The sequence below is a fragment of the Melanotaenia boesemani genome, chromosome 8 (assembly GCF_017639745.1).
Source record: "Melanotaenia boesemani isolate fMelBoe1 chromosome 8, fMelBoe1.pri, whole genome shotgun sequence".
Taxonomy (NCBI): domain Eukaryota; kingdom Metazoa; phylum Chordata; class Actinopteri; order Atheriniformes; family Melanotaeniidae; genus Melanotaenia; species Melanotaenia boesemani.
The window spans coordinates 24,953,334-25,089,806 of NC_055689.1; the positions used below are offsets into that span (position 1 = coordinate 24,953,334).

The 136,473-nt window shown below is 37.5% G+C and overlaps 2 protein-coding genes across 4 annotated transcripts; both read left to right on the forward strand.

The window, feature by feature from the left end:
* The first annotated feature begins 5,431 nt into the window (after window positions 1-5,431).
* On the forward strand, window positions 5,432-89,369 carry LOC121645045 (collagen alpha-1(XI) chain-like). Of its 3 annotated transcripts, none has more exons than XM_041993338.1 (68): window positions 5,432-5,826; window positions 12,427-12,591; window positions 15,233-15,446; window positions 17,575-17,737; window positions 27,791-27,919; window positions 33,758-33,847; window positions 35,003-35,101; window positions 35,882-36,181; window positions 37,208-37,273; window positions 38,997-39,038; window positions 39,396-39,458; window positions 41,882-41,956; window positions 42,366-42,449; window positions 43,805-43,861; window positions 44,199-44,252; window positions 44,368-44,421; window positions 44,706-44,759; window positions 44,874-44,927; window positions 45,652-45,705; window positions 45,813-45,857; window positions 46,609-46,662; window positions 46,749-46,793; window positions 47,753-47,806; window positions 48,737-48,781; window positions 49,076-49,129; window positions 49,211-49,255; window positions 49,733-49,786; window positions 49,867-49,911; window positions 50,718-50,771; window positions 50,847-50,954; window positions 51,612-51,665; window positions 54,122-54,175; window positions 54,841-54,885; window positions 55,134-55,187; window positions 55,461-55,505; window positions 55,906-55,959; window positions 56,094-56,147; window positions 57,008-57,061; window positions 57,748-57,855; window positions 58,251-58,340; window positions 60,986-61,039; window positions 64,233-64,340; window positions 64,436-64,543; window positions 65,416-65,469; window positions 65,977-66,030; window positions 70,075-70,182; window positions 72,900-72,953; window positions 74,206-74,259; window positions 74,388-74,441; window positions 74,650-74,703; window positions 76,423-76,530; window positions 76,690-76,743; window positions 76,998-77,051; window positions 77,978-78,031; window positions 82,254-82,307; window positions 83,588-83,695; window positions 83,845-83,898; window positions 84,146-84,199; window positions 84,725-84,832; window positions 85,028-85,081; window positions 85,164-85,199; window positions 85,315-85,368; window positions 85,661-85,922; window positions 86,091-86,203; window positions 86,303-86,371; window positions 86,735-86,968; window positions 87,771-87,956; window positions 88,044-89,369. In XM_041993338.1, the coding sequence occupies exons 1-67, from the start codon at window positions 5,712-5,714 to the stop codon at window positions 87,915-87,917; spliced, it is 5,466 nt and encodes a 1,821-aa protein (XP_041849272.1). In that variant the 5' UTR covers window positions 5,432-5,711; the 3' UTR covers window positions 87,918-87,956; window positions 88,044-89,369. The 3 variants fall into 3 exon arrangements, with proteins under 3 accessions (XP_041849272.1, XP_041849273.1, XP_041849271.1); XM_041993339.1 differs by having other exon boundaries at window positions 88,047-89,369; XM_041993337.1 differs by having other exon boundaries at window positions 87,771-89,369.
* Window positions 89,370-101,427: 12,058 nt separating this feature from the next.
* Window positions 101,428-112,823, forward strand: LOC121645277 (noelin-3-like). The gene is made up of 6 exons (XM_041993703.1): window positions 101,428-101,794; window positions 104,348-104,491; window positions 105,764-105,919; window positions 107,036-107,255; window positions 108,277-108,383; window positions 111,114-112,823. Exons 1-6 carry the CDS (start codon window positions 101,726-101,728, stop codon window positions 111,789-111,791), a joined length of 1,374 nt encoding a protein of 457 aa, XP_041849637.1. The 5' UTR covers window positions 101,428-101,725; the 3' UTR covers window positions 111,792-112,823.
* Window positions 112,824-136,473: the final 23,650 nt, after the last annotated feature.

The window sequence follows — 136,473 nt, forward strand, 5'->3', positions numbered from 1 at the left end:
AAAACTGCATTTTATCCCAAATTATGTTCTTTTCCTTAAATTAAGTAAGTAGCTTCCCCATCTAAACTTAATCAAACAGTAGGTGAGAATAAAAGTACAGAAAAAAGAGCCAATTAATTACCAAAAAAAAAAAAAAAACTCACTGAGCTCAACATGAAACTAAGAGAAAAAAACACTGCACTTAAAGTTGTTTATTCCACCAACACCCCTTTAAATTTTGTTTGGCTGCTAAGCTCCACTGAGACAAAATATGTTGCTGGAGCGTTTGCTTCATGGTTTCTGTCAATACATTCCATCAACTGTATTGCTTATGCAAAAAGATCCTCAAAAATTACCTAATTGGCAGACAGTTGTGACTCAGAGAAAGATTTCTTCACAGTTTATTATTCACCCAATATGTTGGTTTATGAAGACATAGCAATGACACTTCCATCATTATAAAAGCTACACTAACCTTTGTCCCAAGTAGCAAATATTAACATTCTGATATTTTAACATCATACAGAACCTTCTAAATATTAAAATGTTAGCATGTTGGTATTTGCATGAAAATAGCAGGAACAGTCTCACTCATGCTTTAGGATATATTTAAATCCTCTTTGCTTCTCTATAATCTTTCTGTCTCAACACCCACTTTTACAAAGTGAATATTGCATTGATGACTTGTTTACTGAATGACATATAATGTGAACACGTCAGGTTTTCTATGAATTTGTTTAGTCTTCAGTTTTATTGACAAATTGTTAGTATTATTGACCCCCTCCATGTTGTTTGCTTTCACTTGTTTCCTCTCTGCAAGTGTGTGACGACTTTACAGTTTAAAAACAGTTTACATCACAAAATTATTAGAAAGTGAAACCTTCCCATGTCCCTAACAAAATCATTACTAGGTGAAGCTATCTGGATACCACATGCTCCTATAATAAGCATGCCCAGACTAACATACATTCCACTCAGTAGTTATGTGGTCTACAGTGTCTAGTATGCATCCCTCCTCACCCCCATCCAGCTGCACACTGCTTTTTAGCTGGATAATTAATAGTAATGGGAGGTCTTGTGCTTATGTGTACTTGTGATGTGGTAGAAGATGTCTGAGTGCAGAAGAGCTGCTCTTCTTTCTGCACATATTATTTTTTATATTCATGAAGGAAACCATCATTCAAGCAAAAAGGCCTGGGTTTGAAGGCTTTCTTTCACCCAGGTGAAATAACTTTGAAAACCCACCAATTGTCTGCATGCTACATGGTTAAAGTTGGAAAGATAATTTTCCACAAGAGGTATGATCCTGGGTCTCATGAGGAAATGTTGCATAGCTGTGGAAAGTTTCCAGATGATTGTGTATTGTTTCACAGGGCCGCAGACTGAAATGCCTCATTAGTGCTATAAGATTTAGGAATTGCTCTGCAATCAGATATTAGCATGTTAATACAATTAATAGCAAGTTTATGTTGAATTTGAATACTTAGAATTGGTGCTTCTGCAATTCTGAATGGTATGTCAACAAACTGAACTACAACCAAAGCCCTGCTGTATAGTTTGAAAACTTTGGGACATACATTACTCACAAAAATTTGGGGATATTCAACTTTCCCATTAAATTTACATAAAATATAGAAAGTTCATGCTGCACTTATATTATATCATGACTGTAGGACATCTAAATCGAATCATGCAATGGCAATTCCATCATCTCAAACAAAAGATAACCACAGTGGTGGACATACATATAGAAGTCATCTTACAGTATGATGAAAAGGTTCAGACACTTCTTTTATAACAAGGTGACTAATCTCTAACAAGGTGATTAACTGCTAAAAAAAAAAAAAAGAATAACAACCTTACCTTGAACAGTTGTACATGTGCATTCAAAAGTCTAGAGAATTGGACCTTCTCTAAACTGTAAAGCTTATAGTGCATTTTAGGTACATTCTGACATATTAAAACATAAATTTCCATACATTTTTGTGATCGTCACATATGGGGCATACACTGGGTTGTTTAAAATACACTGGAGTGATAGTTGTCATTTTGTTTTACGTGTATGTCAGAAAGATATGGTTTTGGAAGAATTTTGTAAATACAATATGAGATGCACCCTTTTACAGTGCTTACAGTTTAAATTCCAATGTGGTTTTATTTGTTTTCATGCTATTATGTTTTTCTTATTGTTAACCAGCGTAATCAGATATGCTGCACCTGCATACATGCAAAAGTCATTGTTCTTTAACAGCAAAACTGAAACTCCCTTGGATAATTTATTTGAAATACAACAAAAATGCTTCTTTAGAGGAAACAATGTGGGTACTAAGATTTGCCATTTTTTGTTTGTTTTATGGTGATGGACTGTACTAAATTAAGCAAGGTAAAGCAAGTTTATTTGCATAGCAAATTTCATGTACAATCAATTCAATTTAGCACACAGCTAGCTTTTTTCTGCATAAAGTACATTAAGTGTTTTCTGCATTATTGCAGCCAAGGAAATGCTATTAACCCGGTATAGTACAGTATCTTGAAATACATAATGTTCTAGTTTTTTAGATGCACTCTTTTTTCATTTCTATCCTGTGTGTGGATTTTCGGCCAAAGCTTCACACATCCTAGAACATAAAGTTCATCAGCATCAACCTGGACTGGAAATGTGTTCAAATGCTCTCTACTTCTATTAATGTCCACCATCAGTGTGTGAATGTGTGTGTGAATGAATAATGGATATGCAATGTAAAGCACTTTGGGTGCCTTGAAAAGTGCTATATAAATCTAATCTATTATTATTATTATTATTATGTGCAAATGTTGCAACAGAAACTCTTGAGTAACTCAATAACTCAGAAGTAACTTAGAAACGTATAGTTTGCTTATATCCGTTTGACTGAATCTCTAACTTACATTTCTACTGTCATGTTTCTACTTTTTTGGCTGCACCAGTACAACTTTGTTAAAAAAAAAAAAAACAAAGAAACCATTCCCACATAAAATGATATCAGCTCCAAATCTTAACATCGCACAGTAATTACAGATCACAGCTCATGCTTTGCATTTGAGAGAATTCCCATCCTGAACTCAAGCGACTTTAAATCCTTATAGCTTGCCAGTTTGCTGTTTCTGGACAGAAGCAAGAAGAATTTTAGTCTGAGACTTGAAAGCACTCTGATTAAAAGCTATTTCCAATAGAAAAACAAAGTCAATGGGCAATGTTCTGAAGACATTTTTGTTTTTGTAGCTGCTGTGGTCTGAACTGTACATAGGAAAGGGACTTGTTATAGAATAATTATACAATGTCATCTTGGCACAAATTTTCAGTAAATGGATCAGTTGTAATCATATACTTCCAACTACAAAGAGGGCAACTCCAAAGCCAAGCCTTCCCGAAAATTGTAGACTGTCTCAGAAACTAGAAGCTGGATGTCTGTCAGTACATGTTGCCTTCTGACTGAGTCGGGCTGCTTGAGAAAAAAATAACTAACTTCAGTTTTGGTTATTTACATGTCCTCTCTGCCAGTGCACAGAGACTGAAATTAAACCAAACATTTTGGGCTGCATTCCCAGGAAGCAACGTGAACAAGAAGTTCTGACATACTCCGTCAAACAACTCGAGACAAAGCAAAACAATCAGTCGTCTGCCAGAAACCAACAGCCAGGCTGCTCCCAAGGCAGTTTTCTACTGCTGAACAAGCAGAATGACATTCAAAGTAATCATAGAGAAGTACTGCAAACAATGCATCATTACAAACTGAGCTAAACAGTAAATTTAATCACATTTTAAACATTTAAAAAAAATTATGAATCAGAACAGGTTTATTGATACTCTGACTTTTCTTTTCACCAGCCATTTTACTTAGGTGAACAGAAATCAACTTTTGCCTCAGACATCCTAAAACAGTGTATTTTACTATCTCTAATGAAGAACTTTTGGTGCCAACCAAACAAATGGTAAACATAATTTAAAAAAAGGAAAGGAAGAACCTTAAAGACCTAAAAAAAATAATAATAAATCCACTATGACAAAGCAACAATATGGAAAGCCACAATTTCCTATTTGAAAGCAAGTAGCTTTAATAACTAACCTTTACCAAGGAGCATGTAAAAGACAAAAAACATAAATTAAAATTCAAGTTTAAAATAAAAAGTGGAGACAAACTTGGGTTTCTGGTAGACAGTTACAAATCTCCACCTCAACACCATTAATTCTGCTCATGGGGACCTTTTCCACATTTAATATCAAATAGCTGCTCCTTTCATAACAATTTGATAAAAAAAAATATTATGTTGAATTACCATGATAGACACGGTTAGTATTTCAATTGCTAAAAATAAGTATCCCAGCACAATTACTATGTTAGTGAGTCTGCTGATTAGCTCCATTGTGCCTAATTACAGCAAAAGTCCTGGCATGGCTGTGGACAACAGCTGTCATCTTTACCACCATTAGTCTTAATTAGCTATAAAACTGAAAGTTGCTAAGTTGTTTTCCCAATTATGAGGGAAGGCTGCAAGGAAATAGAGGACATCTCTGCTTGAGCTCAGCAACTGTCCCCAAAGTGTTCCTGAGTAGCAGCGCAATGGCCAACAGAACAAAACTGTAAATGCACAAATGTTCAGAAAATTGTCCTGGACAGGGAAATAATTAAAGTGTCTGTAGCTTTAATAAATCAGACCAAATTATTCTGCACATCTCTTCAGCTTACTGTTCTGACTCCGATCTTATTATAAACAGGTTTAACTTTGTGTTTGGGGGCTGCCATTTGACTGTTAAATCCATCTATCTTTGTAAGCAATGAATATCAACACAATGGGAGAGCTTTACAGCTACCACCTGCGTTTACATCCGTTGCTCCATTTGCTCTACATTAATTATCAGGCCCGACAAGTGTGCTGACAAAAGGAAACTCCCAGAGCCTGGAAAACATTTCATCTTGGTCAGTGGTGCTTTTTATTAGAAGTTGGCACACATAGGGATTATTTAACTCTCCACTTTCTTTCAGGAAATGACTAAAGCAACAGCTCCACCCCACTTTTTAATTTGCACATATTGTGTTGCATTTAGCAGAATGTGTCTTGTGAGGGAATAACTTCTTTTTCTTCTACTGCTTTGCATGAAAAACTGGAGAAATTAGACAATACTCTTTACATGTTGGTTTATTTTTTTTAATATAAGCTATACAGTACCAGTCAAAAGTTTAGGCACATTTTTTTTTTAATTCAAAATGGGTACATGTGTTCAGACGTGTGACTGGTACTGTGTTTCTGTTTAACTTTATTGTCAAGTTTGAATACCTGTGAGACAATTTCCTCTGAGTTAAACAGCTTGCATTGGGGTGCAGTGATGCTCCGACTGATGCTCTATCATTGCACAAGGGGGCGGGACAAGAGACAACTTTCCCAAATGGTGATTTGATGAGTGAAGGATTTTCCAATGTCAGTATCCCACAGTCGGTTCAGGTTCAGCTTTGCAGCGTTTGTCCTGCCTCCTCACGGTGCGCGCAACTCTCAGGGAGCGAAGTAACTTGCCCTTTTTTCATGAAAGCCCTATACCATCAGTGTGAGAGCTGGGCTTAAGGGGGAGCGGATCTGAAGGGCCCAGTCAGGCTGAGAAAGGCATCCTCATAATTTTACACATGGCGCTGTAGTATTTGCACATTTTCTGTGGATTTTGCCAGTGACGGAATTTTAAAGAAAGTCGCCCGTTTTTTGTGCTGCTGCGGGCGTTCACAATGGAGACGCAAAGATGGACCACCAGATGGAAAACGAAAAGGTGGCTATGGGATTCAACAATAGCCGCTCTGGTCACGTTCATTTTAATTCTACAAGCTGCCAATGTTAGAGCAGGTAAGAGGATGTTTGCTGCACACTCTGTCACGGAACCAAGTACAGGGCATCCTGGACAGCTCCAAAACGTCCCACAGACTGGCATACAGCCCATAGATGGCAGTATGATTACAGTAGCCAAGTGGTAGACAGCAATTGACTCTCAATTTATACCCTATAAATACCCGCGGCTGCCACTTGAAGTTACTTTAGCTCAGCTAGCACACACTGTATACATGCGTTATACAAAATATATCAGTACTTTATCTTTCGAGGTCATTGAAAGAAAAGCTGAAGATAGTTTGTCGTTTTTCAAAACGGGATAATATGGGACTACAATGGCATCAAAGATCCGCTGAAGTGGGTCTGCTGTTCCAATCGGAGTTATGAATCTATTGGTGATAACTTTGAAACGATCTAACCAATTTGAATTTTGTGAGGCGTAATATGTCCAAATTAATTTAGGGGATGGTGCTTTCGTTTCTAAGTGCATAATGCCTGCCGTCCAGGTGTGGTCAGCAACGAGAGCGCTAAATATTTCATATTAGCAAAATTGCTATTAAATAAAGTGTGCAAATAAAGTGCAACAGTGATGGTGCTCATTAGATGTGACTGCGGTAAATGACTATAAAGTGTTTGTCACATAGAAACTGTTCCTATTGAACTTAATAACTTGGAAGTGGTTTTACGCATAACTTTTACGCACGACTTTTTAAACTCAGCAGCCCAAAGTAGCCTAAAACATAAAGCGTTTACATTTTATCAGTAGACAAGAAGTTCAACAGCTAAATTCGACACACGTATAAGGTACAAAACTGTCACAGTTCTCTGTTTTTATTTGGATTAAGAATCAATGGGTTGCCTTTTTTTGATGTTATAGTTTAACACCTGTCCACATAGGATATTGTAGCTTTAAATATAAACGGTGTTGCGGTGAATTCTGAAAGTTTATAGAATAACTGGGCACAAGACAGTAGAATTCTTTAAGTGAAATTCATATTCTGGCCTGAAGGATCACCATCTTTCCACATTATCTGAGCTCCCACTGAGTTCAAGAAAGGGCGTTGATGGAAAAAAAAAAGAAGAAAGAAAATCTAGAGTATTTTCTTTGCCTTGAATACACAAATGTGGGTCACATGAAATACTTTCCTTTATGAAATCATAGAGAGATCCACACTGAGTAGGTTTTCCCAGAATGAAATGATATGCCAAAGTTAGTCTTTTTGGACACATTTTGCTTTTTGATATTTCTACTTTTGGCACTAGATTAATAATAATGCCGTCACTGAAATATCATCTTGTATCAGAGTTTCAATAATGATGGAATTCAAGGAATTTAAAAAGTTTTAAATTAAATTGGTTTAATGAAAATGTGATTCAGATGCCAAACTATAGTTGTTTATTTGTGTAATGCTAATCATCCCAAGTATACAAAGTCATTATTACCATCATCACCCATTGATTAGCATTTTCTAGAATACACATAGAATTTGTTCAGAACCGGACAAACCACAGGAATCTAAAGTTAAAGGTTTATTTAAAAAAAAAAAAAAAAAAAACCTGAAGTGGCATCCTTGCCCATTGCCCATCTTTCTGCACTCGACAGATATTTGAGCCAACCATAATTGCATGATGTGCTAGCAAGCGTTTACAGGCTTTCCAGTGTGCTGTAATTGTTGCCTGTGCTGCCAACTCTCAGTAGATGGCAGTGACAGTAAAAAGACCGATGAGACATCCCAAGATGCTGCTGCTTGACCACAGAGCCACAGAGACATTAAGTTAGAATGTTACAATCACAAGACTAAACTTAACCATCAAACTATGGCTTGTGATGAGTGATGGGAAGAGCGTTTGTGAAAATTTTGTCTGCACTAGTGAAAGTACTGTTTTAATGTGTTGGTGTCTGCTGAAATTGCTTTAACGATTCCTAGAGATGTCTCGCATTTTACCACATACTTCGTGTGAGCTTGCGGGGATGATAAGGTATATCACAAGTCCTTGACAGCTACTTTAGAGACGTGTCATTAAAAATCAGAGACTGACTAATTACCCCCCCAGACATGACTGCGGAGAGACAGCTTTGGTACCTTTGGCATGACAGAACACATATTCTCCCTCTTGTGGTTAATATCCTTATCATTAGAATATATATGGTTTATTTCTTTTTTGAGTGGAAGGATGAAAGTCTCTTTTTTTTCAGGATGTGTTGAGGGCATAGCATGATGGCTCTACCTCCTTAGAGGCTGAAACGTTTTGTAAAAGCCATGCCTACTCATTTAAGGTCTTTAATGGTTTTGGGATATTGCCTGTTTTTCAGGGCTTCTGTGGAGCAATAGTTGGGAGAGGGGGCTAAAAAGTTGGAGGGGTGCTGGTGGGTGGGTCTGTGGGGGGTTCCTGGCCAATTCAGCACATCTGGAATATATGAGGCCCTGAGGTATGCAGTAATGCAGAGAGGCATTCTGAAACTCACAAAGAGACCTTCAGTCCAAGCCTTCTGTCTTTCTTTCTTTTTCCTTTTTTATTTTTTTTTTAAGAACCAGTAGCTCTGTACTTGGGATGATATTCAGAGGAGCCACAGACTATTTTCCTTTTTATGAGGCATTTTGTGTGAGCTTTCAAACTGGGTGTTTGGTGCCTCAAGTATGTTTTATATTCTGTTAGGCAGTGTCAGTTATAAAGCTTTTTTTATTTCTATTTTTACTCCCATGGTTGCAGACTACTGTGGGGCTGAATTTATTAGAAATCAAAAGAAAATATATTCTGCATTGCTTTGTTTCGCTGCAGTTTTCTAAATCCAAGCTGTGGTACCAAAATCTGCAGTCCAGGTCTTCCCATTGAAGATCAAATCTGGACAGCTTCATATGATCTAAAAGTCAAAACCTGACTTCTGAGCATGTGTTTAATGCAAACAGGTTTGATTCACCGCACAGGCTGTTATTCTTCTGGTCACAGGAGAAGTAGCTACAGGGATGGGGCCTTCTCACTTCAGTCTCATGTATGTTTTAGTTAGGGGGGTAGAGGGAGTGGTGCCAGTACCATAATGGTTTCAGCATGTGGATGTATAGTTCCACCCATCAGAACCCCTCCTGATTACCAAAAGCGAATAGGAGCTGCACAATCAGCACTTCCTGTCTTCCTGTTCTGCATGACTTAGAAAGTGGAAAATGTACAGTAGATTTTTTTTCTTTTGTGGAAAAATCTCCTTTAACTGTTTTTGATGCTGCAGAAAAGTATGTTTGTCTACACTGATATATTGTACGTTGCAATATATATTTTCCTTGAGAAGAGAGAACTGTGGGTGTTCCATTCATCAGGAATACAGCCATCCTTACCAAAACTCTTTATGAGGTTCATAGAGTTCAGAGTTCAAGAAATGCTTTTGTCTGATCCCTTGAAATACCTTTGCCTCAAAGTTTTATTTTCAAAGTGGTTATCAAACAGATGAATCTAGCTCTTTTTCTCTTTTAGGAAGGGAGATTCCACAGTGAGTCTGTTATCTGCCTTTCCGTAAAGGCCACGTTGGCTCTGTGGGATTTTAAGCTGACCAGTCAGACATTGTTTATCATTGCTGGGTCTTTGAAGAAGACACATCCTGCCTCATGACCCAGAGAAAAGACAAATGAGTCATGTGATATCTGGACTGAAACCAGCACAGCTTCAGTTACTGTGGTTTCTGTAACAGTTAAATCAGTTGCTTTCAAGACCTTTAGTGGACTGAGTTTGATTTGGAGTTGAAACTTCACTGAAAGTCATTGTATTTCTATTTTTTTATTTTTTATTTTTTGGATTGGATCTAAGTTTAACTTGATTTTTTCTTCTCATTTAGATTAAATGTATTTTTGAATACTTGATTCATTATGGCTGTATAGTGTTGTATTGAAGAGCATCAATGTTATTTCAGGCTCAATGTATTACAACAACTTAGAACAGTGGTTCCCAACCTATAAGCATGCATGAAGGGACCCCCTTCTTAATGGCTCTAATGTTCTCAGGATCTCAGGAACCCCCTTTGCTCTTTCGGGGACCCCCCCCCCCCCTATATGGGTTTTGTTAGAAGACCAGAAAGAGTTTGATCCCAATTATTATGCTTAATTTAGAGCCAACCAACATGGACAATGAATTATCAATTCTAATATTAGGTCTTGACTATTTATTTAAAGCTTAGCTGAAGTGATGTTAAGGTTGCTTACACATCAGACCAACAACTGGCAGTCTGGCACATCTGGAGCATTAGCTTGTGTCTGCTTCTTAATTATTTTTGGTGCATGTACTCTGTTGCCATTGATAAACTGTTGACATCTTTTTGCAAATGATTCAACAAACTGAGACGGCTACAAAATGACACAGACAAGAAGCTGCATCACTCCCACGCTTGGATTGATGCATTGATGCTGACTGACTACTGGTCTCCATAAGGAGGGAGAAGGGAGACAGCAGTTCTGATAGAAAGAAAATGGCTATTGTAGCACTTATACTCAATCTCTTCTCATTTGTCACCTTAAATTTTCCAACACAAGCAAAACTTTCACAAGAATCAAGTAGAGAGAAGAGAAGACAAACTCATAAATGATGATTCAAGAGAGAAAATCTCTGTTTGACAAGATACACAAATGCTTATCAAATTAAGTGCATGCCACATTTTTCTGCACTGGTAAACTTTGTCTTCTTGTGAAGGTTAATTTTGAACATCTTGGTCTGCAGTTGGAGCTCATATTTGAGGTGTGTTAATGTGATAATTTCTTAAAAAACTTTTTTAGACACTGCCAATTTGCAGAGACTGTGCAAACCCCTCTTGTCAATGTCAGGTTCTTAAATTGGTTTTGATATATGAGAAACCCAGAAGAACTCCTCCAATCAGGGATTTTGCCTGGTGTTACTTGGTGTTGCATGACCAGTTCAGTACAGTCAATGTACGCTAATGTTAGCGTATAATAGATAAATGTTGCATCACCATTTTTACAGTCTGTATAAACACCTTAAAAAAGTGCTAAACCTAAGAGAAAATTAATCATTTATAATAAAAACTTAAAAGATTTAACCTTTAAAATAGGTTTAATTTCAACTTAGTCTGAATGGGTTAAATGAAAAGTTTAAGATGCAGAAACATTGCATAAAAATGCACAAGCTAGACTTGACATATGCCACAGTTTGTGGAGTCAGATGGGGATTAATATGGGATAACTATAATGGTTACAGCACAATCAGTAATTGTTTGTTAATTTCCCATTTGGTTTACAAAAGCATTCATTATGATCTTGAGTTAGTGGTCTCTGCTTACTGTGCAATTTTAAGCAAATGCAGCCTCTGGCAGACATGCTTTTAATCACAAATGACGCCAACACTACTGTTTACATGCCAGTATTAAAGCATACACCTCAGTCCCTCTTTAATCACACTCTAACTGATTATGTGCCTCAAGAAGGGAAGGACAAAGGGGTTTAAAATTAAAAACTGTTGCAGTGGTGACATACATATAAAAAAAGTGGAGTGCAGTTGGATTGTGGGTGCTATGCATAACAAGATAAATCTTCTAATTCAAAATGAAGGGGTGGGTGTTTTCAAACTCATGTCCTGTACTGTAAATGTACAGTATATGTACATATCCAGACTGTAAACTGCAAACAAGACCAAAACTTTGTTTTGGGGTTATTGTTTCGAGATTTGTGCTGAAACAATAACCCCCGACTCCTTCTCCCATCAAATCAAAAAAATCTTAGGCAGCAGCAGGGAAGAGAAGAATTAAGAAACGGTGTTTATGACTGCTGAGTACTTTCCTCGAGGTCCCATGTCCATTGATAGAAAAGAGTTCAGTTGTGTTTAGAAACTTGTAAAGCTGCCCCCCTTCTGTGTTCTCGTCATTCTGAAAACCCGGTGATCAGGAGCAATAAGTTTTATTACCCCAGCAATGCTGTGGATTTTGACTGCAGGGCTAACAGTGGAGGTTTGGAGGGGGGCAATTAGGTCTGCTGAATGGTCGCTAACATTTTTACTGTTGCTCTGCCAAAGCAGCTCATAAATGAGCAACAGGCTGAACTGACAGATCTGGCCAGAAGTCTCTGAATAAGCCAGCGGTGTAATAGGTGCAAATGTTGATTTATCATCAACTTGCCAGAGCCCATTAGATTAGCCATTAACTACTAAACTATGCTTACAGTATACTGTAAAATCACATGAATATTCTCTTTATTTAAATTTGAATGATCAATTTATGCATTGCACTGTTTAATTTATATACATTCAGTTTAAACGCCATATTTTATAATCTATTAACACATGCACCTAGCGTGGCTTTCCCTGTGTTTCCATGGTCTAAAACCCACACTTTTAAAGGTCAACAGTGAAACAATATCTCCTTTACAAGCTTGCTTCTCAACTTCTCAGATTCACACAAATGCAACATCAAAAATGAAATTGCAAACATCGTGTACCACAGTTAGCCCTATACAGTTCCCATTTACTAACTTTTTTCTCTTCAAATTAATTTATCTAAATATTGGTGGTGGGAATAAAGCAATTTTATTTTACCAACTAATGAAATTCATAATACTGAAAACACCAACCAAGACTTGGTTTTTATTTAATGGCCTAAGTATGATTTGAATACTATCACTGTCTCCTCAGCTGAACCAGTGGATGTACTGAAGGTGCTAGACTTCAAGAGCTTTCCTGAAGGAGTTCGGAAAACACCAGGCTTCTGCACAGTCCGGAGAGGATCCAAACCCGACATAGCTTACAGAGTGGAAAAAAAGGTTCAGATCAGTGCTCCAACCAACCAGCTCTTCCCAGGTTGGTGAACTCACTCCTTACATTTCTAAGATGACCAGCATTTACACAAACTGAACCAGCAACCTTTATATATATATGAGTATTTCCACACAGCCTAAAGTATGTTTCTTATAAATGATGAAATGATTTTTAGATGCAGGTAAACTGCACACAGTATTGGGCATTTCAGTGTTGACATGCTGATGTTAAGTGGGTATATTGTTTACTATCCTTGTTTGATTGATTTTTTTTAGCATTTATTGATAATCATAGGCTACAGCTAATAGAAATACCATTAACAGGTTTTTGGTCACAGAAAAAATACGCTAAAAGTAATGGATGAAAAGTCTGATGATAGCCTCACTTCTTATAGTTTGTCTGGTGAGAACATGAATGTCTGAACAAAATATCATTGACAGCGATACTTTAGCCTAGAACAAAGTGACAGACATTCACATCCTGCTATTTCAGGGATACATATAAATTTCAGCTGTGTAAAGCATGTTTCATGAGCCATGTGGGACATCAAAGTCACTCAACAAATGGCATGAATTGTCACATAAACTCTCAAGTCAGAACATCACCTTCAGAGTTTTGCTATTTGGAGAAACCATAATCTGTTAAAGAAGATCAATGAGATTAAGATGTCTGTTGATATGTTTTAGATGTATTTTGGTCATGTCCAGTAAAGTGATTCACAAATCCTCAAGTTGGATTAGTGGCATACTAAAATATGCAGTATGTGGTTTCTATATTTCCATTATACAGTACGTGCATCACATGGCTCAGGAACTGCTGCCTGGCTTGTAATGACAAATAAATCCATATTTATTTCATTAAGAACAACTTCACACAAAGTAACAAAAATCAGATAATCTGGATGTAAAGTAATGAACTGCAGAGGACAAGAACTCTTACTCATGGACTACTGGCAGATGATAAATTTACTTTTTTTCTCAGTTCTAATTATGTTATTTGGCTGATATATCTACAATAAAAGGTCCTCTTAAGCTTATATTTAATGCATTAAATATATGGCAATAAAATTCACATAACTTTGGGGTCTCTCAGTTCTTAATTACTGGGGCAAAGAGTTACCTACTTATTTGGAAGCAAGTGCTGTTAAATAAATTGTCCCAGTCTGTGCAGTGAGTGAAGGCATTTTGAGTTTGGCTGAATTTCAAAGAACAGCCTGAAAGTGAAAAACAAAGTGGATGAAGGTATTAGAAAGTAGGTGTCTGTAATTTTTGGCTTAAACAGCCAACACACCTTTAATGTCCAATAACGGAAATTGAAGAAATATAATAAAACTTGAGGTGAGGCATTGTAGTTACAAACAGTTAAGAGTGTCACAATGTCCTCAGTCAGAATAACTGGACTTTTATATGATCAGAATTAGTTGTTTTTTCATTGAACCAAACTGTTATGGTTTTAAAAAATATGACATTTGTTTGAGTTGTTGTATTTACAGCCCTTATAAAATTATTGTGGCTGCATCAGCACTGTTGACTTCTTTCAGGACATGCCAAGGTCCCTTTCAGCTTCCATAATAAACACTGCTTCGGGTCCAGTTGTCTAGACTTTAAATTTTAATGTGAGAACAGAAAGTTAGAGAGCTATTAAACTTACCATTGCTCTCTTTAGCCATTAGAAATGCCCTTGAATTTGTATGAGTACAGGATGTTTGAAAATCAGAGCAGGAGTCTGCAAAAACACAGTGTTTCACAGTAGAATACACATCACTCATGTTGAGAACAAAGATATTTATGCATATATACATATGTGGCATTTTGGGAAATATGCTTATTTGATTCCCTGTTGTGAGCTATGAGACATATGGGAACTGAAAAATGTCTGTTCAGTAATTATGAAGAACCATTAATTATATAAGCTGTTCCTGACACTCTATAAAGAACATAATGTTTGAAAGATGAATATAACGTCCAGTATAAAAAATATACAGTTCTGAGGAAGTACATGACAAGGCTCAGTCTGCATTTGGTAGGGATTTGTCCTTAGCATGCTGTAACCCAATGGTCAGATCTACAAACCGCTTTTAACTGTCTTAATTCAAAAAACCAAGTCAGCAAGTAACAAAATGTTCATGTCAGGGAAAAACAGTCAGTTAGCAACTGACAGTTAGCACATTCTGTTAACCCCTTATGTTAAACCTTTATTTGTCTTGACTTGAAGAATCACATTTGTTCACTACATTGGACATAAAAAAAAACCTTCCGGATGCTACTACATGAAGTTATATAACAACTCTGAAGTTTTCCCCAACAATTATCAAAGATCAAGTCACAGAAACTTAATTGAGATTGGCATCCAACATAAGAAGGTTTTGTATTTACCACTTACCACTTTAGACATTTAGCTGTTCTGGAGAAAAGTAGCCAAGTTTAAAAGTTTTGTAAAATCCTCTAATATCATGATGACACTCTTCTCTATAGGTGAAATCTAAAAGTATTTAATTGAGCAACCAATAAAGGGTTAACTTTAATAAACTCCCAACTTTGTCATTTCTATTCAATGAAATTAATAATAAAGTGGCTGTAGGGTTGGACTGTGCGTTAACATTTACCCAATTTTTTTAAATGACACACCCACTAGTTTTTACTAACATACCAGCCTACTCGCTTGCTTGTCGTTCCACCTTCAGGGGGTGGTTTCCCAGAGGATTTCTCTATCCTGTTTACCATCAAGCCCAAGGCTGGCCTTCAGGCCTTCCTTCTGTCCGTGTACAACCAGCAAGGCATCCAGCAGCTTGGTGTGGAGGTGGGCCGAGCCCCAGTCTTCCTGTATGAGGACCAGAATGGCAAGCCTGCCTCAGAGGAGTACCCTTTGTTCCGCTCCATCAACCTTGCTGATGGCAAGTAAGTGACTGACTGTCTCTTGGAAAGTCTTAAAAATACTGGAGGTAAAATGTGGGTGGCTCAGCTCAAGTATTTAAAGGTTGAATTTATTGTATAGCTTTTGAGATAATCTCAAAAGCAAAGCAGCATTATTTGACAAACTTTATTGGTCACATTTATGCTGAATTAAACCAGTTTGCTTGAGGTTTTTTTTTTTCTCAAGCACTTTTAAAAATAGTCTGGTCTGGTGAACTGACTCACAACATTTATTATCATGTTTGTTCAGTCATTATTACCACATGGAACAAGTCAGACAGTGATGGCAAATAAATTATTAGCAGTAATTTAATGACAGCCTTTGTTTTTTCTATATTATTTACAGCAGTGGTATAGAGATTTGGAGAAATGGGTAGGATTTATATATATTGCATAACTCTTCAATGAAGCTGAACAAATCACTGTTAAAAGCTGTCATTAATCATTTACATGACTGTGAACAGAAATGCCTTAAAATTATTCCATGCCTGGATGTTTGGCTGTAATAAATCATCAGGAAAAAGAAAGCATTACAGTGTAAATGTGCAGTGCAATTTTATTTTCAACAATATTTTAAAATACACAGCTTTCAGTAATCTGCAAGTTACATATTTAGACACAGCTGAAATGTGCCTTTTTGCAAACCTGTTCTAACAAGCTGGTTCTGTTTTAACACAAACTTCTACATTTAGCCTTCAGCTGATTCACTTCAACATGTTGTATCAGCTAATGCAAATATAAATACCTTTATAGTGAAATGAAGCAAGCCTGTGATTGGTTACAGTAGCTTGCCTTGCTTTTGCTGATCTGAGCATCTTGATGCTAACTTTGCTGTAGAGAAATGCTTCTCTCATTTTGGCCTGCTGCCGGAAATAGTGACACTAGCTTTCTCCAGATGTCTCTTTGTTGCAAAGCATAAAGCTTCCAAATGAACCATATTTCATTGTAACAACTTCCATGCATACTCACATATATAAGGAACCTGATGACATTCAGAAAACTAGTCTAACATGTTGGACAATATGTTTGTTTGCAGTCATGCTGAAAGCTTTAGCATCCATCTGCAGAAGCAGAGACTCACTGTACAGGGAGCTGAAAGATATCAAACACTGCAACAACAACAACCATGGCAGCTTAAAGTTAGAGGAGAACTAGCATAATGAGGTAGCTGAGTTAGAAGGAACAAAACTCAAGTAAATCAATAAATAAGCAATTTGTACTTGAGCAATTTGTTGAACTTTGAACCAAACTGTTTGAGCTTTTGTACAACTAATTACTCTCAATCGCTGAATGAAAACTAATTAGTGACTCTGAAGTTGTAGAACTGTACAAGTATTAAAGTTTTGACTATTGATTACAAACATTTCCGTCAGGAGGGTGAATTACCTATCAAGGACAAAAACAAGCAACTTTGGCATTACTCAGAAGGCTTTAGTTTTGGAACAGAAATTTGTGTCTGGGAAAAGACCATGATGCGTTTACTTATTTCATTTGCATTTGCCTATCCTGATTTAGTTTTGCTTCTGTATGTTTTCACATTCAAGAGATTGATTATATCCCCATTGCCTGTTTTTTGCATAACTCAATAAGTGTGATCCTCCATGTTTTTAGATATCACCCTTTAGACTGCAGGCTACTATACTACATGCCTTTATTGCTGTAGGTATCCCAAAGAGAGCAGAATGAGAAATTGAGAAGAAGAAGGAAATATAACCATAAATGATGAATATGATCAAGTTATCTGGTGGCATTATCGTGTTCAGGTCATTTCAAAGTGGAACATTTTTGTTTGTTAATTTAGTAACTAACATTACTTTTGTAAAAAAAAAAATAAAAAAAATAATAAATAAATAAATAAAATGTTGTATTAGCATAAATCTGCAGCGACAACAAAACAAGTCTTGAGAGTTTATACTTTGTTGAAGTGAACTGGATAATTGTTTACTTGTTGATGCTATTTAGATACATAAATTCTTTCAACTACCTTTAGGAAGGTATTTAAGTACATGTTTTACTAAAACAATTTTTTTAACCATAGAAAAAGAAGTTCTCTTTATTCGGAAATAGAAGACTGTTTCTACTGGATTTCTGACCTATTTTTTTTGCTGCACAGATGGCATCGAGTTGCTATCAGCGTGGAGAAGAAGAGTGTTACCATCATTGTGGACTGTAAGAAGAAGGTGACCAAGCCACTGAAAAGAAGTGACCAGGCGGTGGTTAGCACAGAAGGCATTACTGTCTTTGGTACCCGAATCCTGGATGATGAGGTTTTTGAGGTAAGACTTAATCTCTCTCACCTTGAAAATAGCTGTCTTTAAAGTCATTACAATTAAATTATGAATACATATTTGAATACAATATGCTGCCTGATTTTGGTATTTCCCTGTCTCATTGTGACTTTCAGTACATTTTCTGAGTTGTTAATCAATCATGTTTTATTGGGCATTCATGGCATCTAGAGCCATAGCACTTTTTCTTAAAAACATCTTGAAAGATCAGCTTTTTTTCTCCTCTGATGACAGTTGTTAGCTGCTTAGAAACCACTGAAAATACTGGCTGTAGCTCCCAGAGGCTGACTGGTTACAGTAGCTGACCATTTTTTCTTCTGTATTAGTGTGCATTTGCTACAAAACCGGCTGGCATTACACTGTTTAACTTCTATAATGATGGAGTTGCTGGTCTACCTGGGTCGAATTAGTATTTTATCTTGTCAGTTCAGATCAGCACTATATTGATGAAACAATAAAGTCACACAAAAACAATTAAGTAACTTACAGAGATGAGAGACCTCGTGAAAATTGATGTGAAATTCGTATTTTCCTTATGACTACTTTTTCCTTGTTGCTGATAAAAATGCTATTTATTTCTTTTATTCCAGTATTTACAACTTTGTAACTGGGGGAACTTTAAAAGTATTGTTGGGTGTGCTTTTGAATGTGGAAGACTAAACTAGTATCTTCCTCTGGAAAACTGTAATGCAAGGCTCAGCTAATCACCTCCTAGATCTAGCTTCCACCTCAATCTAAAATCATGAGATCCAGAGTTGTTATTTTTTTATCTTTTTATCCACATATTGCCAAGAAAGTTTGTTTTATAAAGTATTGAGTCCTTGAAAATATTCATAGTAAAACACCTCTGACACTGAAATCCTTAGTAATAGAAAAAGAAGGCTTTAAGAAATTAATATAATGCAACCATGAGAAGTAAATTGCTTGGATGTCATCGGTTTCACGATTCTAGTTGATTTGGGAAATAATTGAAAGCATACTGCAAATCTTATGAATCTCATTTTCCATTATGAAAAAGAGCATTTTTATTTCTACTGATTTTGGTCCAAATACTTTAAGGCCAGAAATTTTATTTGCCTTTCACTCACTTATATATGTGATAAAAGGCATTTTAGGAGTTGCACAGTGTGCTATTCAAAATATTGTTTTATCTCAACCCTGGTTGGAATTGTTGATACTTGACTCTAAAAGGATGGCAAAGGTCTTTCGGGTTTTAGCTGCTTATCTTTGTAATAGTTCTACTCCTTCAATATGTGTGGCAACCAAACTGTAGAATCAGGATTTACTGGTTGCTGATCCAGTGGTTATGAGATAGAGGTTGTATCTCCCAGGTTTAGTACAGGTAGCTTTGTGTGCAGTGGAAAATGTGAACAAAGTGCAAGCATAGAAGACATTAGGCTCTCTTTGATGTCTGCATGTGGAATGCTGGCTAACAAGAGCAGCCTGCGAAATGTTTGCCTCCAGGTCAGAGATGATTTTCCGCTGTGAAGACAGTTGAAAATTCAGTGCAGCTTTTCTTCACAGATAAGTGAAGATAAGAAACATGGATTTAAATCTAGAGACAATGTTAGGTAATGATGAAGATAGACCAAATAAAGTAGAATTATATTTTATTTTTTTGTGCATATTATGTAGATTTGCCGTTATAAAGTGAATTAGCTTTAGAAAGTAAGAGTGAATTCAACAATCGTTTGATCTGGGATCAAAATTAAGGTAATTAAAAGATGAGAGGATAATCACAGGCCTTGCACTTTCATTGAGGTTTTTCTATTTTCAGTGTTGATCCAAGAGTTGAGAGTTGGGTGAGTTCTTAATGCTTGAACACACATTATAGTAAATTATGTTGAATTACAGAGTAATTTGTTTCGCTCTCTTTTGAGAATAGAAAATGATGCCTTTTCTCCAAGATTTTGGGCTTGTTGCACACTGCTAGATTGTTTTAATCTGTGTGCAATAGCAACGCAGTGGTGACCCAAGTAGAATTGCTGCCATACTATAAGCTATAATTATTCCCACTTCAAGTCTAATAACCTTAGTTTTGTTGATTTCAAAATGGGTACTTATGGGAAACCTGCAAGCTAATTGTAAATGTTATTACTTGCCAGATACTTCTTACAGTTTAGTAGTTAATTATTGTATGTCCCTATAGATAAAAATGTGTTTTCAAATAGATCTGAACCAGATGCTTGATTTAAGCTTTGCTTATGGAGTTAAATTAGGATATACATTCTAAATGTACAGGTTTTTTCACCCCCTTATTTTAGATGAAATAGGAAAGAACTATAGGCTTTAGAAATGTTTAGGACTCTTCTGTCAATATGTTAAAAGAAAAAATCCTGAAATAAAAGTCTTATACATATTTATTAATATCCAGCTGCAGGGTTGTTAGCACTTTCAGCTCACAGCGATAAGGTTCCTGATTTGAATCTCAGCAGGACCGTGCTGTGTGGAGTTTGCATGTTCTCCCCGTGCATGCGTCAGTCCTCTCAGTAATGGGAGTTCCACCCACAGTCCAAAAACATCCATTCTAAGTTAATTCTTGATGTTAAAAAAAACTTAGAAATTTGTGTGCGCAGGGTTATTTTTGTCTCATTTAACTCTGGTTCTTAGTGATCCATCCAGGGTGTTCCCTGCCTGTCAAGTGCTTGAGTCACCCTGCAGCCCTGAATAAAGGGAATATGAAAAAATAAATGCGCAAATCTATTAATATTCTACTCCTTTGCTTAAAATGTGTTCAAAGTTGTTAAGATGTTTTATCAATTTTGATTCATAGGAATTAATTGTGTGGATGGTGAAGCAGATGGGTTGACAGCTTCTCCCAGGAATAGTTTGACATTGTGGGGAATACACTTTCTGTCTGTGAGAATATTAATATCATTCTTTTGTTTTCACAACAAAACTAAATCAGGATGCAACAACAATAGCAGCAATAGTTACTATATACATATTCTGTGTTATATTAAGAAATATTTTTCAAGATATTTTTCCACTTTCTGCTTTACCTCTCTTATACATAACACCCCATAAGGCTTAAACAGTCTGTAAAAGTGTTGAAACATGACTTCTCACTAAGCAAAAACTATTTATTGCAGCAAATCAAAGTAAACAGTTTTTTTTCTGACCCTGCCCATCTTAGGGCTTGTGGGATGAATAGATAAGGCAAATACAAAACTACACACTTTTTTTTCCTATTCTTTCAACCAAGTAACATGTTCATGGCTATAAAACCAGACAAAAAAATTTGCCCATCAAGCTAGAAACTCCAGTCTAATTACTGAAGTTTGCAATGAGATTTCTTTCTAAAACTGCTTTGAGCTTTGAGCACATGGTTACCTTACAACACCAGATTGCATGAGCAGGTGTCAAAGCTGGAAGCACACGGAAGAGTGAGGGCTAGGGGAAAGTATGAGCAGTGTGTGCTTAGTTTTGGCTGGAATTGCACAGCTGTTTAATAGATATGCTCACTGAAGGGTCTCCAAATTCCCTTTTTTTTTGCTTAAGTCTTTTGTATTTTGTCCTTCTTTTGGAAAAAACATTTGAAGCTAATATACCTACCTCTATTTTTTTTTTTTATTTCAATCTGTTTTCAGACTGATTACTTGTTTGCATAGAATATAACCACTGTATGTGCCTGTGTTTGTGAGGAGGTCAGGCAGAGAGGGAGGTGAAGATAGTTTGTTTATGGGCCTGTCATCACTGCGTAGCGGATCATTCCAAAATGCTGTCCCTCGAGCTGGACAGTCTTTGGCAGAATAATAGCAAAAAGGCTGATGGGCTCATAGCTTTAAAGTGAATCATTGTTTATGGTTGAGTTGGCAGGAAGAGGAAAGCAATGACTGTTTCTCATCTGTCCCTGCCACTTTTCACCTTCCAGGGCCTGTCACAGAATGTTTCTGGTTAGCGTTGTGTGATTGGAATATTAGTGTTAATGTGGATGACACTGTCATTGGTTACTATGCCATTTTTTGAACAAGCATGAGGTGTGATTACTCTTTATGATGGAGTCAAAATGTAGGACTTTGTCAGCGCTTGCTTTTATCTGACTTCTTTGTCTTTTGTACTTTGACCCTCATTAAATGATCTTTGCAGTGTTAAGAGGTAACAGGCCCAAGGTAAAAGCATTTGCTGATGGAAAAGAGTGGAGCAGGGAAAAAGAGACAGATGGAAAGAAGTTAAAAAAAAGGGAGGGCAGACAAGCAAGCAGATGGTTCAAACAGTTCAACAGTTTTGTTAGCTACTGGCAGGCAAAATGTTTTAATATTTGAAGGGTGCAAGCCATTTGTATGCCCCCAGTGCTTGAAAAGAAACATTATCCCTGCTGAAGCTGCATTTCATACAACATGGGGAGAAATCTGGAGAGCATTATGCATTTCTCCTGCTTGGTGCTTCTTGGTTAATTGCTGTCCTTGTACAGTTTTGAAATTCCATCACTTTATTTGTATTCTCAAGATGGGCTGGTTTGCACAATTGCACAATGTCAACGTTGTTGAGGTGTGTGCACAAAGTAAAGATAAAAGAAAACACTGGAGTGGCTACAAAAATTTCTGTAAGTTTTTACAGTTCCTATTTGAAAACTTCTGCAAGATCAACACTTATGATAATGCTGATTTAAGTGTGTGCAGTCTGGCAGATGAAGCCTCTAAAAGGCTTAGTGTCACTCACAGATCACACATTTAAAGTTGTCTTGGAAAAATCTTCAATCTTTCATGCATGCATTTTAATTCGACTCACCAATAACTCTATGCTTAACCTACGTATTTCTAGTGTGGTTAGAATGGATGCATCTGACCACATTCAGGTGTGTTTGAGACCATTTTTACTTCATTTTGATAAATGCAGATATAAAGAGATTTACATACTGTGGACATCTCTTGAATCTGTACCAAATATAAAACTACTTCTACAAAGTATTATATGGTTACCATGCATCCCTTTCAGCTGTCTTTGTACTCCCTAAAATTATTAATTTAATTTGTTTAGGCAAATAAACACAGTAGATATATTACAAAGCTTTTCTTGGAAACTCTATGTGGCCTTATCAGTGAATCTGTTGAAAAATTGCTAATGTTAGGTCACCACTCCACTCATAAACATTAGCATTAACACCAATCTTAAAAAAGCAGTTGTCTTAAGGATTCTAAATCATTGTGCTTTGCATTTAATAGAGGCAGAAAAGAATAGAGTCTTACTGGGTTAAGTAGGTTGGCTTACTTTAAGGCCTTTGGCACAAGTGTCCCCCTCAGTTCATCCACGTGACATCCAGCTGCTGCTGCTCCCCTTTCTGCTGCATTCAAGCTAACACTGCTCCAGCCCATGCTTTCATTTCTTTTGGTTGGATGACAAAGACAATAACTTAAAACTAACAGCTTTTCAAAGAGAGGGAGAGTATTCCAGTACAAGCTGGATGGTTTTTACAACACAATTCTGGACATGTCTCCTGTTTTTATCTCACAATCAGTAGGCTCTGTTTGATCTCTCTTTGTGTTTGACCAGCCCAGACCTCTCCTCAAAGTTTTACAGCCAGCAGCAGGTGTTAGCCAATGGCATAAAACAGTAAATAAACAAACAAATATCTAGAAACAGACACTCTCAAAAATGTTAGAATTCTTGCCAGTCTCAGCCGTATGAGACGAGTGTGTGCCTGGTTTGATTTATGGTTAAATTTCTTCAGGCTCCTAGAAAAAAGAAAACAAATTTTCTTTCTGCTCACATGTTGATGAAGTTTGTAGATCAAGTATGGTCTTAATTTTGTAGAGTCAAAGAACAAACTGCATCTTTGTTTATGCCTCTAAATTAGTTTAGCAGAGACAGGGTGGGAAAACCTACTATGCCGCCCGACATCTGTGATCTGGCGCCAGCAGGAGATATCTGCATTTAATCAAAGCTGTGTCTTCATTTTTCTGTTTAAGTATGTGCAGATAATTTGTGCTAATATTCAGATGGCAACTGCTTATCTGATCAAAATAGCCACAACTCATATGCAGCAGTCAGAATACAACATAGAGAACAGATTTTATCTTTTTTGTTTTTTGGGGGGTTTTTTGCAGCCTGAAAAACTCACTGTTAGGTGTTTGTTCATGATGAATCAGGGTTTCGGTTCAACAGATAGTTTTCCTTGCAGTTTTATGCTTCCAAGGCTAACATTTACAATAGTTTTTTTTTAGTTTAGGATTTTGTCTTTGAGTGAAATATGAATGAGCAGATGTTTTTATTTCATCAATCTAGTTGCTGTCTGTCTGTTTATAGTTTTCTCTGACAGATGGTTGTTGTCATGGTTAACATGCTGAGGTGTGTTGTATTAACATAGAAATGCACATGGAACACAGATGTATTAGGAAACTGATTGCAGTACAGACTTACATTTTACCCCACATGTCTGTGCCAGTGCTGAGCAGATCCACATTACTGTAGATCATTCCTGGGATTCGGAGGAGGAACCTGGCAGAAGGATGTGCAACAAAATCCAGTCATTACCATCAACAAGGAAGATGCAGGAGTGGATGGGGGGGGTGTGAGATGAGATGCTTATCAGAGATTGTGGGAGTGACTGAATCACTGCTTAGCTTTATAAATAAGATAAGTGTGTGTGGTCCTTTGCAGAACCCTGTGTTATGTTGTTGACCTTGCAAAATGTCTTCTTAAGTTGTGCTTTTTTCAGTTCCCTTCCCACTGAGTATCTGTGAAATAGTTGAAGCTTTAATTCGTAATTTAATGAAAATGATTGCCATGTTGTTCCATTGTATATAATATATACCTCTTTCTCAACAAACATGAAGATCTTCTGAATGAGTTTTAAGAGGTATATTACATTTATGTATTCTTTTCCTTTTTTCAGCCTTGTCCTGTCCAGTATCATGACAGCAGAATGGTGGTCTGCCGAGTTTTATGAAAATAAACTACGGTGGCTGACAGGTGCAAACGCGCTGCAAACACAGAAACGCGCTGGATAAATGAAAACAACTGCAAGAAGAAAAAGCTGCAAATTCACTGACACAATGGAAGTGCTTTGGGTTTCTAGGGCCTGCGGTGCATTTTCACCCGAGAGACAGACAACAGTGAGAAGAACAGAACTGGTGGGAAGTTTAAGCAGAGCACAGGGAGAGAAACTATATTATCAAAAGTTTTTACTATGCTTACGTCAATAACTTAAAACAGCTGATTGTTTTCTAATATTGTACAAGACTGAGGCCAAATATAATAAATAAATAGATAAAAATACATACCTTGATGTAGTTTCTCTCCCTGTACTCTGCTCAAACTTCCCACCAGCTCTGTTTCTGTGTCTGTATTTGCGCACATTTGCACCTGTTGGCCACCTTAATAAACACAATAACTTTTTCAATAAATGACTGTCCTTAATAGTAAAGTATTATTACCTCTGCCATGTTTTTGGCAGCATACGTTTGTCTGTCTATCTGTCTGTCTGTCTGTCTGTTGGCATTAGCAGAATAACTCAGAAAGTGAAGGACTTGATTTTGATTAACTTTTCAGGAAATCTCTGTAATGGAATAAAGGATCAGCTGATTATGACGATCCGGCTCACAGCCTGGATCCAAGAATTGTTTTTTTAACACTCCAAAACCCCCTAGAACCACCAGAGGGGGTCATTTTGACCATGCTGACGCAGCATAAAAATGATAAAGGTGACATTTACGGAGACCAATTCTTTTTTTCCCTTTGAATTTTTTTTTTTTTTTTTTTTTTTGTATTATTTGAAAGTTACGAAGCCCCCCAGGGGACACAGGAATTTATTTTCTTTTGCATTACTAGGCAATTAATTTACGTTCCCTCACAATGCTTTTGCGTTTCCTCACAATACTTTGCAATACTTTTGCATTACCATGCAATACCTTTGCGTTCCCTTGCAATAAGTTTTGCGTTACCTCGCAAAAAAGGAACGATCCGAGAGCGCACACAGCCTGTTAAAGCCCGTTTTTCTTCATTTCTTTAGGTGTCATCTCCCCATCTGAGTCATCCTCATTCACTTGTCGGAGCGCAGCTAAAGCTTATTCTGCATTCATTTTTCTGCTTCTGTTCATTTTTTTTATTATATTTTATATATATGGAGGTTGCCATCCCATTATGTTGTCATATTTTAAAGGTGTGCTAAATCATGAAAAAGACAGTATACAGCAGCAGCACTGCAACACCTTTTGCTTATGCCTGGAGATTTTGTTCCTGTGGAAGGTTACACAGGTGCACAGGGAACATTTGTAACAAGTGTTTCCCTCCAGACATATGTGCAATATTTTACAGTAAATTTTTTACGCTGTGGAGACTTCTCAACACTGATACATTACAAAGACTCCTGAACTGCTCCGCAAAGGTTACAGTATGCATGTGAAATCTATGCATATGCTTGTGAGAATGTTCATCTGCATGTGAGTAATGGGCATTAACGATATTGGATTGAAATTTACTGAAAACTATTCTATCAACCCATATGTCCAATGTACTTATATTTTGTTTGGGTTGTTCAATAGCTTTTTGAGGATTACTGGTCACATATGATAGGTGCATGAGCAATGAGTATGTAATGTGTTCCAGAGATCTAAGCTTGTACAGATGTTGCCTCCTGTAATTTAATGCATTCTGTATGGATGTGCTTCCTCTTAGGGGGCCACCGTGATCGTGGCCTTCCATCACCCTTAAGTTGTTTTCCTCATTTATTTTGACCCTTTTTTATCTAGTACAGGTTGGTTATGAAAAAGGTCAGCTAAGGTGTCCATATGGTAGATGCTATTGATAACACTCTCAAGATCAGTGGCATAGCAGTTTCCTGGTTTAGGAATTTCTTGGGATACTATAATGGAAAAAAAGCCCTTGGCTGATGGAAGGGTTGGAAGAGGGGATCTAATTTCCTTTTCCAAAAGCTCATGAAAAACAGACGGCTTCAGACCTTGGTTATTTATCTGCTGTGTACAGGGACTTGCTGTCCCTAATGGCAGAGTGAGGAAGATTGTAGAGTAGTTCTTTCTAAAAGCTTGCAGACTCCCCTGAAACCTCAATTCTTTCTATAAACTTGTATATAATGAATAGTCTAGAGACTACTGCCTCTGGTATTCAACATCTGTCTTGTTGTTTTATTGACATATTTTTTCACCACCATGCTGTTGCAAACCTTGGGCAATCAACAAAGAGGGAGCAGATGCACACTTCCTGGCCATTAAACCTGTTAGGCTTTATACTTTTGTTTCCTTTTTCCTTCTGTCTTGTGTAACTTTTTGTGCATGCACTCATAAAATGGCTGGGTTATTTTGCTATCCCAAAAGGCTTGGTTCAGGACGTTTGGGTCATAGGCTGGGTGCCCCCCAACATTGGGTCAAACATTCTGACCCAGCGTATAGGGTTGGAGACAGAAAATAGCCTTGCCATTCTTCTTAACAAGACAATGACCTGATCAAGTGCCTGTAGAGGCAGAGAGCCCAGTATGACTCTTACTGTTCCACTGAATTCTTCCAACACCTTGTTTGCACATTAGTACAAGATTATTAGTTATTTTGTTACCTCACAGCACAACACTTTTGCACTAGTTTGGTACATCTCAAATAAAGAATAAACAGCTGCCTCTAAGTGAATTACAGTCTGCACATCTGTACCATATCCAGATACTCACTGAATGTCTGTTTTGTTTGCATTCATGGTAGCTAAAACCTGAACTTACATATTACAGTTTAAAACAATGCACCTGTTTTATATGGTATCATCTGCAGTAATTGTGGGTGGATTAAGCAAATAGCTTGATGTTTTGTTCCCAGCTACAAAGAGGAAGTAGGCTGTTGAGTTCTTTTTTGTCTTCTCAGCTTTGGATGAGGCTCCAATCTCTGTGTGGCAATCCAACTAAAAAAAAAACTAATTCTCAAAAACTTAAACTCATTCTCAATAAGTTGTAATAAATATCACTGCTGACCACTTTTGTAAATTATCCAACACACTCCTTGTTATATGTTGAAGACAAAAGATAACACTGATGTTAGAATTTGCCTTTAGGGGGTTACTTTTGGTTTGTTGTCTGCTTACAATCTTCTCCTTTGTTTCCAGGGTGACATCCAGCAGCTGTTAATAGTGGCAGACCCAAGGGCAGCCTATGATTACTGTGAACACTACAGCCCTGACTGTGAAACCCCCAGCCATCATGACACCCCACAGGCTCAGGAACCTGAGGATGAGGTCAGTATCTAGAGTGGTTGCAGTGGACATCAGAGTAACTATCAGGAAGGAGTGTTTGTTCAAAGGGAGGGAAAAAGAGCAGAGGATGTGGACTGTGGAGGGCGGACTTGGGAGGATTTTACAGATGGTTTTATAAAAGAGAGGATGGAGGAATATTTGCTATTAGGAAAGGAGAAAGGTTACAGCAGAGATGTTGAATGGAGGAGATTAAGGTTTAGGAAATATAAAAACAGATTTGGAAGGAATCCTTTATACTCTGGAGGCAAAAATCACATAACACAATGAAACAGGAGGTTTGGAAAGATGGAAATTAAATTAATGGATTAGAAAAATGGAAGCAGTTAGAGATGGAAAGGATATTATTTTCTTACCTCACATAACATTGGTTTAAGCAGGTGAAAATTATTTTTTTGGCCCCCATATCAATCAAATTCAGGAGGATATGTTCCTATAAAGTTAGTTTTCTACTTTAAAGATTAAGTTTTGTATCATTCCATACAATGCGTGCTGAGTCATCTGCTGCTGTGTGTGATAAGTAAACATGTTGAATAAAAATGTGAGGTTTATAACTAATGTTTCTTGCTGCTAAATGATGATAGCAAATATCTGTAGGAGATAGCTTAGTAACCTCAGCAGCGTGACCAACCCTTTTCAAATCACGACATAAAAAATTAAGGACTCAATCATTATGTTATTAGGTTTTATGTTTCAGGGCAAAACACAAACAAACTGATCCTCACAAGGGCTAAGAATTGGATAAATGCAACTTCAGATGAACAACATCACTGGAATTTTAACACCGTGTCATCTTTTATTAAAGAAAAATTAAGTCAAAGTGCAGAAGCTGCATGGGAAAGATTTAAACGCCCATATACTGCTTTCATGTGAATTAATAAGGAAAATAGCAACCAGGTGCTGTTAATCAAATCCACTTGAGCCATTTCCAAACAATTTCCAGTCTAGCACTCTACAGTGAGAAAGATTGCGAACCTCCCCAGAACTGGCAAGTTCACCCATAGATCAGAAAATATGTGTACAATGATTGTAAAAATGGCAAAATTCCCAAGTGTTGCTTCTCAGATTACTTAAACCTCAGATAGCATGCTAAATCTTAAAGTTCATAAGAGTATAAACAGAAAAAAGACTGAGCAAGTATCACTTGTTTGGATGGACTGGCAGGACAGTCATTTTTATGTGGAAAAACAAATGCCAGCTTGGCTGGGTTGCATCTGAGTAAACCACAAGACTTCTGGAACAATCTGAATCTCTGCTAGCGGAGAGGTTTGGTTATAACTTGCAGCATAATGTTGGGCAAAATCAACACAACTCATACCAACTGTCAAGCATGGGGGTGTAGGGGTGATGATTTTGGGTTTGTTTTGCAAAATAAAGGACCTGAACACCTTGAAGTCATTAAGCTGATTCTGACCTCCTCTGTATACCAAAGTATTCGAGAGCCAAATATGAAGAAATCTGTTTAACCAAAACCTTGCCACGAATTGGGTCATGGAACAGGACAATGATCTCAAACAAACCAGCAAATCTACAACAGAATGGCCAAAAAGAAAATAATCAATCTGTTGCCATGACCCAGTCAAAGTCCAGACCTCAACCCAACTAAATTGTTGTGGTGGAAACTTAGAGAGCTGTGCATAAATGAATGAATGCAAACCTCAATGATCTTAAGCAATTTTATAAGAATGAGCCAAAATTCCTCAGGAATGATGTGAGGGACTGATACCATCACATAGAAGATGATGAGTAGCAGTTACAGCTAAAAGTGGCTCTGAATCATGTACGTAACTTTTAACAAACTGCTTCTGTATCTTGGCTTGCTTTTATTCAAATAAATCATGAAATGTGCAATATGTAATTGGGCGTATCTAATCATAAACAAAATTATATCTAAAGTTTAATGTTAAGTTGAAGGTTAAGGTCGTATTTTGGAAGAAAGAAGTTCAAGTGACACTTTTAGACTCACATTGCAAGGTTAGGTCATAAGAGTTATTTCACATCGGCCAGCTCAGACTTCCCTGATTGCATAATCCTGTTTTGATTATTTGTCCTGGTTTAATCTGAAGCACCTTAAGTCTTCACTGGAATAAAAATAAATAAATAGATAAAATAATATATATATTTAAAAATAGTGGTTTTATAAACAGTCCTGAAGGCATTCACTGAACACCTAGAAGGAGAAAAACTTGCCTTAGCTTCTATGTCAGGTCTGATATGTCTATGTTCTCTGTATTTTACAAGTGGAAACACACTGACATATCCAAATACATAGCTTCAGGTAAAATTAAAGTTTTATTGCCACTGGCATAAAATTTTCACTTGGTGCCTGTTAATCAAGATTTCTATATTGAAACACAGGGCTTTGTGTCAAAACTTCATTTTTCTTTTCATCCTAATATTTTCTTATTTTGCTACTTTGAGCCTTTCATCGGTTGACATTTTCCTTCAGTTTTTCACAAAATAACTGATGAGCTCACTTTGGAAACTTTTCTTTTTTCCCTGCCTCAAAGTCTGAACCCACTTTGGAGTGGCCATATGATTTATATCACTAACGAGTTCTGCAGGCTCTGCCCAGACTCACAGGGAAATTTAAGCTCTCCCTTCCCCAGCTAGACTTCCAATACCTGGAAAAGTAGATTTTAGATCTCTAGTTCAAGAAAAAAAAAAGAAGGAAGGAAAAAATTTAAAAAATACAAAAAATCAGGAGCTGCTTCTCTATTCAAAAATATTGGCTGTACAGTGGGTACCAGTCCTGGAAAATATTGCTTCATTATCAAGTTACTACTCATAAGTAAGGAGCTTGTGGATTCTAAATAGACAGCAGGGAGAAGTTTGGCTTAAAGAATATTGTAAATCTGGTTTATTCATTATCAGTTTATGTGCAGTTAAAAGTTTTAACTTAAAACAGGAATGTTCTTCTTACATTCCAGCTAAGCATTTTACAAACTTGCTTACTAGTGCACAAGATCAGTGCATCTGTTTCTTTTATTCACCAATTATTGTCAAGGCCAACTACTTATGCCCTTTCACCTTAAGCATGCCACCTTTGCAGTCATCATCCAAATGTTTGCAGCTGTTAAAATCAGGGAAGAGAGAGTGATACAGTAGCAGGAAGGGAAAATCCTTTCTTTTTATGAGCCCACTTCATTATTTACGTCTTTCATTCAAGCCTGTGGTGAAGGCCTTCATCTCAAACAACATAAAACTTTATATTCTTGTCTTTATTCTTTAACGTTATCTGACGTTCTCCTGGACCATCTCCTATTCTTTGTACTTCTTTCTGTTTTGTTCGTCTGACCAGGGTTTCTCATGTGTGACCTTTTTTTCCCTCTGGTACGCAAAACACAGGTCAGGCCAGCATTACAGCAGACAGTGGATCCTATATTATTTTTATGAGCTTAGCAGCTGTCAAGGGACTAATATTTATCCCTGTGCTGATAGAGTATTGCATATCAGGGGCTGCTGTGTTAACATAATCTACTTTGCCTGTGTTTTGACAGTGTAAAAAAAATTTTGACAAAGGTCTAAAGCGGACATGTTATGTGGATTCTTGGCAAAGTGCTGATGAATACCCCATGAAGTTTGTGATTTAAAGATGTACTGTGTAAAACTTATTGAAGAATGGAGTTTTTGTTGAAAAAGACCTGAGATAGTGAAGAAATTTTATTATGATTTAATTCTTTGCCAAACACCAACTAGCCCCCACTTTTGTCCACTGTTGTTAGCTTCATTTCCACCTCAGCAGTTGTCACTTACACTGTACACTAAACTGTATACTATACCAGTCAAACGCTTAGGCACACTTTCCCACTGAGTGGGAAAGAAACTTTTAACTGGTACTGTATGTATGCAGGTGAAAGTTTGAGTACTTTTTTATGTTAAAATAAAAAACCCATAAAATCACAAACCTTTATTTCACAATAACCCTTACTGTTTTACTTATAAATAACTTTTTTGACCAGGACTCCCTTGAAAAGGGAGTCTCTGATGTCAATGGGACTTTGCTGGTTAAAGATTGGCTAAATAAAAATAAATAGATAAATTGTCCACTGAAATTATTGGCAAATGGTAATTCTACTTTACAAAATATCTTTCTGGACAATGTAACTTTGTCCTTTCAGCCAAACTGAACTCTGCAGTGACTCATTATCCTGTCTTGAGAAACAAAATTATTATTACGGGGGCTGGGGCTACTTCAAGCATGATCACACAGCTGAACATGGCTGAACCATAGCCGCGGCTTAGCGGTAACGAATTAACAAAATACCTATTTTACCATCAGAGGACTGTGTATCTGCTTAAAGAGACATGATTTGGGGTAATGAATCAATATGTGTAAACTATATTTTACTTAGGTAGGCCTCAGATGTCCCAAGGGTCAGTGAATGCAGCATGTAATGCACTTCTATTTGTTGTTCTACATTAGCACTGAGAAATATCAATGGCTATTTTTATTTTTTACGAATTAAATTATCTGATTGCTACTTATGTTGTGAAAATCAGCTAATTATTTACTGAAATCAAGACATAAATAAATAAAAAAGATTTCTCTTTTCTGCCACCCTTTTCTTAGTCAGGGCCCCTGCCTGGCCCCCTTATCAAGACTTTTCTAGACCCACCCCTGCATATCTGAATTATTTCTATTACCTGTCAACCACGTGGTCATAGAACAGTCCAGCTCTGATTTGTATTTCAGAACCTTTTTATAATTTCTCTCACCATTTCCATGGCTTCTAACAGAGAAACCTGGTTTTTGTAACTAAGAACCTTTTGCTTTTAGATCAGATTTTTGCAAATGTTAATTAATTTTAAGAAAAAAGACAAAAAAAAATCTTGCAATGTGTGGACAAAAGAGTAAATAGAAATTAAAAGACATTCATGTTGCACCATCTTTTTAATGAGTTCAAAGTATTTCATCATGAGCTATATGTTTATTTATTTGTTTGTTTTTGTTTAAAGTTAGAGAAGAATCAAATATCTATAATATATATTTCTTCAATATTTTAAACATTAACTGGAGGCTTCAGTTCTAATTGTTTTAAGAAAGTAAGTGCAGCCCTCTCAGTCTGAAATCACAGAGTTTATTTTATGATGAAGTTCACTTCCTGATGAGTTTGGCTTCACAAAAAACTCATAAGCAGCAGGATGGTGGACAACACAAACAGCATCATGTTTGAATATCTTGAACAAATTGGGGTAAAAGATTTAATAACCTAAAACCTTTTAGAGGGAATGTTAATTTAGTGAGAATGTCAATAGCCCTTAATTTTTAAAAGCATTGTGATATAAAAGTAGGGGAAGATTGCCCCCTGCTCCACCTAATTTACCAGGATACAGTAAGTCAGGACAGCATGAGATTTTTGTTTTAAAGAGCTTTTAATGAGAGCTGCAGGCCATTGTTGGCATACAGGTTAAAGCAGCAGATGCAGATAAGTTTTCACTGGCATTGCATGAACCCTCTAACATCCTGTTTGAAGCAAACTACCCTTAATTCATTGTTGCTTGGATACATAGACTCTCTCATGTGATTCTTAGAGAGTTAGAAAAATCAACATCCATACACAAAACTTTTTAGTTTTCTAGTATGGATGTTAAACAGTGTCCTACAACATGTTTAACCATGCTACTTTTAAAGTAGCATGTTGACACAATCTAATTAAGTTGATCTATTACATGGTTAAAATTCTGGGTTTAAACTGTTGCAGAAAGCCTTTTCTCACATGCCATGTAAATGATGCACAATATTCCTTTCAGACATTGTGCTTCCTTGTTTACATGTTGGCGACTATTAACTGATTGCCCTTTATCGGGTTTTTCTTACAGTATGGTAACTATGATTATGGTGAGTTCTATGACTACAGTGAAGGAGAGAAAACCACTGATGCTCCCCCAACTGATGGAGCAAAGACTGAGGTAACACTTTACTAGCTATTGTGGCTGATGACATGGATTGTCAGTTGTTTTCTTGTTCTTATTTTATCCAGGGCTACTTAATTCGTTCTGACGAGGGCCACAGTCCAACAGGTTTTTCATGTATCCCTGCTCCAACACACCTGACTCAAATTAATAAGTCATTGTGCAGAATTTGATCTGTTAGATAATTTTTATTTGATTCATGTGTGTTGAAGCAAATATAAATTGAAAACCCGCTGACCCTTATAAGACCAAATTGAGTAACCCTGATCTAACTATATTTCTCTGTTGCACCTTTTTCTGCTTATTTCCCTAGACCACATGATTTCTTGTTTTGAAGTCTCATTTCTAGTAGTTATTATTTCCATATGTTGTTCAGATTTGCACCAATATGAGTTCTTGCCTAATTTAAAATCAGTTTAATCAGTAAATAATCATGAATACACTAAATTAGACCCAGTCCCATCTCAGCATTTCATGACAACCTAGCACAAGTTACAAGGAAGTAGCTAGCAGTGTTGCCATAGCAAGCAGTCTCCTTATCACTTTTTTCTGGGGCCAAGTCCCTAAAAATGGCAGCCTGCAGTCAGCTACATTGTTGACCCAGTCTCAGAAGCTATAGCTATGACTTACTTGGCAAATAGAGAAGTTCATTGCCCCATTAGTCCCTATTAGACCCCACTAGCTAACAATTCATTTCTCCTCATAATTAATGCTAGTTTCACTAATGAATTCTTCCCATGGTGTGCCAAAAAGACGCACAGCCTGCAAATAGGCAGGATAGGTTCCTCCAATTTTCTACACATGACTCACTGATCTCTCCTTAGACTGTTGGTGAGGCTCTGCAGATTTAAAGCAGGAATGTAACCATAGCTATAGTTACTGACTTTGCTCATGATATGTCTCATAAGACATTTAAAATATTTTATAAATAAGAGTGGAGTTAAAACCATGATTTTAAGTGGAGGGGGACTTTACAGTCATTATTTACTTCTATGTGTGGAAGCTTTACACAATAAACAATATTACCACAATGAATCTAAAGGTATTGAGAATAATGATGAGGAAGAATGTGGTGCAGATTCATCTGCATTATCACAAGTTCTTGATTATAACAAATTCATTTTCCAGTAATCAAACATGCTCTGATTTCAGACAACTGTGGGTGGAGACTACTACACTGGTGAGTACGACTACACCACATTGGATGGAAGTCAGCCTGAAACTCAAACAGAGACTGCTGAACAAGGCCAGGTAAACTATAAGCATGTGATCTTTTTTTCTCAAAGATGACAGCTACATTTTGTCCCTTTGATTGCAGTGTAAGATATGAGAGAGTTAACAGTTTCTTTGATAAAAGCTGTTGAAAAATGCTCTTTGGGCTGTATAATATTTGTAATGTATGTAAAGGCACTGCTACTTACCCATTTTCTAGATGTAAATATTTTGTATTTTTATGTCAGTGAGTGTATTATCAGGTGGTGAAATGGCTCATCTTGCTGTGTCCTTTAGTACAGAAGGCTTTTAAATGTTTTTAAATATTATGGTAAAATGCTGTGGCTAGGTTATTTAAATATATTTATAGGAAGACTTCTGTAGATAATCAGTCTATATCTGCATATAGATCAGCAATAAACCTGTTTTTTCTGATTTCTGATTTTCATCTGATTTTCTGATGATAATATTTATTTTTCATTTTTATGATTAACTAAACCATATTGATTGGTTTTTAAAAAGTCTCATTGATCCAGTAGTTTTAGATTTATGTTTTTGTTGCAAAAAAGCAAACTAAAAAAGAACAAGTAGATTTTTTTAGTGCTGTTACACAGATGTGAACACAACTAAGCTGAAACTTTGGGAAGTTTCCCTTAGTTGGTGCTAAATGACGATGTTTAACGGCTAATGCTTGACTCTAATTCATAACTATTAAGAAAAAATTTACACGTGAAATATCAAACCTATTCACATGGTAAAATTCCACTAACCACAGCTCCATGTTTTCTCTTTTTTTTACAATGGCTGGACTGATCCCAGACTTATGAAGGGGAAATAGTGGATGATTACATCACCGGTGTGGAACAGGTCGGTGTAGACCCCACTGTTCTTGTTGAAGCCGCTGCCCCAGTGGACACCCAAGAAAAAGTGGATCCTGCTACTGACCTCAATGAATTTAAGGAATACGAGTACACATATGGCAAAGAGTTTGTGGAGAAACCCTACGACTATGGTGATACCGTTGATTATGATCCCACTGATGCCAAGCCTTCACCTGACCAGTACGAGGAGGAGTTTGGTCCTGCAGTTCCGGCGGAAACAGACTTCAGAGAGAGCAGTGTAAGTTCTGGAAAGGCTGGAAGGCAAGTGTCATGGTAGTGATGTTCAGGAATGTGAAAAGATCTAAGAGATGCTGATGGTATTTGTTTGACGGGGTGTTTGTAATGCCCTTTTTATTATTTGTTTTTTATGATTGCAACTTAAAACCTTTTGCACACAAGCATGAAACACAAATACACACCTTGTCTTTCACACATAAGCAGATGATGGCCCAGCTGTTGGCACAAGCAGTCCTTCTGTAACCTCTTGACCTGGGTGGCCTCTGCTGTTTATGCCTATATGTGGATATTCTACCACTAATCTGTTTGGTTTATCTGGTGGCAGACATAGTCTCTGTAAATGTTTTTCCACTGAATCCATCTCTGCAACCAGAGAGAAATTGCTGAGCTGGTGTCTATCAAAGTCTCAGAGATAGGAAGTGACACAGTCACTGTCTGGATGTTGGCTTGAGATCTGTCTGCTTTAGGTTAATCTGAACTGCTCTGTTCTGTTATTGTGCAATTTCAGCCCCTCTGTATGAATTTCTCATTAAACACCGGTTTCCTCTTCAGGCTAAACTGTGCAGTCTAGAGGGTTTTGGACACAGTCCTGTAGTTGGTTTGTGAATTCTTCTCAAGTGAGGTCATTGTATAGATAGTGTCAGGTAACAGCTTCTATATAAATGCAAAGTTGGGGTCTTTTTTCAGCTCTCTGCTTTAAGGATGCTTGAAGTCAGACCAGATCCTAAATTATAGCTTTTTGGTAATAAAATGATTATTTACATTATGCTGGAAAAATCCATTTGGCTAGTACAACCAGTTTTCTATCTAAACTTTTTAGCACACAGTGCTTTATTTTAGTTGCTGTGCTTTTCTTAGCAGTTTGTTTCTGTTTAATATAACCTCTGTTACATAGATGACACAGACATTAGGCAGGACATCTCCTGCACAATTCATATTTTTGAATTCAAGCCACTGATGCTGTATCTGTATAGAAATAAGTCTCACTTATCTTTATATTAATGAACTTACTGCCATATGTCTTTAGGTGCATAGTGGTCAGAGTTACCTGGGAGAAAAAGGAGAGAAGGGTGAACCTGCTGTCATCGAGCCGGTAAGTATCAATCCCATCTGTTCTAATTCTTCTAATATACTGTTGCAAGTGTTGAAAACTCCATAATGGTCCAAATCCTCCACGCTAGAGGAAATAGGCACAGGAAGAATTACAATCCAGCATTGGCTCAAGTACTGTGGCCCATACACCTGGCTTCTTTTACTGACCCTGGTTTGTTTCTTCCCACAATCTGTCCACATATACGGTCCAGTCAAATTACAACCAAATTTGACAATCCTTACCTCAAACTGCTTCAAATGAACAAACCCAAAGCTAGCTCATTCGGAAAATCAGTCTTAAAGCAAAGTAGATTTACTTTTAGTAATGAGCAGACAAAACAGTGCCGAGTGTGCTGACATTTGACCTCAATCAGCCTGATTCAGCTTGCTGGGAATTTATCGGTAACAATAAAAAGGTTCTTAATCACTTCTTTATGATACATCTATTACAAGGCTGAGGCCAGGAGTGTTTTTTAGCAGGGTGGTTAATATTTCATAAAAATAGACAACTTTTACCATTAAAAGGAAAAAGGCCATTTTGGTTAGTCCGTGCAGATCTTAGATCAATTACGTTTTATGGCATATTTTAAAATTGACATCTTTACCTTTCATCTCCTTCTTCCACTCTTTCCATCTTTCCTCCTCTGCCTCCTCTTCATTTTTTCTGCCTTTTATGGTGATTTTATAGGGTCAAGCGAATTCATGTGAATTCACTAGGTCTGTTCACAATATGTATTTACTACACACTTACTAGTCTGTCACCAAATACCCATCACTGCTAGCCAGTAAAAATAATAGTTAAAAGAATGGTTATGCTTAAAAAATCAGCTAGTTAATGGTTAAGTTGTCACCTTTCTAAATAATTCATACATTTATACTGCAGCTTAACGGTAATTATGTAATAGCACATGTCTGCCTCAGTACTCATCACCGGTGTATCCATCAGTCTAGCTATGTAGCTAATGTGCATAGCTGGAGCTTCAGCTGAGACACAAACTGAAAAGGCCTCCTTTTTAAATTTTAGAAAAAAGAGAGCTATTATGATTTTAATCATTTCTGTCTCCTGTTACCAAAGAGAGCGGTGAAGTATTTTGGCTAACAAAATTTTTCAGCAAAGTGTGTTTTTTCTAAATTAGTCCTGCCTGACTTTCATATAAACTTTGCATTTCAGTTTTATTGAATGATTTATAAGACTATAAAAGTGCTGAATCAGATTTGCTTTATATTTTCTGAGGAATACATTTTGTTTTATCTTTAGAACAAAAACCCATGTCAAATTTGACTTATAACCCAACACAATTTCATTTCTTTCTTTTTTCAGTGCAGTTGAGTTCAGGGGATGTATCTTCCCTTATGATGAGATTTAACTTTTATCTGAGGGTCACAGATGCAAACATCTACTGTGATACAATGCCATAGAAGTTCTGTAGAGGTCTATCTTATGCAATTTATGACTAAACATTGATTATATTAGGAGCTACAGTTAAGATACCATCTATACCACCACAGGCACGCCACCAAATCTTACACAAACACATTACAGAATCCAGCCAACATAGCAGCAGTATTGTTAAAGTATTGTTAGCATTTAGTCAGTAAAATCCTCAACCTCAAAACCCAGAGCTCACGCTGTTTTTCCATTTTGTTCTTTCCTCATTCTCCTTTGCCTGTGGATTTACAGGCTGCCCTGTAATGCTACTGTATCCACTTTTTTCCTTTTGCAGGGGATGCTTATAGAAGGACCCCAAGGAGCCCCTGGCCAAGCAGTGAGTATCACATTCTCCCACACTCCTGTCTGCCTTCCACAGATGGAGAACAGTTAAAGAGGGAAAAAATGTCTTTATGGAAAGACCGTCAGCCCCGATCGCCAGTGAAGCCTGAGTTGGGAGAAACTGTCAAAATGTGTATTTGTGCATAAATGTGTGTATGTCTGTGTGTGTAAAGAAGAGAAAAATGGGGGGTTGGGGGGTGGCTCCTTTATTTTGAAGCTTATTTCTTTCAGACTGATGGCTTTGCTTCTGTCTTTGTTGGCCTCTGCATGTGTAGCTCTGGATACAGTGGTTAAAAAAGCTGGTTAGCAATAGTCTGGGAAATTTTCTCAGTGTACGTACCTCTGGTTTCAGGGTCTTCCTGGTACCCCAGGATTGCAAGGACCCCCAGGTGCCCATGGAGATCCTGGTGAGAGGGTGAGTGAAGGCTGGCTTAATTTTATACCTGATTACAGATGTGTTTAAAATACCCCACCACAGATTGTTTAACTCATTGGGAATTCAAATATAAATCTGATGGCTGAAAACATGATAGCCAAATGAAGAATAAAATATATTTGCAACAATGAGTTTGGAATCTAAGTAAGTTGTTAAATGTTTGTTGAGCTCATAATTGATGCATGCAGGCTGATACACAGCTGCAATGCTGCAGAGCATTGTTTCAGTGACAGTTGAGCTCAGCTCGTTACTGCAGAAGGAGGGAAGGGTGAGGAGTTGCTCAGGGAAATAAGATGCCCACAAACTGTCAATACAACGACAAAGAAAAGTTCTGAGAAACATCTGTGTTGGCGGGTTATGGGATTGCTACAAAGTTTAAGGAGTTTACTGTGAAAGATGTAGAAGCTTAAAATCTCAACCCCTGTTTTTCTCCAGCACTGTGGGACTCCAGTCATTTATTTGATTGATTGGATGACACAAAATAAGTGCTTGTCCCCTGCTAGAAAGCTAAAAACTCAGCTTGTTATTTTTTTTCCCCAAATGTGATGGGATGCCCTGCACCCCTCTTTCACCCCCCCATCATTCACATCTATTCTCTGTAAGTTAACCATTTAACTACCAACAAAAGAATACCCAAACCCGCCTCCTCAAATACAATCATAGTCCTTCCAAACACAAAAAGGTTTATTGTTCTGTGGGGTTAAGTGATCAAACATTTTGGTGTTTCAAAAGTCTCCCCTCCCTTCATTTCCTCCCATGAGAAGCTGTCTTGCTGAGAACTGACAGGGGTATTAAGAGTGACTGGTTTCTGTAGTCTTGCGGTTTTCCGTTGTGCAGTATCCGCCTGCGCTCAATGTCTGATCAGCTCATTTGTCTTGTGAGGGCTACGTCCCTCTTTTCCACTCAAATGCCAGTTTCCCAGCCACATATAAGCATCATTAACACTAGATGCTGCTATGCTCACTATCCCATCAGTGGATAGAGACATTTCACCACTGCTGGGAAAAAGCAAGTGGGAACACATGGCATCAATTTGAGCCAGTCTGAGATCGCTGCACATGACAAGACTGCTAAGTAGATCCTAGTTTCCCTTGAAGCAGTATGCACTGATTAAGCTTGATGGGGTTTATAAAATGCTTATGTCTTTATGTTATGAAAATCTTACAATGTTATAATTTCATACTGTTATTATTCAATATGACAAGCATTATATTTATATGTCTGCCTGAAATATCACGCAATCTTTTGGATAGACACCTGCCCAATTTGTTATAGAAATACCGTGAATGCATCAGAAAAAACAGCATAAAAACAGTGTGTCTATTTCACTTAATGACCATAGTCTGTGTAAAAAAGATAAATGTGACCTTTTAAATGTGACAAATTGGATGTTACCAATTTGTTTTGTGAGTACTGTTTTGTAGCCTCATGTTCAGCATTTGGATGACATCTCTGGTCATCATTTTTAGTTTTTTACAGTCAGAAGTGGTGTGTATGAGACAGATCTGAGTGAGTACACATGGACACAGTACTGCTCAAATATACTAAAAAGACCAAAACAATATAGTGTTGCAACAAACTACATTATTAAAGTGTAAAGATGAGCATTTTAACATGGGGATCTATGGGAAATAGTTTCCTTTTGAGGCTTGTTTCAAGGAACTCTAGTTTTTCACCACTTTGGTTACAGGTATCATAATTTCTCCTCTAGCAGCTCACAGTTTTTCCTTTCATCTTTTAAAGTATTTTGAAATGGATTTTAATGAGCAACATTTTCTCCCTGGACTTTCAGTCTTACAAAGTCAGATCTTCCAAACAGGCAACATCATTCAGCCAGCTAAAAGAACATAAACACTTATTCTTAGAATCCCCTGCTGAATACGTCTTAGTGGGGTTAGACAGTTGTCTGTTCAGGGTAAACTGAAACATAAGTTACTATAGCAAAAATATTTTCCTTTGAAACTATTGTTAGAAAGAAAGAAAGACTTCCTTGTGAACAGATTAGTTATTCAGCCTCTTCATTGTTGCTTTTGAAGCAGTTTTCTTGGATTTTAATATACTGAGTCCGTCCCTCTCTAAGGATTATAGAGAAATGGCAAAATAATCCCACAAACTCAAGGAGACATATGTGGCTTGTGTTTTAATGTTATTCAATTAATTGTTCCTAACAGTTCAGTAAAGTTTAACACAAGTTTACATGACAGGAACTTGATGATTTGAAAAAGCATGTTCCTCCACTGCAATAATGAATTAAGTTTGTGTGCGAATGATTAATGTAATAAACATAGATTTTCTTTCATTAAATTTGTTATTTGCACTTGGAAATTGTGGTTTCACATCATGGTTCTCACTGAGATGTGGAATATTTGGAAAAAACAAAAAAACATTTTCTCCCTCTGCAGGGTCCTCCAGGCCGTCCTGGTATTCCTGGTTCAGACGGTGTCCCTGGGCCTCCAGGTACCATTCTGATGCTTCCAGTAAGTCCTGCTGCTTTCCACAGGCCCACTCAGCTGTCTGTCTTATTTTCCTCACATACTATGCACCCTTCATCTCAGGCACCAGCCCATGAACTCACTCCAGTTAGTGCATTTACCTCATTGCATCACCGGTAGGCCAAGGATCGCAACCTTATTTTCTTTGGGTTACAAATCACTTACCTTGTAAATGTCAGCCAGTTCAATGGAGTGGAACCATTGACGGAGGCTTTGAAACACTCAGTGACACATATTTGTATGAGTGGGCACATATGTGTGTGTGGCATGGGAACAGCTGAACACAGGAAAGTTTTGAAAGCACTCACCAGGGTGACCATTACATGTCTCACTGTAAAAGCAAGACGAGTCAATATATTTTTATTGTGTTTCTTTTCTTCTATTTGGCTCTCAGTTCCGTGCAGGGGGTGAAGCACACAAAGGACCTGTGGTGACAGCCCAGGAAGCTCAGGCTCAGGCCATCCTAGCTCAGGCTAGAGTAAGTATCAGTGGTAAATATGACCTCAGCATACTATTAAAGTTCATATTTTCTGTCTCGCTCATAGTGTATTCCAGTAGCTGCATTTTAACGTCTACCAGATGTAAAATAAAGGTGGAAAAACTCAGATTTTATTAACTAGAATTACTGTAGAACTCAAGTGTTTATAAAAGATGCTTTTTTAATAGAAGTAGTGATAATGAAGGAGAAATCACTATTCATGAGTTCCACTCATATAAATTGTCTAGATTCCATAATATGAACCTCTGACTGGTTTGGTAGTATGCAAAGCCACAACAGATGTTCACACCCACTCGGGGGTTCAGGAAAACCGGAGTGCTGTTGAAAAACACATAGATTTTTTAGTGCTTTAAGCAAGGTGTGATCTATTTCTCGAACATATGGAGTTCATTATGTGTTGCAAAAACACTGCATATTTACACATTCAGAACATTCTATGGAGCTGAAGGGCTGCCAGGTCTGGTGATTAGTAATGTCTAGAAAGTAATTGTCACCTTTCAAAACCAAACCAGTCATTCTAAAAGTTTGGCCTGAAGGAGGGAAAAATGCTTTTTCATAGTTTTGTATTAGCTTGTTCTCCCCAAGCATGAATGTATGCATGCAAAAAAAAAGCAGAAACAGAACATGCCCACAGTGTATACACCTACTGTTCTATGTGGTTCACTCTTTGAGTGGAACACTGTAGGGCATGAATTGATGTCCTACTACCTAATTTTCTCATTGAATAATCACACTGCAAATAATTTCCAGACAACATTTCTGGCTGTTCTGCATTGTGGTCAACTATGACAGAAAAAAGACAGAAGTGGTAAACTGTGAACAGGAAGAAAATATGTTTTGCACACAGTCAGACCTTATGCCTCACAGAGGTTAAATAAGAATTTTCATGGGTGGTTTTTTTGTTTTTTTGTTTTTTGTTTTTTTAGATTTAAAGGTCTTTAAACTAGTTATGATGTCCATTTTAATTTCAAGTTCCTGCCTTTCTAAATGCATTCCATCTTTATATGCATACCACATTCATTTTTTAAAAAGAATGGTGACCAAACTTTTCAATGATTTCGTGATTTTTAATAATTTATGGGAAAAAATTTAAAGGACATCAAAATAAGACCATTCTTTTAAAGTAGCTTTGAAAAAGTAGCCCTTTTAGATCAAGAAGAGATATCAGGAACACATCTCTGTATATTGGTGAAGTGTTGACACCCTCAAGCTGCTTCACTGCTTCGACATAAAGCATGCAATATTATTAATAGGAAACAATGTTTTTTTTCCTGCATATATCTAAGTGGTATATGCACAGTGTGGTTTATGGATTATTTTGGTCTGATCCACAGCTGACAATGAGAGGTCCTCCAGGGCCAATGGGTTTGACAGGAAGATCTGGTCCTTTGGTGAGTTGCTTTTTTTTTCCAAACATTAATATATACACACAAACACAAACGTTGCTCACATTACCATCCATCAGTTTCACAACTGATAACAAATGCACTTGATGTTTAGAGCTTCTTGCTGTAAGGAATTAAGGATATACAGTAGCAGTCAGAAGTTTGGACACACTTTCCCATTGGGTCTAATGGCATCTAAAGTGTGAAGTTCTCTTTAGTTAAAGTCCAAACTAGATTGTACTGGCTTTCAAACCAAAGGATGAAATGACGAAATACTGTATGCGGCTTTATTCAAGACATATTTATTCACCAAAGGGACGTGTGTGTTAATTATTTTAATTAGGGAGGCCCTGGAACTCCCGGACTTAAAGGTGACAGCGGTGATCATGGGCCGCAGGTGAGAGGAACACCTATTTTATCAGTATTTCCTTTTTAGCTAACACCAGATACCCTTTTTTCATGTCTGAACATCTCAACATTAACAAATGAAAGTATGCAAACTTTCATCTTAGGGACCCAGAGGTCTTCAAGGTTCAACTGGTCCACCAGGGAAAGCAGGAAAAAGGGTAAGCTCTTTAAACAATTAAGCTTAATTTTCATACTTATTACATTAAGTGATCCTTTTTATCAAGGATAACACTGTAAAAAGTCACAAAAAAGTCTAAAATCTTTATGTTTTCTTAATTTAGTCCCCCCCCAAAAAAAATCTGTTTATGTCCAAGAATGGCCCTATGAGAAGTCATTCAGCTGCACCTAATAAAACCTAGTTAGAAAAAGCTAGTTAGAAAACTGAAGTCACACGGGATAAAAGATTGTCTTCTGATTTTCATGATCTTTTTATGTTTTTCAGGGTCGCAACGGAGCTGATGGTGCACGAGGAATGCCAGGCGAGGCAGGGGGCAAGGTAACATGTACTGGTCTAAGTGTCCTTAGGCTGCATTCAGAAAGTTTCCTGCAGTTTGATAAAGATATATATTGTAAGGTGTTAATCTGTTGCTATGTTTTATCTTTTTCTCAGGGTGATCGAGGTTTTGATGGCCTCCCTGGTCTTCCAGGGGAAAAGGGACATAGAGTAAGTAAAAGAGGAGAAAATCCAGTGTTTTGTTCAAGGTTAAAGGACAAACATAAATAAAGACTTCTGTCTTAAAAAATATCCAGTTGGTCATTTCTAGACCTAAATACTGATTGATCACAGTTATTGATGCCCTGTAGTCTATCCTTACAGCAGCACTGAGGCTGATTGGTAGTTTAAAGACCACCTTCCAGTGTTGACAGATGTGAGTTCTGAACCAGTGGAACTCATTAGGGCATTTGACCCAGTTATGAGAGGTGGGGCGAACACCAGAATTGCTAAAGCAGCCTTTAACCAAGCCTGGAGGCAAATGAAGACTGCTGAGTTTAGTGTTTGTGGAATCTGGGCCTACACACAGTCCAAAAAGAGACTCAGAGATCACAGAGGAGTATTTCTAGACAGGCTTTCAAGCCTTATCCTGTACTAAGTAATTACAGGGCCACCAGAGGTACTGCAGTCCTTATGAAGCACTATGACGAGTGAAAACTATATATTGTAGCTCCATGCCAGTTGTGGTGACCATGCCTACTGTAAATTAAAGGTGGCCTTGTGCCTATTTTTGTTGCTGTAAAAACAGCATCAGTTGTCCAGATTTCTGACTCATATTTTTTTCAAAAACTTCAAATTATGATTTTTTTTCTCCATCTTAGCTGCAGAGATCAAGCATGTTTGACTCTACCACTCCTAATCTCCACTGATGTTCTTCTCCTCTGATCTTTTCCAGGGAGAACAAGGCTCCACAGGTCCTCCAGGACCTCCAGGAGAGGATGGTCCAAGAGTAAGCAGCACCTCAGTCAACCATCTGTCCTGCATTGATCTTAACTATCCTAAAACTTAACTTTACGTTCCCAAATAATTTAATATTTTTTTTCTTTCTATGAAAAGGGTGAAGATGGCCAGGTTGGACAAAGAGGTGTAGCAGGAGAGAGTGTGAGTATATTTACTGCTGTCCAATGACACATAAAGCTGGTTATTTAGCTAAAAGCTTATATATCACATGAGCAAACATTTCAGACTGATGAGAGTGTGAGCATGATGTTATTACTCACTGCTCTCTAAGCATTCACTGTTGTAAAGCACACATTTAAGCACACGACCTTACCATCCTTTCTTCCCTAAAACTGTAATGACGTTCCTCTCTGAAAGGACCATTGCCTTTCTAATCTAAACCTTGCCAACACAGAATGGTTTTGCATAACGAATCAGAAAATAGAACTGAGAAATGTGTTGTTCTATGATTATCTGTGAGAAATGTCCACACACTGCCAAGTGCCATTCAAATGGGCCTTAGAGTTGCATGAGAAATTGTTCGCTCCCTGTCTTACCCAAAATGGCATCGTCCTTTTAAATAAGCAGTTACACAGCCTTTCATCACACTTTGGCAGTAAGAGGAAAGAACAAAGTATTTGTGCTGGCTCTTAAGGAAAAACTTTTTCTCACTTTGTACCTGCAGTTTCCAAGTAAAACCACACTGGGGCAGTGTTTTACATATTCAAGGCAATCATTAAGATTCACTGCATGGGACTTTCAGTGCATCCAATGAGCAGTATATTACCATATGTCATCTTTTATTGCAAGGCAATTTAAAGAGTGTGCACACTTTAAGGGAAATTATCATAAATCTGTGTTTATGTGTGATTTTATGATTTCCTTTAACATTCTTTTCCATATGTTTATGCAGGGTCCTAGAGGTTTGCTTGGCCCCAGAGGGTCTCCTGGTGCTGGGGGACAACGTGTAAGTATGCTACTCAATCCTCATGCTTCCCATTATGTGGCTCTTGCTCAACAGCAACACTCATTGCAAAATTCTGATCTCTTTAGGGTCTTCCTGGACTTGACGGGCAAGCCGGTCCCAAAGGAAACATGGTGGGAAATATTTATGTTTTATTTATTTTAAAAGAAAGTAGAAAATCAGATTTGTCAGGACCACCTAAGCTAAGTTTGTCAATGGCCTTGCCTCATTGCAGTTCAGTGACCTTTAACTTTAACTTAGCATGACAAGAATGTAAGTCATAACTCAGCTGTTGATTAAAGATTGCAGATGGAAGCAGGGAGTGTCTCTTATTGAAATCTTATATCTTAGATTTTTTTTGTTTATTTGTTTTTCCATATACAACAAAGTAAGGCCTACACAGCTTTAGTCTGACAGTTCAAAGTTCCCTCATTCATTTATCTTTCTGGCAGATCTTGGCGAGATTGTTTGGTGAAGTTAGCAGTTAGTAAAGACAGTTTTGATAAGTCCATAGTTTGTATGTGGTCACTGAGTCACTAAAGCAAAGAAACTAGCAGCTGTTGTGGAGGCAGAGAACAATAGAAATTTATTCTCTCTAAATAACTTACACAAAGCTGATACTGATCTCAACATAGTTTAAAATTCAAAGAAAAAACTTAAAAATATCCCCTATTGTAGAGCTCCCCAAGGGTTTAAGTGTTAATAACAAATACAGTCAAAAAACATATGGGTGTTTAAAGGTATTCTTTGTTACACTGGGATTGCATTTACATCCATTGTCAGGGAACCCATTTTTTTCTACAAAATATTTATCATGTGTTTGTTGCAAAAACTGGAGTAAATATATTCATAGAGCTTTTGTTGTCTGATAAATGCATTCCTTCTGACTTTGTGTCAGCAGCAGAACAAGAGAGACTCACCATACTTATTCATCTTATATCTTCTGATGTTGTAGGGTTTGCACGTCCTTAAATTAAATTTGGCTTGAATTGTCAATATTTATGGATTAGCAATGAAAAGTAAAGCTTACAATAGAATATCAGAAATTCAAAAGACTATAAGTATTGGAAATATTATTTAATTCTCATTTCAGGGTCCACAAGGAGAACCAGGACCGCCTGGGCAACAGGGCCTACCTGGTCCACATGTAAGTTTACATCTCTTTATCTGTGCATCAACCTCTCTATTCCAACTCTGCCTTATCAATTTGTCCCTCTTGTTGTGTCTCCTACTGAATATTTTCTCACTTTGTCTCTTGACCCCACTGTTCTCTGCATGTCCTTTTCTAGCTATATTCACTTTGCCCTTCTCACTGTGCAATAGGGAGTACTATAATCCCAAACAATCTTTTCTGCTTCTGCTTTTCACATCAAAACTCCATACAGTTGTCTTTTGCTCTCCTTCCTCTCTTCTCTCCATGTTCATCCTTCATTAAACTTTACAAGTGTACATAAACATTGTTTAACAAAAACTTCTGTCTTGCGAACATTGTCGTTTTGTATACAAATGGTAGCGTTCAACCTGGTTATTACGTTAAATTACCATTGCCAGGTAAAAGTTTCAGTCCTGCTGACGCTCACACTGTGGACAGGGTGGCATAATTTAACTTGGAAAGCTTTAGCAGGAACCTGTCCTGGTGGTATACAGGTTTAATAAATAATTTATTCGTTGCAGTTATACCTGGCTGGAGCTGCATTATTGCTTTCCAGATTGGAAAATATTATTTGAACTCTTATTAGCTTTGTATTATTATTGTTATTATTATTATTATTATTATTATTATTATTATTATTATTGTCCTTTATGTATTGAGCTTTCAGGAAGTCTTTGAAATGTGAGGCATTCAAGTGACAGCAGAGAATAACAAAGGTCCCTTTGCAGATCAGATATAAACTGGTTTAAATGAAGTAATGGTTTGAAATGTAAAGGAAGGCTGTATTAGAAACAACCTTTTTACTAAAATGTGTTTCATAAAATTATGTGTAGGTCTTCCCAAACTGGCTTAAACCTGCTCTATGAACCAAAGTGTGTCACTTCCTTTTGCTGTCATTACATTTCTGTTTCTTTTGTCTTTCAGGGTCTTGTTGGTCCTCAAGGTCCAATTGGTCCTCCCGGTGAAAAAGTAAGTGAAGAGAGAACCCAGCCACTGCTTAAGTCCTCCCCCACAACTGCTTAGCCCTGATAAGTGCATGTTTTAGTCCAGACCTCATAAGTGATTCTGCAGATCTGAGGCTGAGCTGTGAGCCTTAAATCTCTTTTCTGAACACAGAAACACATAAAATATGCAGACTTCATAAACATGAGCACTAATGTTGTTGAACGGAAAGCATTTTAATTGTGATTCTGAGAATATATGACAACCGTTAAAACATATGTATCTGTCTGACTGTCTATATTTATCACTTTCTCTTTGTAGGGACCACAAGGGAAACAAGGTCTGGCTGGACTTGCCGGTGCTGATGGCCCTCCTGTAAGTAGCAACTTCTAATACCTGTTTCATAATTCTGTCCTTTGGAAAAAATCCAAATGTTCTTGAATCTGATTTTCACAGGGTCACCCAGGTAAAGAGGGTCCTCCTGGCGAGAAAGGAACAGTTGTAAGTCAACATAAATTTCAGTGGTATTATAGATTTTATGATTTATTTGTGATTTATTTGAACATGCTGAATATTCCAATATTACTATACAACAGTCAGGTTGAATAAAATGCTCAAAGGTTGAAAGAAGCTCTAGCTTAAAGCTTATTCTACAGCTTACTTTTACAGAGAAGTATCTAATTACACCAGGTTGTATAGATTTATCCAAAGTGGCACCAAAGCATGTAAAAACTGGCACAACACAGGGTAAACATATGTCAGACCAAGGTTTAAAATTTAAATGCTGTGAAGCAAAATGAATGGAAACACACTGAGCTGACCTGGGTGTCTTAGCTTATGCCAAATGAATGTTCTGTATTTCAAACATGGCACTACTGTAGAGCAAAACACAGCTTTTGTTTATAAAACCTTTTTATAATATGAGTAAAGAGATTTCAAATATTTTATTAATACTGTTTTATTTTCTTCAATTTCTAGGGGTTTCCTGGTCCTATGGGATCCATCGGCTATCCTGGGCCTCGTGGTGTGAAAGTAAGAGTGATGATGGCCACAGCGATAATAAAGAGCAAGTTACTCAATTTTCTTCTGACTGTATTTACCACACTCTCCAGGGTGCTGAAGGAATAAGAGGCCTTAAAGGTGACAAAGGAGAAAAGGTAAAAATCACCCTCTTTTTCATCAGCGTGGTTGACAAATGTTAATCCTCAAGAAAATGACCCATCTGAGTTGTAATTCCTTCTCAAATGAGGCTTCATTTCAATCCAACAAGTGGAAAAACTCTTAAAGCCCCTTCGGGTTGGCAGTTAAGTCCTCGTGCCACTGAACTGGATTGGACTGTGAAACGTTAAGCTGGAATGATGTTGTTTTGTAGGGCAGTTTCAGATAGATCCATCGCCTTTGTTTTGTTGTTTGTTTGTTTGTTTGTTTGTTTTTGGGCATAGCTTGTTGCTAGCTCTGTGTAGATATTCCACTCCACTGTCAAGTTTTTCCAAGTTTTACATTAAGCATTAGTCAATGGTATTTAATGTATTCTAATTTATTTTCCAAGTCTGTTTGAAAATGTAAAAAAAAGAAATGTCAGCAATAAATATTATGTGGAAAAATGTTTTTTATTAAACAAAGAGGGGAAAACAGTAAAATGTGTATTCTGAGTTTGAACCACAAGGTGTCTCTAAAGTGACACTGGCAAGGGAAGAAAAAGGCAAATCTTCCTTTGAAGATTCATTAAATTGGCCACAAGATGTCAGTATTAATCTTTTTCTAGTAGTTGTGATGCCTTATTGTGTGAAACTTTTTTTCAAGTTCACTTAGACTGCCATGATAAACTCTCACAATGATTCTGTCACTTAAATAATGACCAAGTGTTGATGCATTGACAAAGTTTAGATGTAAGATATATTAACAAAAATTGATTTTGTATCTTTAATCTATCAGTTCTCAAAAACAATATTTCAACCTGTAGGGAGAAGATGGATTTCCTGGCTTCAAAGGTGACATGGGCATCAAGGGTGACAAGGTAGGTCAACTTTCTTCAAAGAGAAAGTTGAGCTATGTAGCTGCAGAGATATGACTTTTTCTCTCCCTCTGATAGGGTGATAGCGGTGTCCATGGACCCAGAGGGGAGGATGGCCCTGAGGGTCCCAAGGGCAAGTCAGGACCCTCTGGAGAATCTGGTCCTATGGGTTCAGCTGGAGAGAAGGTAAGTAATTAATACCAGGAAAGGCTGCAGCTTTATTTATTCATTCATTTATTTATTTATTTTTCATGCTGATGAATGTGTATTATTTTTCCATTCAAATTAAGTTGTAATTTAAGTTAACCATTTTACACAAATACAACAGGAATTCTGAACAAAGGTTTTATGTAAAAATGTAAATGTGTAATTAAGATCTTTAATGGACTGCATTGCATTGATTATGCAGGTGCTGCATTGATTATCTTCAAAACACACTTAAATGTTTTTGTTAGGAGTTCAGTAGTAGAAATAGTATAGTTAAAGCACCAGAATCAGATATATTTAATTTATGTTTAAAGTTTAAAAGTATTTGACTTGATCAACATTTAAATGCTTGAGGGATAGCTTCATCAAGTCATGTGTTACTCTCAAAGGCCTAAGAGGACAAAAATGGACCTCAGTGACATCACATTTAGGTGAAAAAAGACCTCAGATTGGGTGATGTCATGTTCATAAACGTGGTATTAAAAACTCTCCCACACCAGAAGTAAAACTTTATGGTTATAAGTTTACAGCTTTTTGCAATGCCTCTGTGAACTTTCTGTGCAAGTCACAGACAATGTCTCTGGTGGCACAAGTAGAATTTAATGGTCATTTCTTGTTATTTTTTGTGACTTTTAGGGAAAACTTGGAGTCCCCGGATTGCCTGGATACCCTGGAAGACAAGGCCCCAAGGTCTGTGTGTGTGTGATGAGAATAAGAAATTCTCCTGATCAAAGCAGAGAAATTCTAATATAAAACAAGCCTCTTGTCCAGTTGGATTTCAAAGTTTGGAACCAGCTATATGTGCATAGTGTCTTGGTCAAGGAAAATCCTGATAAGGACAGTGTTTTCTCAAACTGTTTTAGACATGCCCCCTTCAAAAACTAATCAATTATTATTAATTATTTACAGTGCAAGGACAGCATCTGATAACAGTTGCTGTCTGACTAATTCTGTGTTAATGCACTGTGTTGTGTTTAGTGTCTGTTATGTTTATATTTGTGCACTTACATGTCTGGATGTTCTCCTGTAACACGTTTTGAAAATGTTTACACTGTATTTAACACCTCAAAAACTTTATGAAATTGACATCCACCTATTTTCAAACTAACTCTCACACTCTCAAACTCTTCTAAAAATCTGCTGACTAACTCTCAAACCCATAAACACAAACCCAAGCAGACACCTTTTGCACACGCTCCATAATTTTTCCAGGAAGCATAACTGGCATCGTCATCTGCTGTAGTCATCAGCTGTCTTCCCTCCTTACACTCCAGGCATTATCGAAGGAGCCTGGCACTCCTTGCACTGTAGTACTGGCTATTTTGCCACAGCTCTACTATCAGGATGTGCTGCTGCAGCTGGTTCCTCTCTGCTGCTGTCAGCACTGACACCTGGGCACTGATATGACATACTCTCACAACAACCAGATAGGCAAGCCTACATGTTTGTGTCAGCATGAACCAACTCGAATGAGCCCCACAAATGATTGAATGGAGAAGATAAAAAACAAAGTGAGGGTTACATTTCTAATCTAATAGTGCTTTTTCATTGTAAATTTTACTTTTAATTTTAATCTGTGTAATAGATTTTTTGCAACCGTTGTGCAGTATGAACAAAAATGAAAAGAAAACTGTTTTGTTTGTGCAAACAAGATCCCCCTCCTAAGATTCCTGCTGGAGCCCATAATTAAATCTCATTTTTCGACTTTAGATAACAGTGAAGAGACTCTGACTTTGGTGTGGGTGTCTCATTTTGATCCTTTTTTTTTTGCCTGCATTTGAAGTTTTTTTTTTCTATAAAGTAAAAAAAAAGAAAAGAAAAAGCAGAAGTCAATTTCTACAATTTCAAAATTGTGACACCCTCTCTAACTTCAAAGAATGTGTGAAACATTTTGTGGTAACTTGGGTGCTTTTATGGTCCAAGCGAAAACCTTTTGTAGATTGAACAAAGGGAAAGATTTTGCCATGCAAAATAGCAGCAAACACAGCTCATGGTTTCATTTTAAAGTACTGTCAATGTGATGAAATGTCACGTCGTCCTCATATGTAGTTTCAGGGTCAAAGTTTTGGCCAACCAGCAGCCTTTATCCCCCTCAATCAGCCTGTTCGCAAATCCCTCCACTGCTTGTGTTTTTGGCTGCTGCGCCCCATCACTCTCTGTTAACAGCTTTCCCACATCGTTAATTCTGGATGTCATTTGCAAAAGCTTCAGCAGACTGTCTTATCTCTATGGCACAAGTCATGCTTGTCCAGTACCAGCTCTCCTTTCAGTTTACCGTAACTGCACCTCTGTGAAAAACAAATTAAGTGGCATAGATCTCCATTTCCTGCTGTCTGCACAATGTTGAGCTGTTTGCCTCTTGCAATTCTGCCCACGCCACCTTGTTGCGGTGTCCTTGCCTGTGCTGCACATCATTATGCTCAGTATGCATATGTGCATGCACAACAATGAGCACTATAGATGAGCACTGCATCAGAGAATGGTTTAGCTGCAAACACTTCGATAAGCACCTGACCTTGGTTCGTAGCTGAGGCGAAGACATATTTAATTTTGGCTAGTTGAGCCTATTTATGCTAGCCAAATCTGTATAAAGTGAGGCTGGATTCTTAAGATACTCGGCATTCATGTTATTCAGCTAACAGCGATTACTCTCCTAGTATTTGTTTGACTGGCACCATTGCCATTATCCGCAAATGCCCAGTAACTAAACTGCTGATGAGTATCAAAGGGGATCCGTTGTTTTCCCATCCTTTGTCTCTATTTACTCCCTCTGCCTTTTTTATCTTTGTGTTTTAGTTGCTCACTTTGCTAACAACCAAACAACCACTGTGTCAGTCTATGCATCACTATGTGATTGGAGTTTTCCCCCTTGGTCTTCTTTGAAAAAGCTCATTTTTCTTTGTTAAGCCTCAAATTACGAAATGCAGCTCCATCATAACAATCTCCTGGCTAGTCTTTTCTAAGTAAGGGCTTCATAGTGTCACTGTTAATTAGCCTTGTTCCAGAGAGGGCAATTCTTCTTCCTCCTCCAAATCAGTGTCATGTAGACAGTTGTTATCTATTATTTCATACCCTCAACTACCTTTAATGTATTTCTCTTTCTGTCACTCCTGCCCATTTTTTTTTTTTTTTAACGTGCCTTGCAGGGCTCCAATGGTTTTCCTGGATTCCCTGGGGCAAATGGCGAAAAAGGAGCAAGGGTGAGCAAAATTCTCTTAATAACATACATTTTGAGTACCTGAAGGTTTTTCTCACAATTAAATAGAAGTAACTGTAAAAGGTTTAGATATCAAACCAGCATGTTCAATGAATAGTGTTAGCCTTGACAAAGCAAATCCTTTTAAGTAAGAATGCCAAATTTATAAAGTCTAATTACATTTTTCCAAAACCTTTTAATGAAGGACAGACTGCTGTGTTCTGCTGCATGAACATAACCAGTGAGTGGCCTCAGAATAAACGGTTACAGGTGAAGGGATGAGGGTGAGGGCTGTTGAACAATGGGGGTTGTTACTGACAAGACAAGCTCATCTGCACTCTCAGACATTGAGAGGCAGACACATCTGACCTCTGAATGCTTTAACTGGCAGATAGCTGAAGCTGTCAAGTGCCTGTGGGTAACCACTTACTCCGGCAATTTGATTATTTATTTTTGACCATAGACGTTCAGACGGTTCTATTTCATCCCAGACATGGATTTCCTCTGCAATTGCTTCTGTCTGATGCTGAATTATATTTGGAATTATAAAACTGGCTCAGCTTAAACTTAAACTTAAACTTAAACTAAAATACAAAGGGAATTAAAAAGTATATATATACAAGGTATGATTTTATTCTAAATCAAAGCTTTTGTCTTTCTTCTTTTCAGGGAATTGCTGGCAAATCAGGCCCTAGAGGGCAACGTGGGCCAACGGTAGGGAACTCATCTGTCTAATAACTGAGACCAGGCTTGGCACATAAAATATGTATGGTGGTTAAATGAAAATATAGTCCCGTGTGGGCTTGCATAATTTTTTTTTTTTTTTTTTTCATTTATTTGAAGAGGTTATGTACCAGGTCAAGATTTTTAAAGAGGCAGTGAAAGATACTGATTACTGGCCCATTTATACAACTACTTCTTCTGTCTTATTTTATGTACTGCTTCATATACACTTGATATAGGGTCCACGAGGGGGAAGAGGAGCTAGAGGACCAACAGGAAAACCAGGTGCTAAGGTGAGCTTTAAGGCTATTTGATTATTCTAAGTATTGGAAACATTGATATGAATGTGTCTTCATGTATATGATCACAGTAAATATGACTAAAATCGTTGCCTCAGCTGTAGCATTCACCAGCCAATCCCATTCCTTGCGATCACTTAGAAATATAAATATGCACGAGGCTTGTTTTGCAACCAGAGTATTAATGCTTCACATACATTTCACTCACGTTTCCCACGCTGACAGTTATAACAAAGTTCACAGCGTTTCTCTGTGCTTTCTCCACAGGGCACCTCAGGCAATGATGGACCTCCTGGCCCCCCAGGAGAGCGGGTTAGTATTGGATTTTGTTTGATCAGTGCCTTTTTTCTTTTTTTTTTTCTTTTTTTTTTTGTGTGTGACAGCAAAAGCACATCTGGAGTGTTACTTTTGAATCTAAACTCAAAGTGAATTTCAGCTTTTTCATCCATCAAATGCAGAGGTACTCCAGCTGCTGCTCCCAGTGGTTATTCATTTCTCAACAACAATCAAAATTTTTTTGTATAATTTTCTTTCAGATACTTTTTGGTGTTAAGAAAACCCTTCACATTTATACAGTCTAAAAAAAAAAAAGCTGTTTCTTAATCACAATAATAATACAGGTGAATTTGCTTACACATTTTCTATTAGATTATCATTAAATGTGACACATCGTTCCTCCTATCCTCTCTTCTTTTTATTCTTTTCATTTAAGGGCCCTCAAGGACCACAGGGACCAGTTGGTTTCCCCGGACCCAAAGGACCTAATGTAAGTAGCTACTGTCAAACTGTCTATGAGCTGGTATATTTCACAGCCATGTTGACTCTCCTCTTTTAAGCTTTTCAAATATTAATACACATAATGTTTTTATATCTATTACCTGTCTACCTGTTCAACCCCAGGGTCCCCCAGGGAAAGATGGTCTGCCCGGTCATCCAGGACAGAGGGGAGAGACGGTGAGTGGGCAGTTTTGAACATAAATACATTGTTTTGACTTTGGACCTCATGTCCTTTGGCCTCTCAGAAAGGTGCTGCAGCTGCATTTTAACTGTTAAAATTACATTTTACTTAGAGGGACTACATTTATTATTAGCTGCTTTGCGTATTAAATCGTGTTTGAATTCATGTAAGTCGCTTTGGATAAAAGTGCCTGCTAAATGACTATAGGATAGAATAGAATAGAATAGAATAGAATTGAATAGAAAATAAAGCCTTACTTGTAACAAAACTGAAAAAGGCTTGTTTAATAAAAGTTATGTTAGTCTTTGCTTGCTGCAGAACTAAGCAAGCTGTTTATTACAGCCAAAAATACAGGATGCAAGGGGATGACTAAAGTAGGAGGGAAATTGTGTTCATATGGCAAAACTGAAGCAAAGGAAATTGAAAATGACACACAGACAAGGCAATGTTAATATTTTATGTATAAAAGTAGTATTGTGCTGAAAACTCATGTAATGTTGCGAAATAGGACCACTTCCTGAAATAGAGTTAAACAGATGAATCAAGTATCAATTAATGAAAATATACAAGTCAGTTTTAACTACGTTTTTATTAAAACTTTAAAATATACAAATTTACAGTCTCCAGTCATTTTTTGGAGTGGGACTGCTCTTTGAATATCCCGAACTTTGTGACATTGTGCCACTTTACTGATACAGAGACACCATACAAACCAGCTAATAGTAGCACATGTAAGCAGTGTAGAGATACACTGTCATGTAATTTACTGATTATGTGGCTCATTTTTCTTCATGTTGTGTTGTACAGTATATAACACATATCTCCTAACAAACCATTTGGCTGTTTTTCTTTTCAGGGATTCCAAGGAAAGACTGGACCTCCAGGTCCTGGAGGAGTGGTCGGACCTCAGGTACACACACACAGCAAAATTTTGTATGTTTGTGATGCTCCACACTCTCAATTTGTGTCTATTGTTGGAGAACTTTGGAACACAAAACATAAATTATGTACCTTTTATAACAGCTAGTTTAGATTTTCTTTCTTTATCTTGTTTTTTTAAATTTCAACAAGATCATTGTGATAGTAATAATCAATCATAGAGTATTCTATTCAATGACAAGTGCCAGTTAATGTGGGTGATACCTCTCATATACATTAGAAATAATAATAATAATAATGGATTAGATTTATATAGCGCTTTTCAAGGCACCCAAAGCTCTTTACATTGTGTGAATCCATTATTCATCCACTCCTCACTCATACCTGGTGATGGTAAGCTACGTGTGTAGCCACAGCTGCCCTGGGGCAAGCTGACGGAAACGTGGCTGCCAGTCTGCGCCTACGGCCTCTCCGACCATCACCGATTCATCCACACATTCATACACCAGCGATGCCAACACTGGAGGCAAGGAGGGTTAAGTGTCTTGCCCAAGGACACAACGACAGATGACTGCGGGAGCGGGAATCGAACCGCCAACCTTCCGATCATTGGACGACCTGCTCTACCGCCTGAGCCACTGCCGCCCCATAGAATAGAATAGAAGTACATTGATCTTGATGTATCTTCATACCATACCTGATGTACCTTCTTACTAGGGACCAACTGGAGAGACAGGACCAAGTGGAGAGCGAGGACACCCAGGATCCCCCGGTCCACCTGGAGAGCAAGGTCTACCTGGAGCTGCTGGAAAAGAGGGTGGGAAGGTAAAGAACATTAGATTTTTCTTCATATTTATGAAACAAAACATCTTGTGTCTGTGTATCTGTGTCTGCTGTATTTCCTTCTGTGCACAATTTAAACTGTATTCTCTGCACTTAAAAAATCCATTGCGCTTAATGTATATTAACTTAAGTTTTCATTCTAATAAAAGTTCTTTGTAAAATGATTTTCTGTATTAATATTTAATGTTTATTTGTTAGATTGTAGTAATAAAAACATGCATTAATATCATACATGTAAGGGATCAGAAGATTAAAAGTATTTTAGCGTGTTAATGGCAAGAACATTTATATACAACTTAAATTAATTACTTATATAGTTTTTTTCTGGTTTAACAGATTCATGGAGATGATTAGATTTATTCTATCTTCCTCTATAGGGTGATCCAGGTCCTCAGGGTCCTTCTGGAAAAGTGGGACCTGCTGGCCTTAGGGGCTTCAATGGTGCAAGAGGTCTTCCAGGAGCCATGGTAAGCACTCACCACCCTCATGATAAAACACTTGTGCAAACATCTTTACTTTAACCACATCCTAAGTATGTACCCAGCAGAATTTGACTCCAAACCCCAATTACCAGGCTAACAACCCGCTGTTAAGTCAAATGTCAGGCTTGACAGTCTATCAGACTAAAAGGTGCATAACTGGCTCATGTAAAACTAATAGACGGCCAAGCCAAACACAATATTGACACATTTTCTCATTATTAATATTAGCAGTTTTAGAACTAGATTGTTGCAAAGCATCCCATTAAAATGTCATTGCAACTAGCTGCCTGCATTTTAGAAGTGTTCCATTCTTCATTTTAAGAGGCTTCAGTGTTGGATCCCTTTCTTTAAGGAGACTTGTTTTGCCTTCAAACAAAGAATGAGTCAGAGCCTCTTGATTCCAATTCAAACCCACAACGTTATGGCTACATCACATACACCCTATCCTGCTGAGAGGCCTGTGTTATATCACAGAAGGAGTGGGTGTGAGTTTAGAAAAAGTTCAAGGTGAGCATGTATGGCTATTAGAGGCTGACTGAGGATCAACTTGGGGGACTGTAGCTAAAGCTCATTTCAAGGTTGGCTATTAAGAGAGCACACGACAGCACTGCCCAGACTTATTACAACCATTGTGTTTGTCCCATGTGTGCAGAAAGATATCTTTCCTTTCTTAATGGAACTGCACTCACACAATATGTGAGAAAACACACTCACTCTCTTAAAGTGATCCAGCCCAAAAATGTACAAACAGTTAAAAAAATATATATCTTGTGAGTCTGAGCACCTGTTGTATAGATGAAAACTAGCATAAATTTCACTGTGTTTGAATAAAAATTACAAAATTACATAGTATTGTTCTTCTCATAGACCCACTTAGACACACACACACTCCTTATCGCATCTCCCAGTCTTGAGGACAGGCACACTGTCAATATATAAGCCAATAAATAACTTTTTCTGTGTCCAGCAAAGATGCTTCCAGTCTCTTAATGCACTGAAGAAAAACGTGGAAGCCAGAGAGGCGGAGAGCCTGCTTGGCAGCCTCCGCACCCCTTGGCTCCGTTGGAACCTGTAAATTAGTTATCATAATAAAAGTCTTTACCTCCTCTTGTGAGCTGTGTTTTCCATATACAGTCTGTGCTGTGATTCAGCCCAGCCAGTGCATTTCAAGGACCAGGGATCTGAAGAGTTGACAAGGGGTCTGAGATAGATGGACTAAACCCTATACTAGTGACTCACAGCGGCCCTCAGAACCTTGTCATTTTTTCTCTTTTTTCATTTCCTTTGAGGCTTGTTTAATGACTCCCTTTGCATTAATATTATAAAAATGCCTACAGATTAGACTAAATCATCATTTATTAAAGTAACAGACATCTTCTCTCAGATGGAGCGATAAGCAGCAGACTAATTAAATGTGTTGTAAAACATGCATTTTTATTAACAGGTATTTTTACTTTTGCTATTATATCAATATTTTTAAAATAGTCATTTGAGATTAACACTTAACCAATATTTCATGGTTCATTTGGACACACACCAATCTCACTTCAAGTCAAATGATTCAGACAGTCAAATTTAATTTCATCTTAACCATTTTCACTGACACTTTAGCTGTTTTTACACATCTGGTGGAGTCCTGAAAGGCTCCAGAGATGTTCCATGTGAGAATGCAACATTATTATTATTATTATTATTATTATTATTATTATTACTACTACTCAGAAGCATTTACTGCTACTAGCTTAATTGAGTACTTGTGCACACTTGTGAGAGTTGGTGCTTTATTTTCTTTTCCATTGACATGTTTTCCACCCATATGGAATTGATAACAACACAACAATGGCCATCAAGGAGTCTCACTTGCTATTTTTGACATGTTTTGAAGTTATCAGAGGGAATCCTCAGTCTACTTTCTGCATCACATTTAGCCTCCTCTGAATTTTAGACACTTTCCCATATTAGTGCCTCCTCACATTTCCAGCTGTGAGTTTACCTCTCCAGCATGAAATCTCCTGCTGTGATGTGCATCTGTGAACAGCAACACTGGAAACAGACTGGACCAAACTGTCAGCAAGTTCTCCAGAACATCTCTGGCGCACATGTGTGAAAGCAGCTTTATAGTTGGTATTTATTAAAGAAAGCTTTGTTTTTTATGAACCAGTGGTGTAGTGTCTGCCAGGAAAAAAAAAAGTACTTCTGTAGTAATTGTTATTATCCAGAAAGTTTTTAGAATAGTTTTTTATCATGACTGCTTAATAAAAAAGAAATCATAAAAATAAAAAATAATTTAATAAATATATATAAATCAATAAATTAATTAATTTATAAATAAACAACTATATAAACAAATAAATTAATTAATAAATAAACCTAATAAATTGTATTTTGCATCATGGAACCACAAAGAATATTAATGCTTATTACTCTATGCTTTTCTGGATCCAAATCCTCCACACTTATGTCACTGTAAGTAAACAACCACACACATATGTCTACACACAAACACATACAGGCCCACACATGTACACTCACAGGTTTTTATAAGGCCATTTGACAGCTGTTCTTTGACTAGCATTGAGTGGTGGCCCACAGCAGGCAATATCTAACAATCTCCTGTCCTCTGCTTTCAGGGTCCAGCTGGCTTAAAGGGAGGAGAAGGGCCTCAGGGTCCGCCTGGCCCCATCGTAAGTAGCCTGTTACTATGGTAACCTCATCTCTATTGCCACAGAGATTGCAACAAAAGTTACTTATGTGTTCAGAGAGTGGAGCTGCACATGCTGTGCACAGCTCCGCTCTTTGGCCATTCAGCACATGCAACATAAACTGCAGTGTAGGAAATGGCTGAACAAAGTGTGGTGGTATGATTAAAATCACGTCCTCCATTCACTGAAAGTGTGTGATACGAGTGGACATTAATTTTCAGCTATTTTTACAGATTAGTACTAACATTTCATTTTGATATTCAAGCAAATCCTTTTTTTTGTCTCCCTTTAATATTGCACAGAGTGAGATAAAAAATGTTGTTTCAGAAAAACATTTTCAGCTCTTCAAATTGACAGCCTTGCTATGTCTAAGCTACATTTTGCCAAAAGACAATATTCTGCTTGATTTATAGTGTTTTTGTCCAACAACGTTGCCGTGAAGCATGGCCTAATCATTGCCTAATTGTCTAATCGAAAAACAACTAGTTTCAGCCCTCTTGCTTGATTGGCCATGGATGGTTTCCTCTCACACTCAACAGTTTCTATAGCAACTGTCGTGGCACAGATGGAGGTAGTTTGTGTCTCATTTGTCGCCTTTTTTTTTTTTTTTTTTTTTTTTGTCTGACCATTACTTTTAGAGAAACTTATATCTTCATGTTAATTTTATTGAATACACTAGGAATTCATTTTCTCTTCCAGTCAGGGTTCCTGCATCTAAATTGTCAAAGTTGTTTATGAATCAAGGTCAAAGGATATCCTCTTGCATATTAAAGTTGCAATATACTGTATAATGCAAAGTGTCAGATCAGATCTGCTCCTATCATCCTGTAGTTCATGACCCCCTAAAATAGCATGAGTGGCATGGTAATCCACAAATAAGAGGGACACTTTTTTGACTCTAGCCCCTTTCGTTAGAGATTTATGCAATGAAAACCCCAGGAGCCCTGGTTGAGATTCTGTTGACTGGCAGGCAGCTTTGAACTGTCTGACATTTTGTTCAAGCGTTAAACGCAGGCTCCCGATAATTGCCCCTTGCTCACCAGTGACAGAGCAACACCAGATTAGATGACAGCGGATATGCAGAGCAGGGATGAAAAGATGATGAAAGTGGAAAGAGGGATGCTGTCTGAATGAGCAAAGCCATTTCCAATGTGAAATGAGATAGTTTCCTTAAATTGGTTTGAAAGTGAGCCATTGGCTGAATCCAGGTGATAAACTGTTTTGGTTGCATTTGGAAAAAAAAAAAGAAGAAGAAGTGAGTGTGCTGTGCCCACGCACACAAGAGATCTGATATTTTCCTCCATCGATTTCCTGCCAGAGATTGAGCTGCTGTTGTGCTGTTTGAAAGTCTGAGTGCTGTGTGTTGCTTTTTTGTTGTCTTTGCGGAGGGCTGCATGTGTCTGTAAAAGACGAACCAAGACGGAAAAGCACAAAAAAAACAGAAGCTATGAGTTGCATGTCTACACGTTTTTGTCTTGCAGTTTTGTTTCAAGCCAAAGAATCAAACAAATGGGAGAAAACTTGTAGTAAAATGGAAAGAAAGAAGTATCCCACAATAAATGTGAAGTTAGTTGAGTCAAAACAACTTGTGTGTTTGCCGTGGTGGGCAGGCTGGCAGGATGTGAATGACAGTTTGGAGCTCTGTGTGTGTGTCACCAGCAATGTCGGTCATGAAATGGGCCAGGCATACGAGTGCCAGGTGGCAGCTCACATCAACAGCTGAATCTGTGTTTGTGTGTGAATCAGGTCAAAACTTTGGCCTGAAAACATGCACATTTTATTTAGTTTGTAAGCAGCCTAAGACCTTTCTTGGATATGAGGATGCCACAATGACCTTCTGATAAATATGTTTGTGCCTTAGATTTCTTACATAGTGAATGTCATCATCCTGGGAACACTGAGGAGAACACTGGCCAGTCCTTACGTCAAAGTCAATTCATTCATATCACTTAGATCATGGTTAGCTCACAAGGGCAGCTCCAAATCCTAGGGAAGCTCTGACACTGTCAGCTGGAACAGTATACAGGTAGATAATAAAAATGTTGGACATTGCTTGATTTAGTTTGTTTTATCATTTTGCCACCATTTTCACAACAGAAGATTTGAAATGAAAGAAAATGCTGTTTAAGGACAGAATTAAATTAAATTATATGTGTTTAGAAGGAGAGATTAGCTCCACAAAATGTATTAAATGTTCAATACTTTATAGCTCAGATTATTGAATAAGCCATTCCAACATATTCTGTATCTCCACAAAACATCTCAGTTGCTTAAGATCCTAAGTCAATGCAGTACTTTTGTTCTCATGTCACTTTAGTGTTTGATCTTACACACTTCCTGACCAATGAATGCAGTTTCACAGCAGCTCTACGTTTAATGTGTTTTACAAAGTCTAATTTGGCCTTTCTAATTTTGAGATTTATAAACAATTTTGCAGCTTATGAATGACTATCTGCAGTTAAGTCTTCTGTTTATGGTAGACTTAGATAATGATACATATCCCTGCTGCAAAGTGTTCTTTACTTGGCTGGAAGATGTGAAGTAGCTGTATGTCTCCCCCTAGGAATCCTGCCTTCCAACATTATTGTCTTCTTCAGATATCCATCCCTCTTTATGCAGCAGCTTGCAGTTCAATGTTCTTGAAAACAAGAATGATTTCTTGAAAACAGCTAAAATATAAAGAAAACATACATCGAGTGCTGAGAAATGTCTGAATGTATAAACTGCTGTTACATCTTGTGCTTCATCAATATCGTCATCAGTTATCACATAAAAGTTAAACAAACAAAAGCTTTAGTTTCTTTATTATCTTATTTTGGCTTGTTGCAAATCAGTTGCAATCAGTTGTGGGCTATTCTTAACTTCAGTGAATGATGTAATTTTGGCGGAAATCACTCCAGCTATGTAGGTAGAAAACATTCATTTCCCATCCTTAAATGAAACCTTTTTTCTTTTCATTGTTTTTGGAACATTTCAAATTATTGTTGCCATATTCTTTGAAAATTGTATTACTTGAATAATTTCCCAATAATGCAGCCTTTCTAACAGAGTTGGACTTTAATGCTACGAGTTAAACCAAGCACACTTGGATTTCATATAATTTCTGCTCAAAAAGCTGATTTTTCTTGTCAGCTTTCATTTAATGCAGTGATTGCTGATGGTTGTTTGGTTACAGGGTTCTCCTGGTGAGAGAGGTCCTGCCGGTCCTGGAGGTCCCATTGGTCAAACAGGACGCAATGGCCCACAAGGACCACCTGGCCCTGCTGGAGAAAAAGGAGCTCCTGTGAGCTGTTTAATTAACTTTTGCTCCATGAAAATTTTTTTAAAGTTGAAGTTGTTGCTGTTTCTTCAAGTGATTACAATCAATGTTGTCCACAGGGAGAGAAAGGTCCCATGGGTCCTGCTGGCCGAGATGGTATTCAAGGTCCCGTAGGTCTTCCTGGACCAGCTGGTCCTCAGGGCCCCCCTGGAGAGGATGGTGACAAGGTAGATTAAAAGTGTATTTATAATACAAGGAATCTTTAACATAAGTATACTTCTTAGAGAACGTGATACAGTTTTAAACAAAGGCATTTAGAGCACTTGGTCTAAGATCTGCAACTTTTATCCTCTACTTCATAAGATCAGAGCAAGTACTTAGATTTTTCTTTTTAAAGAAAAAAATATAACATCAAAGAATTTCAAAAAGCATCTCCACAGCTGTCAACATTTTTCAGATGTTCTAAGAATTATAAATTATTTCTTATGAAGGGTTTCACTACTAACACCATGGCTGTTTTCAGATTCAGGCTGTTGCTTTGTTTTCACTATAACAGATACGCTTATACAAAACATAAGCAAATGTGTCCATTCACTAAATTTAACTCAGGGTTGTTAAGGCAGAAATTCCCTGATAGAAGGTTGCATTAGGGAAATAAAATGAAAAGCATAATGATATTTTCAAATGCAAGTAACCAAACAAATGCATGTGCGCACATTATTTACGCAAGCCAACAATTTAACAACATCCACTGATCTGCATATTTACATTTTTAATCATCGCACATCTCCAATCCAAATCATGTCTTCTATGACCCCTTTTTGTCAATCGCAGTGCCATTGGGGTGAGACAGGGAGCCAATCAATTAATTGCAAACACTTGCCCAAGGTCTTTCTGGGCCAATCAAATTAGAATCTCTTGAGAAATATTTACAGTCCAATCATGGTAAAGGTGACACTTTAAGATAGCAGGTTTTGACTAAACATGTGAGGCAAGAGCTTTTTAAGATGGAAAGATGTAAGAGCTGGTGTGTGTGTGTGTGTGTGTGTGTGTGTGTGTGTGTGTGTGTGTGTGTGTGTGTGTGTGTGTTGCTACACAGGGAGAAGTTGGCGGACCTGGACAAAAAGGAAGCAAAGGAGACAAGGGTGAACTTGTGAGTTTTTTTTTTTTTTTTCCACTGTCTTTCGTTTGAATTTTGTAATATTGCACACAGTTTGCTTTTAAGTAATTAGTTTTAAATTATGATTCAAATAAATTGAGTCGAGCACTAAATAATCTTAGCTGCTGATTTCTCCCGTAAGCTAAATATATATGAATAAATATGTACAAAAAGCACTTGGCAACATCAAACCTACCTTTGTCTTACCTTAAACACACTGTATCTTAAATAAAATATTACCTTGATTGGTACTATCTGTCTAACAGAAACACCAATGATCACTACTGCTAACCTTTTCATATGAATTTTGGTTTAGTAATTACAGCTTTTGATTTGAATAAATCAAGTTGAATTAGAGTTTCTTGACAGCAGAGTTAGCATTCCTTTTCAGGTAGCCTGAAACTGTTTTTACTAAGTCCTATGATTTAACACTGACAGCTGCTATATGTCATGTATTTACTAACAGTCAAACTGCATGATATTTTTCCCCCTATGTTTAAGGGTCCGCCAGGCCCAAGTGGTCTCCAAGGTGTGATTGGACCTCCTGGCCCAGCTGTAAGTATTATTTTTTTCTGAGCCGATAATATTAGAGTATCCTGATGAAACATTACCCTGTACTCATAGTAGACGTTAGCTTTTCACTAGCAAGGCTGCAAAGATCTTATATTCAGGAAACTGACTTGAAATTAAAAGAGTGCTGCAAATACCCACTTGGCATCCTCACACATCAGTATTCACTCCAAATGTTTTTTTTTTCTTTTCAAAAAGGCTCACATCTTTCATCTGGCAGATCCTAAATTTTTTAAAATTCTTTTTTTTTTTTTTTTCCAAAACAGATTTTGTGCTATAAATATATCAGTGCTGTTGAAGATTCAGCCACTGGTTATCATAGTGCCTGCAGGGTAAGAACAGTTCATTGTGCAGTCAGGTTTGAAATGTTTACTCCAGTCAAAGCTTCATGAAGATAGTGAAGGCGGCTGTTCAACTTGGGAGCAAAAGGCTGTAAGAATTTTAACTAGTTCTCTCATGACTCACAAGTCTATGATGATGGGGCATAATGACGTATTGCCTTGCAGGAGCAGGACTACAGTTAAACCAAGGTATCAAAAAGAAAAGTGTGCACATAAATGAGACAATACCTGAAGATAACTGAAAATCTAACATTACCAAATAAAATGATAACTTTATCAACATAAAGAAACAAAAAAGTATGCTTTTATTGCACTATTACAAAATGATGAAGTAACTTCTTGTGCTATTGAAACTCCATGCTGGCAACTTTAAATCATCCTTCAACTTTTCAGTTTTGAAAAGAGATGATAATGTTAACAAATTTGAAATGATCACATGATAAAAGTAGTGTTCAGAAATATCTGTGGGAGGCAGTGTTTTTTTAATAATGTAATAATGGAGAAATATCTTCTAAATGATTTCAGAACTATATTTATATTATCCTGTATCAAAACTGTATAGAAAATGATCCCTTATTATGCTTTAATTACTAAAAACAATTGCCATTAAATTCAAATTCAAACCAAAACTGAATATTTCCAATAAAAGAAAAAAAAAAACAATATGTTGAGCCTCAGAAAATGAAATTCATTACCAAGGTGTACTATTTCAGTTTATGTCAACAAATTGCTTGGAGTTGAGCTTTAGCTTTCATCATGGGTCAATAACCCTGAAAGGTTTTACATCATGTTTCCATCCATCCATCCATCCATCCATCCATCCATCCATCCATCCATCCATCCATCCATCCATCCATCCATCCATACATCCATACATCCATACATACATACATCCATACATACATCCATCCATACATACATACATACATATATACATTTTCTATACAGCTCAGTGCAATTCAGGGCTTGCAGGTGATGCATATCCCAGCACTTATCAGGTGAGAGGTAGGGTACACCCTGGACAGGTCACCAGTCTATCGAAGGAAGGTAATGATGTTTATTCTTTAGAATCAAAGATAAAACCTGGAAGGGCTATGGGAGCTGGCATGCTATGCCTATCAGTGTTTAGATGGATGGGCAAAACTTGGCTCCTGATTGTTCCTGGTTGGAGACCCCTGTTAAGAAAGACCAGCATCATTTAAATAAAGTGTTTCAGATCCCACATCAGCGGATATTAAGTCAGATCCCTGCCAGGTTGGGGAGGCATTATGCAAACAGTATTACTTTTTACTGTCTTTCTCAACAGTCCAATAATCTTTGGGTGCAGTCCCTGTTAATGTAAAAATCACCATTCTGCCATGATTGTAATGTCCGCACAGATTTTTAAATACTGCTTTTATTTGAAGTATCATAATTGTATTGAATTATCCCAGAACAAACAAAACAAAAACATGTCAACAGCCTTGCTAAACATGTTTCTTATCATCAGTTGCACTGCTAATACAAACTTGGATTTGAACATGTGACTCACAGCTTAAGAAAAAGTCTTATAAACCAAAACATCAAGCCTGCCAACCGCCAATCATTTCCATAAATTAGCTGATCTGGCACAGCACTAGCTAAAAATGCTGCAGAACATCCTCCACTCGTCCATCTCATTAACACAACAGGGAAAGTCCTGTTTCTACAATAGCTGATAGCCTGAGGGTAAGTAACAGCTCATTACTGTAAGTTATTAAGCCTTAACAAACATTCTTGCAAAAATTTCAGCATCCACAGGTCTCTGTGGGGGCTAGAATAGACCCAGTGAGATGTATTGCCATGAGCAGGTAGTGCATCCAAGCTGAATAACAAATTATCTAACAGTTGTTTGTCCTGGTGAGTCAGTCTGCTTATGTGCATTCATGTCTTCAAGACTGACTCAGATTTTCTGCTCAACTTAATTAATTCAGATCCCTATAAACAGACATACCCTTGTTTACTATGATCCACGTCTCCAGGATAAATGTTAGTTTTTGAAGAGACAATATATAATTTAATTTCCTTTTCAGCCAGATTTGCAGCAGCTCAACCAGCAGCGCTGTTATCTTTAAAATGTATACCAGGTCACTTTTAAAGGTACAACCCACAGCAGAGTTGATCCTTAACAAGGTGTGGCAAAACATCCTTGATGCAAGGATGTTTTCCCAGAATTTTCCTCTAATGTGAATGCTCTTAGCAAGTTCTAGTGCAAGAAACTGCAAACATACTTATGAGAAAAGAGCCTTAACGAAACATCTTTTAATTAAAATTTCAGCCTGAGTTGAATATTTAGCAAGTGTCTTGAGATACAGTTTTCAGAAAATTGTTTGTTAATTCTACCGAAAGGGCTTCTCTGTACGTGCATAAAAGTTAGAGTCTTTTTGTGACTTGCACTGCAAATACAGCCCCACACATTTATAGCATCTAATTCTAAAGATGCTAGATGAACAATGATAGACAAAGAGCCCTTTGTAGCAGCTAGAATTGCTTTGCACCATATCCTGCAGACAGGATGTGGACAGTAATAGTAGCTTTTTTTATGCTGTACATTTTTAGATTTACCCTACAGGAAAGGTCATCATCATGATTTATGATGATTGAATGAAATAATTCATTTCATTTCATGATGCCTTAAACATATCATATTCAACTAATCTGAACAATATCAGCAATAATGAGGTAAAATACACGATTACAGCTTATGTAATAACTTTCATACTTTATAAAGTTGCATCAACAAAAATAAGGTTATATTCAGTTAAGGTTGTATTAAATAATGAATTCAGATAACCCTAAGCAGGATTTGGGTTAGTCAAATTTGTTAAAATGTAGCTAAAATTAAGTCCACAGTCTGTGGATTTTTCTTATATCAAAGCTCTGTTCTTGTTACCTGTAATTGCCTATTATTTCCCTCTGAACTGTTCTGCATTCAGTACCAGCGCTTGAGGCTGCCTACATGTCCCAGGGCTCAGCGAGAGCTCCTCAAGCACTTTCAAGTGCTGACGCGTGTTTGAACTGAATACTCCCAGTCTGTCAGCACTTCACTCTTTCCCCACAGTCTCTTTTCTATCCTCCATAGCTCCATGCACCTCTGACTTCACAGAAGTCAGCATCTTTCACATACAGTTTGTCATTACCCTGTGGCTATACACTTCTGTATCTTGCCATCCCTGATGAGAGTTTCTAGTAGGATGCTGTTTCCTCTAGGTAGCCCAGCAGGAGGGCGTGTCGGTGGTTACAGATGTTACTTCTTTTGTCCATTTTTTTGTTAAAAGTTTTAAGTGTCATCACATTTTCTCCAAGAGATAAAATAGACTTTGTCACGAAGGTTGGTTTTGTGCAAATTCCTCCTCATAAGTTACCCCTGAAATGGACCTCTGACCTGCCAAGCATAAGCGCTTGGAAAATCTCAGACCCCTCACAACCCTGAGCATTAATAAATTGATCAAAATTGCCATAAAATGACTTTCAGATAAAGGCCCCTAAGTCCCTGTTTGAAAGAGCCCATCGACCCAACCTCTGCCACGTGAGCTTAAGTAAACTCTATAACCTTGAGAAGGATTAAGAATAAAGAAGAGGAGCAGAGAAAAGTACATACAAGTGTTTGTGGAGGTGCATTTGCTGAAGCTTCCACTAATGAGATTTTGTGATCCCTGACCCCCCACAGGGTACTGATGGTGAGCCAGGGCCAAGAGGACAACAGGGTATGTTTGGCCAGAAAGGAGATGAAGGACCCCGAGGATTCCCTGGGCTTCCAGGACCCATTGGACTACAGGCAAGTCTTGATCAAAACTGCAACTTCAATATACACATGTTGATTCCCTGTCTCACTTTCTGTAAACACATGACAACCAGGTCACGTTGAGCGTTGCCTCATAGGCATGCACATTACTTCCCCCTCTGTCAAAACCAAAACGGAATGATTTCCTCCCCACCCCTTTCAACCAATAGCATTTCATCTCCCCTTGCATCATTTGCATTACATCACAACAGAACGTAATTTATTAATGCAGCCTTGACTCCTAATAGCACTTTGCTGAGCTCCTGGGCAAATAATGTTTTTCCTTCTCAAGGACTTTTCCTCATATAGACAGTGCTAATAATCCATCACCGTTGCTAACATTTTGTATTTGGCGTTTTGCATTTGGCGTTTTGCCGTGACGTTAATGGTGAGGAGGGGTGGCGGTTTTCACCATCAGGCTTTTCACTCAGACTACATCATTTTCATGCAGTAAACCAGTAGCCTGCAGTGCCCTCAGGCTCACATGAGGGACCAGTTTGTATTTGATCACATATTTTAGTCAATATACAGTGCAAATGCATTTATCTTTTTTCAAATATTCTCATTTAACACATTAGAAATGGACCTGAACAATCAGGGTTTTGTTCAAAATCTGAGACACACATTGTTTGAAATTCTACTGGTAATCTTACAAACATCCACTACACAGTAACTCTCTGTTAGCAGAAACACAGGTTTTTCATATTATATAGAGACTGATATCTGAGGGCTTTTATCCATAACTGATAGAACATTTTGTTTTCCATTCCAGCACAAATTGATCTATATTTATCTTATTTTTAATGGCAGCAGCTCATTGATTTTACTTGGAATCATCAATAAAGCAATAACACATTTGTACTTTTGTAAATGAAAGCATAACTCAATGACTAAAATATCTTCCTCAGTTTAGTCCACTCATAGGTTTTGCAGATTTAAACTCACTGAACAAGTTTAAGTTATTAAGCTCTTTATGAATATTTTATCTAATGCTATTAGGTTAGCAGTTTTACATGGTGCTTCATTATATTGTAACATGTTGCAGTTATATGATCACAGATACATGTGTTAGCAAAGGTTACTTGGCTCTCTTTACCAAAACTTTGCTGTTAAAATATTGATGTGCATTTCTTTGATTAACAGTCAGTTTATCTTGTTGCTGCATTACTTTACCTCATATATGCAACTCTTCTTTTTTCTAAATTGCAACATGTAAAAGGAGTGAAAGGGGACAATGCACAGGCTGATGAGCTGAAGTTCAGAAAACCTCCCTCGGTGGCACTGAATAAAGAAACGGCACTCTTCAGAATACCTCAAAGTCAATTATCCAAGGACTCACTGAGGATGAAATTAGAGCAAAGCCCTGCTGGTCAATAGGGCTAGATAACGTTGTTATTAAGTGCAATTGGCTTTTAATTGGGCATAATGCACTCCATCTCCACTCTTTTAATTATGTTTGGCTAAGCTGCCCTTCAATACATGGCAGCAGCTGCTGCAAGCTCAGCTCTTCAATGCAATTATCTGTAGCATTAATGATTTTTGACCAGGGGGGATGAATGGCTTCGGTCTGAAAGCCTTTCATCAGTTTAGGCTGTTTGCTGTGGAATATTGGAGTCCTCGCTGAGAGGAAGAATTCTTCAGATTGAGAGGTTAAGACGGGGACATAGAAGAGAGTAAATATCAGATTTGCTCACATCAGAGTGTGCTCATAATTCAAGACTAGTGTGGAAAATAGAAGGAAAGCCAAGTCATAATGTCGATTGATTTCTTCTAATGCGTGCTTGGCAAAGTTTGCCTATGTGTATATCGTGTTGGCTCATTTAACACGTAATATGACGCCTTTTCTCTAATTTCTTATCCTTCCCTTCATGTATTATGCAAACAAGCCTAACAAGTTAAATATGGATCGAGTACGTCACTTGCAAACATTAGACGAGCATTGAGCTGATGGTTCATTCATTCTCCCACTCTTACTACCCTCATGCATTATTACTGTGACAAAAGCCCAGTTAGAACCTGTTATAAATTAGCTTTCCTTGTCACTGCAGAGGTACAGTAAATCAACAAAATAGACTGAAACTACCCATATGTTATTGCGGTGATTGATATCCATGTCATTTTTATTTTACAATAACTTATCATTGCTGCTGGTTTCCACACACCTATTGATGATGCATGCTCCATCACTGGAGTTAAGCTAACACAACACATAATATCTGTAATTATGCAGATAGACAATACGCTACGATAATAAGTGACAGCTTCTTCATTTTCATTACAGATACACCTTCCCAAAGTGTATTCAACCTGTTTTAGTTAAGCATGACTGAATCCCAAAACTGGATGATACATGCCACCTGCACACTTGCCTTTGTTTCCACTCTGGTGTGGACATAGATGGATGGAGTTTCCACCCTGCAATTTACACAGGCTGATTATACCCAAGCTTCCCATAACCTTTAATTACAATAGGTGTCTCTTTTGACTAATTGTGTGTTTACACTCAGGGGTTTTGCTTGTATTAATGTACTCTCCATCACTTTGCATCCTGAAGCTGCTATTTAAAGCATGTCATCTGAAAATATCTGGTAATGAGCAGCAGAAATGTATGTATGCTCCTGTCTGTGAATTTCCTGATGTAGAGTTTTGTCTCGGGTGCTGCCTCATGAACTTTGTTTCTATGTTTTGAAGAATATTTCCCATCTTCACAGGGTTTGCCCGGCCCTCCTGGTGAGAAGGGAGAGAATGGAGATGTCGGAGCAATGGTGAGTGCAAGTCCTTCTGCAAACTTCCTCTGTTAGGAGGATTTACATCGTCTCCATGCCCATCTCAGTGGAATGGCATGTTGTGCTGATTGTTTTAAAGTTATTGTAGCGTTTGGCAACTCCACCACCGACACTGCAGATGTTTTTATTTGTGCAAGACATATTGATATAATCACTTAAACTTGTTAAAAAGTTGCAAGCTCTGTTTGTCCACAGTATGTTTATCTTTTTATTTATTTATTTATTTTTTTTACCATAGAGTGAGTCAACTAGTGAGGTCAAAAAAATTGTCTTGTCTCTAGCTCTTGTGTGGGGATTTCATTTGATGGAAGTTCACTCTCGCACCCAAGCACAGCAAACAGACTTTTTTTTTTTTTTAACCCACCTACATGCCCAATTCCATAACATTTGGTATTCTGTGTGAGATATAAATATATATGTTCTAATGTGACTAAAATATAGGTTTATAAGATTCAATGCAAATCATTTCATTTTCTTTGTATTTAAACTTTGTAGAGTCTCAACTTCATTTTGGAATTGGAGTGTAATTTTGCCTCTGTACTCATAAACAGGTGGCTATATTTTGCTCTGGACCTTATAACTGCATGGACTTAATAATACCTGAGAGTTCAAACTTGGCTCTAGCTTTAAATTATATCTTTCTTTAAAATGTGTTTTTTTTTTCTGTATTTTCTGAAGTGAGGCTGTGTGAAGCAATTTAGAGAAGTTATATATACAGTCAGTGCTCTAAGTTTAGAGAGGCATAAAGGAATTCACTCATGGGAGCTAAGCTACCACCTACTCAAAACAGTGATAAGAAAATAACTCATTTTTCATCATCTGGAACATATTAAACTGTAGAATGTCATTGTGGTTGCAACAGTCACTTTATATTGCTGATTTTTACATCACGTCACTTTTCCATCGGCCTTATTTGCTTTGTCATGGAATTTTCTGTCATGGAATTTGCAACACATACTGCATTATGCACATTATTTTGTTCTAAGTAGATGTTAGCTAGTTGATTAACCAATCTGAGAGCACTCTAATCAACTCAGGAATAGCCCTTTGATTTTTACCTAAGACAGCTTTTCTCTCACTAAAGGTACCTTAAAGTAGTCAGTGTCATATCCCAATAAAAAACCTGCCCTCCTGTGATTACTTTGCATTTATTTATGACTGTGTTAGGCAGAGAACAAATGTAGTAATAAATCATGTGAGATTAAGCTATTGAGAATGCTTTTTCCGATAGGGTCCACCTGGTCCTCCTGGTCCCAGAGGTCCTCAGGGACCCAGTGGAGCTGATGTAAGTTTATATTTACTTCAACTCTTTGCTGTTAGAATTTAGCAGCACTCACTATTTCAAAATTAATGTTGTTAAAATGCATTTCTGTTATATTCTCTTTAACAAGTGTTGCTGCGATTTATCTGCAGGGTGCACCAGGTCCTCCTGGTGGTATTGGTTCTATGGGAGCTGTTGGTGAGAAGGTAATAACTAATAACCTGGAGGCTGTTGATGTACTAATGACGTAATTTTCAGCTTCTGCAGTAGAAACAAATTTTCTTCATTGATTTTTATTTCTTTAGCCAGAAACTAAGTTGGATATGTAGAAAGTTTCCTTTCTATATTTAGGTGCACTGCAGTACAAAAGGAAAATGCTTTTTACTTTACCTTTTATGTTTTACTTCTTTACAGGGAGAAACCGGTGAGGCTGGCAACCCAGGACCACCTGGAGAGCCTGGAATTGGAGTAAGTTCAATATTTTGATAAAATTGTCTTTTGTGTTCTTCCAGACAGCATTTTTTATTTTACAAACTTAAGAACTTAACACTATATATGTACTTTGAAAAGTACATAGAAATCAATGACAAAGCCGCTCTCTTCAACCTCATGCACGTGCAGTTCCTCTGCTGCGTATACATATTTTTCAGTGCAACCCATAACATATGCATATCATGTATACAACTAAGCTAGGTACACACATAAAGATTATATGGGCTGTTTTTGTCCCAATTTTGTCCCTCTTACATCTTATAAGATTTTCCTATAAAATTAGCATTTGGTCTATGGTGTGTTTTGAGCAAATTCGTCCAGACAGTCGGCTCCGAAAGGGATCATGGCCAACAATTGGAAGTATTGAGCATGTTCGATATTTACGACCAAAAGTCTTCACGTTTGTGAGGAAAGCAGACGATTCCTGAGTTGTGACCATGTGGATTGTGACGTGGAACGGAGTGCAGCCAATCAGAGAGCGAGCTGACTGGGGAGCATGGAAGGATATAAAGTCTGTGTTCACGCTGTCTCTAGTCTGTTATTTTTTTTTTCGGTTCTGTATTTTTCTCGCAATAATAGTTGCAAGACCACCATCATTCCCTTGTCTTATATATCCTCTTCTATGTTGGGTGTTGTGCCTGACTTTTACCTTCACGTGGGAGGTCTCGAACAGATAAAAAATATAATCAGATTAAGAAAATCTTTATGTGTACACCTAGCCTAATACATGTTCCTCCAGTTTATTATAGTTTGATGCACAGAATCTTTGTCAGCCTGAGGGAGTTTTAGTAGATAATTTGTCTGCTGAAAAGGTGTTGGGTTGGTGTAAATCTAATCTCTGGTACCAGGCTGTTATTTAGGGAAAAATAAAAATCTCAAGATTTCCTTCGGCTCTCAAAAGCATAACAACAGCAGCAAACCTTTAAAAAAATACATTTTTGTCAATAATTAGTGTACATTAACACCATTCATATCAATTCTGTGTTTGCCTGCAAAGGTGTCTAAGCTTATAATGTTGCACTGGTCTAAATGGATATTAAGTATTCACAGAAGGCATCCTCATCATACATTTCTCAAATCAGAGCAGTGTCATCGATCCAGCCAGAGCAGTAGCCACTGCTTGTATAAAACCATGGACACCACACCTCAGTTATGGGCGTATGCCTCTTTGAGTCTGAGTCCATCAGGTTATATTGACAGATCCCTCTGCTGCCTCATATCTGTTTACAGTGATAGATAGAGCCAGTGCTGCACATCAAATCAAGGTCAATATTAAAGGTGCCATGCTGGCATTGACTAGAGAAACGCTTGGCTCTAATGGGCCAACTAATGATTTTGGTCTTGTAATGCTTCAGCTGCTGCCACTGAGTCATAGCTACTGCTTTGAGACACAGTCTGCTATTGCTAGAATGAAAAATTAGGCTGGAGTGTTTAGTGTCATCTGTTTAGTGGATGAAAATTATATTTTTATATCAAACTGTGTAGCAGATGATCTGAAACATGCACATAAAGCTCTGTGTTTATGTCACTTTTCTCCTCTGCAGGCCATTTCTGAGCATCTTTTAAAGCCAGATGTGGTGACAGATTAAATAAGACACTTGTCTTGTGCTGTATTTGCCATCCTATTTTCAAAGTGGCATAAATGGTCCTAATGTGGTCTTTATGATGACAGGACTGTGATTAATTTTTCCCCAGGGCCTTCGAGGAGAAACTGGAGAGAAAGGAGAAACCGGTCCCCCTGGAGCTGCTGGACCACCCGGTGGCCGAGGACCACCTGGAGATGATGGTCCCAAGGGTAACCCTGTACGTCGGCTGTAGTGAGACTCACACAGCCCTGCTGTCAGCTACACCATCCTCATGTCATATTTCTCAGTTGAGCTGTCAGCTGCCAGAGCTGTTGTTGACACAGTGTCAAATATGTGAGGGAAGCTCAGTCTTCTCTATGTCTTGGCGTGTCTGCAGGGTCCTGTTGGCTTCCCAGGAGACCCTGGTCCCCCTGGTGAGCCTGGTGCTGGTGTAAGTAAAGCTGGTGATTTTTTCCATCAGTTAATGGGTTTATGTCTACTATATGCTGTTTAATGAATATGCATTATAATAATTATTTATGCTTGAGAGTTCATATTTAAGATAACTTAAAGGTAATGAAAATGCAGCTATGTCACCAATGTTCATTTAAAATTTTCTAGGGTTTTCTTATTGAGTTTATTACTTGACATTTTCTCTGTTGTGCTGAATTAATTATATTTGGCTCATTTGTGTGTTATGTCTAGGGTCTTGATGGTTTGCCTGGTGATAAAGGAGATGATGGAGAGGCTGGACAACCAGTAAGTCAAACATAAGCTGAAATAGTTTCCAAGTAAAAAAAAAAAAAAGAGTCACCTGTTCACATTCTGCCTTTAAGATTGGTTTAATGTACTTGAGGATTAACATTTGCATAGATAATCATTTTATTCAGATATTTATTAAAAATGTAAAACCTAGATAAGGGAAACATTTTAATTGGATTTCTGACAGTGTCATCTGACAACACTTTGCTGTTTATTGCAATAAAGTGAAGGGGCTTAGTCAGACTCATCAAACAGTTTGATCCACCCTAGATGATCTTCCTCATTTTTCATATACACCTAGCCATCATAGATATTTATAGCACTATTTGGACCCATGCTGCTCCCACAGATTTTTCAGTGTTATGCTTTCCAATTTTCCACCCTTGCTGCCTCGACTGTGTTCAGAAATTATTCTAAATAATGGAATTCTTCTTCCACAATATTACATAAAGCCTTAGAGTTGTCACCCCCCGCATGTGTTGCTTCAGCGACATTGTTGTTATGGATGAATGCACCGTGACTTCCAACAGAAGCATCACTTTCACTCTCGCTAGATGACCAATTGTCATCTTCAGGACGCAAATAATTCCCTCTAGAATCAGAGATGGCAAATATCTGAGGAAGTACTTCGTTAAAGATGAAAAAGCAGTTTGATATGTGCTTATAAGTGCTTCCTCATCTGCTCCATAAGGTGTCTTTCAAATCTGATTTCCTCATAAACATAAACTTTAAATAGCGCCACCACTCCCCTCCTGTTGCCTCCTCTTACCTACCAATTGTGTAACATTGAAGATTTACATGTCTGCCATCTACTGGTGGAACGTAGCAACAGCTTTTTTTCTGGAGATTTGCCCTGGTACTTTGGTGCTTAGATGGTTAATTTTCATCAAGCGGAGTCAAGTGTTTTCTCTGCTCTAATGTAGGGTCCTCCAGGTCCATCTGGGGAAGCTGGAGTACCAGGACCTCCTGGCAAAAGGGTGAGTACTACTCCAAAGTGATGCATAAGCTTATACTTATATTCAGTTCTTGAGATGTTCTCTATTTTTAGATTCAAAGTGCTCTTAACAAGCCCCAAGCTACTTTATAACCCACTGTAGAGTGATGCATATTTATGATCATATGCAAGATTCTGGACTTTTCCATGTGTTTGACAGGAAATTATTTCCATTAGTAAAACAGAGTAACTAAAGTAACCAGTGATTACAGATAGAAATCATACTGTATGGGGATATTGATGTATTAAGAGTCTGACTGGCTGTAATGTGAAAGCAGTCGGACTACTGCTGCTGCTAATGTCAGGAAATTAATGTGTCACATTCATTTCTGGCACGCAGTGCCCTTTCTGCAACATCAGACTTGAGTTGAGATTATTTCATTTCACCATCAAAGTGATTTTTATGATGCCTTTAAAATTACAGTAATAATGATTCACAGCTAACAATAAAGCATGCAATCAATGTACCATTTTAAAGCCTGACACAGTGTCACAAAATAGAAAGGAAACTTTTATATTGACACTCAGTTCATTGTGCATGTGTTTACTTTAACAGAGATGCTGCTCTTAAAAGTCCAAGTTTTTTCCCCAAAGCTTCAGTATCAGCCAGCTCTGCTGCAGTGCCTGTTTGTTTAACCAGACAGTGAATGTAGAACACAAAAAAATGTCTTCAGAGTAAAGGAATAAGAGTTTTCTCTTCCAGAAGAGGTGTAATTAAAGACACGTTGATCTGGTCAAAGATTTTGGTCCATATTGACGTGATGCTGCAGATTTATCTGCTTCACATCCATGATGAGAAGCTCCTGTTCTACCACATCCCAATGGTACTCTATTGGATAGATATCAGGCCACAGTGGAGGCCAGTGAAGTATAGTGAACTCATTGTCATGTACAAGGAATCAGCTTTAGATGATTTGAGTTTAGTGACATGGTGCATTATCCTGCTGGAAGTAGTCATCCAAAGATTGGTACACTGTGTTCATAAAGAAAGGGACATGGTCAGCAATAATACTCAGGAAGACTGTGGTATTTCAACTATGCACATTTGGTACTAAGTATGAACTAAGAAAATATGCCCCACACACCTTTACATTTTTCAAACATTTTTATAATATTCTATTTGATGAGTCTGTGTGAATTGTTCAGTTCAATTCAGTCCAGTTTGGCTTTATTTGTTTAGCATCAATTCAAAAAAGTGTATTCTCAGGGCACTTTACGTACAATCAATTCAGTTGTAGCTTCCGTTGCCTGTTCTTAGCTGACAGGAGTGGCACCCAGGGTGGTCTTCTGCTGCTATAATCCACTGCTTCATAGTTTAACGTGTTGTATATTCAGAGATGGTATTCTGCATACCTTGGTTGTAACCACTGGCTATCCCAGGTCCCATATTATACATTTTTTTCAACAATTTCATATGGATGTCAGAGGTCCAACAAATTTGTTTTCAAAGTATATTACTCCAAATTTCAGCCATTTCAAATGGGGCTCTAGTGAGCTCCACTGTGAATGGGCTGTTTCCGTGTCTGAACCTTTAAATGTTCATAAGTGGTGCCTGTCCATGCCCCTCTCTGGGAGAAGATTCGGCTTTTGCCGACGCCCACTCGGTGATTTTAAAGGGAAAGCTCAGTTAGCCTGGGGGGAAGGTCAACAGTATTTACTACCAAGGGCACTGGTTAATTTCCTTTGTGTGGTCACAAAGAGAAAGATCTCACACTCACCTGTTTGAGCAAAATAAAAAGTGAAGTAAGCAAGTGAGAGAGGAGACAGAATTTTCTCATTTTTTTGGCCTCGTACGCAAGCTATGAACGCCATCTTGAACCAGTCTGCCCATTCTTCTCTGACATCAACAGGACATTTTTTCTATATTTTGTTGGCTTTAGTAAGGGGGTCAAAGAACAGGGGTGAAGGACTGTACTGAGGAGCTGTGGCCTGTATATGAAGTGATGGTTTGGCAGTTTCAAAGTATTTTTATATTTTTGTCCAGACAGCTGCAGCTCCTTGGATATTTTCTCTTTTTTGGACCATTATCTGTAAACCCTAAAGAAGGTTGTGTGAAAATTCCAGTAGCTCAGCAGTTTCAGACCAGCCTATCTGGCACTAAAAACCATGCCACATTCAAAGTTTATTCCCCATATTGATGCTCAGTTTGAACTCCAACAAGTTGTCTTTAGCATGTGTACATGCCTAAATGCATTGAGTTGCTGCCATGTGGTTGGCTGATGCCATTTGTGTTAACAAGCAATTTAACAGGTTGACCTAATAAAGGGACCAGTGAATGCTTGGTTTATAATTCTGTTTGGAAGGTCTGCTAGAATGTTTTAATGTATAACACTTTACCATGGCTCCATTTTAATTAGAAATATTTTATTCCTAAAATGAAAAAAGTACTAAATGAAGATGAAGTTAGATGCATTACATAAGCTGGACCTCTCTGTCTGACTCGCTGAGGACAGTCTCTTGTTTGGTAAGTGGTGCATAGCACTGACCATTATGTTAAACAAAATGTAAAAAACTGACGGCATTAACATCGCAAAGCAAACACTCCTTCTCTGAGGCATGCTAACATAGCATCATGTAAATGTGTGCAATGTTGATGTAGATGAGTAAAAAAACAGTAAAAATGAAGTGAACATGAACAGCTTTCATTACATAAGTTATATAACACACTGTGGTAAAAAGAACTAATCCAAAAGGAAATCATAATATATGCATTTTAAGTTTATCTTTTCTTTTTTTTTCTTAGCTTTTTCATTATATATGGTTTTATGTGTAGCCCACCATACATTAAATATAGTGTCAGTCAAAAATTAATTAAAGCATTACAGTGATGTTTTAGACATCTGTTGTTTGTTTGTTCTTATAGCAAAGAAATATTTCCTGCAAATGTCTAAGATAGCCTCATTTAGATTTATATTTCTAAAATGAATATATAATAATATCTGAATATTAATTTAGTCTTGAAGAGGTAGAATTAGATATTGATAGGATCTCACTTTATTTGAATCATTCTTGGGGAAAATAAGCACATTTGCAACATAAAATAGCATGAAACGCAAGACATATTTTACCCATCAATTGACTTATAAGATTCCAGATTGATATTATGATGTCTTGGAGGACTCTCTAAATTGGGACCGGGACTAAATTTATGCATACAATAGATACACTTGAACTAAAAAGATGGTTGTCATATAAAATCAGCATTATAACAACCTTATATTGTCATACACTGTAAATTATCAGCCATAAAGTTAATTAATTCTGCTCAGTAAGTCATCATTTTTTCTGTACTGTCTCTCAACAATAATTTGACTGCTTGATTTAAAATTTCTCACAAGGCTGAAACACATTAATTTATCAAGATTTTCTTCGATTAGGGAAATGAATAGGGCTTAGCCCTTCTGGTTATTGGACATAAAGTGATCGCTGAATATTTAAAAGTAGAATTAATTTAAATGACAGATCACTTATAGATAGATATCCATTTCTGTTGTCCTTTAAATGCTAGAAATGTTTGATTCAGCTGCATTTGTTTACATCTTTTCAGTGCAATTATATGCAGGCCAAGACTGAGTCCAAAATTATTATTTTCCATGGGGAAGTATGCATGTGATTTAGGCTACAGAACAAATTTGACCCCAGTTCTGTCCTGTTATTAATTGAATTTGTGATTTTTCATCCCTCACAAGCATAATTCTGAGTTAGTCTCTTTCCCCAATATCTCCTTGGAAATGAATCAGGTTTGGTGCTCATTGATGCATGTAGCTGCTCGGCTACATTAGCACACAGATATGCGCTAGAGCACACACACACACGCACACACAAACCTGTACACATTTTTCTGGGCCAATAACCTACTCTGAAGACCCATGGCTTTTGTTTGGTGTATTTGATTATGGTTTCTAATGGCTCGTTGGCCCACTTACAAGGTTTTGACCAGAAGCTATTTGCTGAAAATGCTGATGCATTTTTATCAGAGTATATTTAGAATGTAGGACAGTTTGTTCACCCTGATGGCGCCTGGCCATGCATAGCCCTCCCCCTCTCAAGGTCAAAGCATGATTGGACTGAATGATTAGTATGTATTTGAAGCTAGTGCTTGTCAGTAAATGTTGGAGGGTTTCATTGATGAAAAACAATTTTTTTTAAATTTTTACAAAATGTAATTAAACAAAAACTTAATGTTTCATTGTTGTGTTTCTTAGGGACCTGTTGGACCAGCAGGTCAGGAGGGCAAACAAGGAGAAAAGGGGTCAAAAGTAAGTTCTTCTAACTTTTATAAATTACTTTTGTGTGTGTGTGTGTGTGTGTGTGTGTGTGTGTGTGTGTGTGTGTGTGTGTGTGTGTGTGTGTGTGTGTGTGTGTGTGTGTGTGTGTGTGTGTGTGGACATTATTCTTGCTGGGTTTCGAGTTGAGATGCTTGTGCAATATGAAAGAGATCTCTCATCATCACTTCAGTCTGCAGCTCCTCTCAGCTTAGCTTTAGAGCATCTTTAAGCTGAGTCCTTAGCAGTCCCACTTGCTGTATTTCAGTGTTTTAAGTGTTACTTCACCACAGGGATCAGCCCATTTATCAAAAATGCTCCAAAAATCCTTTAAATAATCTTACAATCTCACAAAGAGACGTTTCAACAAAAGATAAATGAAATTTCTGGAAACACTAATCTCCACTGGTGAACACATTCAACTTTCCCCTGATATCCTGATCTGGCTTCCCATATCTTTGTAAAAAATAGGCAAATTAGTCCCACATGTAAAAAAAAAAGTTTTTTTTTTTGAGAATATCAGCAGTTGTTACTGTTTTGTTAAAATCCAACCAAAGTGGCTAATATTTACACAATTAAGGAACATCAAAGAGAAAATAATCTTTTTAAGCCTTTAAAAGTTTTTTAACACTAAATCAGATAGCTCTGAGACTGCAGACAACAAAAGCCCAACAAATTTAAGAAATATCTTAGCTCTTCTTTTTGCTTCTCCCCTTTCTTGCTCTTTTATTTCTCTTCTTCATGTACGCACTCAGTCTGACACAAAGTGCATATTCTATCCTCACTGAGGTGAAGGAATAGAGTTGATTTGACCGAGACAAGGCAAAGCCCGTCTGATGATCCTCGAGTGTCAAATCCAGGCCTAATTGGTTGTCAGAAGAGTTTAATCCGCGTCTTCTATCAACCAGGTCAATATATCATCTCTGGCGCTTCAAGATACAAAAGTAGCTGCTCCTGCTCAGAGACAATAGACGGGACCTGGAAACATTTGAACTGTTTGAATCCTCGAATCTTCCCACTCTTAACTGTAGTGCAAGAATATGGAATGATGCACTTTGGGAATACTGCTAGTAGGATAAAGATGTTTGATGTGTTTTAAGACTGGATCCCCTTTCTGTTTAATTCTGCTGCTTGTGGATGCACATCTGCATAATCTATATAATATTTCTTTTTTTGTGTGTGTCTTTTGTGACACACAGAATCTAGAAGTTCTAACTTAAATAAATCCTACTGTGTATAGAAGTAGTTTGCTAATATCCCTTTGTTTTTTTTAGGGTGAAGCTGGAGCAGAGGGACCTGTTGGGAAAACTGGACCTGTGGGACCTCAGGGTCCTCCTGGAAAACCTGGTGCTGAGGGTCTGCGTGGAATCCCTGGTCCTGTTGTGAGTTTTGAGGATAAATATTTCTCTTTTCATGTGTATATCTTAGGGGTTTTAGGGGTCTGTTTTAGTGGTTGAATTCAGCTTTGTGGTAATTATATGACTGTATCATGTTCTAAGTCAAAAGCTATGATATTTTTTCTTATCCTCAGGGTGAACAAGGACTCCCTGGTGCTTCTGGTCAAGATGGCCCTCCTGGACCAATTGTAAGGCATTTCCTTCCATCTCCCAAGTACTCCACAAATCCTAGAAAATCTGAAGCATAAACTCAAACATCTATTTTACTCTTCCAAAAATTTGTTTGATATTTTACCATGCTTGCCCAAAACCTGTTAAAAATGTGTTATTTTAATGCTTTTTTTGTCATTATTTTTCATGGTATCAATATCACTGCAAACATATGCATGTTGCTGTCAGCTGTGCTTGAAAAGCTGACTTTTTTTCTATCTACAGGGACCCCCTGGACTTCCAGGCATGAAAGGTGACTCTGGATCCAAAGGAGAAAAGGCAAGACATTATTAAGATGCTAATCTCAAATTGCTTTATAGTGTATTTCTCAAGCAAACATCTAGGCCTGTTCACTTCTCGCTCTTTGTTCACTGTCTCCCAGTGAGATGAGGAGAAGCTGTACTCTTTGAGGAGTTTTTTACTCAGTGATTTATTGTACTGAATGAATATGTATAAGTTCAATAATATCATCTTTCCGATAGTCTTCGGTTGAATGCCAGCAGGCAGCAGTCAGAGCCAGATGATCATAACTCTGCCCACCAGCAGCTGCTGAGGCAGACCACCATTGTTAAATATGACGACCACAATAAAACCACTAATTATTTATAGGCTGATATACTAAAGTTCATCTGGCTAGGCATTTTGTCTAAATTTGCAAGTAAATTACCTACTTCATTTAAATGAAGTGCCTTTATTCTCTGCTGCCAAACAAAGGGACAGAAATTAAACTTTTGCTGTGAACATTACTTTTTGTTGAATGGGGATTTCCAAATTTGTAATTATTTGCTTCTCTGCCTGCTCCAGGGTCATCCTGGTCTAATTGGTCTTATCGGACCTCCTGGTGAACCCGGTGAGAAGGGAGACAGAGGTCTGCCTGGACCTCAGGGCACTGGGGGTGGAAAGGGTGAACCTGTAAGTGTGCTATAAAATCATTAAACAATCCAAAAGAAAAAAAAATAGCATTTTCTGTGGAATTGTGCATGTGTTTGCTATATTGTGTTCAATAATGAATATAATTACATATAAATCTATACAAATCTATCAGTAAAAGTTTAGAAAATGGTAAATCGTTTATTGTTTTTAACTCCATTTCTCATGTCTTACAAGGGCATTGGTGGTGGTCATGGTCCTCTCGGTCCTCCTGGCCCTCCTGGAATCCCTGTAAGTTGCAAGTGTTTTTGGAAAAACACCTTATGTCACACAACTGTTGTTCATCCCTAAATGTTCCTTTATTTGTCACCAGGGTTCTCAAGGACAGAAGGGATCTAAGGGATCACTTGTAAGTTACTTTACACCACCCTTTCTGCATTTTGATGGCATTTACACACCACTGTCTGGTCTGAAAGGAGTGTGCTCCATTTATAATATGTCTATGATACATTGTTTTCTGTCAGGGTACACCTGGTCAGAAGGGAGACCCTGGAACGATTGGGCTACCTGGACCACCTGTAAGCTACATGTTTATTGTTTTCATTGTAGATTAGGCAATTTTTGGCATTAGATGATTGGCCAGAAAGTGAAACAATTTGAAATCATGCAATCTGGGAGAGAGTCATGAGTATTTTTCTTAATTTAGAAAAATAATTAGTAGATGAATAGATAATGACAACACCTGTGGTTGCAGACTACCAATCATGTAGATTCTTCTGCTCTCAGATAAAAGAGTCTACATGGATACAACTATTTAAATAATAGTAAAAAAAAAAAAAAAAAGCATCTTCTTTAATTTCTGTCCTGCAGGGCCCTCCTGGTGACATCATCCAGCCACTGCCCATCCAGCAGGCTGCAGGGAAGACCAGGCGGCAGGCTGACATGCAGGGAGACGAAGCGCTGGCAGACTATGGTGTAGATGACCTGGGCATGGAGGGAATGGAAGATGTCTTTGGATCTCTCAACAACCTCAAACAAGATATTGAACGCATGAAGTTCCCCATGGGCACCCAGGACAACCCTGCGAGAACATGCAATGACCTGCACCTCAGCCAGCCTGACTTCCCAGATGGTAAAATCAAGAGAATGTCTATCATAGTATTCACAATAAGATCAGCTGAATGATCAGTCATTTTAAGAGTGTTATGGGCAGGACTGCACGTAGAGGTGAACATGAAAGAAATAGCTGCTTTCTACACTGTTGCTTTGGCCATGTCTCATGGATCTGCTTCTCTCACAGGTGAATACTGGATCGATCCAAACCAAGGCTGCATCGGCGACGCCATCAAAGTGTTATGTAACTTCACAGCAGGTGGAGAAACATGCATTTACCCAGACAAGAAATCCACAGGAGTAAGTAATTAGCACTGACCTCATCATCAGGGTATTTCTGGTTTGACCAATAATCTGCATCATTAACCTTTTTTGTTGGTTTGTTTGTCTTTACTGTAGGTCAGAATATCTAACTGGCCCAAGGAATCTCCAGGTTCATGGTTCAGTGAATTTAAACGTGGTAAAATCGTAAGTCCTCCCACACAGCTTCTTATTTATTTTCTGTTACCTCAAAGAGACATTCACATCTTTTTATAGAGATTTTTTTCATGTTGCTCCTTTGTCACATTTGTCCTTTGTTTAGTAATTCTTTCCCACAATCCATTTCTTCTGCACCCTACCTTTCTTTGTTATACATCTCCCTCCTTTTACCTTTACATCCTTTCTTTTCTCAATTTCTGCTTCTTCTAAACATCTTTCTCCCTCCCTTTCTCATTTTTCTACTTTCTTTCCTGTCTTTGCACCCACACCATCACTTTTCTACTCCTGCAATTTGCTTTCCTTTTTTTGTCTTACTTTCTCCCTTTTGTCTTTCCCTCCATCTGCCCCCAGTTAAACTATGTTGATGCGGCAGAAAACACTATCAACACGGTACAGATGACCTTCCTGAAGCTGTTGAGCTCTTCGGCACGGCAGAACTTCACATACATTTGCCATCAGTCTGTGGCCTGGTACGACGCTAAGGCTGATACCTATGACAAGGCGCTGCGCTTCCTGGGCTCCAACGATGAGGAAATGTCTTACGACAATAATCCCTTCATCAAGCCGCTGATGGACGGCTGCTCGGTAAACACTCACTTTCAAACTTGGAGTTTGCAATTAAACTTTTTCTAAAGCCCATGAAATCCCTCTAATCCTCACAAATATGTAGACAGTCTTAGAGAAGAGTGGGGGAGTGTTTATATACGACACACCAGCAAGGATTCAGTCAAGCACAGGTCAATAGTTAAATGGGAACTTTTAAAAGTAGGCACAGACCTGCTGGATCCATCTGTTTTTTTAAATCCATCCCTTTTTTATTAAGTCTTTGATAAGTTCTTTGGCTCTATAGCATAGATAAACTGTTTTAAAATAGTTATTTTTGGAAATATAAAGAGAAATCTCTTCGTGTAAAGCTTCAGAGGTTAGTTTTACCATGTTTTAGCCACAATACTGCATCTTAAAACAGGTTGCATTATTAACTGGTGAGCTTCTGTTTTGTTTTTGTTTTTTGTTTTTTTGTTTTGTTTTGGTTTTTTGTTTTTTTTTTCTTATATATTGTTGGGAGGATTTTAGCCTGAGAGATGTCATAAATCATCAAAATCCTTGCCATTTTTGATCCTGAGAAGTCCTTCTTTTCTATTTTCTGCATTCAACTTTAAATTATTATACTGTGACTGTTTGTCATCCATCTAATAAAAACAATAATACAATCATATCTCTGGTCCTTGAAGACAGGCAAACTATAATGTGCCGGATCCTGTATAATTTATTTTTATGTGACGGTTTTAACTATTGTTCATATTCAATGTGCTGTAAATTATTGTTAGAATTGTACTAGAACCCCTTTAACAAACATCAATCTTTTTTAATATCTTTGTATTTGCAGCTGAGGCAGGGCTATTCAAAGACAGTGATGGAGATCAACACTCCCCGCATCGACCAGCTGCCCATCATTGATGTCATGCTGAATGACTTTGGGAACTCCAACCAGAGATTTGGCTTCGAAGTCGGCCCTGTGTGTTTCCTCGGCTAGACACAACCCTACTCCCCCGCTAAAGGACAGGGTCAGAGGGTATATATTAACACCCACATGCTGAGATCTGACAACCATCACCTTCTCTCCCAGCGAAGCAAAAACCTGTTTTCTTTTGTTGCCAAGAAGGTCCACTCAAGTCCGGAGAAGAAGAAGAAGAAGAAGAAGAAAAATACCCCCAGGCCCTGTCATGAAAGCGCTGCCCAGGGGAAACTACTCCTCGCCCTTGTAGGGCCAGAATCACATGACTTTAACTTGTAATGGGAGTGACATCAGGAAAAGGACATTTGATGCCGTGGCGGACAGTTGTGCACTTTCAGCAACAGAGAGAGGATCCACTCACCCTTTGTCGCCCCTACCACACCGCCCTCTCTGGATGCTCTGGGTGCTGCTCTGAACACAACCACAGAGGTGCTTTTGTGCAGAATCACAAAACACTCAAGGTGCTACAAAAAGTTCTTTTTTAAAAAACTGTAATTATTATTATAATTATTTTGTACAATATTGTTCCTCCACTCTAAAACCTTGCATGTGCCAGCTCTTAAAGTTTGATTAAATATTTGGTTAAACTATGCTAGAATAAATCCTAAGATTTTATTTAATTTCTCTTAACAGATTTGATTAGAAATGTCTTTTGAAAACACCCATGACATACAATTGACACAAATCTCAATTTGTATGTATGAAGTAATCCTTTTGTAAATAATGGGTATCATCGTTTGACTTTTTTGAGCTTAGACAAAACTGGAAGACAACACGTAAACCAAAAAAACATTCTGTATGTTTTATCATGATAAATCAGTTAACACACCCATCAAAAAGTTAAGCCATAACAAGTTGAGACAGTATTATAAATGTTCCAAATGAACAATTCCTCCAGTTAGTTGTTATACCTCTAATTCTTAAAAGAAAGAAAGAAAGAAAGAAAGGTGGGGGTGGGGGTTAGCATTTTAAGGGTTTTTAACTTACAAAAAAATCTGTTTCATTTGCTTAAAATTAATTCAGCTGTTTAAAAATAAAGAAACAGAGAGGCCCTGTGGCTACGTCTTTGTAACAATGAACTAAATGTTTTCATGTGCCTTGGATTGTTTCATTCAAAAATATTAAAACTGTGTTTTGAAAAATGTTGAGTTGAATGCTTGAATTGTTGGCAATTTGAGGGCAGAAACAACTGGCCCCTTTTTTGTGATTCTGCGCTGCCTGATGCATATCAACTTCATTGGTTGCCATAATTAAAGGAGAATAAGTGGTTCCGAGCATTTGGGTTTTATTTGTTTGATTCTTCCAGCTTTTTCCTCTGACTCAGATTTGACTTTGATCAAGATCTGTTTGCATCTTCAGTTCCTCGGCTTAAAGCTATGATAGCCAAGACTTGAGAGCTGCTTTCAAACCTGTGTAATTACAGTATGTTTACCTATGTACAACTGCAATAAATGTTTGGTGCTTTGCTAAGTGCACATTGCAATCATTTGCATTCACTTGCAGATTAAACTGTATGATAGCAAAGTGACTTCATAGAGCTGATGTAAAGTGCAAACTTTCATAATGCACAATGAGAATTTAACTAAACTGAAAAAATAACACTTTTCATGGTTTTCTAACTACACCATAGCTCACTCACACCTGTTTTTCACCTGGATTTCTCAAGTAGGTAGGTGACATTGACAATATTTTAAACCCAGAATCACAGCAAAATATTTAAACGTTTGTCTGGAGATACAGTTTTTGCTCATTTTTCATGCTTCTGATCACAAAAACAACTACACAGAGAAGCCCAGTGTCACAAGTTTTTGTAAAAAAGTCACATTTTGACTGTTGTGTCGCATTTTATGGGGGGAGAAAGTCCATATTTGGAGGACGTGAAGGTTGGAGAATGGTGCTACACAACTGAAAGCCAATTAGGTTTGGTTCTTCCACTGGTGTCTTCAAAAAATTATACTTTGAAATGTTTTTTTAAATTCATAAGTCACTGTTTAGTTGCTGTTGTGTGCAACATAATCTACTTATTTAAGGTTAGGTATTAGGCAAGAAAGATGGTTAGGGCTTGGAAAACATCATAGGTTGCATTACAACTAACACTGCAAATAAAATATCCTTTGACTGGATTGCTACAACAAACCACGTATTCTATGGTTTTGCCTGATTGCATGAAAGACATGTAGACTTTGTCTTTATCAGCTGAAAGACATGTTTTATTGTTTTTTATTTTTTTATTTATTTTAAATTGGGCTGGTATTTATTAATATTGTTGCACATTCAAAGATAAATGCAATGCCATATGATGCTGATTATATTAATGCCAACTATGAAGATTTTACACATAAAAGGTAAATTTAACAAAAACAAAAAAGTTATTCATTTCCCAGCACCAAGTGATTTATGACAATCAAGTTAATAAATAAATAAATAAATAAATATTGCTGCCCTTTTTCTAAATGCATGGTTCATTATCATGGCTCTGATCCCACACTGTCAAACTAGAGTGCTGACCTCCTGAAATGAATCTTCAAATAATTCGGGATAATGCAACTGTCCTTTGATCCTTTTGGTGAAACTCAGATGGACCCTGTTTTTACTTTTTCAAACAAAAAGTGGCTAAACGCTACATGAATCTTAACAGCTTGACAGCTCTATTTTGATGTATGTTATGACTCAATGTGCAAGCTTCCTGTGCATTAAAGATTTTTCTCAAATAAGGGTTTAAAGAAAAACCTACAGACTTGGTGTGCAAATCTCTTAGGTATCAGTCCTCTATGCTGGGTTCTAACACAAAAACATTCCTACCTGGGCTGTTACAGGAATTAAACGTGTTGTTTCTGTGCATATAAGACACCACTTTTAATAAGACATCCACTTTATGCAACCACACCAGTGCATATATCACCATGCTGTGTCATTTCAGTTTGCATGCATCCTTACAAAGACAAGCAGTACAAACGGCCTCTGTGCTTTCAGGATATGGCCTCTCCTCTGTTGATTTTCATTCTTAACTGAGAATGAAATGCACATAAAGATCACATGAAGTGTAATTTACAGCACAATCTGCATAATGTTGACATGATAACAGCTTCCAGCTTTTATCTGGGCCGCTCAAGTGTCCACAGAAAATGCAAATTGACAGTAATTATCTTTTCTTTCCAGGGAGTTTGTGATTTTGGCAGAGGCAAATATGAAAGTCTGTGGAAATAACGCATGACAACCACTGGTTAAATTTTACAAAATAAAAAACCAATTATAATTTTCATCATGAGAAAAATGGGAAAAACAAAAACAATCAGACACATTTCTTGTTTAAGCTCATCACTAACGAAGTGATAAACTTAAGATTGATACAGGTCTTTGCAGTTTCAGGTCTATATTAAGAAGTTTGGGATAAAGAGAGATAAACATTGGAATGCTATTCCCTTCTTTATCAGAGGTTCATATACATTTTTTAGATAGCAGCACCTGTGACGTAACTGTGACTGAACCTCCACATGTAAATAGTTTCTAAGCACATCTGACCACTGCTTCTTGTCCTGTATGTCACTGATGCCCCTTCATGTGGCTTTGTCATGAAAACTTCACAAACATCTCAGTCTGGCTTTGTATAGTGTTATTACAGTGTCAAAACCAACAGCATGCTTATGTTTGCCTTTTTATTTTAGTTCAGTGAATGCAAGCTGTCAAGAATGAACCATACTGCAGGCTCAATATTTTCTCATAAGTACATACATTAATAGCTAATGTGTAATGCAAATGTTTTATATAGATGTTTTGTAACTTAGTCTTCTGGTTGGAAATACATTATTTTCATAACTTTGTTCTGGAGTATAAATCTCTGTTTATCCTCATTTCTGAAAAACATAGTCTACAAACCTCTGTCTACCAGCTTTGCTTTGCATGCCCCCGTATTGTTTTTAATTAACTCTGCTATGAGAAGCAAGTGAAGTTTTGGCAGCCTCCGTCCAACCTGTTTTCACTCGGCTGCATGAATCATTGGTTGGTAGAGCTCTCTGTGTACTTCTCAAACAGAGAAGCTATCATCATGATTGGGTCAGTGAAAGCACATATGGCGATGAGTAATCATTAAGTTTGTGTGCCTGGCAATTTTGCTTGGGCAAATGGACAGTCATTTTTTGCACTTTTTTACACTAATATGTGGCCACCTGTTCTTCATTATTGATTGCAGAAAAGGTTTTCTTCTTTTGCTTTGTTTTTTTTTTTTCCTTACATATTTAAACGGTAACAGGGTCAAATCAAAGAAGATGTAACTAAAGATGCAGACTTGCTCTGAAAGCTGTCGCTGGGGGAAATTGTTGCTGACCAAACAGATCTTTGCCTGCCCAAGCATAGTTGATCTCCTCAAATCACCAGGGTTGCTGCAGTTGCATCTGATAAGGGAGCACTTTTACAGAAAATGTTCTTCCTTTTACTCTTCTCTCTCTCTCTCTCTCTCTCTCTGTCTCTCTCTCTCTCTCTCTCTCTCTCTATTTCAGATTCTTTCCTTTCTATTCAACCTATTTGATCTGTTCAGGGTTAAAAGCTGACTCCCATTATGGTATAAATAAAATTAGGCAACAGTTTTCCCTCTTTCTTGTCATGGTCTTTGTGTCTGGTTTAGTTTTAATCCTTATGGGTTGGTTGTCTTGTCATCTTTCCTGTTTTATTTTGTAGTTCATTCCTCTTGTATATTGTGTTTTGCTTCCTGTACATTAATTCAAGTGGTTTATTTGCAAATTCACTTCACCTGTTCCCTATTAGTTCCTCTGTGTATTTCATAGACTGTATATGGTGTATTTGTACCCCCTGGTTTCAGTTTTCCTTTGCCACATCATCTGTCCTGTTTTTCCCGGTCGTGTGGTTTCTGTGTTTCCTGAGTTTAGAATTAAAACGTTTGTTCCTGCATTCCGTCTGAGTCCTGCATCTGGTCCTCACCTCCACCACACCATAACATTTCTAATGACTGACGTTGTAGAATATACAGTCAGGTTTAAAGAAATTGACACTTTTGAAGCTTTGAAACACACACACACTAAGAAAACAGCCTGAGTCACCTCGACACCCTTATTACTGTACCTGGTATTTTTCCCTTATATATTTGTTATACTTATGAGGGCTCTTTACTCATCTATACTATCTTGCTGTCAGATTGCACTATTTTCACAGTATGCAATATATCTGTCCTCAATTCATACTGCACCAGCATTTCAGTAGAAGCAGTAGTTGTAGTTAATTAATATGTAAATATGTAGTTTTTGCTTTACACTTTGATTTTATTTGTTTCTAAATATAACAAATCGTAGTCTATAAAGAAAGGTTTGTATGTGTAATTTACTGACTGCTGTGTCATACAGCTTCACTCAGTACCTTATTCCTATATTTTACCCAATCAGAGACACACATAGAGCATAGAGGTGTAATTCGCTGCTGAATGTTTAGTTCAGCTGCAGAGAACCAGAGAGTCGGGTGGCAATGGCAGGGAAATGGAATCCTAGTGAGGTAGAACACTCAACAGCAACAAAATAAATAAATAAATATATATATATATATATATAAAATGTTGTTTATATATATGTTTTTATTTTAGATATAATTCCTGGGTTCCTGTGCCCAGAATTGTGAAAAGTTTTGGTTCTATTCATGCTATTTGATATGTAAAATGTTCCAATCTTGCCTGACAGTCTCATTTTCTGTTACACGTTGCCTACATTACAGCACAACAACCTTTTCTTTTTTACTTTTAGATTTGCAAATAATACTTTATTGTAGCGCTGACTTAAACCCCTGATGGATGAGGTCAAATCAGGACAGCTAACTGTGATTAAGCTGCTGCTGCTTTTGATTAAAACATTTATCCTCTGACTTCCTTTGCAGAGCTGCTTTCATGCTTTACATGAAAAAGGAAGATAAAGATGTCTGTTTTAGAATAGCTAACTGTGTGTAATTTTCAGTTATTTACTGGAGATGGCTTGAATTGTGTGATATCTCTTTTGTAGGAGGATAATTGCTCGTTCTCTCTTTTTATATTCGTTTTCTTAACCACTTTTTCAAATACAGTTTTGGAGCTGTTTTTAAAGTGTATTTGAGATGCAAAAGACGCTCTGAACACATCGTAAGCCATAGTGAGTTTGAATTGGACTGAACCACAAAGCAAGTGGCAGTTACTGTCAAAGCTGAGGAGAAACTCATCAGCAATGCAGGTCATGACTCACTGTACAAAACCCCTTTGTTTGACTGTGCCAAGAAACTTGTGTCTCTTCTTCTATCAAATGCACTCAAGTACTCCTCTTTCAAACTGCTTCACTGGGAAACATTCCAACTGCACTGTACTGCGCCTCATTGCTCTGCACATCAACTAATCCCTGGTGATCTGGGAAAGGCCTGGGGATATCCCTATTCCTCATATATCCAGCATATGCTTCCTTGTCTTACACATACATTGCATTTAGTAGAAAAATATTCTAACACCTGTTTGGGTCTGCAATTGGGTCTAAACTCATTACACCTGACAGAGCTTTGCATCCTTTTGGCTGTGAAAGGTGTGAAAAGAAACATGACATGGTAGAAATGGTGTTTGAGGAGGAATGTGTTGCTGACTGCTTGTGGAAAATTATTATAGTTGTTTATTGATTTGTCCCACTTACCAAACACAGTTGTCAAATGGCTCTGCAAAAACTGCATGTGACAACACCATACTGTGGCAAAGAAGAACCTTAAAAGCTCTGAACAATTCATAACTGCAGTTTGTGTCCAAATAAACACACACACACGCACACGTATATATATATATATATATATGTATATATATACGTGTGTGTGTGTGTAGAGAGAGAGAGAGAGAGAGAGAGAGCTCAAGCCATCAAGAATCAGACCTCTAGACCTCTTGCACTGTCACTTTCTCTCTTTCTTTTCCTTTCTTCCTCTAATAATGTCCTCTTGTGTTTCTTTGCTGAATCAGCCATGTGTGCTTTCAAAACGGCCAGTGTGTTGATATCCAGTTGCTGGCATGTGACCCACAAAGCTGTAAAACAAAATACAATGTGGTATTGCTTTAAAGTCTACATTTATGAGTAACATTAAGGGTTTAATGTTGTTCTGCATGCTTTTAGATAGTTTAGAATCACTTTAGAATCCTGAATTATGACCTGTAAACAAGCAATTTACATCTCTGATTCCTCAAAGTCATTTGGTCTACTTTGGGTTTCCTTACAGTTCCCATATTATGCAAAATTCACTTTCTAAAGGTTTTCTAACAGTCATACCTGTCCTCATAGCCTGTGTATGAGGCCCAAATATTAGATAATTCTGTCTCCTTTCTCTCTTGCTTGCTCTACTTTTTAGTGAACGTGTGCTCAAACGGGTGAGTCTGGGATCTTTCCCTTTGTGACTTCACAAAGGGAAATAACCACTGACCCCTGGTAGTGGATACTGTCATTGACCTGCCCCCCACATTTAAAGGTTCAGACACAGAAAGAGACTTCTCAGTAGAGATCACTAGAGCCACATTAGGAATGGCTGAAATTAAGGACCAAGGCTGAATTTGGGTTCGTACACTTTGAAAACAACGTTGTTGGACCTCTGACACCCATATGGAATTACTGAAAAAATTATAATATGAGACAAACAAACATGTTTCTTTTCTCAGTCAAAGAAACATGTTTACAGTTAAAAACAAACCATGGTTTTCAGACTGTGTGTGTCTGAGAATTGGTACACATCCATCAATTTATCAAATTTATCAAAAATTTTCAACATATTTTTCAAGAAGTTTGTCTGGTTAGAAAGTCTTAGAAAGTTTGATCTGTGATACTGGCAGCTTGGTTTAAATAAACACAGGTGGTTTTATGCCCAAAACTTTGTCTTTTGTAGATGAAAAAGCTTCTCTGACGTAATCTTTACATAGAATTACCTTAAATAAACAGGTTGTGATGATGTACAACATTTCTTTTTTTGCTGCATAATATGGGACTTCTACTGAGATGTTTTATTAATTGTTTTACAAATAAAGAATAGTTGTTTCTGTGTGGTTTAGAATTCTTGACAACCCTGGCATAAATACATCAGAGATCTGCAGTATTTCAAAGATCCTCTCTTACCAATGTACGTGTTTGTGGGTGTTATTTTAGGAAGCAAGGTCAGATGCAATAACAGCAAAAAGAAAAACAATCATTCTCTAGTGCACCAAAATGCCAACCACATAGAATGTCTTTAGTGAATTAAAGGCAGTTTGAAAAAGTGAATTTAATAAAGAGAGATGTGAAATTGTGCTCAAAAAAGTTTAATAAAGGGGTGATTAGGAGAAAGCAACAGCAAAACAAAGCCACCAGAGAGAGGCAGGGAAAATATGGAGCTCTTTACCATTTAGAGTAGGAGAAACTCTAAAAAGAGCATTACTGGTGCTGTGAATAATCTGTGAACAACCACTCCCCCCCATCCCCAACATTTCCAACTCCAACAAAAGAGATTAAAAACACAAACCAAAATAGCCTGAAGCTACTTTTATTTCATCTCTACAAAACATATTTTCAACTCCTACTTTAAAACAGCAAATGTCTGAAGGTTTATGTTCAGAAAAAAAATAAATTACCAGAGGTCTCTTATATATGTATAAAAAAAAGAAACTGAGCACAGGAGCTGAAAAATCAACCATCTGTTGGCTGTGCCCAAACTGTGAACTTCATTTGCATGCACAAAGAGTACTCCACGCATTATTTAATACCTTGTCTCAGTTATTTGAAAACAATGTGTAATATCGGAGTATGAGACTAATGCCTTTGGCCAGACAGGGACATTAGAACTGCACTAATGACACAAAAAGCTTTGTGTCATTAGTTTCACTATTATGACAGGTTTTAAATCTCTTTATGTAACAATGAGATTTGGGTAATCAAGGATATTTCCTGTATGACTCATGTCAGGAACTCAAGTTACAAAAGCAGATTTTTCTATAAACATCTCATTGTATCAGCAAGAGGAACGTGGTCTTTGTTTCATGGTTTAAAATAGAGTTCAGAAATTTACTTGTTAAATGGTTTAAAGCTGCCCAATAAAATAAAAACAATAACAATAAAAACAATGATGTGTCATCTTTTCAAGATAATTGTATTCCTTTTTTCTGTACGAAGATGTTTAACTAGTAACCCCATTGATACAAGCTTTATAATTATAGCTTTGTTCACTGCATATGACTGCCGTAAATCACAGGCAACTTTCTGAGAAAATCAATTTATAATACTTGAGTGGACTGTGTAAATCAGCCCTGCACAACAGAACTGAAAATGAGCAGCTAGCCTTTTAAAATAAATCCACTGTGTCACGTCACAGTGAGTGTCAGTGGGGTTTACCCCATGGCGAAAGGGCATAAGACACTTTGTTTTATCTTCTTCAACTGTTTCGTGTTCCTTGAATGAATGGATATATTTAAAAAACTAAATATACTGGTAGGTATAGGACCCTCAAGCTCCCAGGACTTTGGTAGAGAAGTTTGGTAGAAGAAGTTTGAGATGAACCGCCATCCAGCCTACCCAGGGAGATGGGAGGTTAGGTGAAGGAAGAGTTTATACATAAATATATATATATATATATATATATATATATATATAGATATATATATATATATATATATATATATATATATATATAGATAGATATATATATTGTTAGGACCCCTTTTTCAGAACCAGGGGTGTTCGGGTCGATAACAAAACAAATAAGACAAAACTTAAAATATTTACATTTATTTATTACAAAAAGAACGGGTTAAAATAATACAGGGCGGAGAGCGCAGAATCACAATTATACAACAAACCACTCAGGTGTCTTAACTAAAGAAGGGAAGAAATAATGCTCCTACAAACCACTAAAGGTAATCAAACCAGCCACTACGAATGCAAATCCCAAATTGGTGAGCTGTGAGCCTGAGGAACACAGCTGCCCTGATCATCGTCGCCGCCTCCCTTTTAAGGACCAGTATTACAGCTGGTTGGTTGCCGAGGAGGAAGCGGTGTGGAGTAATTGTCCCGTAATGTGGCTAGGGTGGGTCTCCCCTGAGAGCAGGTGGAATCGAAGGCAGCCAATCACCAGACAGGAGGAAAAGGAGGTAGTCTCGCAGGCCAGGAGTAGGGGTTGCAGGCTATGCAGCAGTCCTTCACATACACGTGCCCAGGCCAGAGGCCAGGGGACATGACAATATATATATATATATATATATATATATATATATATATATGTACAGTATATGTGTGTGTGTTAGTGTGTGTGTGTATTGGTGCTTGCTGGTAATGATTAACATTTTTAATTGCGATTAACTACATTGTTAGTTGCAAAAATGTACTTTACCTTTAAAAGAAGGCCTACTGCTATAGGAAGAAAACGCAGTGGTTTCCAAACACTCACATCAGGGGTCTGCAACCTGCGGACCCAGAGCCGTAAGTGGCTCTCTGGACCTTCCACAATGGCTCTTAATGTATGGCTAAAAATGCAAATGAACTAACTAATGTTTTTGAATATAGATTTAATAACAAGTGCAGGTTTTCAGCTATTTTTTTTTCATGGAATAATTGCATTGAATTTCCACAATGAAATGACAGTAAAAGTACCAGTAATATATTTTTTAATCTGTTTGTCTTCTTCTTCTTCTTCTTCTTCTTCTTCTTCTTCTTCTTCTTCTTCTTCTTCTTCTTCTTCTTCTTCATCTTCTTCTTTTTCTTCTTTTTCTTCTTCTTCTTCTTGTTATTATTATTATTATTATTATTATTATTATCACCAGAAATAAAAAAATGTGGCTCTTCAAAAATGACAACAAATTTCCTATTGTAGATATTTAAATTCTAAGTTGTCTTTTTTTCAAGAGTCTTGTAATGTTTGCGGCTCTAAACTAGTTTTGTTTAGCTAGGGTAAATAAAATATGGTTCTTTGGATTATAAAAGTTGCAGACCCCTACAAAACACATATAAACAGATTTAGCAGCATTTAAAATATTTTTAGTATATTTAGAATCAAATATTTATGATAAAGAAGGATGAAAATTTCAGGATTTACTAACTAAAACGTAAAAAGTCAGCAGGATGAATTTAAAGCTGTGAAGCTGCTTCCTTCTAAACACAGAAGGAACAATATGTGATGAATATCAGCCATTAGGTGATCAGACAGAAAGCAGGATTAGAATCTCACAGCTTCTAGATGGTGAGGAGAGACAAATATTCACAATATGCACAATAACTTCCATCCATGTATCTTTAGCGGTTCCTGCCTATAAATTCTGTAACTCTGCATTCTTAGCTTTACTGTTTAGCTTATACTCTTGCATCTGCACCCTCCGCTACCAGGAGTTCAGGGATTAACATCTGGTTCTCCAGGTGTAGCATCAGGTCTGTAAATGTAACTATAAACATGTGTGGTATCCACAGAAAGTCCAGAATCTCAACTAACAGCTCAGTAAAACCATTTGTATTACCACCAAACTGTAAGTTTCATCTCGCAATGACCCAGATTTACCGAACCAGCTGCAAAAGAAGGCCTAATTTATGCTTCACGTTTGCTCTGCCCATTTGCATGGGTGTTGAGAGACAAAGAGAAATGTCTGTTCTTTTTCTTCATTCTTAAGTGCCAGACAGAAAGCGTCTCTTCATTTTAATGAACCCGCAGTCTCCTGTTTGCATGAGACTTTGCTGCGGCAGAACAAGACATGGAGGAAGAGGCGTTAGGCTGCAAGCCTCTGCATGTGGTTTTTCTGTGTTCAGAACCAGTGAGCAAGAACTTTGGAAAGAAAAAAAAAACTGTGATAATTAACATGCTTAGCTCTAACATATATATATATATATATATATATATACCTGGACTTTCTGTGGATACCACACATGTTTATATATATATATATATATATATATATATATATATATATATATATAGCGGAAGCATATAATCATCCATTAATTTATGATAATGGACACCTCGTCGGGCATTATCCCCCTTATACCATGGTCACTTACGAAAGAAAAAAATATTAAATAAATTATTAATGCGTTAATGCCATTTTTACCATTAAAATGGTAAGTTTTTCACAAGAAGCAGCTGAGTGGACTATTTAGTTGTGACGCGTTGCCAAGATAACTGGCTCTGATACAGAACCTGCAGCTCGGTCGGCCGCAATTATGTTACGTGACACGAACATTTCAGAGGGTGGGTGCAGCTCTTACAACTTGTGTGTGTCCTGAGGATGATGCAACATTTTGTTTCAAACAGTCAAAGTCCACAGATAGTTTCCTAAATTGTTTTTATTGCAAGAAATATTATCCACCATGCACGCTGATCATTAAATGTGTATCAAGCAAGTAAGTCTATTCTAAATCATTTTTATAATGTTATCCACCATTCACTCTGTATCAAGTATGTAAGATAATCATGACAGAAAGACAGGGGACGACCTATTAAAAATTCATTGCAACGTTGTCATTGATTGTGACATTTCATAAAGATACAGCATGTAGGGGTGACATGGCTCAGTGGGTAGAGTGGTCGTCCTGTACCAAGGGTTGCTGGTTCGATTCTGGCCCGGTCGAACTCATGTCAAGGTGTCCCTGAGCAAGACACCAAACCCCTAATTGCTCCTGATGGGTAGTGGTTAGCGCCTTGCAAGGCAGCTTTCGCCATCAGTGTGTGAATGGGTGAATAGTGGCATTTGAGGGACGGAGATTTGTGGAGCCTGACCACTGCTAGTTGGGACGTTGCAGGATGACAAAATGTTGCTCCATTCTCTTCTCTCCTGGACTGACAGAGCCCAATAAGCCTGCACCTGCTTTCACAGCAATGCATGTCATGGACATGATCTAGTGTCTGGAGCCAGTGCCTGAGTTAATGTTGCCACGGTTACCAATTACCATTTAGTCAGCACAATAATTTACAACAATAAGTATTATCACTTTTTAATGGACACCCTCCAGCCAATCAGAATCGAGTATTCACCCATATATATATATATATATATATATATATATATATATATATATATATATATATAGCGAGAGAGAGAGAGAGAGAGAGAGAGAGAGAGAGAGAGAGAGAGAGAGAGATACCAGTAAACCAGTCAAACTGGGACAGTTTGACAGTATACCACATTTTCTTATTAAATTAAATGGGAAAGTGTGTCTAAACGTTTGACTTGGACGAACATTTTTTATCTTTTCTTGACATCAAGGGGTCTCCATACACTGGTACACAGACAAAACCGTAAATATCCCTTTAACAGTTTGAATTATTAAGTCTTACTTTAAGGTTTTTGTTTGGTTGTTTGCTTGCTTGAAGAATTTTGTCGTTTATTTCATTTGTTTAAAGTAAAAGTAGCCTAATGGTTATATTGCTGCTTTAATGGTTACTAAACCTCTTGCGCCATTTACGTGATCACTTAAACGCAGCAGCTCGCGCCCCTGTAGCTTCCTCACGAATGCTGCCAGCTGCAACTTTTATCAGCGCACAGCTGCTAGTGGTTCATCCTAACAAACACAATCTGGCTTCATTTAAAGTCGAGAGAGGCGGGTGAATGATGTCATATCCGTGAAGAAGGGTCCCTGAAGGCAGCCCGAATTTTCGCTGCATGCATTCCCACAAACTTTTTTCCCTCCTTGCAGTGAGGAGGTTTCTCCCTGCTGCCCGGATGGCACGCGTGACAGGGACGAGTGGATGGATGCGCCCACCTCTTTGCCAGGAAGTCACGGCTTTTACCACAGTGTAGTAGACGGGGTGACGCGGGCATACGGACAAAAACTTGCGTGATTTTTTTTTCTCCTGTTGTCGCGGAGGAAGTGGGGGAAAACGCTGTAGCCGACAGAATGTGGCCGCTGTCCGTGGTCCTGAACCCGCTGATGTTTCTGCTGCTGTTCGGCTACTGCCCGACAGTGGTGAGTTTCCAATAAAAAGATGCCTCATTTTTTTCCGACAGAAAATAAACTTAAAATACAAGCTTGGTTTAACATGCTATGTTATAACTAATAATTATAGGTGATTTAAGATGTATTAAACGTGGTTGGAGTATTTGATAATAATGATCCGTATTTCCCTAAAAAGACAAGGATGAGTCACTTCACTCACTTTTTGTCTTCATTGCCATTTTTTCTGAGTCTTTGCTTATAGTGTTGTCATATGTACACACGGGAATTTACAATAAGTTGCAAAAATCCGTACACAAAACATTTTGCAAATAATTTATATTACGTAGTGGTAGAGGTGCAGCCACACTCACATCACTTTGTTAATTGCTTAAATCTATTTGGGGTAATGCCAGATACATAACTCACTTTTAAGGGAGAGAGTTATCTCATTGTAAAACTAAGAAAATACATAAAATGTAGATCTAAAACCCTTCTCAAAAGTAGCTCCTCTAAACATCTTTATATTTACAGATTTCTTTTAAAATGCCAAACTTGCTATCGGTTTAACAGCAAACGTCTGTTGAAGCTTTTAAATGGAAATGTGTTGGGGAGAATTATCACTAATTAGAAGAAGCAGCTTGCAAGCCATTTGGAGAAGAACAATGGTCGATTAGGTTCATCCCACCCATGCAGAGTACAGTCCGTTTGCCAGTGCCTTGATTGCAAAGCAGTTTCCTCACCTTGCCATAACTGTAAGAGCTGTGCCGACAGAACATTTCTCATTTGCTCAGAGACAGAAAATGTTCTCAGGCTGAAGAAACACTCATTCAGATGGGTGAAAAAGTTCAAATAAATGTTCAAAACAAAAGAGAAACCAGCTGTCTGGATTATTTAATGAGAGAGAAACTCTTCACAGAGTTCCTCACAAAGTAAAGCCAAAGTGGTGAGTGCATCTGGCTTGGCTGAGCGACAGAATCATTTTCATGTGAGGAAATGTGAGAGGGAGAAGAGGGGAAAGGATGTGCGTCACTCATCAGACAAGAGAAAGACCATTTTATCAGATTAAAGAAACTATCCTCTTTTCAAAGCAAAGAAAGAGAAATAAGAGCTAAGGATGCTGCTTCCCCTCCAACTTTGATCCCATTCAACTACGGAAACACAAGACAGAGGCAGATTGCTGCAGCAATTATGATGCACCACACTATTCAGTTTCTTTAATAATTCCTTAGACCCCAGCAATGCAACCACATGACCTCCAGATATCACATCTTTTCTTCTGCTGCTTCTCACTGTGGTTTTGATTTTTATGCAAGGGATCCTGAGTTTAAGAGCTAAGGTGTGGTATATGTTGTAGTAATTAAGATATAAGATGGTAAATGTAAAAAATGTTTAAATATGGTTGAGAAATTAGGGTTGAAAGTTTTGGTTTGAGCTACCAGATATTTCTTAAAAAACTACATTTTGTGTAAGGACAAGAGTATGAAGTGGCAAAAAGCAGCTTCCTAGTGGGTGAAAATGATAAATCAAACACCCTGGTGTGAGCCATCTCCCTGCTGTGATGTTTTTTTGGTGTTTTTTGTTCATAGAGAGCATTTTTTTAATGGCCAATGCCTTGTCCAATGGCTAGTGTTTTTAAATGGCTCAGACTGATAGGTAAGAATGAATGGGAGAATGAAAGGATGTCTGCACTATGAAAACAGTATACTTCACTTTTTTATCTTTAGACTTCAAAGGTTGGTGGATGCCAACATTCATATGTTTCAAATGCTATTCTTCCTCCAGATTTAGCTTTAGGATATACAACAACATCTAAATAATGACTGTTTTTCTGGCAAAGAGGCTGATAGCACAGATAAATTTGCCATCCGCAATCAAAGGTTGGCAGGATTTGGCTGGAGGCTTGTTTTAATTTCCCATGCTGACAGTAAATAGCAGTATTCTTCAAATACTAATGCTGTTTGTGAGCCTGAGAGTTATAAAGTTTTCCAGCACTCCAGCAGACTTTGATCAACATATTTGGAACAGGGTTAGTTTTAGCTGTTTTCACTCTGACATAAGTGTGTGGTGTTGCATTCAAATATCCTGCACAGCTTTGTGTTGTTCAAGCTTTGCATTTTTGTACCAGGGAGTATATTAAATGTTTATTAAGGGCAGAACAGGTTCCCACAAATCAGGTTTATCTCTTTCTCCCAGCTGGATTTTTCAGTTAAGGCACTAGAAGGCCTTTTAAGGAGAAACAGAGGGGTTTCTACACTCAGGTTATTCATCAAGGCCTGAAAACACTATTTATTCTTGAGGAACTGATTCACTGGAGACAATATAGTGTGAGCAGAAGAACATCTTACAGCAAAAGCACTTTGTTCTTCCAAAGCTGAAGCTTTTTAGTAAGCCAGTGGAAATTGATGGTGTCAAAGCTTTGGGAACACAAGGCAGAAGAGTGATGACCCATGAAGAATAAAAGTAGCAGAAGATCACAGCTGTGTGCTACAGTTTCACAATAGTAATAACATCATTAATTTATTTGTGTGTCAGTGATAATGTTGAGTGTGTACATATGACTGTTTTGTGGCTCTTTGTGTGCAGACCATCCGGCCAAAGGAAGGGTGGCAGGTGTACAGCTCAGCTCAGGATGCAGACGGACGTTGCATCTGCACGGTGGTGGCACCTGAACAGAATCTGTGTTCTAGAGATGCCAAAGGCAGACAGCTCCGTCAGCTCCTAGAGAAGGCATGTGCATACTCTCGCACACGAGCACACACTCTCACTCTAGCACAAGCATCCGCTGTAAGCAACCAGCACACCTGAATTCATATAAACATCGCATCCATTTTCAATCGTTATTCATGGAGTTTTGCTGCTGTAATCCTCAGAGAAATTGCACCAGCCTGGGCCATAACACAATTTTTCTCTTCTGCATATATTATATAAGTGACATCAGCTGAATAACACCTAGTAAAGGTGAAAATGTTTTTATCTCACCCTAGCACAGCAGTAGCTCTTCAGTTTTTGCAACAAATGCAATCATACTGTGATATTTTTAAGAATTAAATTACATGACAATGTGGTTTGTGTTGCTAAGTAGACCGTCATCATAAATTAAGCTTTGTGATACTGTTGTCATTGTTTTTAAAATAAACCATCCTCATTTATTTTTATTAATAAAAGGTGGACTTTGAGTCACTTTCTAAAATGATTCATGTACACAGCTGACAACATTGGGAATTGAGGTACAACCATCAAATGTAATGTTATGCCTCCTCGTGACAGTTGTGATTTCGCACATCATCTGCAAGCCAACACATAGCACAGCGCTGGCATCACTTTCCCCATTGACTGTGAGATATACTACGAGGAAACACTGCCGTTACTTACATTTTGATGTTGTTTGCCAATGCATGTGCTCTATCATTCTCAGGGCCCTCTGACACTAATGTACTAAGCTGCCTCAGGGCATCAGTGAGGCCATTTCAGGATCTCTCTGCCAGAGACAGAAAAGAACACAATATATGAGTGTTGTGCCACTTTGCTACTGATGTGCTCCAATAATGCGGGTTTTTTTATAATTAGAGCCAGAGTGAGAAGAAAAGGGACCACATTTCTTCTTGTTCACATGCCCCATATCCCAGTAAGCTTTTGTTAAACCAGAAAAAGGCACTATACAGTCTCTGCATCCAGTCTCTACTGTAAAATATGTTATCAAAAGTAGCAGATTAAATAGTTTCCGTGTGACATCTGAAAAACAGCGGAATATTGGTTTAAAAATGCAGAAACAAACAGAGCAAGAAATCTGCTGTGTTACAGCCCCCAAACCTTGTGAAATTAATTTGAAGCTATAACCTGCTCGTTTGTTAAAAGACAATCATGTTGGAGGTCAAATTGTTGATTTGTTCCACGGGAAGTTGGAGCACGGCTGGTGACTGAACGCCTGAACAAGAAGGACATTTTAATCTGGTGGTGGACGGAAAAATCAATGCTGCACCTTTTCATTCTTTTCAAAAGGTGCAGAACATGTCGCAGTCAATCGAGGTGCTGAACCTGCGGACGCAAAGAGACTTTCAGTATATCATGAGAATGGAGAGCCAGATCAAAGGATTCCGGTCGAAGTTCCGGCAGATCGAGTCAGACAGGAAGACGCTCGTCAACAAAAACTTTGAGGTATCTTTTCTGTTTGATGTTTAACTGTGTGAGAAACATCATAAGAAAGCCCGTCTCAGGATACCTGATAAAATACCTGATAAGATACCTGAGAAGCCTTTTAAATTGTAAACCGTCATTCACTATAAAATTATTACAGGTCTGCTGCTTGCTGACCAAGGACAAGGTTGTTTTAAAGTCAAGACAGAGTCGGAAGGCAGCACTAAATGTGTACACCAAGTCATCTGTTTGACCCATAAATAGGCAAAGGCACATGCTGTAAATAAAGAGAATGCTTACATGGAATTTACACTTCCACCTTAATGCCCTTATCTCTGAAATCATTGTATTCACATCTTTTCCTTGTGTTCATCACTGCTTCTTTCTGTCACAACTTTTCTTATCTAGGATTTCAGGTGTCAGATAAATGGATATAATTGTGCTTAAAGGTTTATAAGCCTTTGAATAAAGACCTGATTGGGAGTATAACTGATACAATATAATTAATCTGGTACTGTACTAAAGTGCAGACTTCATAAAGTAAAGACTTCGAATCCTTGCTTTTTTATTTTGTTTCTTCTATTTCTTTATCGTTTTTTGTAGCAGCTTCATCTGGATGAGCTCCCCATGTAGGAGTTTGGACTTCACCAACCCATAATCAGACAAACTGTGTACAAATGAAGATAATTCAAGAACACAACCCACTTTAAGATTAAGACATTCAATAAACATTCCATGGCTAATAAAATTATAAATATAGAGAAATGCTTAAAAATTGTTTTTTTGGGTAAAATCTTGATTTATTTATTTTTTTATTTATTTTATTTTTTTTTTGGTTTCACCTCTTTTTCATGACAAACTTTGCTGTTCACAAGCTGCTCTGCTAGATATGGTTTCTTTGCTGGTTTTCCATTAATGGAATGAAAAGATGCTTTTTTGCTTCACTTAATGGAAATCAATCAGAAAGAAGAGAAGGAAGAGCATGCCTTTTATGCCAAACAAAGAAGGTAGATAATTATTTATATTTATATTTATGGAGCACTGGTACTTGTAAAAGGATGCAGATATTGCATCAATTCAACATTGCCATACTGACGCTATAATTTCTACAGCGAATGGCCTTTCTGTTTGTTCCAGGAGCTGAAGGGAAGGATGGAGTCATTGCAACCACTGATCCCTGTCCTGGAGCAGTATAAGACAGATGCCAAGCTCATTTCCCAGTTCAAAGAAGAGATCAGAAACCTGTCCGGCGTGTTAATGGGTATCCAGGAGGAGATGGGAGCCTATGACTATGAGGAGCTGCAGCAGAGGGTCGTAAACCTGGAGAATAGGCTCCACAACTGCATGAGCAAACTCAGTAAGTCTGTCTGTTAAGAGCAGCCACTGGCAGATTTGTCAGATTGGATACAGACAAGAAGGCGCAACAGAACTTTTACCCAAATTTTAAAATATGCTACAAGTTTCAGAATAAGTCTATCATTAATTTATTTATTTAATCTAAATCTGAAGATATATTTTGTTAAGATAATTAAGCTTTGTACTGTGACTCTATGTAAACTCAAAAGCAATTGTCTTACCTTCAAGTTTTTTTTCAATTTGATCAATTCTTTTGTAGTCACTGAAAAGCATTTAACTACATTACTCCAGTTAAGATCAATTTTGCCTTGAGAGCAGCCTTGCCTTTGTTAAAGGGTTGCATAATTGAAGCTCCAGTTTATCAGCTGCTCAATTATCAGTCATGACGGTGTGCATTCTTGTCAACAGATGCGTCCTCTGAGGACATGTCCTGAAATCTGTTGAATCTGCTTAAGCATTCATTGTACAGATGTTTGATTGATTCAGTAAAAAAAACTTTCGTACTTATGATGAAAATAGGAAACCTGTGTGTGTTGATAGCCTTATTGTCCTTTTGGCACATTTAAAGTGTGAAGAAAGATAAATTAAATGCAACTTGGATGCCTCAAAAATCAAACCATGTTAGATAAATGATTTCCCCGGCTCTGACACATGGATGGGTTGTATTTTGTCTGAGACTTGTTATCATGTACTTTCATTTTTTGCATCAATAGAGAAAAGTGCTAAAAATTTAACTAAGCCACCTCTTGCCATTCCAATCATAAAATTGGAATGTGCCATGAATTGTTAAAAGTAATAAAACTTTTACTTTTTTAGGTGCACAAAATTAATTCATTTTGTATAATACTAGTTTTGCCAGAAAAAGACAAAATGTTGGATAATGTACAGTATGCTGACTAGTCAAAAGACTTAAAGTCAACAAGTTAATTTCTGAGTTTTTAACAACATCCATCTGGTCATATTTTTTTTCAAGATTTGGTTTTACATCCATATTTGACTGAATCTGTGTGATGTGTTTACAGCATGTGGCAAACTGATGAAGATCACTGGGCCACTGACAGTGAAAACTTCAGGAACCAGATTCGGAGCCTGGATGACGGACCCACTGACCAATCTCAAAAACAACAGGGTGAGCTAATGTGCATTTCTTTCTCTTTTTCATTAAGAAAGTTCTCTACATTTAGACCATTAAAGATTGAAAAGTTAAAGTGTAGTTTAATCTAAGCCATAGAGGCTAATTCACTCTATTTATTGTTGAGGTTGGAGCAGTATAGTAAAATCTGGGTGAAGTAGGAACCCACTATCTACTGTTGTCATTCTTCCTCAGTAATCTACAACACAGACATGCTGGATTTTAAATAAATATAGAAGGTGATAGTGGCCATGATGGAAAAAAAAAATCAACATCATTATCTTGAGCTAATGCGCTAACAGTGTATGTTATTCTAAGATAACAAGGATTGTTTTCTCAATATTTTGAAAAAAGTTGTGATAAAACAAAGGTCTCTTTCTTTGTTAGAATTCAGAAAAAGCCAGGAAGTGACAAAACACATGCTTGCCTACGTACTGGCATACATTCTAACAAACTTAAATTAAATTAGCTGCTAACCACAAATTTCCAAGCTAACTTTGATCATATTGTGTTTTTGAGAAAACAAGGACAAGTTATCTTGGGATAACTTGAGATAAAAAATGTACTAGTGATGTCAAGACATGGCCACTTTCAGCTTCTGCAGAAACGTTAATCCTAGTTACAACATAAATGTGTTAGAAAACAAGCCATTGTAATTTCTTTTCCAATGACTGTGGGAATTGTTTTTTAATTTAGAATCTCTAATGGCAAAATTATCCCTATCTCTTCATAGTAAAGAATCCTTTAAAAAATTCCTGGATCCTGGCAGTGATCAGGATCACCCCCAAACATCTAATCACTTGTTCCTTCAATCATTTCTAAGATTTCCTAAAAAAAATAATCGTCAAAATCCATCCATAACTTTTTGACTTAAGCTGCTAACAGGCAAATAGACAGACAAACCAACGCCACTGAATAGATGACGTTTTATCAGTGATTATGGTGAAATATTTAATCAATATCTTCAAATAATTAGTGATTATAGGTAAAAAAAACTATAGACTAAAAGATGGACAGAGCCTCCGTGATGTCACCTGTAGGGTTTTGAAGAGCAAAATTGAAGCTCGTTGGGTGTTCCCACCGTCGTCATCTTGGTAGCGTCACGCAAAAATGGGCAAAGAGGTCGAGCTGAGAGGGGGACTGTGAAGGTGGGGGTGGATGATTGACAACCATCAAACTCCGAGCTGCCTGTAGTTTAAAGCTAACCAAGCTAAACCCGAGCAATGGTAGCTAACCAGCTAATGGAGGTAGGCTGGCTAAAGCTAAGGCAGGCCAAAGCTAAGGCTAACGCTGTTACCGGCTAAAAACCGTGGTTATGCTGCGCTCTCTGCAGATATTGAATACCTGTCAGTCAAAAGGACACACCCCTAATTATTCTTTCAAGTTTCAAGATTAAATAACATCCAAACAGATGAGTTAGAAAAAAATTCACCCCCCTCACAGTTGTCATGAAGGTGACCTAATAATCCTGAAATGGATTTTTGTACCAGGCTTTAAACATGTTTATTTCTGCTGTAAAGTTGGCCTTTTTAACATGGGAGTCTATGAGGATTTGCTCTCTTGTGGAGCCAGCCAGTAGTGGATGAGGGGTGAACTGCAATTTTTTTGCACTTCAGCATAGGCTTCACATTTTACAGGCAGAAGTTAATAAAAACCTTTTAAACTATTTTGAACATATCTTTTTTATGATGATTATATTTTAGCTGAAAAAAATGCTCACTGGAAAGATGCAGCGTAAATATAAATAAATGGTACAAACTTCTATTTTGTATCTAAATAATGAGCATCAGTTAATGTTAGTATTGATACTGTGAGCCTGTCTAATCACATTCACTATAAATCACTATACTTTATTTACAAGCCATTTTTTCCAGTAGGTTTGCAGGATTTATACATTTTTAATATTTTTGTTTAAATAAAGGTTTACGCTTCAATATACAACCAAGAAAATCCTGGTCTGCCCAGGGCTAACATTATGTATATTCAGATATCTTTTGCTCTCTGGGTTATAATGGCAGTTTTAAAGTCAATGCTATTATTATTTTAGAGCTACTTTACCTTTTTTCTTACCTTTACCTATTCCTATGCTTGATGCCTGAGTTCAAACATACAATACAAATAAAACATCTCAAATAGGCGTGGATGCTTTTAACTGAATGTGGGGGGAAGAGAGAAAAAAACTTGACAAATCGTTTTCACTGTAATAACTACACAGACTTTCCATTCACATGTTTTACAGAATTTCAAAAAGCTATTATTTAAGGTACAAGACAGATGAATCTTCGACTTCAGCAATTATCCTGGAAGAGCTGATCAATGGCCAGAATTTAAAAGATGTTGTATCTTCAGCGCAGAAAATAAAAAACTGAGGAAACTGTTGATTTGTACAAGAAATTTAGTCATAGAATACCTTAGATTAATAAAAAAAAAAAAAAAGCTACATTATAAAGTTTTTATTTTTACATTTAGTGTGAAAATGCACTGTGTGTGTGACCTTGACCAAATGGAATCAGAAATCTTTGTCAGCAGGTTTACACACACATTTTCTTTGCTCTGTATGAATAGACACAGCAACCGACTGTATCATATAAGAATATATTTTCTATATGATATAAGATTATGAGTAACATTGAAAGAAAATAGTGCAGATCCAAGCTAAGAAATTGTATCAACACTTTTCTTTTAACTGACCACTACAGAAAGTTGCCTGTATGTTTTTCTCCACAGGTTTGGTACATGGACAGCTACACCAATAACAAGATAGTAAAAGAGTACAAATCCATGGCAGACTTTGTGGCAGGAATGGAGTCCAGAACCTATAACTTGCCTTTCAAATGGGCTGGAACCAACCATGTGGTGTACAACGGTTCTCTGTACTACAACAAGATGCAGAGTAACATCATTGTGAGGTACAGCTTCGAGACAGGCCGCGTGGTCACGCAGAGGGCGCTGGAGTTGGCAGGCTTCCACAATGTGTACCCGTACACCTGGGGAGGCTTCTCAGACATCGACCTGATGGCAGACGAGCTGGGCCTGTGGGCGGTGTATGCAACCAACCAGAACGCAGGGAACATCGTCATCAGCAAGCTGAACCCTGACACACTCCAGATCATCAAAACATGGAACACAGAATACTCAAAGAGGAATGCCGGCGAGTCCTTTATGATATGTGGAACTCTCTACATCACCAACTCCCACCTGACAGGTGCCAAGGTGTACTACGCCTACTCCACCAAAACATCCACATATGAGTATACAGACATTCCCTTTCATAACCAGTACTTTCACATGTCCATGTTGGACTACAACGCCAGGGACCGTGCCCTCTACGGGTGGAATAATGGCCACCAGGTCCTATTTAACGTTACACTTTTCCACATAATTAAAACTGAGGATGACTCTTAAAGGAGGAACCTAAGCTGTAAAAGAAAACAGAAAACATGAGAGGTTGTGCCTGAACATTCTAATTAATTTTATATATGTGTTAATTTATTTAATATTTCTTATCAATTTATTACTTTTTCTTTTTTTATGACTTTTACTGCCACTAGTTTAATTCTTTATATGAAACATAAGTTGAGAAAGATGTAATAAGGCAGCACAACATGGAAATAAATTCAAAGTATTTTGAAACCCACTGCAAACTCATTCTGGACTAAATGATGGCACTTTAATGTGGCAATTTCGGCTTTGGCATGTACAAATGAACTGAATAATTTCTGAAGCTCCTGTTTCTTGAATAAAAGCTTTTCCAAGAAGTAAGAAGTTATGTTTATAATGGGTTCCTCATTTAGTCATTTATTCACACTCCTTAATTTATTCACATTTTGACTGTGTTCATTAATTGTTCGTTTTGTTTCTTTTCTGTCTTTGCCATTAATTCATCACAATCTGCTAATTTATTCCTGCTTTTCACTGCCTGCATTTAGCTTTCAATTTGTCTTTGTACTTTTCCTTTCAAAGTTTTGCACTTGACCTTGTACAAGACAGTGAGAAATGTGGTGAACCATGATGCACCTGTATAGTTAATGTACTTCGCTTTTCTTAGTGTCTGTGGAGATTCTCAGCCATCATGGTTAGGGATATCTTGAAGTACCAAGTCGAAGTACTTAGCAAATACCAAAATCTGGCTGCCTTTAACTTAGTACTCTAAGATATGAACTTTTTTGTAACTTCAGCAACAGTTTGTATGCCTTATTCAGTGCCGTTTGTTCTGTAAGCCTAAGGAAACCAGCTCTCGTGCATGAATGTTGGTAATCCTAACGGCATTTTTACTGTAACTCTGTGTATTTTGTATTTGCACAACACCCAATTCTCCTCCATTTGAGCTATTCTCATGGTACAGATCCATATATACACTGCAGTAAATTAGTTTAATATGCATTCAGTTGTGTAAATAAGATGTCATTCATAACAAAAAATAAAGTATTGTTTTCATTAAAAGGGTGTAGTGTGTATTTTTTTTTTTTCATTTCGTAATTTTAGTCACTTTGTTTAAGATAATGACAGGCCTAATATAGTTTTGTATTTTTAAGTACATTAAAGGTCAAATAGTCCCTTTTTCTCAAGATTGTAGGGGATATACCAAGAGGTCCAGGAGAGATGGTGAGGAAGAGACAACAAAGAGAATCACTTTGCACTGACTGGGTTTGTAATAGTGAGACTACCAGCTGCTCAAAAGGTGTTCTGTAAGAAGTACATTTAGTATTTTGGCTAATGCATTCTTACTGTGTTGTTTAAAGGTAACTATAATGTAAATTACCTTATTACGAAGGCTGGTAACTTAAAGAAAAAGAAATAAAGTTGCAAAATGGCAAAATACCACTGGTTGCTCATAGTCATCCTCCTGCCTTCATTTATCTACATGAAACCAAATTAGTGCATTATGCTCTGCTTTGTGCATTTTTACCATGCTATTTAATGCAAGCAGGCTAATCTAAAGCTGCACATCTCCATGAAAGATGATCATTTAAAACTAAAAGAAGAAAAGAAAACAGAATTTAAACTTGTTGCTCACAGCTAACCTCATGTCCTCATATCCAATTTTTTTGGGCCATAAAAAAAAAATACTGAGCATAGTCCATGAGGAAATATGAGATGGAAAAATGTCCTATTCATTTAGGATGGTCCAGAGTTCCTACATAGGAAGCATATAGCTGTGTTATGGCCACCACTACTGGGCCATGTTAGGAACTTTCCAGAGCAAAGAAAAGACAGTTTGACCAGATCCTCTGTTTTTCCTTTGCCAGTCTGTTCTCATCATGAATTCCTGTTTGGTTTAAGTTCAAATGGATTATTTGGATACCCTTCCAATGTTTCTCTAGCATCTTTTGTTTTAATTAAATTTTCTTTTCTTTTTTTATATCTTCTCCAGAAGTTTGTCTTGACTTTGCCTGCATTAATTCAAATTTAAAAATTTAAATTTAAATTTAAATTAAAATCTAAATTCCTTGTTGCAAATCATGGACACATCCTCAAGGCTGATGAGAAACATCTTAATTCTTATCAGCTCACAATTCAAAAGCCAGCATCTGAGATGGTGTCGGGGTGCATTAGTGCACATAGCCCAGGGTACTATCTAGGATAACTTTTCTACTGTCTTTTCATTACCTATTTATTTATTTAATTACTTTTGGAAACTAGAAAATAATTTTGAGGCAACAGTTGTAATTGTAGAAAACATTTTGGAGATGCAGTGAAATCCAGGAAAAGAAGATAATTCTGAGACAAACATCACAACAATCCCTGAACTCTAAAATTACGTTCATTCTAATGGCCATAAAGTTGGAAAACAACATTGTAAATCAGCTAAAAGTTTGTTTTTTGTTTTTTTTTCCTTTGTTTTTATTTTTTGTTTTTTTTAAACCCCGAATTCCTGCTACACTGGTGCACCTTTACAGCTCAGAACAGAATTCACACCCTTTGCAGCACTGGACTGTTCTCTCTTCAGGGAACCTTTCATCATAGAAGAGGTGTGATTGCACAGTGTGTGTCTGATGACCTTGAGGACTTTTTCAGTCTTCTTATGCTGCAAAGGTAAAGTCTCGACACAATATACACACAGTTATTCAGTCACACATAAAACCCAATAACACCCTCTATAAGAACACTGACCACCCTCAGCTTCATCTCTGACCGGTTTGGAACAAACACGCTCTAATGTGTCAGATAAATGCAGTTCAGCCAGACATAAAGCTTCTCAAAGCATGCAATTAAATGTCTTTAAGGTGTTTACAAGGGGCTTTTTGTATAAAAAAACAAAATTAAAACGTTAAAAATGTCACTACACAAATCAACTGTATTGTAAAGAGCAACACCTGTGATTAAAAAATAAATATAAAAATAAATGCCATTTAGAAGGTTGGACACATGTACCCATTATGTTCAATAGATGATAGGATAGGTATGTCCAGACCTTTGACTGAGATCCTTTGGGAACAGTCTGTAATTTGCTGATTTTGGTACCTCTTTGTGGGAAGTGAGTGACTGTAGTGTCTAGTTTGCTCTGCAGACAAGAGAAGAAAGGATCAAACCCACTGCTTGCAGCACTAACAAACTAACAGCAAACAGGGCATATAGACAAGTAGAAGTTAGTGAAAAGCACAATTACATCAGTGGTGGAACATAACCTTTGCCATCATTCCTTCCCACATATAAAGAATGCAAGTTAAGCAAAGAGTTCCAAAGTAGGAGTAAATATTTGAGTGAATTTGCTAGAAACATCTTTGGGCAGTAAAAGACTGAAATTTGATGCAAACTTGAAACCTTTCTTCTAGACTGGTTGGTATATTGTTAACATTGCATCTTATATGTGTTGGCAAAACTCAAATATGAAAAGGGCTGTTACAATGTCAGGACTACAACTGCAAAGTTAACCTAGTAGAAAACTGTGAGTTCACATATTTTGTGCTTGATTTACAGCTGCAACATCACAAATCAAGAAAACTGAAAGCATGGAAACAGATCTGTCCACTTCAAACTTGATTATGACCATTTACAGGAGAAGGAAAAAAACAAAAACTAACAAAGTGAAACTTTCTGAATCATGTCGAATTCCCAGCTCAGCAAGAGAAGAGATTGTTTTTTTGAGAAAAAATAAGTTCAGTTGTTTTCTTGTGCAATCGAAGCACGTCTGAGGCAGTGGGAAACAGATTGAATTCAGAACACATCTGCAGACTGATGATTGAAGTCATAAAAGTTAATAGCTACTGATTGGAATGAACTCTTAAATTTTACATTTAAAGCAAGGCTATCACAAAGGCCTTCCTCTAGATGTCAGGCTATATAATTGGCTTTATTTTCACTTGAGAAAAATTGCAAATTGCACTCTGGTATAGCTGTGATTTAGACTAAATGAATAAATGAAGCTGATATCGTGCTAAAATGCTAATTGTTAAGGGGGATGTCTTAAAAATTTTACAGGCAAATCAAGGATTAAATCCTTCAAGCTGATTTTTGCTCACAATCATATATTGACTGAAATACAGGTCAACTCTCAACAATGATCTATAAATAGGTGGTCCTCGCCCACTGTGTGTGTGTGCATAAGTGAGAAGCAATTACTATCCCATGAATGTGTCTTTAAGTAATTTGGCAATCACAACTTCAAATGCACATCAAGAAGCTTCCCAGTTTGAATCTTGGCTTGGTTGTTTTACTTGTTTGTCTCTGTTTTGGCCTTGAAATGTACTGGTGTACCCTGTATCTTGTCAGCTGGAATTTGCTTTTTAATAAACTATCTGTTGTGGATTTGCCAAAACTTGATTTTATACACATATAGAGGGATGATAAATGGGTTTAATTCAACATGCTACAAACCTAAAGTTTTTTATGTGTGTTGCTTAATATCACAGCAACGTGTTTATAGCTGCTACCACCAAGTGCAGTAGACAATGGTGAATTTTTATACACCCACAGCTCTGAGTATTTGTTTTAAAGCACTACACATATAGAGTTTATCGAGTACAGTTCAAATGCACCATGTTAGCATAACTCTGATCTACTGCCTGATGTCATGTCACATGAATGTGCATTTAAGTGGTCAAGACAATTTGTCTACATACTGGATTTTAATAACCACACATAATGTATTTGGCACGGATCTGTGTGGACAGTTCACCACATTGCTTCCTTATACCAAATATTTTGTGTTTTTTTTTAAAAGCAACAAAGAGGCATTAAAAAGTACATTAAAACAAACTTAAAAAAGAAATAAAAGAAAGTAAATAAAGAGAAAAAGCTAAAGTAAAGTAAGATAAAATGCACAAAATTAAAATTCCACTGTGAGGAATTAACAGTTGCTTTGATAAGAGGTGGTAGAAGAGCTTTTAACTGATTTAAAACTGCTGAGAGTATCAGCAGACCTGCAAATTTCTGGGAGTTTGTTCCATATGTGGGGAGTATAAAAGCTAAATGCTGCCTCTCCATTTTTAGTTCTCACTCTGGAGACAGAAAGACCTGAGGGTTCTGGTTGGTTCATAGCGAATGTTATATCCCCTTTTCTCTAGGGGTAAAAAAGGGAATTAACACAGGAGTCGGGATATAAAAGAAAAACCCACAATTTATTAACAATGAATAAAGAAAAATACAATCTTTTGGGAAGCTGTGGAGGTCAAAACAATCCAAATATCCACAAAATAAATATATAACTCCGACAACTTAAAGCTCACGTAAACACAAAGAGTAATCTACAACAAAACCCAAAGAGGATTAACTAAAGGTGTCCGTCAATGATACAGCCCCACATGGCGATTACAAACAAAGCAAAAGAAAATCTCCAAACTACTCAAACAACTCAGGTAAGTACTTAAGTCTTCCACCAACAATCAAATGAATATTAGCACTACCAAATTTAGCAAAAGGCCACACAGGGTATCTCAAAAACACACAACAAAGAGTCTCTTCCAAAGCTGTACACAGCTGCGTCAAATCAAGGCATTCCTCCATATTAGTAGATGGTCCTGGGTCATGATTGGGCAGCCCATTGGGAGCCTAGAAGGCCATCGTCCAATCTGAGCGGAGGGAACTCCTAAGTAAAGATCCGCAGCCAACCAAGCGCTGGCACAGTCCTCTTTGCATATGCTGACCCAAAGCCACCAAGCCTGGGCCCCATAACAACGAACAAGATCCTGAATGTATTTTGGTCCTAAACCATTCAGTGCTTTGTAAGCTAACAGCAGGATTTTGAAGTCAATTCTTTGTCAAACAGGAAGCCAGTAAAAAGATCCGAGGACTAGAGTTATATGATCCTAAAAACTATTAATTCAGTTTTGTCTTCATTTAACTGAAGGAAATTCTGGTACATCCAATCAACGCATTTGATGAGTGTTTGGATTGGACTATAGTCTCCTGATGTCATAAACATGTAAATTTATGTGTCATTAGCATAATTATGGTAACATATTTTGTTGTTTTCATAATTTGAGTGGGAGCATGTAGATGCTGAACAGCAGTGGCCCCAAGATAGAGCCCTGGGGAACTTCACACATCCGTTCATGATTATTTCTATTCTTTTATATGAGATTAATGAAAAGGGGGTGTTTTTTAATAACTTATATTACTTCTAATTCAATTGACATGGCATGTTATCCTTTAGAATAAGTATCAGGTATCTGAAAGTCTTCAGCTGTGCACCCTTACTCATTTCTCCTCAGCAGGTCTTCTTGCTCTTTTTTCTTCCAGATGCATGTTAGGATTTGAAACATCCCAGAAGTACCACAGCACCAAGATCAATTTCCAAGTGTCAAGCAAGAGGAGGATTAAAATAATGTGAAAAAATAAACTGGAAGAAGCCTAAGACTTAAAAAGCCTTCCCTGTGAATTTTATCATGTGTAATCCTTAATTAAAAGGTTATCCCAAAACTGTGAGCTTTGTGAAAAAGTGAATGAAAGTAATCCATCCATCCATCCATCCATTTGAGCTGAGAGAAAGAAATAGGCTTTAAAGGAAGAAACAAATAGATTTTGTGCACCTGTATCTAAACATTAGTATTCATACCATGTAGACATTCTTCAGTTTGAAGGGAGGGTTGTTTTTAATCCCAGTTACAAAAGTTCTATGGGTGTATTTAAGGCTAACAGCCTACTGCCCTTCAATCTCTGTATTTTGTTTCATTCTCTTAACACTCTTACCCCATTTTCTTAATTCAAATTGTCTTTCTGCACCTGCTTGCCAACAATCTATGTATTTTTAAATTAAAAAAATCTCTTCTGTTCCTGCAACACAGGCTGTTCTGCTTTGTATAAACAATAATTACTGCAGAATATAAATGTTAGTACCAAATTCTTGATAACCCTCGCTTCAATTAAATAGCAGTGTGGTGGTGTCCTAGAGCAGGTTATACGTGGTTCTAGGAGACTTTAATGTCCATGTGTGAAACCTAGAGGGCATACGGAGGAGTTCATGGTCAACTCAATAACTGCAAGTTGTCCACACTGTGGCAGCAGTAGTAGTAGAAGTAAACATAGATGGATACATGTAAGCAAAGAATTTGGTCCTTTGCACTGTTTCTTCATGCTAGTTGGTAATTTTGAACTTTACTTATTCTCTGGTTTGAATTTGTGCATGATGCTGCATTTCTCTGCCATTATTCCTTAAATGTGTGCACAGCAGCTAAGGATCCATCTGTTTGAATGACTGGGCTCAATAAACCTGTCACAACCCAGACTTGTTGAATTTGTATTGACTCAAGTTACAGGGATCCATCCTGTTTATTAGTTTCTGTTTAGCTTTGTTCTACCCACCCACGACAAAGCCATCAAAACACAAAGTCACTGAAAGTGATGGTGATCATCAGCTGTTTTCATTTTCATCACCTTATAGGGAGGTAAATGGAGAGTATATATATCTATATCTATATAGATATAGATATATATATATTGCCTGTTATTGTGGAGTCAGTGAAAAAGGGAAAATCTTAAACACATAGAAAAAACACAAATGTGTACATCGTTATGCCACAATGGCCTTGTTTTCTGCATTGAGTACTTTTTAGTACTTCAGAAACATTTTAACATTTATGTATAGGACTTTTACTAGTACTATGCATAATTAAATTTGAATGACAGTTGTGGAAAAAGAGGTTGTGGAGCAAAGAACCTCTTAAGATATATATGAATTCTCGTAGCTTGAGTATGCAACAGTCAAAACTTTGGACACACTTATCCATACATTTTTAATGAGTGTATGCATCCAAGTCTTTGACTGGCAAGTGCATGTTCTGTAAGCTTCACAGGGCATACTATGTCCTAGCTGAAATAAACTATAAAGGTGAAATCCATCACATTAGCAACCACTTACAGTACTCTGTTTCAGTTTTTCAGATAAATTTTAATAGGGTTGACAAATGATAAAAAGATGACAGCTGATGGGTCTTTGGAGGGCCATTCAGGATGTTAGCATTTACATCTGTGCACTGAGATTTTTGAGTGGCAGCCCGAGCACGTCGGGGCATTGATGAACAAGGCCCTCTTCCAGATTAACTTTTTGCAGGTTGAGCCTCAGAGATTGATCTGTGCTGAGGACTGCCAAGGCCTTGTTGTGGGGATTGTAAAAAGTGATTGGATTTATGATTTCAAGGACTTTCAGGGTTGTGGGAGAACGACTGTGATTAAAATAGAGAGTGAGAGAAAGATGGCACCTTTATTAAATGATTAGAATAATAGTGCGTGAGTTATATGTATACAGGAGCCCTTTCACACACACTGTACTGTATACATATAGATTTACACATTTTGTCATCCATTTTTTTGGATCATTTTAAGTCATTTGTCTGAAAAGAATCATTTCATACAACATAGCTTCCAGCTGTAGCGTGTGCTATGACTCTAATGAATGTTGCCAGTGTTACTTTTCTTATAATGAATCTGAATAAATTAAATGTAATAGCTTTCCCACAAAACATTTCAGTATAGTTTTTATATGTAAATTTCAGAATTAATGTAAATGTTAAAAGACTGATTGAGGGAAATGGGCTGGCAGCAGTTAGCATTTCTTAGATCACCAGAATCTGGGGGAGGGGGTTGCATGCTGGCTTTCTGCAGTAAAAAGAAAGAAAAAGAAAAAGATAACTAATTATATTGAGGATTCAAATACATTTAATCTATACACAAACAAAAAGGTAAATTAACTATTTTCTGTGCAGTCAGGATGGATTTACTGCATAATGTTCTTTTTAGTTAAAGATAGATGTATCACCTCCTGGCTCCAGCTTACTTAATATGAATTTACACACTGAATGATTGACATATTAAAAGATTATATCTAGTTGTATTCAAGTTGGAAATCACAATTTCATTGCTTTCTCCAACCAACAGACCTTACCTCAGCATAAATGAAAGGAAAAGTAGTAAATTTGCCCAACTAAAAAGCTGAAGATGTTCATATTTACACATGAAAATGGAAAACAAAAATTTTCAAATTCATTTGTAATTAACTAAGTATATTTCTGCCATGGACTGGACACAGGAGACAAGGTGGAAGGACCCAAATCCAGGACTGACTCCGGTGGCAGATGAAGGTGGGCAAAGACTTAACTTTACCAGAAGAAACAGCTGAAGACTGTGAAAACACACTAACACAAATGAAGAATAAGGATCTGAATCGGACTAACTGACAGAGTGAAGACAGACTAACAAACACACACACAAACACAATGAGCCGGCAACAAACAAAAGAAACCAAGGGGTAAATATACACTGAGAACAAACTAAATGAGGCGCAGGTGAAGCAAATTAGAAAATGAAATTAGGTGTGCAAAGAACAGGAAATAAATTTAACAGAATACAGCAAGAAGTAAACCTATAAAATATAACAACAAACAAGGACAATGATCAAAAAAGCAACAGTAATTTCAACAAAAACCCCAAACCAAGCTGTGCTACCTAGTTAATGTTAAATAAAGATAGTTGTTTGTTTCTTTTCCTCTGAAATGTAGCGCGATAAATTCATTCATTCATTCATTCCTCCTGGGCATGGTACGGACCCTCTGCCTTGGGGGGGTTCTGCCTCTGGGCCCTTGGGGCTAGGGGCGCTTCCCTCTGGCCGCCTTGGATGACCAGTGCCTGGCAGGGTCGGCAGCTGCAGATCTTGGCAGTGCCCCATGACCGTGGGGGGCTCTGGCTGGGGCCGTCCTCTGCCTCGGGGTGGGTCCAGGGTAGTCTTTGTGGTGGGGGAGCTTTGGTTCGTGCTCCGGGATTGCCGCTGGTAGCCCAGGTTTCTGAGCTGCCCAAGTCTGCCTCTAGCCTCCATGGAGGCATGGTCACATTTGCATGATCACACTCATCTCCGCTCACTCCTGACTCCTCAAGCTCTGCATGCTGACACAGTCACTGAGTTGTCCAGTGGGTTGATACACAAGCTACTTTTGTTTAGGTTTTGCTTTTTTGCTTTTTGGGGTTTTTTTATGTGTGTGTCCTTGGTACTTTGGTTGTTGTTGTCATACACCTTCTTGTTGTTGTCTTGGTTATTTTTTAGGAACTCCTAATGACTGTCAGCATAATTTACTTGTAAAAGCTGTGGCAAATTATCTGTTTCTGTACAGGTGTAATAGTTGGTTGTCTGGTGTTAGGTTGGATTGAAGGTCATTGTTTCTATCTACTGTAACTTTGTCTCCTTTTTCCTTTTCTCCCAGTTTTCTTTTTACTTCTCTTCATTACTGTCCTGTTTTTCTCTGTAGCAAGATTATGTAAATTCCATAATCCCAAATAAGATAAAACAAGATATTCAAATAAAGAAAGAAAGAAAGAAAGAAAGAAAGAAAAATTGGATGCAAAGTTAGTAAATACTCCTGCATGCAGGAGGAGTCATTAACACGTTTGGGGAAATGGAAAACCTGAAAACACCACGGAGAAAATACACATAAATTCTTTGTAAGTCAACATGGAAGCCAAGAGCAGCCGTTATTGGCTATAATTCTTTTTTTACTCGTTATCTCGAGATATGAAATTAATCATTTCTTTTTCTCAAAATAACAAAATGATTAAGGTGGGCTCAAAAGAAAGTGTCTGACACCTGATTTCAATGATCAAAATAGACCCCATGACAGCTGATGGGAGGAAATCCAGTCATTATGTATATGTGTAATTATGTGGATGAGTGGTTGGTAAAACTTAACAGTCAAACATGTTGAAATTTCAACCTTTGTCAGTCTTCATAAAATCGAATGTATTGATCAGTGATGGATGTTGCTCAATCTGACCTCAGCTTGCATCTGTTGCTGTGGCATCCCAGTACAGAACAGCTCTGTTCCCCCACGAACACTGACGGCCCTGCAGAGCTCCTTCAGAGCCAGACGCTGCATCCAAAGTGTGAAGGAGCGCTTAAAGGAGGTCTGTGATTTTCCCAATAGACCACAACTACACTCAGTAGCATCTAATATAATGTTTTAATGTACATACTTAACATATCTTATTTTTATCATTCTTTTATCTTAACAACAACTAGGTTTTTGGGGGGAACCTGTGTGGAGTTTGTATGTTCTCCCGGTGTATGCATGGGTTCCATCCACAGTCCAAAGACATGCTGTTGTAGAAAAATTACCAAGAGTCTGGAAGGAGTAAAAGTATATAAGGTTTATTTACAGGAGAATTACTTGCAAGTAAGAGAGTGGTCGTCCCGACTCGCATTAAATCGGGATAGACTCTGATGATTCATCAGAGAGAAACTGTTTTATTCAGCTGGTCCCCAGCTGAAGGTCAAACAGCAAAATAATAATATGAGGAATAGACGACTTAATGGCGCCACTTTCTTCCAGTTTTCAGACAAAGCCCACATACCACAACAAGCTGATATCCCAAACAACTATTGCTATCTAGCAGGTGGAAAACCAGTCTCAACTCTGCCATATCAGAGCTCTGGGAAGAAAGTGGTCAGTCTGACCTCACACACACATACACAATGAAAACTGTTACTTCAGTATTCTGTAGAATGACAACACACAATATGAAAATGTAAAAGTGAATGGATTAACAATATTAAATTAATAAAGAAACTGAATATATATGTGATTATTATGAGTATATATGAGTGATTACCATATGCAGCTCAATTTCTTTCACAATGCATGTCATGCTGATTTGAGTCTCTAGATCCTCGCTAAGCATGACTGCGAGTCTGATTAAATACTTGTCTGCCTGTGTTGGTTCTGTGATGGAACAACTCTGTATTTGAATAGTTATCTAGAGAAAACAAACTTTGTTTTCTCAAGATAACAAGATAAATTATCCCGTTATCATGAGAAAACAGTGTTAAAAATGTTTTAAATAGCATACCACATGCATTTTCTAAAACAGTCACCATGAATTAAACTAAATGTTTAAGTACTTCACATGGGGAGAAGCACTTGGTTGCATATTATGTCACTGGTTGACAGTGACCTGACCCAGAATAAGTAGTCAGAGTTATCGTCTTTGACATTAAGGGGCTAATTGCATCACCTTCTTTGCACCCAGTTACAGCAGCAGGTCAGATACACGTTCAGCCTGCGCTGCATTACAACAGACTGAAGCAGAGTGAGGATGAATACATCAGCTATTTCTAAAAGCTGTCATTCAGCAGCTGTCAGCTTAATTTTAGCTGCATTTGCCTCAGAAACCAAACTAAATGTTTTTTTTTGTGAATGTGTGCATGTACTGCTATAATTATTCAGTCAAATGTTCTTATTCCTTTTTTATTAATGGTCTAAAATTCAATTAATTAGAAATGCATGAAACTCACATGTTTTCCTATGGCAAATGATTAAATTATGTTCCATAAATGAGGCGTGAAAGACTTTCTAAAAGCAAACGTTTTGTCAAGCTAATCTTTTTTCAAATTATCTAATGGAGCTTACAGATTTCAGATACCCTAATTTGACAACATTCTGCAAATCTGATATAATTACTGTCCTGTAACATGAAAAACAGTGTTTAACAGTAGGTGAGAAAGTGCAAACTGACATCCATTGACAGGTTCCCGGAAAAACTTTATTTTACTTTGCTCCAAATTTTTTCACTCTATATATTTATTTATTTGTTTGTTTATGTAAATAATCCAGTCGGCCATTTGTTTATGAAGGTAATAGTGGCCTAGAATTACAAAGAATATGTGATCTTTAGTGATCATGAGAGTTATTGCATGTGAAATATTTTAATAGCATCAATTCAGGTGGTCTTTTATAGTACAGAGAAAGCCCTTCCCATTAATTGTTTTGTTTTGTTTTTTGTTTTTGTTTTTTACTCTAGTGGAGCAGCTTTTATTTTCAACCCCAACAATAGGATCTTAGAGTGTAATTCCAGTCAGGAACTGGAAAGTGCTTCAGTAAATGTAACTGTTGAAGCTTTAAGACTCTTATTTCTGTACCCAGAGTATGTTTACAGCAATAGATTACACTGATTCTGTTGTGTGGTTCCACTTCTGGGACAAGTTGTACTATTTAGACTGAAGTGCAGCCTTTTCACTTAAGTTTTTTAAGTGCTTTTTCAACATGGGCAGCTTACCACTAACAAAAGGGTTCTCTCTATGTTATGGGCATCTTTTCTTGTTTTGTTTTGTTTTTTGTGGTTTGAGTCAGAGCTTACATCTGTATTATGTGCATTCTTAGGTTTATCAGGTTGGCCATGATTTGGTAGGTAGACTGTCTGCTTGTTTGTAAGTATTGCAGTAGGGGAATTATTGTAAATTTTAAAGCTGTGCAATTTTTGTTTGTTTTGTTTTTTATGTAATTTTGTAAGCATATTCTCTCATTGTTTATTTATTTTCTTGCTTAACTGTTCTAGGCAGCTTGCTGGTATTCACTTGATTTCAATTTGTGTTTCAATTTGTGACTAGATGTCACAGCATACTACATACTGGACCTTTAATTTGATGCATGAGTTTAGCCAGCAGCTTTGAATCACACTGTGATTTCAGCCTCTTCTGCATATTCTTTTGGTAAATTCCTCTCCTCTTCCTGCAGACTGATGTACTACAGTTCACCTGCCCTGCACTCATTTAATGCTTCATGTTTGTGTTGTGCTTCACAGACATTACAAGTTTAATAAGTCAGCAATGAGTCAGGGGAAATTTGTGATTCTAGTGTCTGTTTTCTTCTTGAAAAATTAGTAATTAGGATCTAAGATTACTTAACCTTTGGACTATAGACTGCATATAATAAAAAAAAAAGGGTCCTGATGTGACCTGCTATTTTTTATTTTTTGGTTTTATGTTGTTTTTACTGCTCTTTAAAGTGGCACTATGTAACTTTGTGTGTTTCTGAATAATGTTGATGACACACTCACATTTATCTTGTGCGTTTTGTTGCTGTTGTAGCCCAGCAGCATCTCAGGGGCTGAAAAACCACACTTTTTTTTTTTTCCAGGATGCTGCATCACTTTACTCCTGATTTTCACGTTATGCACCGCTTCACACGTTAGCAACTGCATATCAACACACTGGCCGTTTTAAAGGTGCACCATGACTGACTCTTCAGCGAAACCCAAAAGGACATTATCAGAGGAAGAAGGGAAAAGCAAGACCAAAAGGGACAGAGCAGGAGATAAGACAAGAGTCAACATAAGACTAACATTTGCTGTCGGGAGAGAGCTTACAGTAAGTAAGTAAGATGCAAGATAGATGCCAAATTAGACATCTTTAAGGGGCGCATCACTGAGGAAATCTGCCAGTGTTCAGTAATGCTTCTCTTAAGCCTTGAGTTCTGAAGCATTTGGCCCTAGCCATGTGTCGATATGATGACAGCAGTGACCTTTTTTGAGGGTAAGACGGTGAAGCTTTCAGTGACAACTGAAACATGGTAGGAGAAAAATGCAAATGCAGAAGTAGCCTCCTTCTGAGTTGTACCAGTGCTGCTATTTTCATTCTGTCAGACTTTCTTTCAAATGGTCATAAGTCAAATAAATTGTGGCATTCTGGATCCCTGCTAGAGGATTGTGGAAGGCAGATTCCCATTTTAGTTAAGTTGAACTCAAAATAAAAATATGAGGCTTGATATCAGTGAGTTGTCAGAGATGATGTACAGTAACTGCAGACCCCCCCCCCAGTCGCTAACCTCCTTTTTTATATTCCTCAGGTTTTCCATTTGCACATTGCTCCTTCCTACCAGATCTGGCTGAATCATCTCTGCTGACGTTGAGTCTTCTTGAAAAATACATTTCCAGTTTCTTTGTAATCTTTGAAGAGCATCTATAAACTGTCACTGCAATTTTGCCCGCCTACAGAATAAATATATATCTTATCTAAGTTCCTAATTTATAAATCTGTTTCATATATTACACTCAAACAGTGACATGCTGCACACGGAGGTACTCCAATTTCCATATGATCTTTTTTCTGTATCCTGACTTGCTGGTGTAACAAAGCAAACTGTCCATGTCATGATATTTTTCATATTAGGCTGAAGACAACACTTGAAGCTGAGCCACGTCGATCTATATTTTTCAATCATATTTTTCTTTATAACCCCGGAGGTTGATGCCACCCCCTTTACTGGCAACAACAAAGCTATTCACACTCTTTCCCCTGGAGAGTAACAGCTCGGAGCAGGGGAGCTTTGAGGAAGCTAATGAATGTATTTTTCATATCTCTAATGGCTTACTATATTACCACAACACCTTAGCTTGAGATTTATGGTAATCAGGGCTGCAGAGGAGCGGCTGCATTCTCTCATAGGATTTTTGAGTTTTTGCGTACCCAGCAGTGCTGATGAGACACCTCGGGAGAACATTAAACTCACAGCACAGGAGTGTTTCCTCAGCCAAAATAGCAAAAATGTCGACAGCATGCCACAGTAAATGATAGCCTAAACACACAGGGTTTATAAATTGGCATTCTCATCAGCAAAAGAGCAAGAATGTCAAACTAATGATGAGTCAACTCTGCTACTGATCTGGCTTATTTTTGGTGCCTGAGGCCCACACAGGCTGAGAAACCTGACCAACAATATCACATTTTTTTTCTAAAGTTATGATGAGATGCTTGTCTGATACCAACTTCAGTATCTTTTTATTCTACTGCTCCAATTTTGGCTTGCAAATCTGATCGACCAGTAGATCTTCAGCCTCTTCCACTTGTCCCAAGTGACTCCATTTTGAGCCCATACTTCTTTATCTTCAGTATGCACTCTAAATGTAAATGTCCAAGTGTCAGGGGTTTTTGGCAAGTCCAGATCAATGCCAAAGAAGATGACAAAAATCCCGCTCACAGGCCAAATTTGAGGACTAGTTGTACTGTTCACAGATTGATATCATGCACAGTTATGTCTGGGATTATTGTACATTTCCAAGAAATGCAAGAGGGAATGTTAAAGTTTAGCAAATGCAGTATTTTTCATTTATTTGTTTTTAGAGTTCACAATAGCATCTTTGAACATACAAGAAAAAGAGTAGGAAGAGGTATTTGTTTTAGATTTCGCAAGGATTGGCCCTACAGCTTCTGTCAAAACAAAAACCGCACACGTTCAGGCGAGAAGGTGCAGACTGGCTGCGTCGTTCTGTTGCACTTTAAAAGCGCACTTGATCAGCAATTCCTTCTGTAAGCCCACACATCCCTTACACTTCAAAAGTCAACTCCTGAAGGTTCAGGGCACAGAACTGAGTCAATACTAGACACAGAGATGCCTCAGCAGAGACTTTGCTTTGACACAAGACATGAGATATTTTTATAAACCGTTTGCCCTCATGTGGCTGATTCTGGGTCACAGGTAGTACAAACATTTTCAGAATAACATGAAACTTTGCTAACAGTTGTTGAGTTTGCTGATATATCTTACAGAGTACTTGGTGGATCCTGCCGTATAACTCCATCCACATGATTCAGGTGGTACAGTAACTGATCAATAACCAAGACATGTCCTGCTTTCTCAGGGAAAATGGTATAATTAGGCTAATTTAGAAAACAGCTGAGCTTTTTGCTCAGCACAGACTTTATTGATGGTCGTGTGCTTCTCTTATTTGTCTGAGTTTTCCACATCAGTAAAGGTTTGTTCTTCACTGTATACAGACAGGTGACACAAGAAAAACCTAAATAAATGGGTGCTGAGAGACAATAAATGCAAGTGCATCCAGGGAGGTGCATTTCAGGTTAGGGTTAAGCAGGTAACATACATTTTTGTCTTGTTGTGTGTTGTTCATTTTGATTTTCTACCAAGGTGACAAAAAGAAAAGCGATGTCACAGGCAGGGGCTTTAGTTGCAAAGACTGCCCTGTTAGTGTCATCAGACTAAGTGAAATCTCTTTTGTAAATCTGTGAGGATGTTTGTGGTTAATGGGGTCGAAAATTGAGGTCGGCGGTATGCATTTGTTGATGCATATGCATTAGTGTGAAATATTCAGGAAAAACAGCAGGTAGTCATCCTCAGCTGACTGAGACAGTGCAGGATGTCGTCTCACTGTCAGCAGGAGCAGTCCATTGACAATTACATTGAGAATAATGCTGTAGCAGAGCTGCAGTGCAGAAACTGTTGCAAATATTTGATGAATATATATATTTGATACATCGATGGTGCAAAAACAGTAAAGATTTGGGAAAAAGTGATGAGGTCACTGCGCACACAGAGAGGACAGAGCAAGCTTTCTCTACATTTGGCTGGCATGGTTTGAGTCTACTGTAAATCAAATGTTCTGTGTGGTTACTTTTATTCCCTTGATGGAACAACTTTATCCTAATGAGACTAGTTTCTCTCCAAGATGATAATGTGGTCACAAAATACCTTCTGCAGCATGAAAATGCTGTGATTCACATTCATGATAGAATTCTCAGTCACCTGATCCTTTCATTTAAGGACTCCCTCAGGAGGAATTTGGATCACCTGGCTACATACAGCACTTCAGTATCATTTTAGACTACATGAGAGGAATATTTCCAGAAACTTGCAGAACCAATGTCAGAATGCTTTAATGCTAGTTGGCCCAACTACTGGCTACATATTTCTGTCTGCACACTTTCTTTCCTCTTTGTTCCTTGCATCTTTCCTGTGCCTGTATCTAATAATCATATGTACAACTGGCTAATACAATGTGATAAACTGCAGATTTTTTTTTTATGACAGCAACAGACGGCAACTACTTGACAATAAAAATACTTGAACATTTGCATTTGAGAAATAACTGAAATACAGAAGTAATGAAGGAGTTATGGATATAACACTGGCAGCAGACAGTCATTGAAAGATTTTGGCCAACTGGTGTTCATTATTTTTATTTTTATTTTTTATTTTTTCTTTTTTTCTTTTTTTCTTTTTTAGCATTTCCTGAGAGAAATTGTCTCACTCCAGCTGTTAATTGCCCCCCTACGGTCACAGGAGAGTTACTATCTAAATTTGACTGCTGTTTGGTGTTAAGCAAAGCTCCATGTTCTGTTCATTCATTAAAATGAGCATCCCCTTACATACTTTTTTATTGTGTTATTATAACAGAGTATTTACTTGGCTGTTTCACATTTTAGATAATGAAGCAATAAAACCTTATTGGGTTAAAGAAGCTAGAATGGTTGTAGTAGAAATGCTGATGAAGGTTTTGCCAAATAAAATAATGAAGTTTAAGAGCTATGATGTTGATTTTGTTAGTTCAGGCAGGTAACTCGGTTAAAGACGTGAACAAGCAGGTTTTTTAGTTTGTGTTGTCATTGGGAAAATGCTAAAAGCAGCTTAGTTGTAATTTGCAGAAAAGGGGATTTAAGTTGCACCTGCTACTTTATTTATATGGGTGTACTTTGTGAGGCAATTTATACTGCACTATTTCCAATTTCTGCATCCAACGATAATAAGGGGAGGCTACAAAAGGACAAATAGAAATTCTGTGAAACTGAGGAAATAAACTTTAATTTCAAAATGTTGTACTTGGTTAACATGCTGCACATATTAAACTTATACTAATCCAATTTACAGAAGAATGCTTTAAGAGCTGTCAATGGATACCATCATTATGAACCAACCAATGACCATTTATCACATTTCATACTTTGAAATTTTATGATTTAGAGGAGCTCTCTGACACTACATATAAAGCGCAATATAAACTCCTTTCACAATGTATGTCGAGGTTGTTTGAAATTGGAAAAAAAGATATGAACTCAGAGGTAAAGGCATGTTTAAGAGGTCAAGGGATAGGACAAACGTAAAAAGGATCAACGTTTATCTATCATGCCTGCTCCTCCTCCACTTGTGTGCTCAGCTTCACCAGCCTACTAATCACCAGTTCTGACTCTACATCTCCCAGGATTCCTCTGCTCATGCCATTACAAACTACACCTGTGTTCTATCATTACCCTCGTGTGTCGCACCTGTTTATCCATCTATTTGCACCCTTTTCAGTACAGCTTCCTTGTGTAGTCTTGTTGTTCTCCATGTCTTTGCTGTGTCACCTTTGTGTTTTGTAGTGCGTCTCTATGCAATGTTTAGGCTTTGGTGATCTTCAATAAATTCTTTTCACATTTACCTGCATTTGTGTCTGCCTTCCCACTGGTTCAGTCTGATAACATCAGAGGAGTAAACTTCAAAAGTGTGATGAGAAATCAAGATTGTGTACTTGATTATGTACATTTTTCATGTGAAAAAAATGTGTGTAACAAATACACAATCAGGGTGTGATTATTATTGCACTGTTTATGAAACATTAGATTTTGTCTCAGTTAAGAGTTTATCCTCATTTTCAATTTCTTTATTAGTCCAAGAAGTGTAGGTATTTGGCATATTTTGTATGTAAATGAGTATGGCTGTATACGTTTCTGCCGTGCTCCATTATTCTTTGTTTAATTGTTATATCAAAATAAATTAGTTGATTAAGGTGGGCATAAAAGTAAGTGGTACTCCTGATTTTATTGATCAAAATATATATTTAAAATATTTATTTTAAAATAAAATATTTATTGATGGGGAGGGGCTACAAGTCATGGCAGGTATATGTGTAATTCTGTAAATGAGTGGTTGGTAAAACACTGCAATTTCAGCCTTTGTCAGCCTTGATGGAAGTAAAGTCAGATGCATTGATCAGTGATGGATGTTCCTCAATCATACATCAGGGGGGTATTCCACCAAAGTAGCTAAAGAAAGCCAGGCTGTATTGGGAAAGCCCCACTTGAACTATCACCATCTACGACTCCAAGTAAGGCTCAAGTCTTTCACTAACACATTTCAGCTGCATCTAACTGAGGCTAATTCAAGCCAGGCTTAAGTAGCCTGGCTATGTGGGAGGTCCTGAGGAATGTAGGAAGCCCTGACAAGTGGATGGTAGAAAAGAGGAGCTGGCAGAAAAAGAGAGCAAGCCGAGAGCTGTCAGTTTCTCAGCAGCTGAACAAAGTATGCTGATGGAGATCAGTGATGTGTGGTGGGGTTCATGGCTGGTGAGGCACTGACTCCTCTGGAGTCAGATTTACTATTGTAAGAACGAAAAAGAGCATCTTATTTCACTATTCATCTAACAGCATGCAACTCTGCCCCCTTGAGGTGAGGCAGAGTACTGCTTGCCTCACCTGCAGGCTTTTCTCTGTACTTTATTGTACGATCAGCAGGAATAATTCTCTCACACATACATTAAAGATATTACACAGACTGTGGAGTGCCATGGTGTATAACAAATATTTCTGTAAATTTCATATTGGCAATATACCCTAGGGAACGAATATAACACCTTCCAGTTGGGTCCTTAGGTAAGACCGTTAATGCCACTCCCTAACCTTTGTAGGTCGCTTTGGATAAAGGTGTCAGCTAAATGACTCTAATGTAATGTAATGATATGATATGCTGAGCAACAGAAATGGGTCATGCAACCCAGTTTGTATTGGATCACGCAGTCAGAGGAGAAGCTCAGCTCGCCACTGCCTTACCTGGGATTTCTGCCCTGTATTTGATCGTGAAATTCCTCAAAATCTGCAATTTTTGTGTAGTCATTCTGAAAATGCAATTTTGACACAGATCAGTGGAAAATATTAATATTTATTTTATGTACTTTTTTATTTTTTATTTTTTATTTTTTATAATGGAAGGTGAGCGCTGCCTCTCCTGCCTCTCCTGACCCAACGTCACTGATGGAGATTTATGAGGACTTTAAAGTGTCATCACCAGAAAAGGTAATAGTATAGCGCGAATAATAAAGTGAGGGAAGCGGCATGGCAAACAGCTGCTGGCAGACTAAATGTGTAAATTATACAAGTTTCATACTATTGTTAACTGTTACATGTTGATTTCACTATCCTGGATTATTTCTGGTCTCCTCTTGTGTTATAAATCTGTTTACATAAAGCAGCTGAGTTGTCTCTGTATAGGATGTACTGGCCCTGCTCATTTTATTAATAGCCCAATAATCAATAAAGTTCTATTCTGTTTTATTCTATTCTATTCTATTCTATGCATCATCATACTTTGTGAATATATTATTGTGTGCGTGCTTGCACACATGTGTGTGTGACCATTAGTTCTGCACTGTTACATCTCTACGGAAGCGGGTATTAATTAGTTTTAATGAATACCATGTTCTTTTTCATGTAATTTCTTGTTCAGTACTTGTATAGTTGTGTTTCTTTAGTTGCTTTGGCACTGCCCAATTTATTGCTTTTTAAGACAGTGGGGGTGGTTATAGGACAACAAGTGTTGTTTTTTTGTTTGGTTTTTTTATGTTGTTTTATTTTACACAAGAATGAGTGAATGAGTGGTAGAATTCTACCATGTTTAACTTTCTGTTTTGGAGTCTGTGAGCCCATCAGATCTCTGACACACAGCTAAGGTAAGCTTGGACGTTAGCCTGCCCACGAGCAAGCTAGTTCTGATGCATAAGTTACCATGGTTACTCAGCGGGCATTCACATAAGCCACGTTGATGAAACAGAACTCTCTTAAATGAATCAGACTTATCAAGATAAGCCAGGCTTTCCCATAATCCAGCTTCGTGGAATACCCCTCAGGTTGCATCCATTACTGACTGTTGACTGTACTGAGGCAATCCAGTACAGAACAGCTTTGTACTGGGATGACCCTTGGACCCACCAACTGAGGTGGTGGGAGAGAAGAAGATAATGGCTAAGCTCTCATCAGTGTTGAAGAATTGTCTTCACCCCACCTCCCCACATCCCTCCCAAACACTGACAGCTCCTTCAGGGACAGATTGCTTCATCCAAAATGTAAAGGCTGTCACAGATCCTTGATTCCTGCAGTAGTCAGAGTGGAAACCAGCACTTCTCCCAGTAGACCACAAACACACTCAATAAAAGCCTATATAATTTATTTATGTATTTACTTTTTTTTTTTTTTCTTATATCTAAACAGCAAGAAGGTTTCTGGGTGGAACCCGTGTGGAATTTGAGAGATAAATGATCCCATTATCAAAAGAAAACAGTGTTAAAAAAAAACACACACAAGCACGACTGTGCTCGGCTTCCATACATGTTACTTTGCTTCAAGAAATCTTTTTCTTTTTTTGGTTATTGATTTGTCTTTTCAAATTGAATTTAATTCTTGGTTGATCATGTTTTTTTGTTTACCTGCCTTTTGTTAATGTTGTTTTAGGAGGACATTTGAAATGACTGAAATAAATAAAACAAGAAAATAATAATAATAATGGAAAAAGGTCATTGTGCTGCCCAGTGATAGTAGATGATGCTGCAATCATTAGTGAAGTAGTTTGCATGAAAGGACATTAACTGCTGAATGTCTCTATCTTTGTCTGCCCATCTCTCTCTTCATTCTCTTACATACTACAGTATGGTTAATACTAACCAGCTTTAATACAGTTTTTTATCATTCTAAAACTGAAACTTGGATAGAAACTTTTATTTCATCCAGAAGTTTATTTTTGCCAACTCTGAACATGAATATACTGGTAACATTTCTGACTCCATCCTAGAACCATGCCCTCAATTAAACTTGTGACCCGAAATATCCTCTGCTGTGGAACTAAAAACTAATAAAAAAGGATTTAGTATTTAATCCTTTAACTAAAAAAAACAAGTCATGAATTTCATATTTTTTCTTTTAAAAATATACTGTTTAAATAAAATGTAAGAGTGTTATTCTATACATGAAAAAGAAGTTCTCATTCTGATCAACATTTTAGCCTCATGAATGCATGGACTTTACATTAGCCCTGAAGCATCTTCATGTATGAGACATCAAGACGTGAGCAGATCAGTCCTGTAAATTGGGATGTGAAACAGCAGTGATTCAGTGTGGGGGTACATGCATCCTGCAATGGTGACTGTTTTAGCACACAGCAAAAAATCCAGTTATTTAACTTATTCTAAATCCAACACCCTCAGTAAGCTATTCTCTTTGGTTGTTCACACTGAGGCGTCTCAGTGCCACATTAGTGTGTGCTGACACATAGTAAGCCAGCATTGTAGAATTAGTTGCCTGACATATTGTTTTTAGAGGTTCTTTGCTATGTTGGCTTGTTTTACACACAAACCAATCAACTCTGTAAATATCCCAGCTCATAGGCATATCAGCGCCACTGCCATCAGCTTTGTCTCCAATTCTGTCCTATGGGACGCCGCCGCAAAATTAAGGCACATGATTCCCAACTTGATCTTTGTGAATATATTATATATATTCTGATTAGTTTTTAAATAAGGATACTTAATAAATTTTCCTTTTTACATGTTACAAAGCATAGTCCAGTTATAGTCCGTTTTCGCCCATTCAAAGCCTTCATTACACCCATAACATACAAAGCACAAAGCATTACTCAGATAACCCATAGGCTGTGCGTGTGTGCATTTATTTTCTACATTGTAAAGCAGCAGTTAAGGTGTAGCCATGTCTATATAAAGCAGCTGAAGCTTGACTTATCACGATGTTCCCCTGCTGTCTCTTCCTTAAGTAAACAATAGGTAAGTATAATTTTTCACTTTACCCATATGAAAACATCATTCTTGAGACCAAAACAGCTTTTTTCCCATTCCTCCATGTATTAGTTGTTTTCTCATTGTTGCTTTCAGTGATGGAAAGGAGTAAACATAACCTGTTTGTAACTGCAAATCAAGCACAAGCACAAGTCTCTTCCAACGCCATTCTTTCATTTGCCACATGAAGCTGGTTCACCAGTAATCCTCCCAGAACCTGGCAAAGTTTCCAGGTCCTTGTATGGGGAAAGTAAAACACAGCCGAAGACTATTATCTCACTTCTGAAAGAACGTGATTATTGTTATATCAATAATGCATAATTTACAGCCTGCTGACTCTAGTTGGCTAGTGCAGTGATTTAAATTTTGTACTTTCAATAAGTTGGAGGATTTTTAATGGACAAGTTTGAAAAGAAAAATGAAGTTGGAGAAAAAAAGAATGGTCTTAGCAACTTTTGGTGTGGCTCTTCCTGAATGATAAATGCTCATGCCTCTAAAAGCATCTCTAAAATGTAACAAGCCTCTTTTTACGTCCAAGTTAATCACAAGAACTGAACTTTCACAGAGCACTGGGTGATGTGAAGCTCATCCAAAGCCACTGCAGACTATTTTAATACTATGTAAATTTTTTATAATGTGCTCACCTGACACCACAGAGTAAGTGGACATCAGCATCAGGTAAAGTCTTGTCAGATCGGTTTATATGCTGCATTCACTATAAGGAACTCTCAGGGTGCTTCACACTGTTTCTCTGTCACAGAGTAGCCATCAGCTCAGAGCTTCTTATACAGCATTTGAAAAACACTGTGCAAGATAATTGCACTATGACAACGTCATGTGGCCAGAGAGTTCTGATATTATCACATTAATAATTGAAATACCTTTCACTTTCTTCCTCTGAGAAGTGCCGTGTCACTAGGGGGTTGCAGATACATCGATCATCTACTGTCAACTCCTCATCTAAAGTTTCATCTAAAATCATATTTCAGCAACTGATTTATAGCATGTCAGCAGAAAAGGATTAGCTGTTGTTTACACAGTTGTTAGGGATTTTTGCCTCATATTTAGAGCTACAGTTTAAAGTAGAAAAAACTGGTTACATGTATTATGCATGTTGGATTTTAGTTTTAAGCTCAGTAATGTGGGCTGCAGCTGTAAATCACATAGCCTACTAACATTTAAATGTGTAATATTCAATTTATACTGCTTTTCTGGTTGTTGTTTTGCTAAAAGTTCCAAGCTATTTTCATGCAACTGACATTTAATTACACCTTATTTAATTCAA

Coding starts and splice junctions, on each gene's coding strand:
- LOC121645045 (XM_041993337.1), top strand. CDS start 5,712: ATGGAGACGCAAAGATGGACCACCAGATGGAAAACGAAAAGGTGGCTA. Junction 49,787..49,866: donor CTGGGCCTCGTGGTGTGAAA/GTAAGAGTGATG, acceptor CACACTCTCCAG/GGTGCTGAAGGAATAAGAGG. Junction 55,188..55,460: donor CAGGAAAACCAGGTGCTAAG/GTGAGCTTTAAG, acceptor CTTTCTCCACAG/GGCACCTCAGGCAATGATGG.
- LOC121645277 (XM_041993703.1), top strand. CDS start 101,726: ATGTGGCCGCTGTCCGTGGTCCTGAACCCGCTGATGTTTCTGCTGCTG. Junction 105,920..107,035: donor TCGTCAACAAAAACTTTGAG/GTATCTTTTCTG, acceptor TGTTTGTTCCAG/GAGCTGAAGGGAAGGATGGA. Junction 107,256..108,276: donor CAACTGCATGAGCAAACTCA/GTAAGTCTGTCT, acceptor ATGTGTTTACAG/CATGTGGCAAACTGATGAAG.